The 120,594-nt window shown below is 37.5% G+C and overlaps 6 protein-coding genes and 3 long non-coding RNA genes across 11 annotated transcripts; 5 read left to right on the plus strand and 4 right to left on the minus strand.

Moving 5' to 3' along the window:
* Positions 1 to 18,488: 18,488 nt before the first annotated feature.
* Positions 18,489 to 43,429, minus strand: LOC110793948 (DNA-directed RNA polymerase I subunit 1). Its single transcript, XM_021998884.2, has 23 exons — positions 43,271 to 43,429; positions 43,054 to 43,186; positions 42,713 to 42,783; positions 42,352 to 42,521; positions 40,053 to 40,212; positions 39,659 to 39,931; positions 36,448 to 36,660; positions 36,114 to 36,293; positions 34,559 to 34,721; positions 32,158 to 32,348; positions 30,241 to 30,501; positions 28,857 to 28,945; positions 28,619 to 28,766; positions 28,304 to 28,522; positions 27,737 to 28,189; positions 27,504 to 27,645; positions 24,661 to 24,863; positions 23,874 to 24,076; positions 23,022 to 23,220; positions 22,639 to 22,925; positions 21,628 to 21,768; positions 19,587 to 20,328; positions 18,489 to 19,196 (listed from the first exon to the last, which is right to left on the minus strand). The coding sequence occupies exons 3-23, from the start codon at positions 42,728 to 42,730 to the stop codon at positions 18,618 to 18,620; spliced, it is 5,034 nt and encodes a 1,677-aa protein (XP_021854576.1). The 5' UTR covers positions 42,731 to 42,783; positions 43,054 to 43,186; positions 43,271 to 43,429; the 3' UTR covers positions 18,489 to 18,617.
* Positions 43,430 to 47,099: 3,670 nt separating this feature from the next.
* LOC130465562 (uncharacterized) lies at positions 47,100 to 62,845 on the plus strand. The gene is made up of 14 exons (XM_056834370.1): positions 47,100 to 47,694; positions 49,403 to 49,486; positions 52,335 to 52,380; positions 52,465 to 52,558; positions 57,216 to 57,354; positions 57,939 to 58,013; positions 58,886 to 58,965; positions 59,779 to 59,893; positions 60,442 to 60,590; positions 61,819 to 62,095; positions 62,180 to 62,282; positions 62,361 to 62,488; positions 62,569 to 62,647; positions 62,728 to 62,845. The coding sequence occupies exons 9-14, from the start codon at positions 60,444 to 60,446 to the stop codon at positions 62,843 to 62,845; spliced, it is 852 nt and encodes a 283-aa protein (XP_056690348.1). The 5' UTR covers positions 47,100 to 47,694; positions 49,403 to 49,486; positions 52,335 to 52,380; positions 52,465 to 52,558; positions 57,216 to 57,354; positions 57,939 to 58,013; positions 58,886 to 58,965; positions 59,779 to 59,893; positions 60,442 to 60,443.
* On the plus strand, positions 50,756 to 58,215 carry LOC130465561 (uncharacterized). The gene is made up of 12 exons (XM_056834369.1): positions 50,756 to 51,646; positions 51,843 to 51,921; positions 52,019 to 52,077; positions 52,176 to 52,210; positions 52,310 to 52,380; positions 52,465 to 52,558; positions 52,634 to 52,704; positions 52,790 to 53,671; positions 53,781 to 57,089; positions 57,157 to 57,324; positions 57,939 to 58,013; positions 58,106 to 58,215. Exons 1-12 carry the CDS (start codon positions 50,756 to 50,758, stop codon positions 58,213 to 58,215), a joined length of 5,844 nt encoding a protein of 1,947 aa, XP_056690347.1.
* A 222-nt stretch (positions 62,846 to 63,067) lies between the features above and the next one.
* Positions 63,068 to 63,918, minus strand: LOC130466073 (uncharacterized). The gene is made up of 2 exons (XR_008926094.1): positions 63,797 to 63,918; positions 63,068 to 63,714 (listed from the first exon to the last, which is right to left on the minus strand). It is a non-coding gene; the product is annotated as an uncharacterized lncRNA (long non-coding RNA).
* A 2,947-nt stretch (positions 63,919 to 66,865) lies between these two features.
* On the plus strand, positions 66,866 to 73,440 carry LOC110793947 (DNA polymerase zeta processivity subunit). Of its 2 annotated transcripts, none has more exons than XM_021998881.2 (7): positions 66,866 to 67,104; positions 67,929 to 68,101; positions 68,210 to 68,290; positions 68,656 to 68,768; positions 68,965 to 69,154; positions 69,357 to 69,580; positions 72,999 to 73,440. In XM_021998881.2, the coding sequence occupies exons 2-6, from the start codon at positions 68,080 to 68,082 to the stop codon at positions 69,536 to 69,538; spliced, it is 588 nt and encodes a 195-aa protein (XP_021854573.2). In that variant the 5' UTR covers positions 66,866 to 67,104; positions 67,929 to 68,079; the 3' UTR covers positions 69,539 to 69,580; positions 72,999 to 73,440. The 2 variants fall into 2 exon arrangements, with proteins under 2 accessions (XP_021854573.2, XP_021854574.2); XM_021998882.2 differs by having other exon boundaries at positions 66,867 to 67,104; positions 73,051 to 73,440.
* A 738-nt stretch (positions 73,441 to 74,178) lies between these two features.
* LOC110793946 (elongation factor 2) lies at positions 74,179 to 78,836 on the minus strand. The gene is made up of 4 exons (XM_021998879.2): positions 78,594 to 78,836; positions 77,581 to 77,640; positions 77,397 to 77,484; positions 74,179 to 76,870 (listed from the first exon to the last, which is right to left on the minus strand). Exons 2-4 carry the CDS (start codon positions 77,581 to 77,583, stop codon positions 74,430 to 74,432), a joined length of 2,532 nt encoding a protein of 843 aa, XP_021854571.1. The 5' UTR covers positions 77,584 to 77,640; positions 78,594 to 78,836; the 3' UTR covers positions 74,179 to 74,429.
* A 1,028-nt stretch (positions 78,837 to 79,864) lies between these two features.
* On the plus strand, positions 79,865 to 81,962 carry LOC110779994 (protein ECERIFERUM 26-like). Its single transcript, XM_021984433.2, has 2 exons — positions 79,865 to 80,312; positions 80,691 to 81,962. Exons 1-2 carry the CDS (start codon positions 79,893 to 79,895, stop codon positions 81,621 to 81,623), a joined length of 1,353 nt encoding a protein of 450 aa, XP_021840125.2. The 5' UTR covers positions 79,865 to 79,892; the 3' UTR covers positions 81,624 to 81,962.
* A 5,373-nt stretch (positions 81,963 to 87,335) lies between these two features.
* LOC110793944 (uncharacterized) lies at positions 87,336 to 90,367 on the plus strand. The gene is made up of 5 exons (XR_008928424.1): positions 87,336 to 87,671; positions 88,886 to 88,954; positions 89,123 to 89,240; positions 89,985 to 90,144; positions 90,251 to 90,367. It is a non-coding gene; the product is annotated as an uncharacterized lncRNA (long non-coding RNA).
* Positions 90,368 to 91,485: 1,118 nt separating this feature from the next.
* Positions 91,486 to 108,489, minus strand: LOC130468065 (uncharacterized). Of its 2 annotated transcripts, none has more exons than XR_008928426.1 (5): positions 108,384 to 108,489; positions 105,571 to 105,712; positions 93,228 to 93,442; positions 92,989 to 93,146; positions 91,486 to 91,662 (listed from the first exon to the last, which is right to left on the minus strand). It is a non-coding gene; the product is annotated as an uncharacterized lncRNA (long non-coding RNA). The 2 variants fall into 2 exon arrangements; XR_008928427.1 differs by lacking the exon at positions 108,384 to 108,489 and adding an exon at positions 107,740 to 107,959.
* Between the last annotated feature and the right edge of the window lie 12,105 nt (positions 108,490 to 120,594).

Consider the following 120,594-nt stretch of genomic DNA (forward strand, 5'->3'; position numbering starts at 1 on the left):
AATTAATTCAACCTTTCCTTTAATACTGATCAACCCCTCTATATGGGTATAAAGTTTCAACTTACTAAACAAGGTCCTCGGCCCTTATAAAGTAGTGAAAAGCTAAAAGGGAACAATAAACAATCGATCTGAATCAATATATATAATAATCTAATGTTCACAACCAACATGTTCGTATCAATCATCCATACTAACATGTTACGATTCTCATAATGCAATATAAGTTCAATATGTCCGTCCAACAGTATTAAACATGCAATTTCAACCTAACCAAGTTCGTCAATAATATCAACATAACTAAGTTCAACAACAATCTCAACACAACCAAGTTCACCAACAAGTTCAACATGGTTTCAACAATTAGCACACATTCCAAGCACACAGGTATGTACGTACCTTGTGTAAACAAACTGATAGGCCACTTTAACGAATTCAAAAGTCACCCACAAAGAATTCTCCGCCTAAAATAATCAAGAAATGTACCCAAATCAATTCCTAATCATTTACAGCAACACTAACGTATTCTAAACACATCCTAAACATATTTAGAACATTCCCTAACATCGAAACTTAATTAATTAACTTCCTAGAATAGTGATTACTACACTAATGATCACCAATTATCATAAACTCCAATAAAGCATCCCTTTTTAAAATTCCAGCAATATAAAATAGTTTACAACTTCGCCAAACCATAATTAATATGCTTAAAATCATAAAAACAATAACCTTAATAACTCATAAACATCATACCCTGATTTTAAAACTATTAAAACCTTAAAAATTCATGCTTTAATAATTAAAAATCATTATTTCAATGCAATCGCATAATCTGAAAATTGAATTTATTATTTAAACATAATATATAATCTGAAAAAATTTAATCATAATAACTTATAATTTAAATTCAATAAACATGAATCAAATCACTAAACCAATTTAAACCCTAACTTATATATTAATCAACCAAAACTGAAAATAATTAATTTATAATATCAATACCAAATCTGAAAATTATAATTTAACTATAAAGATAAATAATTTAATTCAACAAACATAAACAAAAATAAATAAACTTAATTAAAACATTTAAATAACTTAGGGTTTAAGAAATAACCAAAAGTGAGGGAGAGAGAGAGAGAAAGCCGGCGGCAGGGCGGCGCGGCAGCGGGACCAGGCGGAGGGGCTGACGAAGGTGGTGTTGTGCGGTGGCGAGGAGACTCGCGGAGGCTGGGCACCGAGAGTGGAGCAAGGAAGAGAATAGCAGCGTTGTTGCGCGTGGAGGAGGGGGAGGAAGTGCGCGAACGGGAAGGAAGAACAGGAGGAGTGCTGGTGGAAGCTTGCGGCGCGACGGTGGCCGGCGTTGCTGGCTTGGTAGTCGCGGCTGGGCCGCGGCGGCTGCACAAGAAAACAGAAACTTGAGGAGGGGAGAAAACGAAAGGGAGGAAGGAGAAACAAGGAAGGAGAGCAAGGAGGAGTTACCGTGCTCACGGCGGCGAGAGGTGGTCGGCGGCGAGAGGTGCCGGTTGACGGCTGGAGCAAACGAACGTGAAGGGGGGTTTCACGTGAGTGCAAGGGGAGAGGATGAGGGTTTTTGATTTTTACGTGAATTTGTTTGGGTGAGGGTTTGAGTGTTGGGTCTTGTTTATTTCCAAGTGAATTAGAGGTGGAGAGGGAGTATGGGTTTCTTGTTTGGGCTTGCAACAATGGGCTAGAGATAGGATTTGGTTTTTTTATAATTCGAATCCAAAACTGAATAGGGTCGTTTTCTAAATTCAATCAATTCTCGTAATTCAAATTCTTTCGAACTTAAATTCTAAAATTATTTTTGATTGCACAAATCGTTAAAATATTTAGAATATATTTAAATAAAATTAAATATACATTAAATATATAAATATAATAAAGTTCAAAAATCGTTAAATATTCAGAACGTACTTAAAATAAAATAAATATACGTTAAATATATATTTATTGCTAAAATTCATAAATTCTATTTAAATATAAATAATATACGTTAAAATATATTAATAAAATTTATAAATTTACGGGGGATTACAGTTTCAGCGCCCAGGGCTGGGCGCTGGAGTTTTCGGCGCCTGGTCCTGGGCGTTGAAACTGCGACCCAGGGACCGTTTTTTTTCATTCTTTTGATTCGATTGTACCTGTTTTCGCAGATTTGGCTTGCGGAACGGCTTAGACTTTTGGAAGCTCCTGCCGATCCTAAACATTATCGCCCTATAGCTTTGGGTAACCGAAAATACTTGCACCAAGGCCAGGACGAGGCCGAATGGACCTCCTTTTTTACTTATGGCATTTGTTCTATTAAGTGGGTGGTACCATGGTGGGGTTTGACTACTATGACAGGGGGTTCTAATGTATCGGTTTATGTTTCTTTGTTGGGGCTATCTATTCCCATTTATATTTTCCCTTACCGAGTCATGCGTCAATATGGTTTAAGGTAGACTATCCCCTTTTCTGATACGGTACCACCTAAGGTAGCGGCCTTTTCACAAACACGGGTCCTAGCGTGGGCTAAGTATTATGATGGTCTCCCGCGTTGGGCCGTAGCTACAAATGGCTTTGTGGGTCTTTCTGAAAACTACAAGTTGTGGATGAGCTCCGATGATAAAGATGTGAGGAACGAGGCTCGAAATGGGGAGCCGGCTGAGATTTTGATACCTCGTATTTGTGTTAAGTATGAGAGTCCTGATTCTGCCAGACCTCGTACCTATAGTATTAAGACTGTGAAAGCTCGTCCTGATCGAAAGCGAAAGGAAGTTCCTCCCCGTTCCAGTTTTAGGCCTAAAAAGATGCCTAACATGAAGGGGCCTGCTGTTGTTAAAAGAAAAGCAAGCTCTCGCGGAGATCGTCGCCGGAACAATGTATGGGTTAGGAAGGCTCAGCCGCCTGTAGAAACAGTGGCTAGTCTAGTTGATGATAATGATCCTTCTCCCACCATTGTCTGTGCCCTTGAGGCTGAGCGGGCTATAACTGATAATGTTTCTGAAGCCTTGGCATCTTTGAAAGTTAGTGTCCAGGAGCCGGTTCTTATGGAGATTGACATTGAGGCAGCGCAGAAGACTGTGGGGGTGGATCCTGCGAACATTGCCCTCTACAAGACTTTATTTGATGATCCGGAAGAACTAGAGTAGTGTAGTTCTTGCTAGGGTGTAGGTGCCCTCTATTTATTTCAGTTGTGTTTGTTTTTATTCCTAGCACTTTGTTTTCCTTCTTATTATTTCTCAATAAAGGCGTATTTTTTATTTTTCATTTTCTTTTATTTTTATTTCTCCTCTTTTTTATGTATTTTATATGTCTAACACTTTTTGCACAAAGAATATTTGTTTTTTTTTTTGGACCGAATCCTTGGTAAGGATTGCCTACGTATCTTGTCAGAATTAGGTCGCGCGTAGTTCTAGCTTTAGAATAAGTTCTAGTATGCCGGATTTCGGTAGATATGCCCTGAGGTGGAAACATATTACTTAATCCGTCAAATGAGTGAAGTATTATCATTATTTTCATCTGCCGCTTTTTTTTTTCATAGGTCGCGTAAAATTCGACTAATTTGTATAGCTATATTCTTGGTAAACCTATTTGGATACGTACTGTACCCCCCAAGTGTTCGTTATTTTTCCGTTGTGTGCGGATAAAATGACGAGCACTTTCGAAAAGAAAATTTTTGGCAGGCAGAGAGTTTCAACGCCCATAATGGGGCGTCAGAAATTTCGGCGCCCAGCCCTGGGCGCTGAAAATGACTTGGGCAGTCAATTTTTGACGCATTGCTTCACATGTTCTTGCGTTTATTTCCTTTTTTGTGCCTTGATATTTTGCTCGTATTTAAAGCCAATTTTGAGGCTATTTTGGAGGCTTTTTCGACTGTTAGCGTGAAATGCGTTTTTGTCTGGATTAATTTTTTCTATTCGTGACTCGAAACAGTTTTGAAAATGGGGTTAGGGTGCGGAAGTTATGAAGATCTTTGTGTAGGCTTTTGAGGTGGGTTGAAGTGCGTGTTGTTAGTGAAGGGTATGATGGAATCTATGTTTTATGAATCTGTTTTTTTTTTGGTAACATTTGCATTGTTTTGGATTTTGATTTCCTTTGATTCTGGGTTGCATGGATTGACTCTTATGATGACACTGGTTTGGCTTTTTAGGTTTTGGGGATATGAATGGGATAGTGTGGTTTATTTTGTGGGTTTTGGGAATTGGTTCCCATGGCACAATTTCAAAACCGAGTGGGCTTTGTTTGTTGGGCCTGGAGTGGGCTGCCTCTTTATTTTTTGTATTTTGCAAGTACATTTGGTGTTTATTTAGTGTTAGAATAAAAATTTTAGGAGAAATATTACGCCTTTATTGATTCGGAAAGTAAGGAAAACACACTGAAATAAAACTGACCCATATTCTAAGGGGCCTTAGGACCATCTAAAGTCTCTATTATTTTTTTCTATCAATCTAAAGAACTACTAGGCGCTTTTTACTAATGGTGCTCTATATGGCTCAAGCCTGGGGTTTAGTCTCATAAAACTTTGGTCCTTCACCGGTACTCATCTTGAATTCTATTCCCTTTGCATTGACCCACTGATATGTCTTCACTCATCCGTTCTCGACCTCTTCTAGTGTTGATGCAGGAGAGATTAACCGGGTTGGATCGAAACCTTCATCTTGTAAAGCTAGGGTAGTCATCACAGTCTCGTTCTCCATAGGTCTCGATTTGTTAAACAATGTCCATAGAGCCTGGTTGTCCAATATTTCAGCTGTTTTAGTCTTGGTGAGGTGGGGTGCCTCATCCAAGGTGTGGCAGTCATGGAAAATTTCAAATCCGGGTTTTAGCAAGCCATTCTGAACGAAGGGTTCAGGGAAATCACAGCATGGGTGTCCTTCTCCTTCCTGAACGAACATCCCGTTAAGGGTCCTTTGATATGGGGGAAGGAGGGTGGTTTGTTTGGCTTTGTTAAGGCGTAGCCTAGACAGGCGGTCAGCAATATCTTCCTCCGTTGGTTCATAGCCTAAGCCAAAGGGAGTAGATTTGTCGGGAAAAGGATGGAATGTGTATTCCTTCTTCCTTATGCCCAATGGGGTTCCTGGGAAATAACCTTGAGCTAACAACATTCTAGGGATGACTCGGGATGCATGCGGGTCTAGGAATGCTGGATCATAATCTTCGCTGAACTGGATTGTTTCTTCCATTTGAAACCCGTAAAGGTCATCTGCAGTTTCGGCCGTTCCAACCATAGTGCAACTGACGTCGAGAGGAGGGGCGCGGATTTCTAGTATTACCCCATTATGGTTAAGTTTGACCATTTGGTGCAAGGTAGAAGCCACACCTCCTAAGTCATGGAGCCAAGATCGCCCCAAGAGGAGGTTGAAAGTGGGCTTGATGTCGATTATTTGAAACTCCGTGGTGCGTGCCACAGGCCCGGTTTGTATGGTAAGGTTGATTTTTCCCAATACAGGCCTTCGGGAGTTATCATAAGCTCGTACCCCTTGCGTGGAGGTTTGGAAGTCATCATTTCCTAGCCCCAAGCAATGGGCGGTTCACAATGGGCAGACATTAACTGCCGAACCATTATCTACGAGCGCTAGGGGGATGTTTTGTCCTTTGCATCCAACCACTAGGTAAAGGGATTTATTGTGAGCACCCCCCTCTCGTGACATGGCTAACTAATTAGTCAGGTGTGATATCTATAGGTACTGAGATGAGATCGAGTGAGCGAATAAGTTTTTCGCGATGTTCCTTTGAAGTACACATGAGATCCCAGATGGTAATCTCGGCCTTGGTTCTTTTTAGTTGTTTCAGGAGAGGATTTTCAATGACTTCTGCGATGGTGGCGTGCCGTCCATTCTCAGGAGTTTTCCTAACCGGGATGTCGTCCATAGGAGGTGGGTGAATATCCGGTTGGTATATTCTTCCGGGTCGGGTGAGGTTGTCGACCTCGGGCTCCTAAGGGGTGGTGTCAATGAGAGCATACCCGAGCCAAGTTTCAGTGAAGAGGTCCTGGCCCGATACATTAGATAGGTAAATATCTTCAGCATCATCATTCCACACACCGCACACTTCTCTCTCGATTCGATCCATAGGGACCACAACGAGTGGTGCACCTTGAGGTGTAATATACACCGTGGGGTCGAAGTTCTCCGGTTGGTCGAGAGAGATGTGACAAGAGCCGAGTGGGCTCTTGTTGTTGTTGGGTTTGCCAACGTTAGGGAGAGGTATCACTTCATCCTCTATCATGTCCTGGATCATATGTTTTAGATTCCAGCAGTGTCATGCCCATTTCCTTGATGGAATTTGCAGTAAGTACGTTCGACCCAATATTTTCTTTTGACAGGAGGGTCACGGGTGGGGCCTATAGGTCTCAACTTTCCTTGATTGGTTAGTCTTTCAAAGGCTTGTACCAAAGTCGACCCGAGTGGGGCAAAATTTCGGTCTCGGACCCATCTTCCAGGGCTTCTTCGGGCGGGAGTCTCTTCTACAGCATGGACTTCTTGGGCTTGGGATGTGTTACCCCGATTATAGGTGTTGTTTTTATATGTGGGTTTTCTTTGTATGGTTTTGGCGAGGTCGTCCTCGATCTTTATTCCTACATCATAAACTCTTTTGAAAGTGTCAAGTCCCAGGTACCTAAGGTGTAGTCTGTAAGCCGGGTCCAGGTTGTCAATGAATTTTTTGACCAATTCTGTTTCGGGAGGCCTATTGATTAGCTGGGCCGCCTGGTCCCTCCATCTAGCAAAGTAGGTCGTGAAACCCTCATTTTTCTTTTGGAAGAGAACTTCCAGCTCGCGCATGGTGACTTGGAAATCCATGTTCGACGAGTATTGCTTGATGAAGACATTGACAAAGTCTTCCCAAGGGGGGAAGAGCTTAGGGTCCTGGTGATAGTACCATTTGAGCGGCACAGGTTCCAAGGACAAAGGAAAGGCAGGTAAGTACATGGACTTATCCACGCCTTTCAAGTTCATGGCATTCACAAAGCTCAGTAGATGATCACGGGGGTTGTCCGTGGCCTTGAACTTTGGTAAGTCAGATGAACTGAACTTTTTCGGTAGTTTGCCAGGAAAAGGTTCAGGATCGAGGGAGAAGTATTTGCTCCCCATGGTTTGCTGTAGGACCATTTTTTCAATCCTCTTCTCGTTATCGAGGTCATTTTTGGCTTGCGCAGCCGCTAAAGCTTCATTTTCAATTGGCCCATAAGTTGGGTCATTTGGACCATCTGGTCTCGCAAATCTTCGATGGACATGTTTGAAGGTGCGAATCGAGGTTGGGGAAGCGGAGATCCTTGAAATGAGGGACGACGGACGGAGCTTGGAGTCACTAAACCTGATGTTGGTGATGTATCTTCAAGACGCACTAACCGTTGATTCCCTGATCGGCACCAAGTGGCAGGACCAGTCCTAGGCATAAGATAAGCTAAAGTTTAGGTTCCCAAAGTTTCAAGCATCACTTAGTCTAGACTTCGACTCTCTAAATTGGTTTTTCACTCTTTCTTTTGTCGGTACACGTTTTGGTTTTTTTTTTTTTTGGTCATTCTTTGGATTTTCGAAACACTTGCCCGTGTGACATTCATAATTATTAGCATGTTCGGTTTTGGTGCCGAGCATTGTCGTCGTAGGAGGCCTAACAACGACACAAAGAGTTATTAATTTTTTTCACGAGTCGCTTTTGAAATCGAGTGCTTTTCTTACGCCCTCGTAGCAATTCTTTTTATGAACATTTTTTTGCCCTACGTATTTTCCTTTCGCGCGGGCACCGAGGCTGCTGCGCCTGACCAGAAGGCCAAGCAGCAACTTCAGCGCCCAGCGAGGGGCGTGAGAAATTCTGGCGCCCAGCCAGGGGCGTTGAAAATGCGTCCCTGGCTGGTTCTCGTTTTATGTCTTCTGTTTATGCGACTTCGATTTGCGTGCTTGCCTAATAACGTCCTTTACGCGTAGCAGCGTTTGTGGGATTCGTTACAGGGCATCCCGAGCGTCGCTTATTTTTTGTGGCGATCATTCGGGTTTGCGGAACACGTGTTTCGGTATAACTCTTTGGCAAATTAGTCTATGAATGTTTGGGCAATTTTTAAGGTCGTTGGGTTTCTAGGATAATTTGTCACACACAATCACTTATTTCGCTGCACATAACTACATTACAAACATGGATTCGAAAATTAAATATGCCACGTAGTTTATGATAGGCTTCTATGGGTAGTTTATTTGCGCCTGGCTTGGTACCGCTTCTATCGTAGATCCAACACATGCCCTGGTCGAGGTAGTGTCTTCAACAGACGAATTTCGCCCAAGAGGCCAACCCGCAAGTGCAAGCCAAGGGGGCATGCAGGCGAGAGGGACCTAATGAGCGAGCGATTGGGTTCGGGATAGGTGTACTACCTGCACAAGTACCGAGTGGGCAACATGCGCGGCGTATGCACCCCCCTATTGGCGGAAAAAGGTATCCTTAGTCCCAACTCCCGAGGGAGCCGAGATTCGTTATGCGGTTCTGCCCGTTCACATTAATATGCTGATTTTCAGGTCGTCCCAACTTGATGGGGAAATAAACGCGGGGTAGGATCGTTTCACCCTTCGGCTATTTTGATTACCTACAAGCACGAGTATTTCCTTCACTATCCCCAGTGGAGTCGCCACTGTGAGGGGGTCGAAAAAGCACGAGGCTAATGCGTAACCTCGTCCCTCGTGGGTGTGACGATTCTTTTTATTCAATCAAGTGTAATTGGATTTCTTGTGAGTTTACACCCAATTGACTAGTAATATAGGAGTCGCCATTCGGCTTTTAACGACAATGAGAAAAAATGACAAAACCCGGTTATCGTGACATAAAGGAGTGCAATTATGTTTGACCACGACGGCCATAGGTTCCCTTGTGATCCCTGGTGTGGGGATCTCTCAACATACACCCGCAAGGTAGAGATTGAGGGTTCGGGGGACTGTAACTACCGAGAGGAGTACTTCGCTCGTCGATAACTCCAGAGGCAGGGTATCCTTACTAGCTCAGCATAAATAATTGAAGGGACATGCATTAACTATTAAACTAATCTGAGTTGATTTTAGCAATATGCAACATATAATACTAGATCGATCGTGATTATCTGATTTAAATAGTATTAAGGGACCTAGCATGATAATCCAATTTCCCAAAAATATTATATTTGTTAGGCGTGATAGAACAATCAGATTTAGTTAGTTTAACAGTTCATAAAAAGGGTGAGGAAAGCAATTAAATCATCGAGAAGGGACACATTACGACGCACCCTTGAGAGGTGCGTCACGGTTCTCAGAAAACTAACCACTTTGACTTTGCTATTTCTCCTTTTTATTTAACGAATCTCAATTTTGGGACAGGATACGTTCTGTTCGATTTATGGACCGATTGCGACAGAACGCGTGAACAATTTCGCAGCGTGAGGCTTAGGCTAAGGGTTGGAATCAATACTCATAATATAATTGTGTGTTGTGTGTCCTTTTCACGTCAAATTTGGGGCTGTTTTTGTAGGGAAGAGTTCGTGGAAAGATAGAATTGCAGAGTTCTAATCCACAAAGAATTAGGAAAAAACACGTACCCAGGTATTTTCAGCGCCCAGGCCTGGGCGCCGAAGATTTCGGCGCCCAGAGCCAGGCGTTGAAAATAGGGTCCGGGCTGTTTTCTTAGTCAGATTCGGATTCCTGAAATCCGTAGAGTTTGAGACTTAATCGAGTCTTTTAGTGCGTATTAACCTTGCGACGGAATGCGTCTGGGCCCGTTACGAACTCTAGGCTCGTTAGGATTTTAATTAATACGTAACTCTTATTTCCGAATCATATTAGGAATAGGATTCTCGCAGTTTTCTATCTCATTTAGGATTTATGTCGGAATGTAACACCTAATTCTGACAGGTTTCTATCTTTTATGACTTGCCACTTTTAGAAGCTACCCTTTACGGCAGTTACTATTTTTAGCAGGTTTCTATAAATAGCAGGTTTCGGGTGAAATGAAAAGGGGAATTGAGATTCGTTTATTTTATAGGAGATGCGTTGTCAAGTGGAGATTTATGCTTTCATCATCGAACCTTTCCCTTTCGGGAATGGGGACAAAAGTACGTGTCTACAGTGTGTCTAGAGATTTCATGTTGTTTGAAGAGAAATTTGTCTTTTTAGGCTCGTTTCGTGATATTACGGGCCACTACGCGATCCCGAGTAGGTTCGGGACGGTCATTGTCAACTCTTAGGAGCCCAGGATGTTCATGTTTGAGCCCCAACAGTTAGACTCGGTGTTATTAGTGAATAATGAGGCGTCGAGCCGGTCGCCCTACGACCGGTGGGCGAAGAGAGACCAACCGGGCGAGCAAAAGGAGAATTATCCCCTTCAGCACGCGCCCGATGGGGCGCCCGTCTCCCAGTGCCCATCGGCCGCCTACTCTGCATCAGCTATGGAAGGATTTCAATCCGCCTGACCGGGCGGGTTACGAGCTGTTCGCCCGATCGTTGCCCGATCGGGTGACGACAAGCTGGACCCGCGTTTTACTTAATTTAATTCCTTTTTTTTTTTGGGCAAGACTATAAATATGAAGCTCTTAGTTCATTGTTAGTCCATCTTATTATCTAATTTTCAACACCTAGTTTATTCTCTCAAACTTGTTCAAACACATTTTATTATTTGGAAAATTTGGTAATATTAATCCAACCTTTTGCCGATTTTCTTTTATTAAGCCCACCTACGACATATTTTTTAATAATCCCACCTTTACCGCCCAACGTCTTTTATTGGGCCCAACACGTCATAAACCTATTGTCGGCGGTAATATATCCCTACGTGGAAGTACTCTCTCTAGATGTATTCAGTCATCATCATCAATTCATCACCATCTCGATGATTTTTTCACCAGTTATCGGTCACTTAAGCCCAATAAAAGTCGTTGGGTAGTAAAGGTGGGATTATTAAAAAATATGTCGTAGGTGGGATTAATAAAAGAAAACCAGCCAAAGGTTGGATTAATATTACCAAATTTTCCTTATTATTTCAATTAAAGTTTGAAGCTTTCGTTTAGCTCGTCGTTAACATTTCCGGTATTGATTCATTCCTTGTCTTATTATTCTAGAGTAATTATGTTTTCATCATTATTAATTGTTTTATTTAATTTTAGCATATATGACTAGTTTTAATCTGAGGTTTTGGGAATCCATGAACTAATATGAAGGGATGAACTATTATTGTTAATTGTTGGTATTGTTGGTTGATTTCCTATTGATTGATTCCATTTACTATGCGATTAGATTTGCGCAGGTTTCATTGTATTAGTTTAGCAATATCAAGTTAAGATTCGAGAGATGCAATTTGATGTTTATGCTTGTTTCAATAAGTAGAATTGAGGTTAATACATAGCGAGAGCCTGTTAATTCTAAGTCTATGATTAGTATCGATTCGGGAGAGCAGGCTAATCTTATTAATCATTTTATTGATTATTAGTGATTGTTTATCATCCCAGATTATTATTCATTGGTGAACCTATGCCCTAGGCCTTTTATTATTGAATTTCTCATTGTATAATTATTTTCGTAGTTTAATTACCCAAACTCAACCATTTTCCTGTTTCAAATAGTCAAGATCTTGTTTTTAATAGTAGAAAGAACGCCAGTTTCCCTGTGGATACGATTCCTACTTCCCTTACTATATTTTAGTTGGTGAACGTTAGATTTATCTTTGATAGAAGTACGATTTAGCCTGTCAATATGTTCATTATTGAGCTATAAGATAAATATGTAAAAGAAATGATAATTACAAATATGGTAAGCTAATTAAATTTATATTTAGGAAAATTGTCAGAAAGGACCTTTTATATTCCAAAAATTGTGACAAATGACCTTTTTTAAATAAAAAGGTGTGAGAAAGAGCCCAATTCAAGTTTTTTTTGTTGTAAATAGGGACCAAAGGCCATTTTCCTGATGTCAACACCAATTTTCCGACATTGACTAGCACGTGAACTCAGAAACATTAAAAAAAATTGTTTCTCTCTCCTCTTTACCCTATCTTCTTAGCCATTTTTCCTTAAATTCGTTCCTCTATAGTTAAAAAAAATCACTCAATCTCCTTTGATTTTCGTGGTATTTCATACAAGGTAACAACGAAAACCCCAATTTTTTGGGTCCAATTTCTCCCATTTGTTAACTCTTGAAATTAGGGTTCATAACGTAGAATTCACAAATTGAAGAAATTGGACCTAAACATTTGGTTGGGAACTTTTGATTTTGCTGAAGAAGCTGGTAGGGCTTATAAGATGAAAGAAGCGGACTTTGAGGACAGATTTAAGGATAATGAGGTTCCTCGAGGAAAATATTCAGGGGGGGGGGGGAGAATGTTTGTTATGTTGTTAGAGAGTTGGGGGATGGAGGGTGGGAGGCTCGAGTTTGGCACCCAAAAACGAAGAGTTATGTTATGCTGGGTAGTTATGATAGTCGTGAGCTTGCTGAAATTGCTGTGAAGAAGAAGAAGAAGGGTGAGTTTCATAAGAGCTTATGGAACCCTTGAAGAAGCGGTGAATGATGTTCAAAGGAAAATGGTCGAATGTGGGGTTTTGAATTGATCTCCAACTTTAGTTTTTGTGGGTGTCGAGGATGATGAGAGCAGTGGAATTGAGAGTGTTATGTCGTTGAATGAAGGGGTTAACATTCCAGTGAAATTTGAACCTAGGGTGATTCATGGCTCGCCTACTTCAGTTTTTGTTGAAGAAAGCAAAGAAAGTGAAATTAGGTCTGAGCCTTCTTTTAATGAGGATGAACGATTTTCTTTTTTTTATTATTTACAGAGAACGAATTGAAGAAAAAATGGAGAAAGAAGACAGAGTAGATAGGAGAGAGAAAACGGTTTTTTAAAATGTTTCTGAGTAAGGGTGGGGGGGGGGGATCCTTGGAGGGAAAACCTGAAAAAAAATCGTTAAAATGTGTCACGTGCCGTGCACATGGAGGTCAACACCGGAAAATTGGGTTTGACAGCCGGAAAATGGGTCTTGGTCCCTATTCACAACAAAAAACATGATTTGGGTCCTATCTTACAACTTTTTAAAAAAAAAGTATTTTGTCACAATTTTTGGACTATAATAGGTCATTTTTAACAAAATTTTCTTATATTTAATTAGAGTTCTTGAGATAATAAACTCCGATATGATGGTAGATCACGTTGTGTATAAACTCACGAGGTGTATTGTGGAATTCCACCCACCAACAAAACGTTTTAAGTTTTTTTTACATGGTTTGTTCTGAATAATTTGTTTTTTGTTGAATTAGTTTGTCTATAGTAAGTGTTATCAGTGTGTTGTTCATTTGTTCGGGCTTAATAAAACATGTTCTACAGAATTATCAGTGTTTTGTTCATTTGTTCGGGCTTAATAAAACATTTCGAAATCAACATTTGTGGGAATCGTCAAGTCATTGTCAGCAGAGCTAAGTAAACATGGGATTCGAATTAGCTGCAGATCGCTCTTCGCAATATCTACTCCTTTTGTTATTGAAGAGTTGAGGGAACAACATTGTGGAATCAAAGACGACGTGATAGTAAATTACGAAGAAAATGATTTTGTGAACATTGTTTTGTATTTTAAGATGAAGCTAAGTATGTTGATGGAGACTGCACTTCTATTAAAAACTTGTGTATTCCTACTCCGGATCAACTGCCAAAGGTTTAATAACAAAAGATGAATGCAGGGAACTCAATATTTCACACTAGAGCTGGCAAAAATTGACCCAACCCACCAACCCAACCCGAACCCAACCCAATAATAAAGGGTTGGGTCAAGATTTTCAACCCGTTTAATTAAATGGGTCAACCCAACCCAACCCGTTTAATTAAATGGGTTGGGTCAGGTTGAAATTTTCAACCCGAAAACAACCCGTCTAACCCGTTTAAGTGCAAGCAAGTATGTAATATATATATGTATAATGTGATTTGAAAGATTTTATTTCTCATTTTCCCTTCAACATTGAATAATTATTTGACGTTTTGATTCATGTCAAATACATATTGAAAAATTACTTTTTGCAATGAGATATGCCATAACAAAATCACCTCGCAATTCTATAGTCAAATCAATTTACAATTAAAAGTGGGAAAAAAAAATTAAACGGGTCAACTTCAGGTCAACCCGTTTATAGTTGGGTTGGGTTGGGTTGAAAATCTCAACCCGTTTAATTAAACAGGTCGGGTTGGGTTGGGAAAATCTCAAACCGTTTATAAATGGGTCGACCTGATTTCGACCCAACCCAACCCATTGCCAGCTCTATTTCACACACACTATTGAAAACATCTTTGAAATTCTAATAAGGTCATCGTTTGAAATCAAGTTATTCGCCCCATTCCTTTTGGAAAACTAAGTGCATGTTAAGGTTTTTATCAAAATACACCCGAGTTATTGGTGTAAAAAACATCTATTTAGTCCTTGCACTTGCATATTTAGAAAACGAAATTTACGAATTGAACAACTACCTTTACTTTATTCAATTTTGCGAACAACTACCTTATAATTTACTTTTTGTATACAACTGAACGGATTAACCCGTGCATTGCACAAGCTTAAATCTAGTATTTATTACAGAGTATATACACGAGTAAAAGTTAACGTTATCCCTTTTTTAGTGATAATTTTTTTCATTTTAATAAAAACTATTCCTTCAAAAGTTTCATTAATGTATAAATTTAATCATTTAAAATGTTTTTATCCATTAAATTTTTTCATGATTGTAAACCATAAAAATTCAAACATGGAAAATAAATTTAAAGAGGCAAAAAAATATGGAATACATAATTTTATTGATGTTTTTGGGATTACAATTCTCGTAACTCTCTTGATTCTTCTCTTCTAGGCCGGGTTTGTATACTGGAGTCTGGTCGACTTATTCCAGTACTGCATATCTACAATTTGATAGTAGGGAGGTGATGGGGTCTTTGTGACTTATTCTATCTGAGCCTGACGAAACCCTAATATTAGAACTTCATTATATAGGAAAGTTGAGAGTCCTACTAGGTTAAAATTCCCTAAATCTTTGAAATATTATCTTTTTATTGAGATATAATTGACACAACAAATTTATAAAATTTCGGTGTCTACAGATGCCCCCTCGAGATCTGTTGTGGAGACTTGATGTCGGATGCAATGTGATCTCGAAACTTTGATGTAGAATTTGAAAACAAATTTGACTTGCCTCCATTGATTCTAAGAACTTTTAACCTTGAAAAGAGGAGATGAATAGCGAAAATTGTCCCATCGAGCGTGCCAAAATTTGTTTACACAAATTTTCTAGTCTAGGTAAATAAGATAGAAAATAATGTAACAAAGTATTTTTATTGATATTTGAATGTTTGAGTACAATCTCTGTATTTGATAGTTTACAAGAAATAAACCAAATCCTCTGATTCTGTTCCGCAACTGACGATGACACATGTGTGATACGGGACACCTGTATTTGAGTGTAGGGTGACAGTCGACTGATGGCGTCGACTTGAGTTTGAGTGTAGGGTGACGTTTGTTGACGTCAACCTGAATTTGAAGGTTTTGTTTGAGTGCACTCGAATGAGAGCTTATAAAGCTTTAGTATCGTTCAAACGCGTTTGAGTGTATCTGAACAATCGGCACAAATTTGATGTGCTTGTTGACTACTTTTCAGAGAGAATTCCGAGAGAATTATATGAGCTCCTGAGAATAATGAATTTCTGATCCCCGCTACTGAATTAGAAGAGTAGTATTTATAGGAGATAGAGACTCCTTTACTGGACTTGATAGGTTTGGGCTCGGGCCCATTTTGTGACTTGAGAGTCTTTAACCTGGTCCACTTGATTTGTTTGTTTTGGACTAATAACATGGACTAGCCCAAATGTTTATGACTCAAATTGTATTTGATTGATTTGGGTATTTAGTTTAGGTGGGCTTAAATAATTAAAAATGGATTATAATATGATTTTGGTCCAAATTAATTAATTTAATTTAATAGTAATACACAGTGTCTACAATGACATAAAAATTATTCAACATATCGTTACAAAAAAATGGATAAACGTTATCCTGGTTTATTGTACACCTTGTGCTTGTAAGATCTTATACATAACCAATCGAATAAATTAAAAATTTTGCTGCAAAACTATGATCATTCAATTGACTGTAGACGTAGAACTGACATCTGCTGCGACACCATACAAATCTTCATCGACAAATTAATTTCTCCTGCAAAAATAAATAATAGTCTTCCCTCGTACACCAAAATCCAAGACCCTCTAACCTAAGAAAAATTCTCCAGGAAAAGAAAAATTCTATCCTTCGAGGAAGAAAAGCTCCTCGCACAAGGTAGAAGCATTATTATAACCAAAGAAACAAACAAATTAAAAAGATAGGGCTTTCTACCGATACATATTGATTGAAGCACCTTCGAAATTCGCTAATGGAGACTAGAGGTTGAGAGAGAGATAGATGAATGAGGAGTTTGACTCGGGATTGCAATTTAAATTGTGAGATTAATTTTTACTTTTGTAATTCAGAAAACGAAAAGAACGAGGTTATAACGTGTAAAGTAGGAAGTTTTAGAGTTGTATTTTAGCAAATTTTCTTTAATATTGAGAAACAACTTTCCTTGAAGAGTTCTCAAAGCACAAAAGCTTATACATGTAATTACAACGGTTTAACTTTTACGCTATTCACATGCTATGTTCGGCAAAATTAGCAGTATCGGGCAACGATTGAGTAGCAGCTAGTGAGTAGCGGTGAATAGTAGCAGGTAACGGTTATCTGTTAAAATAGCGGCTAACTAATATATGTTTTCGGTAAAAGTAGCGGTTGATATTTTAAAATAAAATAAAAGGAATAATATTGTTTAAAACTTCACCATAAATTTGTCAAAAGTTACCCGCTACCTTAAAAGCTATTAATTTTAACGTTTGACAAAAGCTACCCAAACGCTACCTCTACCGCTAACCGCTACCTTCCCTAACACTTACAAATTTTACAAGTAGCTTCTTCATTAAGTCAAAACGCTACCAGTTACCTCAAACGCTACCGCAGAACACGCCCATAAACTACTCTATGACAATATTTAGTTATATGTAACACAATATATAGTCATGCTAAATGTTAATAGATTCATAGCAATGTATATTTTCAGAACATTAACTATAATTTTACTTATCAATAATTGAATAGAAAAAAATAATGATTAAAGTCTTGAACCAACAAACATGAAAAAAGGAAAATTTGTAAAAATGGACCTTATATAAGTTAGACTTTGTAAGAAAGGAACTTTTATACACAAAGTGGATTAACATTTTTGTTGTTGACTGAGACCTTTGGTCGGAAAATGACATTGACCACATTTTTCCGGGGTTGACTTCATCACGTTTCCGGCACGTGAACTAAAAAACAGATTTTTTTTATTTTTTTTCTCCCTTTTCATCTCCAATTCCCACATACCCCTTTTATTTATTTATTAAGAAAAAAGAAAGAAAAAACTCTTCCACTCTCGATCTTAGTTTTAATAAGATTATGCAGTTGATGAAGAAGATCTTTCTTCAGCCGAAACATCCTTCAACAATAGCAGATTTGTTGAGACTCTATTATTCAACTTTAGACCAAACCCATTGCTCAAATATTGCAATTGAACCAGATTTTACAACGAAAACTCGGGCTTTGAAGAAGATGAAGAAGAGTGTTGAAGGAAGATATGCCATGGGAGGATTGATGAAATTGTCGCATTTTTCTGGGTTTCTTTATTTTTGTCGTTGATTGTTTTATGCCGATGCTAATTAAAAACTTTCCAAAGCACATATTGGATTAATTTGAAGGAGATTGATTTCCCAAATATTGAAGATTTTGGCACTAACACAAATTTTTGAATGGAGTTTTGGGAAATTGCAAGAAATAAAAAGGGGTTTTTGCTCTTATTTTTGTGTGTTATCCCTTTATTCATATGTCACATGAAGCAAATTCACACAAATTAGAAGAATGGGGAAAAAATTGAGAGAACTATTCATCATATCTGATGCGAACCGATACAAATTACAATGGATAGCAGCAAATTAAATTGTTAAAGGTTGTTTATGGCAGCCATTGAAGGTTTGGAGAAGAACAAAGAACTCGAGTCAAGAGAGAGATATTGGAGGGTTTTATTTTTTGGGGTTAATAATAGGGGGTTCAGAATTGGAGGGGAAGATGAGAAAAGAATTTAAAATTAAAAAGTTTCTATTTTTTTGGTCACGTGTCGGTCACGTGACAGAGTCAACGCCGGAAAAATGTGGTCAATGTCCATTTTCCGACCAAAGGTCTCAGTCAACAACAAAAAAGTTCATTAAGGTCCCAAATTTGCCATTTTGCTTACAAAAGGTCATTTCTCACAAAATCGGGCTTATAAAAGGTTTTTTCTAACAAATTTAAATTACTACACCTAAGAATGAAAAGAGGAAGCATTTGTGATGAGCCTTAGATTTTATGACCCAAGACATAGGTTCCTTTCTAATAATTAACCAAAAAGGCAAAAACACAGAAATTAGATACGTAACCTACAAATACTTGAATATAATTGAACCAAAAAGACATTCATGAATATCGCACACTCAATTACATCCAAAGAGCGGATTCAAATTGCGACTGCCTATTCCATAATTTACTAACTAGATTACACGTCAAAATCATGCATCAAATCGAAACAACCAGTACCAACTTTAGCAGGCAAGCCAAGACAAATCCTAGCAGAAGGAGTCTCTAAGTTGTCAACTTCTCCATGAGCTGCTGCATATGTAAGGAACTTAGAAGCAGTTTCATAAGACATCTTGCTAAACGGAGAAATCGACTCAATTATGCCACCACTTCTGCTCAACGCCCTATATGACCCCGTATGTGTCATGTAATCAGCTATCAAGGTTAAGTGTCGCATGTCTACTGTAACTCCGTAATGCCCAAAAACTGTGAAGATCTCTGTTATAATGGTAGCTCTAGCAGCTTCAACCCCATAAGTACTAAGCATTGCATAAACGTCATTTGAACTAATGAGCTTTACATCAAGCTCATCTTGCATATTCCAAAACGCAGCAAAATCTACACCAGCAGTTTGGAGAGCAGCACGAGATTCTTTACCTTTTCTAAGCATCGGGATCCCTCCCTTTCCGGAATCATCCAAATGAAGCTCCACCACTTTACATTGCTCAATTTTGCCGGCAGTCTTTACATAAACTTTCTTAGCTGTCTTCTCAGCAATCTGTATCATTACATCAACCCATAAGTAAAGTGAAATATGTTATAGAAGAAAGTAAACTCTAAAATGTGTATTCTCGTAGGGATGGGAAAATAGTAAAGTTGGTTATGTTAGTTTTATTGTTGAACTGAAGACATAGACTGCAAAATGCAAGCTAATAATTAGCCTTTAAATCGACAGTAATCCCCTTTAAATTGACTTTGACCCAATATTAAACTAATCTTCATCAGATACAATCAATGAAGTTTATCTCCAATGCAGAATCATTAAGGTACTAATTTAAAGAGCAGCTATGTTTAAAAGAAGTGGTCATGTAAACACAACCATAAATAACTTACTAGGACTAGATAATGAAAATCTACGGAAATAAACATTTTTGTAATACCAGCATACCTGTGCCATCAAGATGTGCGATTCACCAGATAACTTGAAATGAACTTCAAAATATAGTTCATCACAATTAACATAAATTGCTTTATCGTCATCTGATGTTTTTCTTTGTCTAGTTTCTGGTTTCTCCTTTTGTTCTTGTGAATCAGGGCCAGACGGTTGCTCCAGACTTTCTTTTCCATCTTCATCTTCATCCTCATCTTCGTCCTTATCCTCACCCAGTTCTACCTCATTCTCACGTTCAGATACGTGATTCCCTTCCTCAACCTCATCTTCAGAGTCGCCCTCATAATCAACCTCATCTGTAGTTTGCTCTTTCCTTTTACGAGTCTTCGAAGATTGATCTCCCCCTTCTTCATCGTCCTCGTCATCATCATCACCACCATCATCATCTCCTTCTGTCTGTGACTTGCTCCCAAAGCCAGCTTCATCCATTTCATCAGAATCTTTTGGCTGGGAGTCAGATTTGATACCACATATTCTAGAAAGCAAAAGCAAATGACTTTTCAGTGCTGCTTCCATTTCTCTCATATAATCGTGTATCAAGGTATTGTGACAGTCTTCCAATGTTATATCAGTGTGAGGAGGATAAAGTTCAGGATCGTAGAGCTTTATTTTAAGCTTGTAAATACTGCAGATTTCATGCTTCTTAATGGCAAACGGCACAACACTAACTTCCATTTTTTCTATTAAATCGGCAATTTTAATCCTCTTCAACTTTGCAGCAAGCTGCTCTGCATCATCCCTGGAAATGTCAAACATGTCAATCAGCAGAACTTCTGGAAATAAAGAATGTAGTAAACCAAAATTACAACATTATAGGCAATAAGTAGACCAAGCTTAAATCCACACTCCAAACAACAAACCGTGAAATCCACTAGTTGCTAACCCGCCAAACATAGAAAAATCCCATCACCCACCCAACCTCCTTGAAAATAGATAGAGTGAAAGAGATATAGAACGACCAACGAAAACCATGTCAAAGCAAGAGACAGAGAGAACGAACCGCGCTAACACCATGTTCTTACCCCACCAAACATAGAAAAAATCCCATCAACCAACCAATCTCCTTGAAAAGATAGATAGAGAGAGAGAGATACAGAACAACCAACGGACACTATGCAAAAGCAGGAGACTGTGAAAGAACGATTCGCGCTAACACCATGTTCGTACGGAATAATCTTACTACCCCGCCAAACATAGAAAACTTCCCATCACCCAACCAATCTCCTTGAAAATAGATAGAGAGAGAGATATAGAACGACCAACAAATACTATGTAAAAGCAGGAGACTGAGAGAGAAAGAATCGCGCTAACAGCACTTCCGAGCATAACGGAGGAGAAAAATTCAATTCTGGTGGACGATTTTGATCGCTATGGTTTTAAAACTGAAACCTCCAACCAATTTGAAACCACCATTGGTCCGAATCCAACTCATTTTCTTCTAAAAGTGACAAGCAACAAGGAGACACTTCTGGATGTTGGGTGACAGTGGTGGAGATGCTCAGCGTTAATGGTGGTAAGGGTGTGATGAGACATTCAACTTTAGGTTCACAGACGCAAGTGGAAAATTAGTAAGAACGGCGGATTGTTTTGAGTAGGAATCTGGAAAATGGCTGAGTGTTGTTTCTCTCTTTTATTAGGGGAACCAGACGCACCTTATGCTTAATTACAGTAACCAAAACTCAGTTTTTTTAATCGTAAATCCTCAAGACACTTTCCATTAATTACTCCCAAAAAAATTGGCTACCAAATGTGAAGTGCAAAAATATAGGGCTAAAACTGAGAACTTCCCTACATTTATATAAAAGAATCCTACTCCATCTAACAATTAAATTGCAACGGGCTAAAAAGTTCTTAAATCACTCCAATTAATATATATGTTAGTTCTTCAACTTCCCACCTCCCTCCTTTTTCCGGCTTTGCTCTGGTTGGGAACTGTAATTTTACACATCCATGCCGCGTACAATCTTGTCTCTAAGTTTCCACAAGTGCATAATAGTGAACTGTAATCAAAGTAAAAGAAAAGGAAAATTGAACTTACTTTGCCTTGCACTTTAGCAAAGGGCAGGTCATAGTTGGAGTCTTAATGGCTTTTGATGCAGTCATTAATATTTCCTGCAAACGTGGAATTCCCAGCGTCACATTCATTTCTCCCCGACCAGCGTGATGGAATGTATTCAATCTGCAATATATAATCACACGTCCAAAAGGTGCATTAGAAGGCTCCTAAACAAAGAAGAAGGTGTTACGCATAATTAAGCAATAACATGTTTGGATTATAAAATATGCTTTGCCCATAATTAGCTTTCAAGTTTAATATCTGGAGCCTAGAGCAGGCCTAGATAAAAGGCTCAAATGATACAAATGTGGAAATCCAACCTTACAAAAGCTTACATAGATCAAAGACCTAAGGCAAGTCGTTTTTCAGATAAAAATCTTTTGGCTGTCATCTTATGACGAACTAAGCAGTAATCAAAGAACATGCATATTTCCATTCAGAATTCTTGTGGTTCAATAACAGTATAATCCAACTAAATTTTGAGTTTTATAGTCATGGTCGGCATTGATAATGTTTCCAAATATCGATATTACCTAGACTAGAAATTTCAGCTCCATATCACTAATCTAAGAAGTTTTGAGGGTAGATTTATTTAAGAAAGTCTAGTCTCTCATCAAACTGTTCTGAAAGATAATAGGAATTTTCTTGGAACAGGCTTCCTTCCTCTTCAGAGGTTGAATTGCAAGTCCATTGGGGCATCAACATTCCTTTATATAAATAAATACAATTTCATCTTACCTACTGTTGCGTTAAGTGCATGTTGGGAATACAAACTGCTTGTCAAGGGCTAACTAGAGTACTACCGATTATTCATTTTATATACTTCGTATTAGCTTATCTTTTATCTTGTGAATTTGAACATCTGCTTCATCAACTAACTTGAACATAAATGCAACACAACTTTTAAGCCACACATTAACTGTTTCTTTTTTGCTGCACTGCAACCAAAATTTCCAAACATGCACCCAATATGTGGAAGAAAAAAGAACTCACGTCATTTGTGTAGATGGTTCCCCAACTGATTGAGCTGCAATAATACCAACAGGCTCCCCAGGCTGGGCAAGACTCTTGTAATATTTGTTCTTAACCAATTTCGAAAAATTCAAATGACCTTTTGGTTGTGTACGTTGAAAATCCGTTGCAAGTGCATGATTATAAAAGAATTCCTTAGCTTCCTTGGCAAGTTGATTTGGAACTTCATTATCTTCTTCAACATACGTGGATAAACATGCATCATTGGTATGACTTAGAGGACTTTTGCTCACTATCAGTGATTGATTCTGGAAGAGAAATTAAACATCAAATTAGCAATCAGTGTAACGTAGATTTTTAAAGGTAAGCTTTCATTATATTGTAGGACAAGATCGCAGTCTAACCAATGCTAATGCTTCAAATTCTTGCATATAATTCTTCTGATGAACATCAACCCCATCTTCTCCATAGCGAAACTGGACAATTGAACCATCTGCATCACGAACTGTGTAGTCATATTGAACAGTGAGGCACTCCAGATTTTTTATCAAGCACCTTTGTAGGTATCCACTACGAGATGTTTTGACAGCTGTATCAACTAACCTGTGAACAGAGGAAGCACATTTTTTTATCAATAAAAGAGTCACATTCTGCTATAAAAAAAAAGTTCAAACTATGTCATCAATGTCTCCTATAATACACCCATCCAGACCCCTCAGTTACATATACAAGAAAATGTGCTAACCTGTCCATTCTAAGATGAAGGTCAGAAAACAAATACAGTGGAATTATCTAAACGGAAAAAGGGTTCCTAGCAGGTTATAGGAGCTGAATGTGTTACTTCCAACTCAAAGAAATCAAACTCAGTAAATTATATGATCTAGTACGAGGAAAGAGAGGACGATTATCCTGCTAATGCTCTGTTTTTCCAGAGAATATCAGTCAAGATCTCATCATTCCTGCAAGGAAAGATTCAAGTCTGAAGGTTAAGGAAAATGATAAAGAATGGATTAAGAGCTTCAAAGCCTTTAAAAAAAAATTACTAAACAAAAGTGCAACTTTTCCTTGGCTAACTTATGTCCTGGCTGATATTCTCCGGAAAAAACAGAGCAAATTAAGATATTTGAAAGAATCGTATAAAAGTTACAATGGAGTTCCACATGAGAGATATTTTTTGGGAGGGGAAAAGGAATGGGGAGAGGGTTATTTCCTAATTAGAGTGAAATTCTGAGAAATAAGGAGAGAACCAAGATTACCCTTCACGACCAGCCATGCAATGGAAATAAAATTCTTGGGGACGAAGGCCAGTGAGATAACGATCACTGATAAATCCTCCAGCTCGAGCTGAACAGTCCCAAGGGACAAAGCATGGTAATGTCTTTCCAGAGACCATTCGAGGTACACGCTTCCCTTCCAACTCTTGTTGACCCAGCAAGAGAGAAATTTGTTGGAAGTTGAACTGCCAAAAGTAAGGGACAAAGAATATAAGTCAGGAAAAATATGACATAGAGACCAACTGTAGCAAATGAAAACCAGCAGTCTTTGAGAATCTACGAGTACTCACAGAATAAGAAGCATTTAAGAGGTATATGAAGAGAATAAACAATGCATCATCCTATTAAAATGTTCCGGGCCTAATACACAGCGTCACCATTATCTTTCTTCTAATAAAAAATAATGAAACTATATATAGCTACTAGTCTACCACAATACCCCAAACATAGACACCCAGATAGCAATGCAATTATGTATTTTCCAGATTCTAATGCAATTATGTATTTCATGTAACAATTATTGTGCTAGTTCTTTAGCAATCAATGTGTAAGATCAGTCAAAATTTAAAAACAATCTATAACTCTCTAAGCATAGGCTTCACATACGTGATGCCTGTGCCTTTGGCTTGCAAACCATACCCTGTCCTCTAGGGATGCTTTGTGCCTTGAAAGTGCAACAAGTTTTTACAACTCATATTTATTTGACAAAGAAGAATGTCTAAGCAAAAGAACCTTAAACTGAAGCTTATCAAGAAAGTCAGCAACTTACTGTGCCACCTTTAGCTCCGGAAAGTGTCATGAGAGATAGGCAGTTCTTCCGAAAAGGCTTGATTAGACCTTCGGGGAACAGCTTAGTCACCTTTGAGCTAAGTGTATTAAGCTTGCTTCTCATCATCCCATCAAGAAGTGCAATTCCAGATTCTCCATTACGCCGAATTGCTTTCTCGATTTCTATTTGCATTCCCAAAAAGTCTGGAAGGACATAATGGGAAGACATAGAATGAAATAACTAGAAACGAGATCGAAAAAGTAGGTGTAACAAGACGAATTGACAGAAAATTTGCTAGTAGATAGTCAACACTACGGAATCAAGACATACTGAATAACAATAATCCATGTCTAGCTTTCCATATACAAAAGGGACGTTTTGAAGACATGGAAAAGAGATAGGGCATACATTTACATACTAAACTAGGATAACCAGCCAATAAGATCAAGAACACAAATCCTCATTACCATAGTAAAGTTCATTACTTGGATACTACATAAGTGATGCCAAGGGAGATGAATGATACATAATAAGACATTAATATCTAAGAAATCTACATAAGGGCAGTCTGCACCAGACAGAAATGCATCAAATAAAAAATGATGATAACCTTTCATGTGAGTATTTGCTCAGTAACTTGTCCACACATACCCAACTTGATGCATTTTAACGAGATACGAGGCAGAGGAACAAATCCATAGAGATATTGAAACTAAAAAGGCTGAGGCTTTTTAAACACTTGGTTTATGTTAATTCATCTGACTATCTGACAAACCCATAAACCCAGCAGCAAACAGCATAAAATAACATATTTGAGAATTCCAGATTACTATCACAAATATGGAAGTCTCAAAAGCCATCCTTTATGATATTCACCGGTGATAAAAAATAAATTGTAAGTGGCTGTAAACATAACATATTGTAATGCGATAACAAACATCAGATTGACCTACTTCGTATATGATTTGACAACGAAATCAGATTTGTCATGCTTGCCTTGGATCAACGATATGCCTTATGCATAGTTTTCCAATTAGTGGAGGAAAGTTGTGGAAAAACAGTCACGGCAATAAAAGTTGAATTGAATATTTCAAAATATTGTATCTTTGAATATAATGCTCGAACTCTGGTATGGATCCAAACGTCAACAGGGTAAATTCGAAAACCAAGGGCTAGGTGCTTGGGGACATCATTCATAAAAATAAAACATTATAGAAGTTCTTGGTAGGAATTTTAGTGAACCACTGAACTTTTATTTGTCGGCTTTTGTGAAAAACTACCTTTAAAGATTTTTCAATTTTTTATTTTATGTGAAAAACAGAACTTCCATATTTTTTACTAGTATCTTTGCTCTTCCATCCATTTTCTTCTCGGAGATTAACTAATCTGCCCCTCAATTACTTGTTGACCAATTACTCATTTACTCCCTGTCCAACTTAATACCCTTATGTGGAGAATCCAACATTTCAATTCAAAATTATCTCAAAAAGTTTGGACAAACCTAAACCCAACCCGTAACCAATCCCAACAAATATTGGGATACTTACCGGTTGTTGGTTTAGTTAAACACAATTTCAAGCCAAACTTTATCCAATTTGCTGCTTGGATTCTTAATTTTCAAGAATTTTGAGAAATATCCATGCAAAGAAGCTAGTTAAATTAATGGGAAGATGTGGGCCCCACAAATGGAATGCTATGAAGGATTCCTTAATTGGTAGTGGTAAATTGGTAATAAATAAACCTGAACATGAGTTGTTTAAAATATGGTAGATTTTCACAAAAGTTGACAAGTACCACATACATCCATAAATGTTGTAAACAATTAATATTTACTAAAGAATTAAGGAAAAAAGAGAAAGAATGAAAAGGTGGAGGCAACAAGTGGAAAAAAAAACCATGAAATTAAGCCAACTAATGAATGGTGACTCAAGCTGGGTTTGTGGGGTCAGGGGAGGACAAAACAGTAAAGTTGAACAAAGAAGAAGTGCAAAGGAAAAAAGGAACGGCCTTACGGGAAAAGTGTAAAGAACCATAATGAACAGAGGTACTTGGTATGCATAGGGAATTAAAACTTTAGCAGTTACTAACTTGTGCTCCCTCCATCCCAATTTAGAGTGCCTCATTTCCTTTTACATTTGTCCCAATTTAGTTTGCCCCTTTTATTTTTGGCAAGGACCCAATAATATTTTATTACTTCTCTCTTCAACTACTGAAACCTAAGGTCCCACACCTTCTCTCTCATTGAATTAATCCCACTATCTTTCATTCTACCTACTCTTTCAATAAAATAATATTTGATAACCACACTCCAAAACTTTACCAAAAACAAAGTGCCATGATAAGGGGCACTATAAATTGGGACAGAGGGAGTATTCCATAGGATGAAGCTAAATTTCTTTTTCAACAAAAAAATGCACATTGAAATAATGGGCACAATAAGTTCAAAAAAAGTTACAATGCATCCTATACTACACCCCACCCCTACTCTCTTAATAATCGTGCCAAACCCGTACTTATCCCTCCCCACCATGCTATAACCACTGACTTCCCATCAATTGTTTGGGATGTTTGGAAAAACTCGTCACATTACTCACATTTCCTTGTATAAATCATATTATGATTGGATCACCTAACATAGTCCTACTCAACTCGAGTGATTGCAAGAATATACCTATCATAAAGGAATTTTGTCGAAATCATGTTAAATCCTAAATAGTTTGAAGTTAGGGCATAGTGATAATCATGGTTAATTTGAATGGAGATAGTATAAACCAATACATAAGCTACAAACACTCGTCAAGTTTATCAGGACTAGAATTTTTCAATAAAGAACCATCACATACCTAAATGTTTTTTCTCATGACCAATGAATTGTTGGTGAACTTCTTCACCACAATTAAGGCAAACATCAAGCAAGCTTCTTCGCTTGATGTCATAAGGTTGTTCCATGAGAAGATCTTGGACTCCACAAGTAAAACCATGCATCTACAGCAAAAGAAAGATATGAGAATTGAAATATAAACAAATCATTCTGCATAAGTGAGCCATTGGACCACTAAGAAGGCTGAACACCGACCTGTAGAAAAGCAGTCAACACACGACTCAAAACAGAAAGTAGGTTTCCTGCAGCATTAGCACCATACATCTCTTGCACAGTATGAACTAAACCATACTTGCCAAACTGCTCCTTGTCAATAATTCCTTGAACCAGCTCATTCTTGTAAACAAATACAATATCTTCATCAATGCTGTGACTGGAGTTCCCCTTCATCCTCTTTTCCATCCCACTTTCAATCTTTTCTTCAGAATCTTTTCGAATGCTTTTTGCCGAATCTCCAACAACCTCCTTCTTAGAGGTCCGACTTTTCTTCTTCTTCTTTTGAGAAACCTCGTCAGCTGTACTAAGAATTTCAACATTCTTGCTCTTTGATTCATCCTTCCCAAAATATTCTCGAGCAATTTTAGCACGTTTTTTAGCAGTAAATGGTAAAGAATCTCTCGTTATGTGATTCAAGATGGCAGTTATAACCTACACAGGAGAAATTAGACTGTCAAGATTTATTCAGAAGATCAGAGCTCTAAACGAAGAAATACAAATGACTGGTATAGTACAACAAAAAAACATAGTAAGGGTGAATCAGACCTGCTTCCCTGTCCAAAGCCTTTTAGGTCTAACTATAGCTGGTGGATAAGCCTGGATGACATATTCTGCATCCACTACAGATATTTTCTTGCCAGAATTGGCATTGAACGAGGATGCCCCGTACGAACCAACACCAGACATATAAAGAAGTTCATTAAATTCTTCCAAGGTAAGAAAAGTATCCCTCTTGGTGAGAAGTACAGCACCTACAATGTGATCCTATTCACAAATTCGGACATATGAGAATCATAAAATATTTAAGACTGATTTAGGTAAAGAACGCTGAATTATATTGACCATCATTTATATTAGAACCTGAATTAAGGCTCGTTTAGGATCACCACGAGTAGGAACTATATACTGGTTATTAGCATTGACAATGTTGTAACCTTCAGCCCGAGATATCTCATCTTGTGGAAAGTGAACATTTATCTCATCACCGTCAAAATCAGCATTGAAGGAGCTGGATGAAAACAGTGGTGACAAGAATGAGCATCAAGAGCCTTGCAGAATTACATTACAACAATGAGATATTGCAGAGATAAAAACATACTCGCAGTTGGCATAATGAAAACGAATAGTCTTCTCTCCAGGCAAGACCCGAACCTTAAGTGCAATTATACTTGGTTTATGGAGTGTCGGCTGAAAAACACAAAAGGTATCAGAGGGACAGAAAACCACAAAGACAGTAGTAAACACATCCATATCTTCTTTTTTCCAGAGAGACGGGACAAAGGGGGGGGGGGGGGGGGGAGGTCAACTGATAAATTCAAAACCAAATATACAGTCTTGCACGTCTATCCGGTGTTTCTTTCTTGCTTTCTTTTATAAAAAATACCTACATAATTATATTAGTAATATAGAAAAGCAAAAACAGAACTACAAGTATTTCAAGACAAAAGAGGCAATTCATACAAAACTTATGGTGCAGATACAAATTTGTCATTAGAACAAATGATTAGAAAGTCTGGCCGTGAAATGCATTACTCCATGGTGATAGCAGTTCGGTCAATATTTGACCTCCAATGAGTTCAGACCATTAACTTCAGTTCCATGTTATCAAGTTTCCCAATGGATAAAACAAACATATACTTCAAACGTAATCTAAAGTCTATTGCATGTCATTACCAAGGCCAAGTCTCCTCCCTTCATAATTTCTCTACATTCTTTTCCAGAAGCTTTTAGGCTTGGGGGAAGGACCTAGTGCACACCTAGAAATTCATCAGATGATGAGGCACTCCATGCCACACCAGAACAGTCAGCTCCCCCTTTTAGTTCTCCTTTATCATGTTTGATTCAAGATAAGCTCATTTGATTAAATTAGAAGAAATTATTTTATCCGTAAACTGTCTTTAATCATCTGAGATGCGCACCTTAAATTCATGCATCTCAAGAAGTGAAAACCATGTCACATTATAACTAAGGATGGGAAGTCTGTGACAGTCTAACTGCAGTGGGTGAGACATGTCCACCAGCAACCGTATGGCAAGCTCGCTTCGCACTAGCTTTCCAGCTTGGGCGCACCCCTAGTCCATCCTTTGAACTAGCTTTGCTGTTGGGCTGTCACACAGACTTGCATCACGGATTCAAGGTAGAAACAAAGCAGAAGAGAGGAAGGGTAAGAGATTAAGAGCAACACCATTATATGTATGAAAAAAACATAGCTTCTCATTGACACAAATGACTTACAACCTTTATTTTTCCTAGCTAATTCCAGGAATTCAGAGAGGGAGAGAGGGAGAAACCAACCAAAAGTAATATCCAATGCAAATAGTAAAAATCAAGTTGACTCACAATTATTGTTTACAAGTGGTAAGAACTAGGGAGGAACTACAGGCATTTGACCACAGACAAACACACATAAAAACCCACGAGCTAACATGTATGTTAACATAGACACAAGTTCCATTATTCAGTGAAGTGTTTTTTCCCTATACCTGGCGATTCACGAGAACTATGTCCCCATTGCGTATGTGACGGAGTACAACTTTTCCTTCACAATCATTACTGAAAATCTTCCCATGTTGGGTTGTGACTCCTCTTGAAGAAGGTAATTTTCTTGCGAAAGAAAAACGAGACTTCCTGATAAGTGGTAGTTTTGAAGTTATCTTATCAACATAGTGTGTGGCCCCAGGGTGAATCTCAGGCCCATTAACAATAGCTTGTCGTAAGCTTGTCACATTCCATGGAGTCACTCTCTGCACAAGCAACATAAAACAAACCACAACCTTATTGTTCAATATAAGCATTTGAAACGATCATCAGAAAGTTAGCAAAAACCACGGGGAGGGGGGGGGGGTTGTTTTCAGGTCGCAAAATTGTTTCTACGTGTCATCATCAATGCCTCTATAGACCAGTTTCAATACATTATTCCTGTAACCGGGTTTTCAGTATGAAAGACAAATTAAGAAAATAATAGTGTGCTAATAAAATAAACTACTAGCATAAACACAGCAACGATTCAAGTACATGCAGCTGGTTAGAGGCTAGTACGGGGCTGTACAGCCATTGGAATTGTATCATGAACATAAACATACAAGTTGTACGAAACACTCTTTCTACAGAGGTCTTTATCAGGTGCACCAAATCATGTGATATCAGGACGAGGGGATTTCACTTTTGCAATAGCAATTAGAAAAACAAAAAACAAAAAATTTAACGAAAAAAAAACCTTGTTAGGTTCGCTAATAAAGGAAACCTTTTTTCCGAAATGAGCTGAGGAAATATTACAGGATAGCTGGACAGTATGATGCTCACCATTAAAGGATACCATCTCCAACACAGCAGTAAAGACAAAACGAGAATAAACCTACAATTTAAGATATCTAAATGACACTATACTGTATGCAATGTCAGCGTCTAAGTACATCCAAATAAACCTAGCATCCGTTTCGAATTTTCTGGTGGAATTGGCCAAACTGGTCCTGGTGTCATAGGAGGTACGCTAAAGTTGCGTAGTATTTTCCAACAAAATAAAAGAGGATTTGGATAGAAAAGATAAGAAATGGATTTTATCACGAGGAGAGATGTGAAGGCATCTGCTCATCTTTCTTGCGGAGTTACGGCTCGTTACAGAATAGGGAAAGGTAAGCATAATTAAGGTTTGAACAAGTCTTTGATACGAGTAATCTTGATGCTAACAATGCTAAATAATTTCATTGATTTTGATGGATTTACATTATTATAATTAGTTTTATTTTTTACAAATTAGTGGCTAGCAGAAATTACAAGAACAGAGGACAAGTTGTCCTCGTAAAAGCCAAAAAACAGATTACAGATTAGCCCAATTGTATCAGTACAATCTGACTGTAGACCTTATGAAACAAAATTATGAACTTTTTTTTAACCACTTTGGAAACATGATTTATTAAAGGCTAACCAGTTTGATCTAGGGTGTCAAATGGAACACTGGCCCATCTTGGATAACCTAAATTACACCCCGTCTCATTAATTGAAAGAGCTTGGTTAGAGAGACTGTTTGAAAAGGAGGAAATTTAGACTGCAATGTGCACTCTCTAGCATGGGCATTAAAAAGCCACCAAACCAGTTGATTTTGATGCAGTTTTCTTTTTTCTATTATTGGGGTAAAAGATCAGTGTGGTCCTTGTGGATAGTCTTACATGTATTGTGGGATTGTTTGTTAGGATATGAACGGAGGGAGTATATACATAAAAAAAATATAAATAAAAATGAATAAATAAATAAATAAAAGAGCATGATAAGCTGGTGAATACATGTTGCTAGCCCATAGGTAAAAATCAATAAGCCAATTATAAGTTTGAATAAAGAAAAGACCAACATATTCACGATGTCAAGGCAACATGACACAGCTTGATGAAAAGATCAACTCTCACCTCCGGATAGGTCAACTTCAATGCAAAAACAGGAGGAATGCCAATCTCATTGACAGCTAAATAAGGATCGGGTGATATTACAGAACGACAAGCAAAATTAACCCGTTTCCCCATCATCTTCTGTCGGAACATCCCCTCTTTTTTTTCCAGTAATTGACATATTCCAGAAGCTATATCCTTTTGTCCTGGACCTGTAACAAAGATCAAAGTGGGAATTTATCAGCCCCACCGGAATAACCTGGTTGAGATGGAAACTTGTTGCTAGTTATTCCATAAACATGAAAAGGCACATTCACACATGCTCAGCTTCAGCCAGTTATATCCAACAATCTACGACAAATTGTTTGTTTCTAAGAAAGCTGAAACCGAAAATCCTCTTGAAGAACTACTGAAAAAAGTTCGTGCGACAACCAAGCTACGCATCACTAAAATTCAAGGACAGCACCACAAACCCCTCATAGTATTACATCAAAGAGAAACAAGAGACTACTCTGCCACAATGACCCAAGACCGGAGGGAGGGCTGCGAAGATTTACTAGCAAAGTATATCGGGTGACATTTTCGTAAATAAATTGTCAAAATATACACTCTGGATATTAAATACTTTGTATACAGTTTCTTTTAAATTCCGTAATAAACATTATTTGCTTTTATTTATATTTATTTTGAAGTAGCAAATATATTTTAGATTGAATATTATTTTCAACATATTTACGAAAATGCCACCCGATATGCATATTTCGTTGATCTTGAAGATTATTTAGGAATTTCTGCGACCAGAGAACCCAATCCGATACTACCATTCTTTTCTAAACACATGTATAGTCAAGAATGCAGATATCAACTGAAACTTCCTCCCATATTCTTGCCAAAGCTAGCAATGATCTCATGTTACCATCATAATCTCAAATGAACTTTCTGAAAGAGAAATAAGCCAGTTCAATAAAAATGATAAAATTGTTCCTAGTATCATCACGCAAAAGAAATTTTGAAGAAGTGTAATACTACTCCCTCTAGTTCATATCTCCCAACCCCTTCTTGAAGGTAGTGGCACATTGTCTTCAGCGTTATTTCCCCACCATTAAAATTCTTCCTCCGACTCTAGTTCTCCACCATTTCTGTCATCTAAAAAGTTCACTATTATTAAAATAAAATATCCACCGTCACGGTGACATCATATATGGTAAAGAAAAAGTATAACCACACTCTCCATTATTCACCACCAGTATCATTGGTATCTTCCTCACTCAAAACTCCCACATGGAAGCTCTAGATCTAGAGCTTCAATTGTTGAATCTGGCCATCTAAAAATCATTGATTTATCTCACTGTCAATAGCAAAGAACTGGCGGGTTTGAAGTTTTGTGGGATATTTTTCTTGGTTCGGTTTTCATGGTGTTACTGGTGGCTAATTAAGGGGTAGGGTGTGAAGGAGAGTAGTTTTTTTGATGGTGTGGTGCCTTGGTGAAGGTTGTTTCGGGTTGCTGGTGAATTGTTATGGGAGGTGGGGTAGGGTTAAGACGGTGAGTACTGGTGGGATTGGGCGTCTGGTGGCGACGGTCGCAGTGGAAGGGGTGGTGTTGGGTACTTGGGTTGGATGTGAAAACTGCGGGGAGGGGGGGAGTGGAGAATGGTGTTACGCCAGAGTTGGGGAGATCGAAACAGAATTGTGGGGTAAGGGAATGATAAAATATTGTCAATAAAAAAGTAACAAAGGGGCATCGAAGGTTCAAATTACCTTCCTCTTTCCTAATTCTCCCAACTCACAGTCTCTTAATGTTAAAAGATTCACGGTAAATTAATAGTGTATTTTAAGTGCAAAATATATTATATAAGTAATTAAAGATTTTTCACAAATAAATGCACCTCCAATGCGTAATGTACACCTATGCCAAGCGCAATAATACTCATGCGTCTAAAAACTAAGTTTATAAACTAGAGCTTAGGTGAGGATGGCTGAATAAAACTAGAAAAGGTTGTTAACTTCAGTCTAATGATGGTTTGCACCTGCAAAAAACTAGCTGAAACCAAAAAGAATAAACTCATCTACTTCTCATAATAGGTCATTAGACTCATAAGTTGTAACAAACAAATGCAGAGAAAGATAGTCCAATGGTCCTGTCCATTAGCTAAAAGATCAATTTGGAACATATGGAACTCCCTATACAGGTGATATTAGAATACTTTTCACCTCTTATAACAGTTATTAAGACTATCAAGGTATAACATTACCTAATATATGACATATTCTCAGTGGGACAACAATTATTACCAAAAGATCATGGACTCGGATTTCTATGATAAGGCCCTAAGGTAATGCATAAGGTATGTCACATGTTTCAACATGGTCATGAATCAAAAATCACGCACAAGAAGTTGATTTAACAAAGATGCTGACTCACCTGCAGCATTCTTGCTATTGAACAGAAAATTTACGGATTGTTGAAGATTCATCCATCTACTAAGAATAAAGTTATGCTCAGCGTGCTGTTCATAAGCATTCGCCAAGGATATATTAGAGTCCAAAATCTTGCTCAATAGAACAGTTTCAGAATGCTCCATCACCTAAAAGAAGAACAATCATAAGTTTAAAAATGTGTGTACATAACAACCAAGGTGAAAGCATTACAACGATGCACCCAGCAACAGTAATGAAACCATGACCAACAAACCAGTCAATAAGATTCTGTAGAACTAGATTCTGCAATATACTACTTGAACTGTGCTCAAAATAGTGATCAACAACATCTAACTCGTTAGTTTTTTATGTAAATGTTAGAAAATTAGGGATCAACAACATCTAACTCCCATTATTAAATAAAAACCCTGGTAGATGTTGATGGATTTTACGATCTTAAAAGTAAATACTTCCTTCGTTCCATATTAGTTACAATAGTTTGACTTTGACTGTCACCAATGTTACACTTTGACAGAGTTTGACCATTAATATCTACAATCACACATCTGTAGCAAAAAAATATGGAGAGTTAACATTTTGAAAATACACATTGAGACGAATCTAAAAAGATCTCACGAGAATTATATATTAGTGATTATATATTTTTATATAGACAAACTTTACTAACATTTACATAAAAAAAACTAATGCGTAACAATTAATATGAAATAAGAACGTCTTTAAGAAGACCCCAATTTCTACAAGGATCATGGGGGGAAGATTTTTACTTGCAACCAAAAAAGGCTCGACGTAGAAAGAACCAAACTAGCCATAATCAGAATTGCTTGGGTTTTGAAAGATGGACTTCTAATGGTAAATTCACATTATGAGGGCCTGCAACGATTATGGAGCCAACTTGATACACCTATAACAATTTCAACCACCAACAGGACTTTGTTGTGCTACTACAAATGAATAACCTTTAAGGAAATGATTAAAATAAACAATTTTCCAGATACTCTTTCCCTTCACAACTAAGTTCATAACTTGCATCTGATACAAGTATCTCACAAGATCCTCATCCAACCACAAATCCTTGCTCTCCAAGCTCAAATCATACTAAGATCCTTAATACTCACCCAAGCCAATCATTTCTATATCAGTTCCCATGGTTTTCTATTACCTTACTAGCAATCTTTACATGGAAGAAATACAGCACACAAGAAGCCAAATACAGCATCCGTTATTACACCATAGAGTTACTCTATGATGCTTGAGTATACTTTTCACTTCATACAAAACAAACATGCACACAAGTAAAAACAAATTTTAAAGGCATGATCTGACCATTTATGCATTCTCTTTGGTTAAAAAAAATAAGCACCAAGATATGTAAATAGCCAGCTAAAAAGACTGGAAAAAAGACAATAAGCTCATGAATCATGAAAAATAAGCAGCAGAATCTCTCCGGGTGAGATGATCATGATAAACATTGCAGCAATATGTGCTGAGGTTAGTTGAGGTATGCAAGAGAAAGAGAAAATAAAGCTGAAACTTACTAATTCACCTCCCTTAGATGGTGGACGGAACTTCGTTGGAGAAACAAGAAGAGTTTTTAAGAAGAACATCATAAAAGCTGCTTTCTTCTGTGATGGAAAACCTTGATGTTGCTGAATATCACAAATGAACGAGCAAAATTGAGCCTCATTTTCCCAAAGACGCTCTACTATCCCTCTGACCTGCGATTATCGAGTTTGTTACATTATATCCATCTGGGTATACATGAAATAGCTCTTTGTCTTTTCCTATTGCAACAAAAGTATACATAATCTGGAAAATATTTGCAACACAATGTGACCGATCCTCATGATGAATGACCAAAAGAGAACATACTTCTGTTGGCAAGAGAGATCGTGGTTTTTTCCACTTCGAAAACTCTAACTGCAAATCATCCTTTTTCTTCCTTTGCCTATTTGATGCTTTTTGTCCAGCATCGTCATCTTCTACCTCGGAGATAGACGTATCATCATCTCCTTCAGCAAAAGGTCCATCCAACTTGTGCCCTCTGATAATATTTTGTTTTATGTTGTTATCATTCAAGCCACCCTAAAAAAAGTGAACTCATATAAATATAAATCAAAGTGATCAAATTACAAGCTTTTATGAAAAGATAGGGCTATAAAAAAGGTAGATGCATCCATAATTAAGCGGCAAGAACATCTTTTCCTCGTTAAGAGTGTCAGCAAATATTTTGTCTGTAAACATTTCCCTGATTTCTAGTAGCAACAATTCAGATTTTTATTCCGCTGTTTACCACTAAATCTCAACAAGGGTACCAAATGACAAAAAATATTTTGGTAAAGATGGCAAAAGAAATATATAACTAACAGTTCCATTTTCAAAGGTTGAACCAGTTCTAAATCGCAGGGGGGGGGGGGGGGGGGGGGTGAAATGCACGAATCTCCTTTAACGTTTTCTTAGCCACAAGTACGACTATTTTACATAATATGAAAATACTATGCCACAGGACGTGAAGCACCCTGTTTAATCTAACACACAGCAAAAAAAAAAGTGGTTTACAATTAGTTACTTCGCAATCTCTGTATATAAACAGTTTGCATAAATCATCAAAACCTACCAATCCACCATAATCTATTAGGTTATATAATGAAGAAACAGAACTTGCACGTGTTTTAATCACGTTTATCACCTCCCAGGTGTCAAAATATGCTAAGGGGGCATTTGGTTGGGGGTTTTAAGGAAAGGGAATGAGAATCATTCCCTTTGTTGTTGTTTGTTTGATGTTTTTTATCATTCCCTTTACCCTATTTTCTTTTTCACTTACCCCCAAAAGGCTCTAGATTGATACCCTACCCCCAAGGGTTTTCCATTCCCTTTCACCTGAACAACCTTGACTACCGTTGACCAACCATTTAACACCCTCAACAAGCCTGACCACCATCAACTCACCCACTGTGGATCACCACACCGCAGCAACACCACCCAACCACCGCATCTGACCGACCACCAACAACCGCCGACCACCCACCATCGACTCACCCAACCATCGCCGCGTACCACCATCGACCCACCACCGCATCTAACCCACCACCAAACCCCCGCCAACCCACCAGAAAAACCACCCAACCATCGCCGCTTACCACCATTGACTCACCACCGCATCTAACCCACCACCAAACACCCGCCAACGCACCAGAAAAACCCACCGCATCTAACCCACTACACCACCGCAAAAACCGCAGCCCCACCGTGAAAATCGCACCCCCACCGCATCACCCACACCAACCCATAATCATAAAATTTTGAAATAATTCAAGACTAAAAGTTAAAATTACCTTTTCTTATCTATAATCTTAGCTTTAAATGGTCAAATTCAACCATGAAAACTCTAGATCTGAAGTTTTCATGGTTGAATTAGACCAATTAAACATCAAATTTGGCCATGGAGATGGTGAGAAAACAAGGGACGGAAGAAAGAGAAGGTTCGACGACGGTAGGAACTGAGAGGGAAGGGACGACGACGACGAGAAGGGACGGCGACGAGAAGGGGTGGCCGAAGAGGTTTGCCGGAGGAAACGGGTAGTGAGGTGGTGATCGACCAAAGAGTGAGGGTGACTATGGTGGAGCAATGGTGAGAGAATGAAGAAATGTGGAAGATTGATGAAATGTTACCCAAACAACAACCTACATCAAAGGGTTTTGCTTTCCATTCCCCTTCTTTCCCTTTCTTGATTTCATTCCCTTTACCCCGTGCGAACCAAACGGCCCCTAGGAATAGTATTCAAATGTTTTCGAATGGTAATTTTTTGATAATAAAATTTGCTATAGCTGAATTCAGTTTCCTTGAAAGAAATACAAACTCAAAGATACTACATTGGGATACATGCGAAGACATTGTTTACTATGTAAAACAGGCAAGTGTTTTCAAGAAAAATTTCCAAGAAAAAACCAGAACTAGGACTCTGCTCATTCTTCCTGTTGGCAAAATAGATACAGCAATTCCATAAAACTGGGACACGAACACTATCCAATATTTGGACACGGGAACAAGGACATGACATTTAAAACTAATGCAGCCACAACATAATCAAAGCCGTACTCCCAAGAGGATGAGCAACCAAGAATCAATCTACTATTCCATTCGCTTCTATTCGTTGTCTACATGCTCTTGTAAAAGGTAAACCCACTTTCTTCATGTCATTTTAACATTTTTGATAAATGCAGAAAGTATAAAATAAAATAGTTTTAGAATATTTTCATTAAATTGATTTTTGAAAGTACTTAGTAGTTAGCATTAGAGACTAGAGACTGGAGTAATCTATTGCAGCTTGGAACAACAGGGGGAAAAAAACAGATGAGAGCAGTTGACAGATATCCCCAACATCTAGAGAAGGATGTACTCCCTCCGTCCCGGAATACTCGACCCGGTTTGACCGGCACAGAGTTTAAGGGATTTGAATTGACTTATTTAATTTAATAGGTAGTAGTTGATAGTGGGGTATTATTTTAATGTAGTTAGTGGGAGGTGGGTTAAGAGGTGGGGTTGGGGGAGAGTAGGGGTTGAATTTTTAATTATTTTTTGTATGGAGTTGGGGGTAGGTGGGTTAATAGGGGTGGAGTGAGAAATAATATAATATTGTTAGAATATTTCCATTTTTAGAAACAGGTCAAGTATTAAGGGACGGCCCGATAAGGAAAACAGGTCAAGTATTCCGGGACGGAGGGAGTAATATAGAAGAGATATTTTTAATGTACAGGATCAAGAACCAGTACGCGTCATTTTTCACATACATTGTTTTTCTATTGGAGCAAACAGAGACGAATAACCTCGTAGACTACTAAAAGAGCATATCTCCATTCCACAAACCACCTCCCTAGTACAAGAAACCTATTTAACTGGACTGTGATATAAACGCCACGAGTTAGTTCCCGTTAAAGAATATGGATTATTCAACAACTCAAAATATAAAACAGCCATATTAGCATTTTCAGACACCAAATTCTTCGATAAACAAAAACTAGTAACACAACCAAGAGCGATAAATAATCACAACTTGTAACTTCTTATTAGCCGAGGACATACCATGTGAAACCAACCAAAGGTAGGTTTAGTGATGGGAGGATTCTTCGCCTTACAATTATTACATTTGGGAGGCCTTCTCTTCAAGAAACTTTTCAAGACCGAAAGTGCTTCAGTAAGTTGAAAAGAGGTCCAGCCACGCTGATGGTTGGAACCCTCAGAAAGCTCATCCAAGGGAGGGCTGTTATCAATGTCATCAGGACGCTCACCTAACTCTCTGGCCCCAACAATATCACCCTTCATTATGAGGTTCAATTTACCGATGCACATCTCAACCTACATTTGGAAACATAAAATTATACCAGGACACACAATACTAGCAATGAAAAAATATTGAACATAAGGAAACGAAAGCAGGTTGATTTGTCAAGGCGAGATTTGCAGTTAAAGAAAATACCTCCTCTTGAGGTGCCTTAAAATGGTAGCAAGCCAAACAGGTATTCTGTAGAACTCGGTAGAGCATATCGAACAATAAAGGGTGATAAATGAGTGACACGAGATCGATATGACCAAAATGCCCAGGGCAATAAAAAGTTCGATGACCACACGTTTTGCAACTGCACAGAAATGCAATTCTTAATATGATAATTAACTGAACAAATGCTTATTAACAGAAAAATGAACGAAATAGGATCAGCCTAAACATGTCAGCATCCCTTTCCCAAAAAAAGCAGAGTTTTAAAAAAAAGAACTAATACAAGGGTTTTATAAAAAAAAAGTAAGTCCAAGTGAAGGAAGGAAACCGACAGAAAAAATATCATCTAAGAAAAAAAACAGCATGATATGTCATAATTGTAAGACTACAAATTTTGGAATGGCACAAAACCTAATTGTTGAGTAAGATAAATCCATCTCTAACTCAAAGCATGGAAAACAAAAACTAGTAGCATTCCCGTTCCCGAAACGGCCCGAAATAGAGGCGGCCAAAGACGACTCGGACAACGTAGAGATATCTCCGAGACATAGAGAATATTTTTCGGACTAGGGATTGAGTCATGGCAGCAGCGCATAAAAGAAATTGCTGGAATGAATCCGATATGGCAATATGGCATTGCCGGAGGCTTTCTCTCTCCTTTGCTTCATCTTTACTTGCTTGTTCTTTATTAGCAGCGCATAAAAGAAATTGCTGGAATGAATCCGATATGGAAATATGGCATTGCCGGAGGCTTTCTCTCTCCTTCGCTTCATCTTTACTTGCTTGTTCTTTAGTGTCTAACAAAGTGATTTTTTAACTTCAATTTTTCGTATTTATTGACGTAAGGAGCACACACTATATCAAGTTTTTTAAAACTGACTGAAGTTTGCCTATGTTGCGCCTCATATACGCCTTAGGTGCGCCTCGCCTAGAACAAAAGAAGTGCTTCCCCAATCGCCTCAGAGGCGTTCTTTTTTTATACACTGTTTTACATACTCCATAAGAAATTGTTAAAGAATCTAAAGAGAGCCCTAAATATTTAAGTTTAAAAAATAGAACATTTATGCGACTGAAGGCGTAGCTTTAGTTAGTTTCATTGCACAGTTACTGCCTCTTTTATTTGACATATATTCAGCAGACATTTACGAGCTTATCATGGTATCGTTAACAAGAGTATCAAAAAGAGGCATGTTTAAGTACTTTCACCAAGAAATTGTACTTCACTAAATTTCAAAGAAAATTGGGGAATGATAATAAAGGAAGTTATGTAAAGGGAAAAAAAGTTGAACAAGAGAAGGGAAAACACAACTTCCAAATAGCATAAATTATAATACTGCTAAAAACATTAAGAAATAGCTTAATTCGCTTAAGTACCTTTGAAACTGGAAAAGAAACTCCTTACCAATATTCAGAAGAAGTATTTGGAAAAAGTGCTTTCAAGAAAAAGAAAAGAGTTCAATAAAACTCTTACCAAAATAAAAATTTATAAATCCAGGTCAAACATGATCTATGGCAACTTACAGTTTCTTTATTCCATGATGCATATTCAACCAACCCTCTCCATATAAACCACATTACCACAATATTCATGAATCGCAGTCCTTGACTGCTTTGCAGCAAAAGATACTTGAACGGAAACAATCATTGTAGGATGAAGGGAAAAGTACACTATGTATTATATAAAAAAATTAAAATTAGGATAGGTTGCCAACTCCTCAAGCTTCTAAGAAATCCCTTCTCGTGTGATTTTGACTTCTTCACAACCAAAGCACAAACACATAAATGAAAAGCAACCTAGATTGAATCTCATCGTCTCTACATCATTAAAGCAAACCTGAGGAGCTCTTGTCTCCGTCACATATTGTACACTTAACATGTTCACAAAAGATTAAACCCGAAGAATGTTCTAGCATAACCCACCAGTCATTTTGTAAATTCCCCTAATCTTAATCCTTGCTACTCCATGGTTTCTCATTCCATTCAGAAGTCTATAGTGCACAAAATGAACTGAAGCAGAAAATGGTTCATTTTTGCTCAATTAGATAGCCGCAAGAGTATGAGACGAGCTGCAAATTATGATACGGTAACACCTTCGGCGTAGTACTCCCACATAACATTACCAATTAAAGCATGTATGAACACTCCTTGGATTAATTTCATAATCTGAATTTGAAACTCACCAACATACATAATACTAAAAGATTTTAATAAAATAAATAACCTATACTTGATAAATTGAAGAATAACATATTATGTTAAAAAAAATATAAAGGGGACATACAGACTGTGATCATCCGATGGACCCAAAGCAGGATCACTCAGGCCACCCGGCTCAGGCCGCCCAACCATATTCAATATATTCCGGTTTGTTATCTTCACAACACTGAGCTTCTGTATTTCTTCATCTGTCATTACACCGAAATGCACCGCCACCACTGTCTCTGTCGCCACCTACATAAAGCAAAAATTTTAAAAAGAAAAAACCCACAATTCAGCTTAATTAGCATAGCAGATATATTAGTTGCCGATTGTTTCAAAAGCAATTAAATTTTGGGCAAATTCAGGGAATAAAAATCGGAACAAATTTTGGTTTTTAAAGTTAAAATAAAAGTATTGTGTTGAAGGTGGTTTAAATGGAATACCTCAGTGATTTGATCCATCTTCGGAACTTTGCACAGGCGCGTCCCTGAGGCAGGCAGCAGGGGCGTCCGTCCTGAGAGATAGAACGGTGATTGTCAAAAAAAAAAAATTGAATCATATTAACAAGGATTATACAAATTTCAAGTAGAATTTCTCATGAAAAACACCAAAATAAACCCAAAAGAACACATTTCGTATTTAACAATTTGAAACCATCATATCAGAAAAATTGAAACATCACAACACCAAAACAAAGATAACAAAAAAACCCAACAAAAGATGTTCAACAATTCAGAAAATTACATCTTTGAAACAATAAAATTACAAATAAATCATGGCTTACCGGTGCAATATGCAGAAGAAGAAGCTCACGCTTGTTTGGTCCTAGGGTTCGGTGTTGTTTTTGCCTTGTGGCAGCTTTGTTTCGCTTGTTTGTAGGGTGTTACCCTACTCTGAGCTTCTGGGCTTTGTACAAACTGTTCCACTTTGATGTTTAAATACAGCTTCTAATTTACCCCCAAAAAAATACAAAAAAAAAAAAATCGATTGTAGATACTTACCGGAATAGCAGCAACAGGAGAGGTGGCTGGCAAAGGCGGCGCCGGCTATAGATACAAGTACAAGACGCTGCTTTTATTTGTTCGGGTTTTAAGAGGGTTTTAGGAGGAGGAAGGCTATGGAGCACAGGTTTAACCGGAGTTTGAGGAGAGAGAAAATTATTATGACATTGACACTTTTATTTCCCACAAGTAAAAAAATACAGTAAAAGAAAACCTAAAATGCAGGACAACTAATGAAAACAATTTTTATAAAAATGGCTAAAATTATAATATAAAAAAAAAACTCTCGTTTAATGTTGGTCTAAAAATACCCTTTTCTAAACTACTCTACTACAGATAGGGGTGCAAATGAGTCGATACGTTTGTGAATTACTTGTGAACAAGCTCGATCAAAGCTCATTTAATAAATTAATAATAAAACTTGAACAAAAAAATTAAACTCGTTAAGTAAGCGAGTCAAACTCGAACAACTTCATTTCGACTCGTTATTGTTAGTGAACAACTCGTTTAAGTTCTTTTGTTAGCGTGGATTATGTTCAAGTATAACTCGTTTAATCTCGAAAAATACACAAGTACTCCTTATGAGTTATGACGTTTTATAATTTTAATTTATTTCTAGATCTTATAAATCAAATCAAAATTTCCGTAATGTATAAAAATGTGGCCATAAGCCTTTTACTGTATCCTATAAGATTTGAAAAAAATAATAAAATTAAATGGATGCATATAAAATTTTGTTTAAAAGGTAATTTATGGTTCGTTTATTTCATCAGTCTCGATTTAAGTTCGTCCAAACTCGATATGCAAACATTGTTCGTAAACAAAGCCCAAACAAACCGAATTCCCGAACAAGAATTTTCCAAAGCTTGTTAAAGCTCGAATTAATTGAAACACTAGTAATCTTTTTCAAGCTTATCCCGAACAAACTAAAATGCGGCTCAACTCGACTCGTTTGCAGCCCTAACGACGGAGTATATATTTCATTTCCCCTCCGCTTCCCATTTTCCATATTTCCCTCTCCTGTTGCAACTAGACCTAGCAAACCTGACCAGAAGTCGGACCGACCCGTTTAACCCGATTTGTAACCCCAAAAAGACGACTCAAAATTAACCCCAAAATCAAATAGATCTGACCCGCAACTGGAACAGACCCGAACGTGATTTGATCTAAAATGACCCGATACCTAAACGACCCGAACCGATCTTCTCCCGAAATTGAATTAACCCCAAAAGAAAATAACTATAAAAATTAAATCAACCCCATATGATCTAAACCAAATACCCGAAACCAATCCGAAGCGAAGAGCAACTCGAATTTACTAATAAATTAAATACAAGTTCTTTTTGCTTTTCAAATTTATGGTAGTTGGACCGTGTGGATCCCCCAAGGTATACAAATTTATTTTGCATAAATGTTATGTAAAAGACTGACATTTATAAGTTTTCGTTAAATGCTAGAAAAACAATGATAAAGTTCGATTTGCGTGTAGTTAATAATATGAAATCATACATACGTTTACAATATTTGTGTCTTTGATTTGTAGCATTCAATAAGCAACACAATAGGAGAGACAAGAAGAGGACAGAGGAAAGCTAAGCTAGAAAGAGTGACGGGAAAAATTCGGTGAAATGGGTTACTGGGTTCCTAGCAAAAGGAAGAAAGAAAAGAAAGACAAAAGGGAAAAAAAGGAGACACATATTAGCAAGATGATTGAGGAATAATTGTCCCCACACTATTGATAAAAATAAGCAAAAAAAATAAAGGCACGAAATGAGGGCAGAATAGTAAGTGCATTATTGAGTGAATAATAATAGAAGTTCAGCGCTGCTTTATAAGTGTTAGGAGTATTATTTAACTTACTATAGTTGTTATTATTTTCATTTTATTTATTTATTCCCTTTTGTGTTGTAGGAAAAAAGTTTAGATAATGTTAGGATACGTGTATATACAATAAAGCGAACTTAGTGAAATCAAATACACAACTATACATTTTCATTTATAACGACATATTGTCCTTAAAGTAATCCAAGCGTTTGGTCTCTATACTAGTTACGTACTTTACTAAATCATGATAATTTATTGTTAATCACTAAAACACATTACTGGGTATTATATTTTTCCATGTCACATAAATTATCAGAATTAAGATTATAACCGCCTAATTTTACACTTGTAAAAATGTGAAAATATAACAATTAAATTATTGCTTACTATAACTCCTATACCACAATAAACCATTGAACTTTGAACGTTGTAAAAAAATATCATTATAATAATATTAATAACCACCAAAATCTAAAGAGAAATAACCTAATCAAAATTCCGATCCAACCCGTAAAACTAGATCTAACCCGAAAACCCTGATCCGATATTTACCCTTTCCGACATCTATTAGAAATCCTGACCCAAACCAAATCCGACCCAATTATCAAAATATTGAAGTAACTCGAAACCTTAATGGACCCAACGAGATTTTCCGAGTTAATCTCCAAGATTAACACATTAGTAAATCATGCAAATGATAAATCCAAGGAAGAATTTCACTTCTTCCAAGGAAATTCACTTTAAAAAATGTGAATTTCCTTGGAAGAAGTAAAATTTTCCTTGGATTTATCACTTCCCGTAAATCAAGTGACATTGAGACAAATAAAAGCAACAACATCTTCCTCCTCCTCCTCCTCTTCGCTACCTCTGTCATCTCTCACCATCTTCCTCCTCCTCGCGCTACTCATCCATGGAGTACTCCTTGATTTTGCTGGCGATGGTGGTTGTGCTCGTCGTCGCGAGATTTCCCTTTCCTAGATCGACGATGCTCATCGTCGTCTTCCTCATCGTCATATAGCAGCGGCGACGCTTATATCCTTGGTGGTGTTTGTCGTATTCCTCATCGCCCATCGAATTTCGATTTCTTTTCTCCTTGTCCTTTCCATCTCCTGGGTTTCATGCGATAGATCTGGGATTTCCATCCCTCTCCCATATTTTTTTTACATAAATATATAGTCAAATAACGTATACAACTATAATCTTAAAAGTATATATACAGTCATCCAATTGTTCAACTATTATTTTCTACTCCATTCGTTCCTTTTTTATCTTCCTATTGTGGAATCAGGGTGGAAATTAAAAACACTAGAATCTTGTAATGACGAGGTGTAAGAATGTGGAATCAGGGTGGAAATTAAAAAAACTAGAATCTTATAATGACGAGGTGTAAGAGAAAGTAATAAAGAAAATAAAGGAGAGAGAATATATTTTTATTAAAGTAATAAAAAATAATAAAAGTGGGGTGGGTGGATGAATGGGGAAAGGTAAATGAATTAAACAAGGGATGGTGGAAAAATTTGTGGTAGAATATGTAAAGATTCTTAGGTATTTTTGATAATTAGAAAGATAAAGAAGAATATTTGGGTAAAATATCATGTCCATAAAAAAGAAACAGAAATAAAAACGCTATTTATAGAAATAGGAAAATATAAAAAAGTAACAAAGTGGGGTGGGTGGATGAATGGGGAAAGGTAAATGAATTAAACAAGGGATGGTGGAAAAATTTGTGGTAGAATATGTAAAGATTCTTAGGTATTTTTGATAATTAGAAAGATAAAGAAGAATATTTGGGTAAAATATCATGTCCATAAAAAAGAAACAGAAATAAAAACGCTATTTATAGAAATAGGAAAATATAAAAAAGTAACGGAGGGAGTACTACGTATTTCACTATTGAGTAACTAGTCTTATATGCACGCGATGCGTGCGAGATTATATAAAAAACTAAAAGTTGTGTTATTACAACTATTCATGCTAAATAATATATATACTTCATATCCCAAACCTTTAAAATGTGTGGGATGGAAACACTATGCTTATGCATAGTGTTATGAGTCTTATATCCTTGATTTTCACTATTCATAAGGAATTTTCCCTACATCCCTTCCCTTTGTTTGCTCTATGCTATTTGCTAAGCCACCCAAGGTTCAAACCTTGATTCAAGCATTTTCCCAAATTCCTTTTCCTTTCTTTATTTTTCCTTCTTTATTTCCTGCTTTCTTAATTTACTGGCGGTTCTCTTTTCTTTCTGTTTCTTCCTTCCATTTTTCTCTCCTCTGTTTCCCCTTTTGCCTCACCTTCTCCGCCTGTGTCTCCTTCTTCGCTTTGCTCCCTTTGATCCAGCTTGTTGCTTCTTCGCAGTTCGTCTTATCTTGTGCGGCGGCGCTATTCTTCTACGACGATCGGAACTCTTCCAGCCTGTGGGAAGCATTGAATTCATTACCTGACGCAATTGAATTGGTTAGTTAGGCAAACCTTCATTCCTAGATGATCATTCGATTGGTAAATAGTTCATTGCTTCCCACATGCTTGAAATCTTTCCGCCTTTGGTTACTGGTTAGGATGGTGGTTTGATTAACAACTTGATAGGTTGTTAACAGGTATGTTCTATATTTATCATCTACTAATTTTGAGTTTTTTTTGCGATTTAGGGTTTTTTCGATTAAATCTTGAATCTGGAAATTGTTGATTCAGAGTAATTTTGGGGGTTTTCTTTTGCAATTTACCTCTTTTTCGATTGCATCTGTAAATTGTTGATTCTGGTGCATTAATCATCTTCAGCCTTATGTTATTTTTTGTTGCTTCCATTAATTCTCTTGATTACATGTTCATTCGTAGGTTGGAGTGTTAACTGTGGTGTTTTCTCCCCTTAACTGTGGTGCATTAATCCTTTTTCTCTTGATTTTGGGTTCTGGAATTAATCCTCTTCATTACATGTTAATTCATACTCTACAGTATTACTTATGGTGTTTTAGCTTCACACTTAGATTTCTAAGACAACCCTGTTTTTTGGGTTCAACTTGTGCACATCCCTCTTTTTCCTGGGATAGTACAACCTTCCCCTTACTCTTGGGTTCGGCTTGTGCACATCCCTCTTTTCCTGGGATAGTACAACCTTCCTTGTACTCAAAATCACACCATGCTGCCTTTTTTTATTATCCCTTTTTTTGTGGCTGTGTGTGTTAGAGGGCTTTATCAGTTGTCCTATTTCCAATTTCTAGAACTGCTGGTTTCCAAAAGTAGACACCTATATATAAAGGGAGGGGGGTTCTCTTTCCTTTTTAGGGTTTTGCTTCACCGGTTGTTTTACTTTGTTTGGAAAGGTAGTGCAATCAACTTTGCTCCCTTTTACCAGTTGTTTTCCTTTGTTTGGAAAGGTGGTGCAATCAGCTTTGCTCCCTTTTATTACTCATACTAATAACAAGGTTAAGATTAGCTATGTGTTCATGTTAACTCACATAATTAGAGTGGTTGTAATGTTGCTTCTTGATGCTCGTTTGTTGTCAATCTAATGTAATCTGCCTATTTAAAATCCCAAGCCATATGATCTACCAGAAATTTTGTCTACCCTTGACGGAAATCCTCCTACGATCTATGGACATGTATCGGTGAATACTGAATGTGCACTCCTTGGTCCTTTGCTGGTGTTTTTAAAAAAGAACATCCGTTTTTTTCCCATTTGTTTAGTGTTATTTTGTATACTCTGTGCACATACTTGTAAATTTATTGTCCGTTCTTCTGGGGTGCCATTCTTTCAGTTAACACAAGTTTCTATATAATACAAGATGAGGATCATTATGCACTAAGGTAGTTATGTAGTCATATCCCTAAGCTGTGATGAAATATTGAGATGTTTATGCATTGAGATCCCTAATTCAGTTTGCCGTCTTTATTGGTAACGTCCCTGAATTTCGAGGTTCAATGCTGTAACAAGTTGCCTTGTTGCTTGGTCTTTGTGTTGGCTAGGTCGTCGTGTTGCCTTTTACTGCACTTTTTCCCTGTCACTTGTGTGTGTGTGTGCGCACATACACAATATAGAACTATTTTGTCTATGCATAACTTCCCTTTGATGCTAATTTTTATCCGTGTAGTTTGGAGCGAACACGTGCCTCTGTTTCCAATTTTTGTAATTAGGCATGTTTTATCCAGTTGTTGTTTGGCATATATTTGCTAGAGTAGTTAGCTAGCTAATTTACGTAAACTGATGTGTAACTGCCGTTTGTTACTGTCTAAGTTTTGCATTTTGGATCCGTGTTTTTATCTGGGGACAACTAATTTAGTCATTTGTTCTTGTCTGTTGTTGCATAGGCAGGACAGGTGTTGCAAGCATCATTGCTCGGTTTGGTTCCGAGTGTTTCCGGCTATCCTTGCTTTGCCTCTTGAGTGCGTTAGGTTAGTGCCCGAACTATTCTGCCTGCTGTTCATTGTGCCGGTTATTATAGTTTTTCCGTCCTGGCCTGCAATACAGGCAGCGTTGGTTTGAATAGATTGTGTTCTTGTTGCTTAGTTGTATGCATATACATGTTTTGCCATTGCCTGCTGGTTTATTAACTCTCTTGGGGGTTACCAAAGCATTCATTTCCGTCCGAGATTCCTCTTTTTCCCTGTAATATTTGGGTCACAACATTAGAGGTAGTCAACCCTTCAACCGCCCTCTAGCCTTATCCTTTTATGCTTATAGTGTAAGCCCTAGGTGTGCATCCATGTGTGTGGTGATGTTTTGTCCATTGACCTGATTATATATTTGTCTTTGGCTTGTTGTGATAGCATACTGAAATGGGACAATTGGGTGGAAGTTAACATAGCATTGCAATTTTCAGCAGTCACGCACTAATTACTACGGGGTGATTCGGGGTATCAATCTGTTGCTATTGGTATGTTTAGTCGTAATATAGATGGAGTATCGTGTATTGTGTGTTTGTTGGTAGTGTTTAAGGTTTACACACTGAAGAGAGTTCAACTGTCCCTGGATATACAGTGCCACTAAAATCCCAAACATATAGGATAGCTCAATATCAATCGAATCCTAATACTATAAGTAAGTATGGCTGACGGAGTCACTGTCTCCATGTAGTCTGCCTGACTGAATAGCTACCTATAGTGTGCTTACTTGAATCAGACTGTGACCTATAGTGTGGTTGGCTACAAGAGTTAACGAGAACCTAAGTCTTTTGGAACCGACTCACCTTTTTCAATTGGTCCTAACTGACAACACGTACACACAGCTAATAGTGGTGAGCCCAGCAAGGTTTCCCCCCTTTATGTTTATCATACACTTACATCCCAATATTTTAAAAAATCCAGTGTTAGGTCTAGGTTTATGCTAGGGTGGTTAGCCAACATTTGAGTGTTTTAGTTTTTGTTGCTGCCTGTAGAGCAGTTGTACAGTGGGCTAACAAGCTAATTGCCTTGTTCATTTTGCATGGTCATCTGCAATCCTGATTTTAAGTCCAACAGCGAGTTCTTGTACTTCTTGCTTTGCTCGGTGTGCCTAACCATATACGTGCCCAGTCTCAGACTGTTTGCTTGCTTATGTGCCTAAAATCCCCTTAATTTAGCCTTTTCCCATCACAGGTTATGGCAGTGCCGCCCGCACAAATCCGTATTCCTTTTCAGCCTCTTTTGAGGCAGGTTGTAGAGTGCTTGCACTTTCCAAAGCCAATGTACGATATGTTAGATATAGATAAAAATAATGTTTGCGTGGCGGTGAGGCCGGGAACGAGTGCAATTGCTTATGTGTACATTGGCGGAGAAGCTCCTACACTGGAGGAGTCTTGCGAGAGAGCTGCTGAGAAGGCTGTCCGTAGCCTTATAAAAAAATATGATGTTGTTGTTGAGGATTTTACTTCTGCTAGCAATAAGGCCCTTGAAAGATGTGCGAGGTTGTATCGTCTCAAGAGAGTTGAGTTAGAGGGTATTGAAAGCGGACATCCACAGGTCCTGCCTCCAGAACATCATTGTATGGACATTCGAGTTTCTGTGAAACACGTGCGTCTGGATTATATAGGAGTATTGCGCACCGTGGTTGCCCAGACTCAAGTCTTGCTTGCTCCTATTGAGCATCTCCAGTTTGGGCCTCACACTTGGGTTTGTTGGTTGACATTCACAAGTCCGCACAAGAGTAATGCTATGGAGTCTGTTGTTGGGGATTATACAGAGACTCTTGAGGATGCTAAGCAAAGTGTAGCAAAGAAGGCCATCTATTGCTTGATGCGCCTCTATGCTTTTGAACTTGTAGACGCGAACTATGGGTCTGGGAAATACGCTGCTGTTGTGTATTCTCTTGAACAAGAAAGTTGCTCGACTGTGAGGGAGCGCATGTCCGGGGTTAAAGAAACTATTCAGCCTAGCGCCCTTGTGATTGAGCAAGACTGCTTGACTCCCCGTGGTTGTCCATTTCAGATACCCTCTATGATTACTGCTCCTCTCCCCCCCAAAAAGCGCATGTCCAGACCCTCTTTTGTCAGGCCATCTGTTCCTGGTTCTACTTCTGCAACCCCGGTCTTCTTTGTTCCACCTGAACTTGACACTGTGTTCAAACGCCGGAAGACTGTTTAACCTACCGAAATAGTTCAACCTTTGGGGTGTGAGCACACCGTGCTCTGTTTCGTGAAACTGCCTCCTCTTTTGATGGGACAAGCCTAGATGTATTCCTAGAATTTAGGTGGCTTGTATATGTAATATTAGGGGTGATGGTTCTCTTTTGGTTCCCTCTTGCTGTATCGCCATACAGTTTCTCTTTTGTTAGCTGTCAAGCTTGTTAGGTAGTTCAAGTTGTAATGGTGCTATGTTTAGAAATTCTGGTTCGTCGTATATGGCGATCATATGTATGCTTTTAATAGCAGTCAACTTTGTATTGAATCCTTATGTTTAAATGAAATTCAGTTTGTTTTGGAGCACTCTTCTTTGTATCCTGCTTTACAGTGCTTTTCCCTTTCCTTGATGTATCGTGTCTCACTTCCCTGATGCTGCCTCCTGCTCATGTTTCTTGTTGTTAATTGCATTCTAAATTTACCTAGGGTTGTTTGATATGTAAATGTAAGTTGGTGGACACACCAGACTAACATGTATGTCTATTCAGGTCTGTAGGTTGTGTTCACAGTTATTGAATGTTGGGTTTTGGTTGAGGAGAGGCTCTCACTTGTGTTGTTCGTTTTGTACACAGCGTGTTCTTTGTGCCTTTGTTTGTCGACTTAGCTTATTTTGTGTTTGCAGATTAAACAGCCGATGGTTTGTGCAGGGAACTGAACATTTGGAAATAGGTAGCGTGCCAACTTATGTGATGAGTAAGTTCCTCCGCCTTTTCATGCGTGTGGTTTTTTTTATTAAGTGTCTTACACATAGCCTGCTATGAATTCTGTTAAACATAGATCAATTCTTGAGTAGTTCGTATGTAAGCCGTCCAAGATGCAGCAAGCGCATGAGGAGTGTGCAGGCCATGGCTGAGCCTACAGGTTCATGCAGGTAATGGTATATAACAAAGCCATGTTCCATAGTTACTTTGCATGTTTATAAACAGGCTTATTCGTTGTTTTACAGTGAGTTGCCTGAGGTTAGAACACAACCACCCAAGAAACCGAGGGCAAAGAATACTAGGCCAAAACCACCAAGTACTTTTAAACATGTCCTTAAATCATCTTAATTATTAACACCTGGTTAAATATCCATCGCTAATATGTATACCCTGTGAACCAGAGGTGCCTGCTGCAGTGATTGGACAGCCATTACCGGCTGCACCTCTTGCACTATCTCCACCTGAATATTGCCCAAAATGTTCTGCAAAGAAGTTCCAATTTGAGTCGCTGCACTTTTGTTGCGGCAATGGAGAAATTAAACTAGCTTCCAATGCATACCCAGATGAGCTTGTAAAGCTATTTGATTCCCGAGACAGTGATGCTGTGCATTTCAGAACATATGCACGGCTTTACAATAATCTATTTGCTTTTAGCTCCCTTGGGGGGGACTTAAGTTCGAAGACCGAAAAAGGCATATATGTATTTAAGCTACATGGGCAAATATATCACTATCTCCCTAATTTGCTTCCCACTAATGACAACCCTAAATATTTGCAACTATACTTTTATGATGGCCAACACGAGGCTGAAAATCGGGTAGGCTGTTTCCCAGAATTAAAGCCAGAAATTATCGCTATCCTAATGAATGTCATGCAAAGAAACCCATATGCTAGATTTTTTAGATCCTTACAAGAAATGGAGGTCCATGAAGATACCCAGATTTTACTTAACAAAAACACTGTGCTAAATCAGAATGTCTATAACGCTCCTACATCCGATGAAGTTGCAGTCATTTGGTCTGAAAGCACATCTTCCAGTACAAGTAGAAGTCCACATATATTGGTTTCCGGAAAATCAAACAGTTCCCATAGAATAATGCATTATTATGGTTGTTATGATGCACTTCAGTATCCGCTCTTATTCCCATTTGGAGATTGTGGATGGCATCAAGGGCTTAAAAAGATGTCAACGGGTGGGCAACAACAGCTTGCCACTCATCAGGATCCTGTCTTATCGTGTGCTGTCCACACTGTTGAAGACTTCTTGGCTCAAGAAGATAACCGTATGCCTTACTAATTTCATTTACTCTGTTCTACCCATGGCTACATTCTTTTTTTAGCATATCTCTTTTGCATCTGTAATAACATATGGCCTATTGTTTTGCTTACCAGTTGCTCATCAAGGTCGGGAAGGATCAGCTAAGCATATCTCTTGCAGAGAGTATTATGCTTATAAGCTTCAGATACGCCCTTGTAACATGCTGCTAAGGGCAGGGAGGTGCTTCCAACAGTACATTGTTGACATGTACGTGAAGATTGAAAACACTCGCTTGGACTTTTTCCGAAAGAACCAGCAAACTATCAGGGCAGATTTGTACCAAGGTATACTCGACACTGTCGAGAGCGGTGAAAACAGTGCAGCTAATGTGGGGCATCGAGTTGTGTTACCACCAAGTTTTCTGGGGGGGCCTAGGGATATGAAAAAGAGGTATTTGAATGCGATGTCCTTAGTTAAGAAGTATGGGAAGCCTGATTTGTTCCTTACAATGACGTGCAATCCTAATTGGCCAGAGATTAAACAAGAGTTGGCTGTCGGAGAGGAGGCACAAAACCGGCCAGATTTAGTTTCAAGGATTTTCCGTGCTAAACTGATAGCGCTAAAACACCATATCATGAAAAAAAAAATATTTGGTGAAGTTGCTGCTATGATATATGTTGTTGAGTTCCAGAAACGGGGGTTGCCGCACGCTCATTTCCTTGTTATCCTTAAACCCAATTCTAAGATTAGAAGCCCTGCTGACTTTGATAAGTTTGTTTCTGCTGAGATCCCTCCTCTTGCCAACCCTCACTTGAGGAAGATTGTTCTTCAACACATGATGCATGGCCCATGTGGACAACTGAACCCTGATTGTGCGTGCATGAAACGGAAAGGTAATGAGGGGCACTGCAAGTATGGATATCCGAAAAAATTTGCTGCCGAGACAACTAACAGCAGCGATGGATACCCACTTTATAAAAGGATAGATACTGGAGAAAGTGTTTGTATTCGCAGGGTTAATATGGATAACAGGTCAGTTATTCCGTATAACCCGTACCTATCATCACTTTTTGATTGCCACTTAAACGTTGAGGTTTGTTCGACCATAATGGCAGTCAAATACCTGTACAAATATGTGTACAAGGGCCATGACAGGATCTCATTCAACGTGCAGGATGGTAGCACTGCTATTGTTGATGAGATACAACAGTACCAGGTTGGGAGGTGGGTTTCCCCGTGTGAGGCAGCATGGAGAATTTTCGGGTTCGATCTGTTTGAGATGTTTCCATCGGTGTTGCCTCTGCAAATACATCTGCCTAACTTGCAGACAATCCAGGTAATGCCTCATGAGAATTTAGACGAGATCATTTTAAATGATAAAAGATCTCGAACTCAACTTACAGAATTCTTTAGGATGAATGCTGCCACACCTGATGGAACGGGCTATACATATGCAGAATTTCCAGAGCATTATAAGTGGGAGGGTAAAGAATGGAAAAAAAGAAGCAACAAGACCGTTGTTGTTGGCAGGCTCACTTTTGTAGCACCTGCTGAAGGGGAACGTTACTTCCTCAGATTATTACTGATGCATGTGGATAGCCCGCGATCCTTTGATCATCTCCGAACTGTTGATGGATATAAGTGTGCCACTTTTCAGGAGACAGCTCTGCGGCTGAAATTGCTAGAGGAAGACAACGCTGTCGACTTGTGCTTAGCTGAAGCGTGTGAAGTGCAAATGCCGACTGCATTCCGACAGCTCTTTTCAACAGTGCTGATCTTCTGCCAGCCAAGTGACCCCAATGCCCTTTGGTTAAAATACTACGACGCTCTCTCTGAAGATTATAGGCACCAGTATCCGAGTTCTGATAGCAGGTCAAGGGAGCTCACTGTTAGATCTGTTGAGCAATCTCTTGAAGCAATGGGGAAATCATTTAGAGACTTTGGCCTACAACATTTAAATGATTTTCAAGATGAAGAGTTCAGGCGAACAAAAGACATTATCGATGCACTTGATGCACCGATACCTCGGGACTGTATTGATGCCCGTAACACATTAAACCAAGCACAGCAGGAGGCATTTGACAGCATTATTGACCACGTTCTTAAAGGGAAACCTGGTGCATTCTTCATAGACGGGCCCGGAGGAACAGGTAAAACCTTCCTATACAATGCTCTCTATGCAGAGGTTCGTTTGATGAACAAGATTGTCCTACCAACTGCGACATCTGGAATTGCAGCATCAAATATACCTTCTGGGAGGACTGCTCACTCTCGGTTTAAAATACCGATAGATTCTGATGCTTCCCTTGCTTGCGATGTTCCTAAACAGGGCAGTCTTGCATGTTTACTAAAAGAGACATCGTTGATTATTTGGGACGAAGCTTCAATGGCAAGGAAAGAAAATGTTGAGTCATTAGACATGCTTCTACGAGACTTGTGTGATGAGAATACCCTTTTTGGTGGCAAGCTTGTGGTTTTTGGTGGCGACTTCCGTCAGGTCCTGCCCGTCCTACCCCGCAAAACACAGCGAGAAGCTGTTGCTGCTAGCTTAGTGAGTTCTGTTCTTTGGCCTCGGTTCATTAGGTTCAATCTCACTGAAAATGTTCGGGCAAGAGAAGATCCCTACTTTTCTGCGTTTTTGCTTTCTCTTGGAAATGGTGAGCTGCAAACCGGCGAGAATGACCTTGTGCAATTGCCAATGCAGATAGTACACCCATCTGAGGTCGCTTCTGATCCTATTGCCGAACTTACTGCAATTGCATTTCCCGAGGTAGATGTTTGCAGGTCCACCCCAGGCAATTTCACAACAACGACTATACTGACCCCCCTGAATGAAGATGTTGATGATATCAATGCTACCCTGATAGACAAATTCCCTGGAGAATCTGTTATGTACAGGAGTTTTGATACAGTTCTTGATGATAATAGCGCGATCTATCCTCCTGAATTTATACACACCCTCTGCCCAGGTGGAATGAGCCCATACAAGCTCGTCTTGAAGAAAAATTGTCCAGTTCTTCTGCTTCGCAATATCCTGCCTTCGTCTGGCCTGTGCAATGGGACACGTATGATATGCAAGAATTTCTACCCGAATCTGATTGAATGCATGATCACGACTGGGCAGCACAGCGGAAGCCATGTTTTTATACCCCGAATTAGGCTTCGGTCGTCTGCATCTTCCAATTATCCTTTCCAATTTCAGAGGAAACAATTCCCTATAAAACTAAGCTTTGCAATGACGATAAACAAGTCACAAGGGCAAACACTGAGCCAAGTCTCCATCTATCTTCCCCAGCCGTGTTTCTCCCATGGTCAGCTTTATGTGGCATTGTCTCGTGCTAGAAAAGCATGTAACGTCAAAGTTGTTTCAAAACAATCTCCGGGACACCAACCTGAGCACCATGTTAGAAATGTCATCTCTTATGATGTGCTCAGATTAGCCGGTATCATATGATATACAGGTAATCTATCACAAACCTTTTTATCTGCTTCCTGATTGTGCATTTACAGCTTGCTTTGTTATTATTCTTGTACGGCTTACTGTAACCAAACATGTTCATGCCATGCAGTTGTTGCTCCTTTTTGTGCCTTTTGGTTTGTGCTGCAAATATGCCCGTGAAAAACAGCCCACCTGTGTAGAAAATCATGCAAGCACATGCATTCTAATGTCATCTGCAGGTTCCTGTTGCAGAGGAAATGATAAATAAGGTATATACCCTCTTCAGTTCTGTATGCCCTTACTTTGCTGCCTTTGATTCTGATTTATTTTAATTGAATACATCTTTGGTGAACATTCGTTGTTTTAGTGCGACTAAGTAATCTAGCATCACCCCTTATTTTCACCAGTCAATAAGGCTAGCTTATGTATAGAGACAGAAAACTTTTAGCTACAAGAAATTGAACAAGTTTGGCATAGGATCTTTCAAAAGTATTCACCCCGCATTTCAATGTTGCTATCGTCAAGTATATATATACATGCTCTTATTTGTTCTTCCATTCAACTACTAGCAGTTAATACACACTGTTTTGCTGTGCGCATCATATATAGGAGTTGAAATTATAATTCTCGGTTTCCTTCTGATTCCTAATAGACTTAACTGTTTGGTTTATTTAATTCAAATTTTGACTAGCTCTTCTCTCAAAAACTAGCAAAAACTCATAGACACATTGGAAACCTGGTGTGTCCCTTTATTCCGGATTTTGTACCTATGATCCAATGGTGTCATGCCAAATAATGTGCCAGGTAGATGTCCATCCTCTAATACTAAGCTTTAAGCTTTGTTTTGATGCAGATCAAGAAATTTTTGGTGTTCATATATGCCAAGTGAGGGCTCTGATAGCTCATACAACCTCATATTATTCTTTCTGTAAGTTCATTACACCCATCTGCTTAAATATCAACTTGCACATTGGAAGTAGCTAACTGATAAACACGTTTGCATATGTGCTATTTTGGTAGTATTTTGTGAGTCCCTTTGTGTTCTACTCTCATTATTAAAGCACCTAAGCTCAAGCGATTGGGTGACACTAAAACCAGTGTTATTAGGTCGTTTAAATGCAAGTCCTTAAACTTTAACATGGAGTTATTATAATAGCCAAAGAGATTCTATATTTTTCTGTGTTGCTCCCTCTTCGTTAATCCTTCTCCTTTTTGGTTTTCCAAAATAGAAATGCATATCCTGACAGAGTACTTTCAATTAGTATCTTCCTGCTATGCTTAACTGAATTATAGCATGTACACCCACCATAACTTCGTGATTGTTTGTGTTGATAACCTCCTTTTTTTGTGCACAGACCCCGGGTTCCAGTAACTGTTGTCAAAGGTTCTTTCTGTAGGATATTAGTATTTATAACCAGCCCGCTTAGATTTATGTGGGCTCTTTTGCTTGCCTGTTTGGTCATTGTAGTTCAGATTCAGAACAACCAAATTGCACACGTTTGCTGATTAAACCGGTATTATGAAATACATTCATATTGTAGCTTACTTAACACATCCATTGTAGGTGAGACATATTAATCACCACTTCCAGGTGAAAGAAAATAAAGTGCACACTTGTCTAATTCAAGCAGTACAGTGCATTACAGAGAATCAAAAAACTACAACGAAATAATACGGACTGTCATTGGATTCTTGTTTCAAAGTAATATGAACTACATGTGAACATAAAAAAACCTCATCTTTCTTTATTTTGAGAGTGAACCAAATGTAAACTGAAAGTTAGACTGTCGTTGCTTGCAGGTATGAGCGAGGTTCATGACGTATCCCCTCATTTTGCCCACAGTTCCAATGGTGTATGCATAATTTAGTGCGATCAAGTTGTAAGAATAGACTGCTGAATTTGGTTTTGAGATTTGTGTTCTAAACTGTTATAATGTCGTGAACATGCATTTGTTTCTGTATAGTAAGCATACTATTAAATGTAGCCGTTCTCTTGGTCAATCTTCAAAAGGTTAACCACCAATTTTAGCAAGTTTCCTAATCGAGCCGGTTTTGTATCACCACTTTTACCCACTTCCCTACTCGAGTATTCCTAATTAAGGCGTTTTTTCCCCTGTCAACTTAGCTTGAGAATATCACTTTAGACGCTTGCAACTTATCTATTACTAACTTCTTTTGAAATATACACTCGGAAACTGGTTATACGAATGTAACCATCATGGTTCTACAGATGTTGCTCACCGTAATATAGGATGTTCCGTAACCCTTTAAATAAAAAATCTCGCAGAAATCTATGAAGCACTAAACTTTCATCATGATATTAATACTTCACACTAATTTTTCCAGCCTAACCTTATATAATGTTATTAATACTTCAGCCTCTTCCAAAGGTGTTTGTTTTTTTCTCAGGAAATAAAAAACCAGCAGACCACAGTACATGGTCATACCCATTAGAGAGGTATGTATCCTTTTATATTGTAGTCCTTAAAATCAGCTGTACGTGGTAAAGATTTCCCTCTTAAAGTTTAAGGCAACACGTTTTTACATAGCAAAGTATGGTTTAAATAGTGTTAGGACATGGTAATACAAGACTTCACCTGCTACAAGGACAATAAAACACTATTCTGAATAGTTGATTTGCTGTTTTGCCCATGCCTCTTTGCTTACTGCTGTGCCTTTCTTTTGAACCACAGGTTTTCCTTCCCTCTATATATGAAGATGTAGCACCCTCTATTCAGTCCCAATCTTTTACAACCTAAGCAGAATTTTACAGCTTCCTCTCCACAATCAGAATCTGCAGTTTGTCAGGTATGACCAAATCAAATGGAATTTATTGCTTTGATGTATAAGATCATAAATGTTTGCATTATTGTTTTTCAAATGCCTGCCAATTGAATATAGATTTGTTTTACTAGGTTTGTATTCTCTGCATAACTGATAATTCAAAGTTATACAGTTACAAAAAAAGATGATGTTGTTATGTTAGCTAAAACAGAATTCATGATTATTTTGCTTTGATGTATAAGATCATAAATGTTTGCATTATTGTTTTTCAAATGCCTGCCAATTGAATATAGATTTGTTTTACTAGGTTTGTATTCTCTGCATAACTGATAATTCAAAGTTATACAGTTACAAAAAAAGATGATGTTGTTATGTTAGCTAAAACAGAATTCATGATTATTTCTGTGGGATTAATCATATTTCTTTTCTTTGTATTCTCTGCATAATTGATAATTCAAAGTTACACAGTTACAAAATAAGATGATGTTGTTATGTTAGCTAAAATAGAATTCATGATTATTTCTGTGGGATTAATCATATTTCTTTTTCTTACCATGTGTACAAACTCTAAGAAATGAAGCCTGAACGCGTGTATCTGGATCAGCTAACCGAAAAAAGCAAGGGCTACAAGGTTAAGGTCAAGGTCGTAGAGAAAGGACCGGAAAGGAACTCTCCTTCAAAGGGAATCCTATTCCAAGGACTTGTGATGGAAGATGACAAGGTATAATTGTTTCATTTCGTTTCCCTTTTTTTCATGCTTGCTTACATGTTCTCTGCCAAGTTTATTTCCATCTGTTTTGTCCCCATGCCTTTACTAAGCTGCTGACTTTTAGTTGCCTACTGAGTGTTTTATCTTTTAGAGTTAGTTCTAAGATGCTGCTTATTTCTCAAGCAGCAGTTGGTGTTGATTTTTCCTCTGAATCTGTCAACACATAGTAATTTTTTAAAAAGGAAATTCCTAATATCTCCTTTACACACTCAGTACTAGAATGCTAATAATCTGTCAACACATAATATATTGGGAAAAAGGAAATCCCTGCTAATCTGTCAACCTGGAAATGTTGAACACATAGTAGTATAACAAATATGAGTATCACAGACACTTCAGATCTGAAAAAGAGTTTACATTATGAATATCGTCCAGGAGTTTTTTTTCCTGTAAACAATAATGATTTCCCGAATAGGTATATGGGGTTCCATGTTACTTTGTAATCATACATGTTTTATGTCGAATTGTATGCATGCAACTGCTATGTTTACATTTTTTTCCCCTGGTGTACTCTCATTTCCTTCCCTGTTTGTGGTCTATGCATATGGTTTCCTATTCACGCTGCCATTCTGTTAACTTATTTAGTATTGATAGATACGTTAGATACGTTAACATAGTAGCATCGTCCAGTGATTAGAATTTTTCATTCCGTAATACCGTCCAGTGATTAGAATTTTTCCCATTATAAATACCGTCCAGTGATTAGAATTTTTCCCATTATAAATACCGTCCAGTGATTAGAGTTCCCATTATAAATACCGTCCAGTGATTAGAATTTTTCATTCCGTAATCAATGATTAGAATATCTACCTATTCTATTTACCTCGTTCCATAATAAACGATTAGAATTTCTGGAACTCCTTTCACTTAGTTGTCCATTCAGAAGAATAACTCGTAAAGTTGTACCTCCTCGCTCTTTAAAAAACATATGAACTCCTTACACTTAGTTGAAAAACATAAACATCCTACCTTCTTACTCTTCAAAAAACATAAGAACTGCTGGCCAGCGTACGTCATCTATCAAATTATTGGATTTCCTGGATACGACTGCATATTTAGTCGCACGTGGTCACCACTGGAATTAGGTTTCTGGTAATAACTAATTCCAGAAATCGAATGCGTGACCACGTGCGACTTGATTTCCAAAAAGTCGCACGTTGTATGCTATTGCTTTATGCAGGGAAATCGAATGCGTGCTGCACTTTTTGGAAATCAAATTGATGTCTACAAGGAAGCTATTGAACACTTAGGGAGTTATGAGATAGCTAATGCTACGATTAAAGCCAGCGATGAATATTGGAAAGCCAAAGACGCGAAATACGGTCTGCTTGGATACCAGATGAGCTTTGGCTCACAGGCGGTAATCCAACGAATGAATGCTGAGTCAGGGCCAGTATTACCGGAATACCAATGCCTAGCCACCATCCCAAGAGTGTATGATCCAACTGACAGATTTGGTAAAGAACCTACCCTCTTCCCTACTATGTTGTGATACTATACACATGCGCCAATACTTATTTCTATGCTCCTTTTATTTGCAGATATTGTTGCTGTTGTTCTATACCTCGAAGAAGAAGCACGGAAAGTCACTGGATTTGAACAACGCGAATACTTAGTTCGTGAAATTGTGGTGACAGACCATAGGTACGACTCATACTCTATTTAAAAATCTAAACATCTTGCGCTTTAATCATCAGTGCCAAACCTTCGCCACTTTTGCAGCAATGAGCAGCCAATCACAATTACTGTTTGGAACGAGCTGACTGGAGAACATTGCAAACCGCTCTCCTCATGGGCAGAACAGTTCACTGTTTTTGGATTCACGGCTTTGAGAGGCAGCTTTCATAAAGGTTTTGATTACCTTAATCCTCCATTAGTGTCTGAATACACAGTTTCAATTATCTTACAAAAGACGCTGCGAAATGTACAGGATTTTCCCTTGGTTCCACCATGTCTACTAGAATCATTACTGATCCAAAAGGAGAAAGAGCAGACGCATTGAGGGAATGGTAAGACAGCACATGTCATTCCTTATCCTTTAAAAACACAACATAAAATACCTGGCAACTAACCTCGATATGTTTTGTAGGGTCAAAAATCGCACCGACTGGCTGAGTGACAGGCAAGCAAGGGTATTGGATGTCAGGAACCCTACGAAAGAGAAGGTGATCATCACACTGGACTCCCTAAAGCTAAAAAGGGTATAAACCTTTGCTTTTGTCCTATGTACCTTGATTATCGTCTACAATTATTAAAACTCCAGTCAATGACACAATAATCTCAGATGATTTCATATTCCCAACAACAAAAAACTAATATTTCTAGGCTGCCATATCAGTGTTGGACTATGTTTGCATTGCATAACTGCTAAGCTAAGCTAAGCTAAGTAAGGAAAAAATGTCAGCAAAAAGAAAAAAAAAAACGGATAATGGAAGGAACATCAAAGATATTACATAGCCTAAACTAAATTGCGTTGCATAGCTACTAAAAATAGATAGGGAATTTAAGGACTGCTACAACATCATCATTGTGTTTACATTGCATTGCATAACCTAAACTATATTGCATTGCATAACTGCTAAACTAAGTAACGACAAAATACCATCCAATCAACTACGCTAACTTTACATTCAGTGAGAACAGAATACACAGGTAGTTTTTGTCTGATTAGAGCTGTTATAATGTTGCTTCATAATAAAGCGATCATATGCGAAAAAGTGACGGCCTCAAGAAAGTGGCCCGGGGTAACTGAGCTTAAACCTGTTGGAAACCCACACTCATATGCGAAAAAGTGATACACAAATAATGTATGTCTTATTGTTCCGTTAATGTAGATGCACTTCAGAATATAAAGAAGTGTGCCTGACTTGTGAACCTGTCGGATTTTTTCCCTAGCCTTACAACACCTTGCAAGAGCAACGCCATTGGCTCAGGGTTACAATACCCAACCCTCAAATGAGCACGATCAATGCATACCTGCGGTGCTCTGCTTGTGGACGGCGTGGAGACATTCCAGCAGGGACATCCTACACTTGCACCAGATGTAAGGCAGATACCGTGTCTACTCCAAAGTAAGCTGCAAACTTTAGAATGCTTTGTTACAGACGAATACATGTAATGCTGTGTCACACTTTTGCAAATGATCATTGCAGGATTACCTACAATTTCGTGGCATCTGATGGGACTGGCACAATGGAATGCACCTCGTTCACTGAAGATTCTGAAAAGTTGTTCAGGATGACGGCTGCAGACACGTTCAGGATGAAGAACAGCGTAAGCCTATCTCCCTTAGACTAACAAGTCAACCATGGAAGAATGTTGCAAAACCCATTAGAATGTACACATATACAAATTTAGAAAGAAAAGAACGCAACGCTGCACATTGTTATAAAATTAGGCGACCACTGTAAAAAATCAACTTTAAATTTATCAGGTTAAAACTGCAAATTACATAAGAAATGAAAGACAAACAGAGACCACACAAAGGGCATTCGAACTTGTTATACACACTTCCCTGATGACATTTAAATTCTTACAGTGGACTATCAAAAACTTAGTAGGTAGATAACTTATTAAACAATCAGCCATATACTTGCATATGAAATTAGGAGCTTATTGCAGTTTGTGTTGCCTTTATTAATCCTTCGGTGTCAGTTGTTTCTTCTACCATACATAGGCTGGAAAACGTTTCCTAAGCTTAACAAACACCTGTGTTTCCAGAATGATGCAACGACCTTTGAACAGCTCCAGGAAATGCTCAAGTCCAACCACTTTCTGCTGGAAGTCGGTCCAACAATGGGCCTTTCAAAGAACGGCGTGCTTGAATGGTGCTTGAAATCGATTGATTTGGAATCTGGGGAGGCCCAAGCAGAAAATGTTGAGCATCACTTTGCTGATCAGCAGGCTGAACAGGGTCCGAGTGCCAGCCAGGTGCTTGCACAAGCAACGATTGCTAGGCAGCAGCTTGAACAACCAACGCTTCGTAGGAAGAACCCTGAGCAAGCAATGGTTACTGGGAAGCAGCCAGAGCAAGGAGCCATTCCTCAAAAGAAACTGAAGCAGGCCCAAGCAGAAAATGTTGAGCATCACTTTGCTGATCAGCAGGCTGAACAGGGTCCGAGTGCCAGCCAGGTGCTTGCACAAGCAACAATTGCTAGGCAGCAGCTTGAACAACCAACACTTCGTAGGAAGAACCCTGAGCAAGCAATGGTTACTGGGAAGCAGCCAGAGCAAGGAGCCATTCCTCAAAAGAAACTGAAGCAGGAATTCATAGCTGAGCTCCATGCTGCACAGGGGAGTATTGCAAGACAATCAGACGAAGAGGAGGATGACTCATCTGGTAAGTAATTCAAGTGCATCATTAGTTGTCCCTTTTGCTTAGGATGAAGAAGCCAGATCCTCTGGTATGTAATTCAAGTCAATCAGTCATCCACCCTTTTGCTTAGCTAAGATTAATGTCTTGTAAAATAATTAGTATTGTAGTTGATCTACCTTGGAAACTTGTAAGATATAGGTAGTCTCTACTTAGCCTGGAATCAACGAGTCCTACACTTCATGCCAACAGAAATAGCTTCTGTTGCGATCGTATAGAAGGTGGGAATGAAGCCTCACTATCTAGAACCCCTTACATATTTTGTAATATAAACATAAGAACTCTTGTTCTATTCTAACTCGGGCACTATGCCGAGTACCTTATATTCTAATTTGCACGAGTGCTTTGTATCTATATTCCATTATAACTCGGGCACTATGCCGAGTACCTTATGTTCTAATTTGCACGAGTACTTTGTATCTATCTTCCATAGACAAAATTATGATGGTCGCCAATTCGTACGGTTCCATAACTTCGTGATTGTTTGTGTCATCTTTTACCATTTGCAATTGTTTTGAGCTTAATGGTTAGCTCGGTGTTTGAAGCACGCTAATTAAATATACCAAACCGATTCTAATATTTTGGGGGACCGCGCGCGGTAGCGCGCGGTCCAACAACTAGTATATTTAAAAGCATCTAATAGTGAAACTATACTCATGCTCTTATATGACAGATAAATCTTAATCAAAGTACCAAAATAAAGAAATTAAACATATAACGTGTTTCCTTTTTTTTTGTTTTTTTAATTATTCCTGCATATTAACTTGTCTAACCACATTTCTGCCCAATCAATTTGCAACGATTATAAGAATATTTTGGATTAAAATCTTCGATTGTTGATGGAGGTAGCACCCACAAAAACTTTGTTTCCAAAGGTTGATAATGCATTTTCCATGCCCCGACTACGTCTATTAGACTGCATAAATGTAATTTTTTTAATTTTAAATACAACATGAGCTAATTATTATAACTTTTTTTTAATACGAACTATATCATTTCACCAAATTACCTATATAAGTATGTATAAACCTAAATTTTTTTTTAAAAAATATGACAATCTATCTATTACATTATACTAAAACAAACATCAGGAATGACACGTGTCACTTTCTGGTGCAAAATTTTCCCGCCAAAAAATGTTTCCTAAAAAATCTCTTCTTTACTTTATTTTGTTTTTCTATGTTTTTTATTAAAATAATTATATGCCACATAATAATTTGCTAAAAGTAACTTTTGGTAATATTTTAGTCAAACCGTTATACTAATAATCGAAAATATATTTACTTAATATTTTGATCAAATATATTAGTATATCGAATATTTTGGTCAAATCGGCTTATCAAACATTTAAAATATGTACTCCGTAATATTTAGTAGGACGAAAATTGTATTAGATGATTAAATGAAATATTAAAGATTTATTAATGATGCAATATTTTTAGGTAGAAAAATATTTCGGTCAAATAATTTAAGAATATCCGTGTATACACGGAACCTAATCTAGTACTCATATTACCCACACCCATTTTCACAATACTGGTTATAATTAGCTCGGTAACTCATCAGGAATTAATTCAAAGTACTCCGTATCAAAGACTTAATTGCCCACTAAAAAAAGTTAAAGCCCATTATATAATTGCCTTAATTATAACTCTTATCAAAACATCATCCACACTTTCTCGGATTACATAATGCGTTAATTGCCATAATGCGTTAAATGAATTTTATACATGTATGTAAAGGGTAGTTTAGTAATTTAAGGTGGACACCAAAAGCGTGATTACAAAAATAACCCTCCCTCTTAGCTTATATAATAGAGATCCTTTGCCTTTTGCGTACTTGTTTGTGTTGCTCGGAATTTCTCGGACCCGACCCATACCCGTAATCAATCCGGAGTATAAATGACCTGATCCAAATACCCACGATCTCAAACAGCCAGTTTGCCGGGTCTAGTTGCACCTTGCAACTGATTTCGTCACTATACGCTGATCTTTCGATTAATTGACTGGTGCGCCGGTGAAATTCATGTTCAATAATTGCAGTAACGGCGGCTTTACGGCTGGGACGCGTGATGACGACGAATAAAGTGAATAAGTAATGAAAATTTTAGAGTAATTATCTAATTCTTTTGTCGATAAATCTTGTTTCATTGTTGATAATACGAGTAGTTAATTTCTGTTTATTTTTTATAATTTTGGTTGTGAGAAAGTGAATTATTATCTGTCTTTGATTTGATTTGATTTGATGTTATGTTATTTATTGTTGCAATGAAAATTGATGTGAGATTGGTATGTCATAGGATAGGATAGGAAAATTGTCCACCATGAACAAGCTATAATTGAGGTATATCGGCTTTTGTTACTTAATTTTATCAATCAAAATTTGAAGTTGATTTGTTGTTGAGCATTGGGTGAATAGAAGATTGAGCTGAGAGAATTTATAAATTCTCTGGATTCGAAAGTGTGGCTTTAGTTTTAGGAGGAAATTCCTGTTTAGTGCCTTCCCTGCTGGTTTGTTGCCGGTTATAAATTGCAGTAATGGGAATAAATGTAAGTGTAATTTACTAATTTAGCAAGCAAAGTAACATTCTAGTATCCATGGTACAATCTCATCTCCAAACTTGTTTTTATTTTCTTTCATAAATGTCAATTACTGCCCAATAACAACTCCAAGTGGGCAAGTGATAATGGATGGATGGTAATGAAAATTTGTGAAGAAAAAAAACGATAATTGTGGGTGAACTAGCATTACCGTGGGTATGGGTTTCTGAAAAATTTATTCTCATTATATTTGTTACCACTTACCAAAGCGCGGTCCGGTTTTAGTAAATTGTATAGATATAGATGATATTGACTGCAAAAGTGGGTGAACTAGCATTACCGTGGGTATGGGTTTCTGACAAATTCCTGCTATTGCAGGGGGCAATCTGGACAAGGTTTTGGAGCTGCTATGTGAATTTGATATGTGATGCATACATTGCAAAAGACCTAATCTTTAGAATTGTTGAATAAGCTGTTTCCCTGTGCAATATACTCAATTTAAGAAAGAAAACTGAAAGGATTTTAAATAATGGATCGCGGGGATAATAAAGGTGTTTATTTCAAACCCCATATCCTCTCTATTTAGAGACTCCATTATTTTCTTGTTAAGTAATGAAGTTTCTTAAACTTATTAGTTTCTCAATCCTCTTAACTGGCAGGGCAGATAGCTCGTATCCTGGTAGATTTTCTGGAAGTGGCCATCACTTCCATTGTTTTCCACAAGGGTGTTTACCCTTCTGGTACGTTGATTAATTTTCTCTCTCGTATAAGTTTTTTTTCTATTACTTACCTGGTTACTGAAGAAACTACTGACAAATTAGATTATGATTTGTGTCAACAATTTAATCATGTTCTTCTGCTTATCTGAATAGGTTTGCAATCCGTATTATGTGTAATGATGGTTTGAATGATTTAATGGAGAAATTAATAGTTGACTCCAGTGATTGACGTTTAAAAATATAATTATATGTATATTCAATCATAATTATTGAATATGTAATAGCAAAATCTTGAATGGTTTCATATACCAATTAAAGAGATTGAATAGATGAATTTCGATTTGATGATTAATCTTTTCTTTTCGTGTTTTTGTTGACTGATTTAGGAGCATTTGAAAGGCGAAGGTACATGAATATGGTGGTTCATAAGGCAAAGCATCCTGAACTTGAAGAATACATACACTCTGCTGTCAATGGACTCTTTCCTTTCCTAGAAAAGGTTTTACATTCAGATTTTATGCATGTTGTTTTCCTAGGTATAGTTTTTGGATGAGTAGTAAAGGTTGGTCAAGATTTTTTTATGCATTGCGGAGTAGTTAGCTTTTCTGCTATCTTCTCTTCTTTTGGTTGACACTGAGAATGTAGCATCAGTATACTAAGCCTTTTTTTTTCTTTTTTTTTGCACTGCAAAGTAGGGATCTGTTGATAGAGTAGCAGTTATATTCTTTGATAACGAGGGAACTCCGTTGGAAAGATATAATTTCAAGCTTCAAGTTAACCAATCTTTTGGATCGAAAGTTGAAGAATCTGACCTTGGATTTTCTCTTAGATCATTTCTACTCAAGCTCTCTTTGTCAAAGGACCTTGCTAGGGTTCTGCCAAGGGGTATGATGGCCTTGTAATTTGACGGTTATCTAGTTGCATCAATTAATGCTTCATGTTGTGAAGTTTGGTTGTTTAAATCCGAGTTTCAGTGCTCTTTGATTTAACTTCAGAAATTCAAAACTTCGTTGCTGGTTACTTATTTTTATTTAATTATCTTTCTGAATAGGAATTTAGGTAGATCTCTAAGTATCTTTTGGTGCAGATTGCAGGTGGGAAGTAACTGCTTTTTTTCGTGCTGAAGCTCAGATTAGTACAAATAATGATGTGGAGCTATGGATCCCAACAGACACAAAGCAGTGGCAGAATACTCCACTTATAACTCCTTTAAAGTCTATGAGTTCTGAACCTCTAGGTTTACAGTTGTATATGGAGCATTCTACTTAACTTGAGCAAGAAGGTTGATCAGATAATCTAATTTTTATTTAGGTAATTGTTCATTTCTCTCTAACCCTCATTTCTATATATTTCCTGTCTGTGTGAATGAGCACATTGCTTTGAGGGTTATTTAAAAAAAAAAAAAAAAAGCTTCTTAAGAACCTGACTCAAGGGTTTGAGGTTATTGGTTCAAGTCACAACAAAGAGGGTGTATTTTTAATGCTTGCAACAATCTGTTAAACGTAACAGAAACATTGACTACAACATATTATACTACTGCAACTTGTGAAAATGAGGGGTAATCGGTAACCCTGGATTTTACTGGATTAAATTGATGCACTCTGGATGTAGCATAAAAAAATTTCCAAGAGCACTTAAAAAGATCCAGCAGAATTAAAAAGATAAAGTAAACCAGTAGAAGCTGAAATAAATCTGCATTAGATCCCACCATGTAAATAGACTTTTTTTTAGCCAAGAAAATCATGTCAGAGGTAGAACAAGCTGAGTCAGATTAAGTCCAACTCCAAAGATAGTTAATTAAGGAAGACCAAGGTTGCGACAACTCGACAAGGCACAACAGAATGCTGAACACTAGGGACCACCTGGGAAGAACTGAAGCGCTAAGCTAAGAATATGGGGATTTTGGAATTTTGAACCATGCTCATCTAGGTGTAGTCGTTGATCTAGCTCAATACTATTAAGTCAACCTGAAGTAGTTTAAAGTGAAAGAGGATATACATTAGTTTAAGAGGCAACAGGAAGATATAGTTAGGGTTCAGCAACTTGAGTAAAAACGCCTGAAAGTGGAAGGGTATGATGAGGAGATGGCAGAATGAAAAGAATATATGTTTCCTCCATCGGTATGGAAAACATCTATAAGGAGAGTTCAGAAGAAGCCATATTTCAACCTCAACCCATCATCTAGGGCCTGTAAAATCTAGGTGTTGTAGTAAAGCCACCTGGAACTCTAAGTTGAGGTCCAAGCAGAAAGGGAAGAAGCTGTTCAGCATAGAGGCCTATAGTAAAATGTTTGTCGGTCTTTTTTACCTCCATCCCGACACAAGGAAGCTTTGGCTGCAAATTTTGGATGATACTTGCTGAAAATTGAATTGTTACTACTCTAGCTAACAAGAGAAGCTTGGTAAGTCAAAGCTATCAGAAAACAGATCTAATGTATGGAGATTGGAGAGCCAGAGTTAACCCAACTTTTAAACCTACCTTGAAAATCTTAAAATTAAAGGGAAGGTTAAACCATACCCGTGATGAGATGAAGTGAGTTGGCAAATTTGAGAATCTGAGAATAGAAGTAGTAGGCTTAGAAGGGGATGCATAGAAGAAAAGTGACATTAGCAAGATTAAAGTATACTGATGGACAGGCATAAGCCTCTAGCCCTTGACAAAATTTTATAACAAAGAGAAGAGCTTGCACACCTTAGACGTTACACTATAAGAAACCATGAGTTCTGAGATGAAAGGAAAGAGGTCAAAATCGTCAATCTGAAGTAACCGGGAAGAAATCCGCAGAGTTTTTGGGACAAAAACACACTCATGACTTGAGGTAGTCTTTTCAACAGGAGGGAAATGATGCTCTGTAAATAGCATTAAAGAACTGCAAAGACGGCTTAGGTGAATGGTCTAGTTTGGATTCAGGAACTCAAGAAAAAAGCAAATAAATTTAAGGTTTTCTCATGTGAGAGCCCAGAAGGCGGCTAAAGTGGATAAAAATGATTTAAGTTTTTTTCATATGAAGCTTGCCATTGATGAAGTACACTCCTAGTCAAGGCTAAACCCCCACCATCATATCCTATTTCTTTCCCTGTTCCTCGGTAGAGGTCCTGATTTACTCCAGAAACCATGCCTACTCAAACTTTCTTGCCGCGAGTAATGAAACCTAAGCATGGTATAATAACCAATTTGAAGGGTGCTAATAGCCTAATAATGACACCTTTGACGGAGAAGGAAAGCATTTGAAATCCACTACGATATGTCTATGGTATCAAAGGAAGTTTCCTTTTAGCCTCTACTACGATATGTCTATGGTATCAAAGGAAGTTTCCTTTTAGCCCCTACTTTAGATTAAACCACAATCATAGCTACAATTTCTCCTACTTCACATACTTCCCTCTCAAGCATGTCTGATGCAACGGCTGCTACAAAATCGTCCTCAAACTTATTTTGTGCAGCAGCTTTCTCAACCGCTCATTCTCTGGCTTCATCAATTTGTGGACTAAAAGATCGGCTCTTTAGCGCTGTAAATGCTGATTCTAGCATCAGTTCACTAGCTTGTAATTCAATGTTTTGAATCCTACATCCATTTCTTAACCTTGGCAATCTTGTCTTTGAGTTTTGTAAGAGGCTTGCTGAAATTGCTCAGGTTTGAATTTATGGAACACTTTTGTTACTTTCTCATGTATTTCACCTTTAGCTCGAGGAGTGGCATGTTGGAAAGGAGTTTAAAAGTGAAAAGACTTCCAATCACCAATGTACTATGCACCAACAGAAAAAGAACGATAAATTGCCTTATAACCAATAGGAACCAAACACAATTTTGTAGACAATTAACCCCAGTGGTCTTCAAGGGACGAATTAAAAGATGGAAAGAGTATAATTCTTTCAATAGGAAGTAATCATAAGATACGATAACATGGTTTCTCGTAAGTTCTATTGAAAGTTCGATAGGAGTTGGTATTGGCAATGAATTCGGTGGTTTTTGGATGATCGCAGCAAGTAGATGTTTTGAAGGAGAAAGTACGTTATAGATTTTTGTACAGTGTTAAAACTTGTAATCGTTAATGAAGGTGATTAAAAGTTACAAAACACACTTAGAATTCTAAACTCAACTTGCAAATTCTTTCAAATAACAAAGCATATATTGGACTATTCATGGCTCCATATGACTTAAAGAAAAAGTTGTAATATCCAAGAATTCAGATACGGCGTACTGGTTTCCTGACATTTTGAGATTTATTAGAATTTCCCTAAAAATAAACTTTCTCTGATCTTTAGTCGTTGCATACTTCAACGCGAAGGAGAATCACGGGTTTTTAAGAGCTCATGTCATAAGGCGAGAGATAGAGAAAGATCTAAACAAGCATGTACAAACTGTTTCTTCCTTCTTCCTTGCCATTTGCATCACCATCCCTTTATTTTTCTTCTTTTGGTGGGGAGGGGGCATTGTTTGTCAACTACTTTTGGGTATCGCTCAGTGAAAAACCCAGTCTGACTTTTATTTTATTTTCCTTTCCTGCAACCCTGTGGCTGCGGAGGTAGATGTCCTATTCTTGTTTTACGAATTTTACCTTAATTTTTAGGATGTACGCTTTTGAATGTGCAACGGGATATTCTACCTAGTTGTTCTTCCTAAAGCATAGCAACTTCAAAGTTTTTACTGCAATTTCAATCCATTGCATTTTCTATGAAACATTTCTAATCTGGTTGTGCGTCCTTGCTCATATTCATATGCTGTCAGTTGTGTTGTCTTCACTAAATAGAGCAAAATGTTGATGATAAACCAACGACAGGGTTGCAAAAACCAGGTTTTACATCTTTGATCGATTCATCGGTATCTGAGCATTTCAGTTTCTGGGTGTAAATCTGTGCGCCATCAAAAAGAACGGAAGCCATTTCCACAGTGGATAGTTGCTGTATCATTGACCGAGTCATACACGACTAGTCTAGATGCTGTTACTAGTAACTACTTGTGCTGCTCTGAACCTGAACCTGAACCTGAACCTGACTATGAGAAATGGAAGGTTTCCCTGTTTGATTATGTAATTGGAGATTTAGAGCCTTTGAGCTATAATATATGTTTAGCCTATACACATTATTTGCACCAATTACGTTGATTTCATTGTTCCAGCAAGTCCAATTTATAACCGCAAAATCAATACATTTTTTTATGTTTTATTTAACTTATTAAAATCTCGAGATCTATGAAGTTTGTCGAGTCATTTCACTTACAAGTTAGCTCCGTTTCGATCAACATTTAATTTGGTCGTCTCCATAGTAAAAGTTTTAAACATGTACTCTATAACAATTAACAAGTAGTGTTAAATCGAAGTTGAAGCTTATTAGTTCAAATTTCATACTTATACCATATATAGTATTAAACCAAAATTGAAACCAATATAAAACAACTTTACTATTTTAGTTTTTTCATATTTATAACACTGGTAAACAAATTAAGTCTGAGGTTAATTTTATTTTGAACATATGTGTTAATCAATCGAATTAGGTAGAATGTAGATTAAATCGAATTTCAGGTTAGTATTTGGCTAGGTCATATAGACAAGTTGAGTTAACAATGGGTAAAGTAAAATAGGATTGTCAGGCACTAGAGGTTAGATTAATAGCCAATTGGATCATTTTTATAATCGATTTTGTTGATCGGATCATGGCCGGTTAGGTAAAATCGTTTCAGTTAATCAGGTTAAGTCAATTATCGAATAATATCAGATTAGGTACTACACAGATAGTTACAAATTGCACGAAACAGAACAAAACATGGCATAAAACTATAAAAACAGCTACCAGAAGATAACAAATCCTTAAAACGATTCTCACATGCAAGGCCAGCTGCTGTAATAACAGCAACGAGATAGACAAACAGCCACACGTGTAACAAACAAAACTATCCGCAGGCAAAGACATTTAACCAAATACAATATGATCTCAAATAAGCACAATCTCATTAACAATTCCAGGCAAAACGACTGCCGGGGCAGAGGTTCATTGAGTAGACCCAACTACAAACAAAATTGTAACTCCAAAAAAGGGAGGACACCCCAGACGCAAGAAAACATTGTACCAATGTAACCAACAACAAAAGCCATGAAAATTATAGAGAATATTTCACCAACAAAACTACCAAAATGATCATCATCTTCAAGAATTGAATTCCTCACAGCTTGTCTTCAAAATCGGAGAGTGGTGTGATTTGCTCCTTCAAACCCTTCCTCTTACGGATATTCTGAACCAAAGCAGCAGCTTGAGAAGTTGGGTCCAAAGGATCTTGCATCATCATTTCCCAATGATCAAACACACACTGTGGGAAGGCCTGTCCAGATGTTGCAGCTCTCAAGGTACTTGAAAACCCGAATGACTCAACAACAGGAAGGTATGCCTTGATGTTGTAAAGTGGTGTACCAGGTCTCTGCATTTCTTCAAACACATGTCCACGTTTCTGATTCAGAACACTGTAAATACCACCAAGTGCATTTTCAGGAGCTTGGATTTCAACTAGGTAGACTGGCTCCAGCAATCTGGGCTTAGCAGTCAACTGTGAAGCATATATGACTCTCCTAGCTGTTGGAATAACCTGTCCACCTCCTCTGTGGATTGCATCAGCATGAAGAACCACATCACAAACTTCAAAGCAAATACCTCTCATGTTCTCTTCAGCTAATGCTCCTTCTTTTGAAGCCCACTGGAAACCAGCTACAACTGAGTCCTTGATTTCATTCAAGTACTGAACTCCCTTACACATATCAACCACCATGTTGGGACCTGTGGTTTCTGGACCAAAACACCAGATCTTCTTTGCTAGATCCTTGTCCCACCCAAATTCTTCAGCCAAGATCTTGGAACGAATCTTAGGATCATCTCTTGGGCCAATTCTTCCATCGTCAATGGCCTCAGCAAGACCATCTTCCATTGGACGAGCTTCCATGTACAAACGGTTGTGCTTGTTTGGGGATTTGCTCATCACAACACGGCTTGACTTCTCAAGAACTGTCTCACGGAAGGACACAACAGGGTCTGACTTGGTAATTTCAGCCCCACCCATGAAGTCGTCCTGCAAATCCTTCAAACAGATTTCCAAATGAAGTTCACCAGCACCAGCAATAATGTGCTCTCCTGACTCTGTAATACTACACTGAACCATAGGATCGGATTTGGCCAAACGCTTAAGACCTTCAACAAGCTTGGGAAGATCAGATGCAACCTTACACTGCACAGCGACACGGACAACGGGTGACACAGAGAACTTCATTGCACGAATTGGATGGGCATCACTTTCCTTCTCGTTTGTAAGTGTGGCATTCTTTGTGATAAACTGATCCAAACCAACCATAGCAACAGTGTTACCACATGGAACATCCTCAACAGTCTCTTGCCTCTTTCCCATCCAAATGACAGTTCTCTGAACATTCTTCACATAAAGATCTTTCTTCTCCCCAGGAACGTAGTTAGGTCCCATGATCCTCACCTTCATACCAGTTGCAACCTTTCCAGCAAAGACACGACCGAAAGCAAAGAACCTACCCTTATCAGGTGCGGGAATCATTTTTGATACATAAAGCATCAAAGGTCCCTCAGGGTCACAGTTCCTGATGGCAGTGGCATAGACATCATCCATGGGTCCCTCGTACAAGTTCTCCACACGATATCTCTGAGCCGTCGCAGGCGACGGCAAGTGATAGATCATCATCTCAAGTAAAGCACTGCTAGCTGGCAGCCAGGTCTGCATGACACGCTTCATCAATGCCTTACCCATCAATTCTTTCTCCTCAGACTTCAACTGGACTCCAAGCTTTGCCAACATGGGCCAAAGTTTATCCTTCTGATCATTCATGCAAGTAGCAATGACCACTTTGATGGGCTCATAACAAAATTGAACAAAACCACGCTTACAAGTTGCAGTTCCGGTGTTCTTGGAGGTCCACTTCTTGGTGGCTGGGTCAAAAAAGTTCTCACCCCAGAGACGTTCCATCATCTTAGACTCATCAACTCCAAACTTGGAAGCATACATCTTAGCAAAGTTGGACAAAGTAAATGCCCACCCATGGAGACCAGCCGAGAAAGCCACTGTTCCTTTGTCAGGGTAGACTTGGCAATCTCCCAGAAGGGGGTCTTCATAGGTAGCCATAATGACATTTGCATTCTCAATAACCTTCTGGAATGTTGTGTAAGCCTCCTCTCCATTAACCTGAAGCTCAAGGAAACAACGGTCCATCTTGTTGACAGTAAGAACAGGCCTGATCCTCTCACCAAGAGCCTGGCGAAGGACGGTCTCGGTCTGGACACACACACCCTCGATACAGTCAACCACGACAAGAGCTCCGTCAGTGATACGGAGGGCAGCAGTAACCTCTGATGAGAAGTCAACGTGTCCAGGAGAATCGATCAGGTTGATAAGATAGTCATTGCCGGCACGCTCTCCCTTGAATGCGGCCAAAGCTTCATCTGTCATCTCATAGTACAGAGAAATTCCAGTGGACTTGATAGTGATACCACGTTCAGCTTCATCTGCACGGGTATCAGTCATACGGACATCACCGGCAGTCTCCTGGGCAATGATCCCAGCAGCAGCCACCAAAGAATCAGTCAGGGTAGATTTTCCTGTGAGATAAGAATACAGAAAGAGGTGTGAGAAAAGTCAGCAGAAATCAACTCGAGGGTCTATGAAGACCCCCTGACTACCTATGAAGACCCCCTTCTGGGAGAAATCAAATCCAAAGAGCATGAACAAAGACATCATACATACAGATATGACAACATACACAAAATCTTACAACATAACATCAGCAGAGGACTTATTGATTAATATAAGTAAGCTTGAAGAGAGAAATTTCAAAGCGGACATAAATGACAACATTACCGAACAGAACAGTTGATGAAGCCAGCATACGTATAAAGCAATAGAAGTAAAAATACACATCAGCAGAGAACTTCATCCAAAATTCTTAATTTCTTTTGCAGAATACAAGAAAAAATTTCATCCCAGTCAATATAGGAATGGCATTATATAATCCTGACTAATTAACAAAATACGGCCAGCACAAAAAAATAGCATATAAACATCATTCAACCAATAAAGTACTGAGCAGTAGAGAAATAACAAAATATATGAAAAGGGATGCAGTACCGTGATCCACGTGGGCAATAACAGACATATTACGAATGTTATGCTTGCAGTCCATAATCCTGCGGAGTTCATCAGCTGTGAACTTCACCTGCAAAATCCAAATATAAAGAATTGTTAAAACACTAACTCAAACATTCAATTTATGAAGTGCAACAGAAAATTTAGCTTAACTAAATATATATACCATTTTTGCTGCTCTTTAAAAGAAGCACTGGCTATTCACCGATAATCTCCTAAGCGAACCCTGCACAACAAATAATTGGGTAAATACACAGTTAAGATTGTGATTAAATCTCGAAGGAACAATACCATGTCAGTATCATCACATCATGTAACAAGTCCAAATGAAAGGCAGTACAGCAATAAAGCCTATAGCAACAAGTTCTACAAGATTTGTGACTGACTACGTTAAAAAATAAAGCAGAATGACAGTACAAACTAACAAGGCTTCATTATTTAAAGGAGCAGCAACGAAGCACTAAGGTCAGAAAACTACACTCATTCACTGGAAATATTGCATCCAAAGTTATGGATCTACAACATATTAACCATCAAATCCAGAATTCCATCAAAAATTGGACATCGTGTGATCATCAAAATATTTATCCAATCTCAACGTCGTCAAAAAAATGAAAAAAATACAACTCAAATCTGTCTGTAATAAAAATCGACAAAGTTAAAGTAAACCTATTGGAGCATCACTTAATCACTAGCTGAGTAAAACCATATAAATCATGGAACAAAATGAATCATTTCAAATCAAAATCCGTACCAAAAATCTCAAAAATCAACAATATGAACACAACAAATCCAGAAGCAAAACCTACTGTAGCATCCATTAAACACTGACTGAGCAAAAGCATACGAACCATGGAAAAAATAGAATCATTTCAGAACAATAGCCGTGCCAAAATCTCAAAGAAAATCAACGATATTAACACAAAAATCTAAAAGTAAACCTATAACAGCATCAATCAAACACTAACCAAGAAAATCAGACAAAACATGGACAGCAAGCTGTAAACAAAAGAGGATAGGAAAATGGAAAATCGAACAAATTTTAACTTGAAAAAATGAAGTAATTCAACACAAATCCGAAAAAATACAAGAGAACATCAAGTTCAGGAAGACAATCAATACAACATTTCAACAGCATCTGAGAAGAGAGGAAAGATAGGCGGAGGTTGCGATGATTACCTGAAGACGAAGAACACCGCCGAAGATGAGGCGGTTTTAGGGTTGGTTTTGGATCCAAATGAGTGGAGAAGAAGAAATGAGGGCAAAAAAGAAGTCGTCAAATTGTGTAGCAGCTGAGCTTATATTGCTGATGAAGGGGTAAAGTGAGGGAGAACAAAACCCTAGGAGGTACTATGAAAGGGTCCGAAATGCCCTCTCGGTCCTTTGAGATATTTCATATTTGTCCTTTCGCCAATCTTATTACGAGTACTCCGTATGGTTTACTTCCTCCGTATTCTAAAGAGAAGTACACTTATCTTAAAAGGAGGTATTTTAAAAAAATACTTCATTCGTATTTATTTAAGTGATATATTTGTCTTTTCCGGTCGTATGTATTTAAGAGATACACTTGTCATTTTTAGTAACTTATCAAACCCACTATCTAATTAACTAATCTATCTAATATATCTTATGTCCCACCACTATATTAAACAAATAATTTTAGAACTACACCTCACACGCACTCTTCTAAAATGACATGGTCCCCACTTGTTTTAGTTATTAAAATATCTATCCAACCCCACTTTTTTTATTACTTTATTTCATTCAATTCTTCTTCTTAATACTCGTATCCGGCCAAGTGTATCCCTTAAATAAATACGGAGGGAGTATATACTTTTCATTTTTTTATATGTTTTGGATATATATAAAGGGCAGTTTTTTGGAGAGCATTTGAGGCGTCACGTAGGAAAGTCCAGTCATATACCTACAAAAAAGGTATTGCTAAACTTTTAATAAGTATCGATCGAAAACGTTGATTTCGAGACAAAGATACAGAAAAATTGATATAAAAGTGGTTTTTAAAAGCCGAATACTTTTCCGAGCCGAGTGGGTTTTTAAACGAGTTAGGCTCGCACATGAATAAAACTCTTACAAGCAAACTTAAACGAGTTGTTTACGAATTAACGAGTCGAGTGTGAAGTTGTTTGAGCTTGATTCATTTACTCAACGAGTTTAAAACTCTTGTTCATTTGTTTTTTAAGTTATTATATGACTTTTGACTGAGCTTAATTGTTCACGAGTAATTCATGAATATATATATATATATATATATATTAATTAGTTACTTCGTAACATGTTGTTAAGCACTACACATAAAACAACAACCAACAAACCTCCTTAAACAGAATTGGAATTGTTTATATAATCATGCAAATGATATTTCCCTGTAAAAATGGAGTTATTTTCTTCAAAAACCTCCATAAATACTCCAAAAAAAACAACTAATTTACTCAACACACTAATAACTATTAACACAATATGGAAAAAGAGTTCACATTTTATCGCAAAAAAATATTACCAACCACAATACCAATACAACCTGGTAAAAAAATAGAGTTATCTAGCCTTGATCTTCTCATGGAAAATCATCATCTTAAAATGGTTTTTTACTATAAAACTCCAACGGTTTTACCGATTGGAACATTAACTACTAAACTTAGGATACTTTTTGCGGAAGTTATTTCGTATTTTCCAGTAATTACAGGAAGATTAATAAGAAACAATGATGGAAAATGGATGATTAAATGTAATGATGCAGGAATTAGAATTGTTGAAGCTATTGCTAAAGGGAGTGTCGAGACTTGGTTGCAAAATGTTGATGCTGAGAAAGAAAAGAAGCTTATTCATTGGGAAGATATGTATCATATCCCTTATTATTGGGCCACTTTTTATGTTATGGTAAGTCATTTAGTTTTAATGACTTGAGTTTTTCATACTCGTATTTAAACCACTTTTTAATTTCTAGTTTTTTAATTTTTAGGAAATTAAAAACAAAATATTGAAACCCAAAAGAGTAGTATTTACCAATTTTATCAACCTGGTCTGGGCTGATGGGCACAAGTAATTTACTCCCCTTCTAAATCACATGACTTTCAAATTATCAACCTTAAATGTTAGAAATGACAGTTATAATGAGTGGGCCTATTAAACAATATCCATTAACTATTTGATTGTAAATTATATTTTTAAGTTATATCAAAACGGAAAATATACAAAGTTTTAGAAGATTAAATTTTTCTATTATTACCATTGATTAACTTTTTTCCTCTAATTCAGGTGACAGAATTTGAAGAAGGTGGAATGGCAATAGGCTTGAGTTGCTCGCATCTTCTAACTGACCCATTTAGTGCAACCCTACTTATAAAGGCCTGGGCCGATCGAGTACTCTGGGGAAACATTTCTATTCCACCCTTCTTTCACCCTCTACCCAAAAGACCAGTGGGCTTTCAGAAAGCCCACCAACAACCCAATAACCATTTGATTAGTCATTACAAAAGCATACTAGAAAGCCCAATCACAAGCCCATCCACAACTCAAAAGTCTAAAACGGTCGCGTTTGAATTTTCCGACCACATGGTCAAAACTTGTATCAATCTAGCCCACTTGAATTGCCCAACTAATGGGACATATCCTTCGCCCTTCGCCCCTCTCGTTGGAATTCTTTGGGTTTGCATTAGTCGAGTTAAAGGAGAGACAAGAAACGGGCTTGTAGACATGTCCATGGGCTTAGATATGAGGAAGACTTTAGGATTGGACAAAGGGTATTTTGGTAATTGCATGATTTACACAAAAGTAAATGGAAATGGTATTGGAGTGGATAATCCACAATTAGCAACGAAATTAACAGGAGAAGCAATTGAAAAAGTAAACAAAGAGGGAATTATTGATTTAGTTGAATGGTTGGATAATTGCAATAATTTCCCACCCCCTTCTTCGTCTGACAAGGGTAATTTGGTATTTTTGAACCTGGAGAATGTGGACCCTTATTCGGCAGTGTTCATGGACGGGTACGAACCAAGCAGAATCAGTTACTACAACGAGTCATCTATAGCGGAGAAAGGGAAAATATTGGTGCTTCCATCTCATCCCAGTGAAGGGAAATTAAGTAGAATAGTAATGGTCACACTTCCAAATAATGAAGCAATTAAGTTATGTGAAGATAAACTTCTTGCTAGATTCTCTCCAACTATTATAATGGGAGCTACATAATCCACTAACTAAATTGGTAATATGATTATGTTGACAATATATGTAATAGCATAAACATGCAAACTAAAATGGTTGTTCGCGTGATTTCTAACATGGTGGCCTATGGACATCCCAAACCCGTCATCTCGCACGTCTAAATAAAGCGGTTGTTCTTCCTTTGTTTTCGGATTCGCTCACTACACTACAACAATATAATGGTGTTTGGATGAATTTTACTATTGAAGTAAGCTCAAAAAAGGTACGGTTGTGGTATTGTTGTAAACGTGTACGTTAAACATTTTGAAAACACAATTTCTTTAACTTATTTCGCTATATATTTATATGTCAATTAAAGTTTCACCTTTAAATTTTTAATAATCATCCTCCAAAATATCAAAAAAAAATTATGATCTATATCACTTTTCTTTTAATTTGCCACTCACTATATTATGAATATTGTAATACTTGATTGATTACTTAGTAAACATGGGGTTGTTTGCTTTGCACGTACTTCGTTGTGATCAGTAACTCCGCGCGCATAGTGATAAAAGACCACTTTGAAACAGAGGTCAAACACAAGTTACTTACTTTACATTTTTACAGACGAAAGTGACCCATATTTCAGTCATATGTCAACAATAACCTGACTTTAGTGGTCAAAAAATAAAAACTTAAAACAAAATAAAATAAAACAATAACATGTTTTTATACACAGAGCAAAATTGTGCAAGAAAATCAATATTTAAACGTAAAGCTTACGATTGTGTGAAAAATGTTATTTTCGCATATAATCCATTAGTCTCCATTTACTTGACACGTTTTGAATGAGAAGTAATTTTGCGAAAATTAATTGACAATTTATTTATTGTGTGATACAGAGTACTACGTACAAAGTAGTTGCCTTAATTGATAGTAGTAGAATATTGGACGCCTATTAATACTACTTCGTACGAATTAAAATATGAAATAAAGTTTTTCATAAACTCACAACTTAGAAATCCTAATTTTTATAAACTTTGTGGAGAACCATTCTAACTCCTATGAATATGTAGCGGGAGCACTAGACCTACTCCATCTGACACAAGTTACGTTGGTCAAGTGTACTTTATATTACCTTCGGTGTTTAAAGTTCTTACACTTGCACGATAATGTATTATTTAACCAATAATAATATACAATTTTATATGTGAAAAAATTATTAAAAGTTGATATTCTGAAAAACATACCACTGAAATACATACCAAAACCAAGCTAACAAAATCTTAGTAATCATGTGCAATAATAATATACCAAAATATTAGTATATTTTAGATGTTATTACCGACCTAAGTTTGGCCTAGTGAGAAGGACATCACCTTCTAATTAAAAGGTAAGGGGTTCAATGTTTACTATGTCACTTTGAAGGAGAGGATCATAGACACCCCCACCCAACCACCCACATTGTGTAACTCGGTAACTAATACTGGCCAGGTTGATTTAGAAAGTTCCAACAATGCAATACGTTACAATTCAGTTTATCTCCCTTAAAAAAATTTAAACTTTAAGTTATCTTAACATATAACTAAGGTATAACATTTTTTTTGGTGTTAGCACATGGTTCACTCTTAGGGTTAATCCAGATTCGGGGCGAGTTCTGGGTGGATAGGTTCCAGTCCCCTGCCAATTATTGTTGTTGGGGATCGAACACGGGGTCCTCCCTACCAAGTTCAGGCCCAATCACCACTGAACCAACAGACAATTGGTAACTAAGGTATAACATAACTCTATCAATTTGGATACTTGCGTGCTATACTCTTCAATAATTCATAAAAAAAAATTATAGGAAAACAAAGATTGAAGAGAATTTTATTAATAACAAGGAAACTTATACAACATACATTTAGACTTTGGAAAATGTTCAAATAATTCATAAATATCAAATATGGTGCAAATTGTGAATATCAAATTGAAGGAAAGGGTTGACAGTATTAATATATGATTCGTTATAGGGACAAATAGAAATATCATGGTCATGACAAGACAATTAACAAGAACAATAATACGGAGGAGGGTTGTGAATTTGAGGAATAGGCACTACTACATAATTGGCCTTATGTAACACCATATGGTAACAGTTTACAAGTTACAAAATTATAAAATGATTAAGTAACACTTTTGTAACACTTTATAAATATGTAACACTTTTATGTAACATTTTGATCAAATGTTACACTATCTTGTAACACTTTATGATAGATAACACTTATACGTAACACTTTAATTTTAAGGAACACTGTTATGTAACACTTTGATATCTTTAAAAAAATTAGAAAATAAAATTATTTCACGTGGATAAAGGAATAGAGGGAGGGTTATTTTGGAAACCTTCTTCTACTCTTCTTGTTCAGACCCCTAACGCCTAAACCAAACCCTGGAATTCACCCACCTAGGAAAAGAGAAATTTTGCAGAGTAGGTTCAACAAGAATTGTCATCTCCCACTCATATGTATCTCTAGCTAATTGCTTAATCAAATTCCAACACTCTTCTAGAGTCTTCTCCACAAATATATAACTACTCATGGAATCCAACACCAATCTTGTATCTTCATTCAATTCCTCATAAATCACCATACATAGTTCCCATTGTTCAAATATATGATTTGGACCAGGAAAATCTCCGAGCCTATAATAATATCTCAAAAACACTTCATTCTCAAATTGAGGAAAACAAATAGAATCCATTTTATATTAAAAAAAAATATTATACACAAACCAAAAAACTATATACAATGTAGCCTAACCAAAAATAGAAGCTAAAAAGAAAAATAAAATTGTCTCCCCGGCAACGGCGCCAAAATTTGATAGGTTGTCGACGTACACCCGTCAAAAGTAAAATCCTAGAGAATCCTCCTAACAATGTAGCTAAGTAAGCAGGGTCGAATCTACAGAGAGATGGCTATTTAAATCTAGCTTTCAAAGTACGGAGAAACTAACAATGTCACGAAATTTAGGATTGAAGGTTTAAACTAAAATAAATAGGAAAACAAATTAGAAGATCTAGGGAAATGGTTCACCATGTTTATAGTTCAAAATCAATCAAAACATCATCAACAATTCAAGTATTCAAAGTATCTAGAGCACGAGTTAATCCTACGGTCGGGTCTTAACACTCTCAATTCAACATCTGTAGTACGATCGCTAACATAATCAGAATTGCTAGTTGTAGGTAAGCCTCTAAAAGTCGATCATTCGATTCTAAACCCTATTAGCATGATTTGATCAAACAATTGATCAGATTTCAGAGATTAACAATATAAACCTAATCAACTAGAAATATTAATGAATAATAAAACCATCAACAATAATAAGATTCATAATATAAACATGGATTCCCAAACTCTAGATAGAAAACTACTCAATCATGAAATAATTTATGAAACTTAAGTCTAAGAATGAAAACATAATTAAAAGAAATTAATAAAATAAAGAGAGAAACTAATAATACCTCAAAGAGTTACATTAATGGAGTATGGAAAAAAACTAGAGTTCATCTTAACCCTTTTAAAAGCAAGAGAAGTCCTCAATTTTCCTTCAGAATAGTTAAATTACTACCTTGCCCCTAAATCCTTAATTGAAAAAAATTCATTTTCTCTTAAGAATAGTAAAATTACGGCCAAACCCTTTCATGTCTGACTAATGTTGAGTACTCCGTATTCATCAGTCTCCCCCAACTCGTTTCTTTCTCTCTCCTCACTTAGGTTTCCCATGACTTCCTTCCTTCCCCTCTCCTCCTACTCGCTACTTTCTCCTTCTTGCAGCTCTGCTTTCACCGTATGTCATGATCTCCTCTTCCTCCATGGCTTCTGCGCTTTTCCCCTTTCCTCACACACTCTCTTTCTCTCTTATCTTCCTGAGAAACTTTGAATTCACTGCAGCTGGGGAATACCTTGACCAGCAACACAGTGGTGACGAAAACCAAGCAACGATGAGATAACGAAGTACTCATCTTAATTGTGTGTTGAAGGTGAGCCGATCCATTTATTTCTAGGGTTTTAGGGTTTCTTATTCGTCATCGTACCGCAACAAAAAGGATGTGTGATTTTCTAATTATTACTCTGTATTATAGTTTTACCACAATTTTTATCGTTTTATTTCTGAATTTCATCATTTTTTTGGATTGGTGGGAATGTTATTGTTTAGGGTGATTTTTAATTTGTACTTCTTTGATTGACGTGAATTTAGGCTATCCTCATTTAAATCACATTTTCTGCTTAATTGCGAACTAAAGTTGAGATAATTTGGTGTCTTTTTGAATTGTCAGGAGAGAAGAATTAGCGAAGGTGATAGCTCCAAAGAAGTGGAACGTTGGCGCAAGCAAGACCAATGAAAAAAGGCTAATTTCTAAGAAAATTAGGTTAATTTTCTTTTCATAATTCTAAGTTATTCTTGAATTGATTCTTGTTTTTTTAAATAATGTTGTAGGTTCATGAATCAATGTCAGTAGTTGTGAATGTTGATTGTATTTAATTTAATGAGTTAAATTAAGTTCAAAGTAAAATGAAAAGGTGAGAACTAACAACTATTTACTAGATGAGCTCCAGAAGTTAACTACTGAATGTGGGAAAACTACATATAATGTAATGAGTTAAAACTATAATCAAAGCAGAATCAGAATCTCGGACCTGCCACATAATATAATTAGTTGAAACTATTTAGTATATCTGTTGTATTTTACAAAATGTGTACAATTCCCTATGAGTTCTACACTTACTCCAGATGATTGCATTCTCTTATATGGCCTTTTGTAAGTGAAAGTGGGCATGTGATTATGTTAATATTACATATTTGGTGCATAATGAAGTCTAAGAGAGTATCTAGGAATATTGGATGTTGATATAGGTGTGTTAGTTTTGTGCATTATATATAATAGTTATTTAACGCACCATCAAATCTCATTTTGTTAATTATTGTTCAGGGATATGGGCTATGATTGGGGTTTTTTGTCCTAGAATCTTGATCAAGATGGGCTACTGATGGTGACCTATGATGCTTCTTCGTGAGAAATGGTAAACGGTTCTGTGTCTATTTCATGTTTCTCACCTTGGTCATTTAGTAGAACCATACGACTCAATTATGGTCGTTATTTCTTATCATTTCAGTAAAGCATGGTTTATTCTTAGTTTAATATTGCATGTGCTGATGAGTACCATACTTGTATTGGCATGTATTCCCTTTTAAAGCTTGTCTGATGAGGTAAAATGTGCTCGTTTGATACATAAGTCTATTTGCAAGCCAAAGCTTTAAACCCTTGTCTAGGTATAGGGTGAAGGCTGATGGCTCATAGTGGTTTTCCAGCTAACCCTGAAATATGACGTGTCTTTTAAAGTGTCAGTACATAGTGGAAATTTTCCATCTGTCAAAAATGTTCAATGTGTCTGTAAAGTATGAAGATAGAGCAAGGTTTCTTGAACTTTGCGAATCAGGGAAGAAAAAGAAAAACTAAAACAATTCTTAATAACAAACCTTATCTCCTTTCACATTACTATGACTTTTGTATAAATATCAACATAAAACATACACTTTGTTTTCTTTGCCAAGATCTATCAGTTGTGGCTCAAGGATTAATTTATCCATGACCTATTTCCTTATTCAAGGATGTGTTATCACTAGAGGAAAAATAATTATAAGTGGCTCATCAAAGGTTGCCCTTATATTACAAGTGCCACCTTTGATGGTTAAAAAAAAAAATCAAAACAAAAAACTCTTCCCTCCATTTTGGAAAAGCGCATCCTAAACAAAACATTTCACACTAAGCTGCTCACTCCTCCGTTTCATACCCACCGGCTCCCTCCTTACTTCATCACTGAATTTCACTCACTCATCTCCCTCTTGTCTCCCTCACTTCACTCGATCTCCTCTCCTCTCTTCTCTTCAGCGCCGCCGCGCTGTGACCACTGCTCCCACACCGCCCTGTCGTTGCTTTCTTCTTCTCTTTCCTCTTTATTGTTGGTTGTGTTGTTCTTCTCCGCTACGTCGCCGCCGTTGTCGGTGGCCTCTGGTTCCAACTGTTGATGCTTCATCATCTATCCGGTAAATTACTCAAAATTCCTCTCTTAATTGATTTAATTGATTTCAATTTTGGGATTTTGTTTCCCCAAATTATAAAACCCTAATTTTTAATTTTCTGATATAGGTATGAGTATGACATACTGCAACTAAAGATATTCTTGTTGCTGTTTATTTGTTTGTTTGGTTGTATCTGTGATCCTGCTGGTAATTCAAAGTTCAAATTGGTGCTTACATTCTGTACTTATTCATCACATTTTAGAGGTTTCGGCTGTTGAGTGCTTAAAACTTTTGTTCATTTCATCAGTTGATTTTGTGTGTGATTATATGATGAATATGTCACTGGTATCATGTTTTAGTTCATTACATTTTTCCATGGTTAATTAATGCCTATCAACTCCCACTACAAGAATTTGTATCTTTAACGACAATCTAATTACGACGGGTCAAAAATCTCGTCACAAAAGTCTTTTGTGACGAGGCCAACAACAAACAAAGACGGGAACAACCGTTGTAAATGTCTTTTACGACGGGGTAACGACGGGATTTTCCATTAACGACGACCCCCTTTTATGATGGGTTCGCGACAGAAAATCCCGTCATTAATCAACGATTATTGGCCTTTAACGACGAACTTTCCCGTCGTTAATAATACAATTTTTTGTAGTGTCCCCAATATTTCGAACCATTTCTATACTCTGATATGTACTGGGACATGGAAATGCCAACGCCTGTAGGCTGTAGCTATTTTGGGTTTCTGTCAATACTACATGGTGGACAACTAGAACACATTGTTTATCATACTGTTTGAGATTGCTTCTATTGTGTCTACCTCGAAAACTAATTCCTTAGCTTATTGAGCTGAGCATTGTTTTAACTTTCTTTGCAGTTCAGTTTGGTTTTCATCCAATCTTGATTTTCTGTATTTAAACCATCCAAGTTTGCAGGGCCGTATTTAAACCATCCAAGTCCGCAGGCTAGCTTACAAAAATATGACAAATCGCCTGAGCATTCGCTAAGTTTTAGGCTATATTTCTTTTTCTGTTGAATATGTTAGTAGGAATTAAGTTTGGTAACTATTGGGCAATTGGTCAAGTTAGTGCGAATGCTCATCGACACAGTCATAACTTACATGTTATGTTTTCTAATCTTTTGACTTGATTCAATTTTCCCTTGTCAAGTTGTCACTCCAATATAACAGGTTAATTGCAATCGTTAAGGATTTTTTTTGCTAGCAGGTAAGCCTTAGAGACCCCATGCGCAGTGGTGCAGATGACAGTGAGCTCATGGAAATAATTGGAAGAGCGGTATGTTTTAATGCCTAACATACTCTGTCTCTGGATGTGTGTGTCTCATTCAGTCATACTTCTCGTTAGAAGTTAGGTGACTAAAGCAATTTGCATCCTCTTTGGTTAAAATTTCTTCTTGGATAAGTTATGTATTTATTAGGATTTACCTGTTATGCCATGATGTAGGTGAAAAGGAAGAAAGCTGCTCATGCAGGAATGTTTGACCTAGCAAATACTGCAAATAGACCGATGATACGCATTGATGGCTAAGGCTCGGTGGTGTATCTTCTTTTAGAACCTTCAGGTAGCTTGTGAAGACTTTGTTTTATATTTCATGATATCCCTCGGTAGTTTTCATTTAGTGATAGAACAAGAAATTTCTGAGATCAAACTTTTAATAAATGATATAGATATCATTATTTATCATATTTCTCGTCACAGTTCTCAATTAGTGTGATTAATAATATCAGTAACTATAACGTTTAGTATTCAAAATGGAATGAGTAGATGCTACATCCGGGATTTGTTCTTGGCAATCTAATTAACTATCTATGCCTATAAGATAAAATAAAAGTTAATGCATACATGAATTTATCACAAAGTGAAATGAATAGATGCAAAATCTGGGATTTGTTCTTGGAATGAAAAGATGCTAAATCTACAATTAACCTATTTTTTTGTACTCTACGTTTGGCTTTGGAAGCTTGTGCTTGCTTTATTCCCTTACAGGATATCTTTTTTGTGTAAGTTCAGTCATCCCAGGCTTAATGCATTTTACATCAATCAGAGTGTCATAATGCTTCTTGAATATAAATAGTCTGCAGTAAATGCTCAAGTTTATTCTTCTCCCGACTGCCAATAATAACTCCCTTTTCTCAAGTGTATGGGTTTTATGATGAATGCCAGAGGAAGTATGGAAATGCCAATGCATGGAGATATTGCACGGATGTTTTTGATTATCTGACTCTCTCAGCAATTATAAATGGAACTGTATGTTATTTTAACATCTTACTCTTGTTACAATAGTAGCTGATACATATTTCTCCAGGAGGTCAGTGGTTCAAGTTGTAGAAAGATATCTCTCAAACGTGTGTGGAGACTGTACATTTGACTCCATTCATTATCCTTCTTTTGATTGGAGCAAATGCACTGGTTTTCCTTTATACATGTTTCTCTGTATTGGAATCGTTATGGCCAATGGGTTAGAGGTAAATTTTGATCTTGGAAGTCGACAGTGCTATCATCTGACACCTTTGTGTACCTGTGTTCCTTGTTCACCTTCTCTTGGCTAATCATCCCTGTTTGATCCTGCAGGTGCTATGTGTTCATGGTGGTCTTTCTCCTGATATTCGGACAATTGATCAGGTTCTTGTCTGATGTACTTACTTTCATTGTAACTTGTGATATATGCTGGTGTTGTGGGCATTTTTTCTAACACGGCGTCTTTTCGATAAGACTGAAAAGCTATTTGTGGTTATTGGCTTTGTTTGTGAAGCTTATAAGTTGCCCTTGTTTCAAAAAAGAGCAACTTATGTGAAGCTTATAAGTTGCCCTTGTATGCAACAAGGGCAACTTATAAGTTTCACATAAGTTGCCCTTGTTGCAAACAAGGTAAGGGCAACTTTTGATAATTTCACAAAAGTGACCCCCCCCATATGTTGCACTTACAATTGGAAACTTATAAGCCTATTTTAAGGGCAACTTATGATGTTTTTTCCTCTAGTGTATACGAATTCATCCTTTGTGAGTACGTATAACGTCATTTCGACTTCCTCACTTTTCCACCTCTCTGTTTCCAAAAGGGAACCAGACCACGAAGGATAATCTTTGGGAATGGTCTTGCACTTTGTTTCCTTCTCCCTCCCTTCTCTCTCCCACTTATATGTAGCTGAGCATTTATGTCATGGAATAAGGTATTTGGGTTATGTCAGAATAGTTCTCGATTGAATTTCCTTTTTCCTCCAAAACCTCCCTCTCACTCCCCCTTTGTTCCTTTATGACACATATTATGTTGTACGTAGAGTCATTTCTTGTTTTCACTAGTAGAAAAAATCACATTTGCAGCGCGGGTAAAACGGGCTTTTGGCACGCGGGCTGCAATTGTGATGGCTGCAAATACCGTAAAATTTTTTGCAGCAATCATAGACGATGCAAATAATAGGTTAATTGCAGCGCAGGTAGACCTGTATAAGTTGCAAATAGTGTATTAGTTGCAGCGTGGATCGACCCCTATAAGCTGCAAATAAAAAGTAGTTGCAGCGCCTTGTTGAGAAATACGCGTTGCAATTAGTTGTCATTTTGCAGCTTAGTGCTAGCACACGCGCTGCAATTAATTTTTTTTTTTTTAAATAAATAAATATAATAGCTCCGATAAGATGCATATTTATCCCTGGACAATCCTATTATTTTGACAAAAAATTATAATAAAACATTATAAATAGTTTAATAGGTTGCAAAAAATTTGCCATAATTTCCCTTGTAATTTACGAAACCCGGACAAAACGGGAATTTACAAAGACCTGTGTATAAGACATAACATACATATATGTTCCAACAACCATATATATTCTCCAAGTAGCATCCAACGTCATATCCAACACATAAGAAAAACATAAAACATAACATTACTAGACAACAAACGCATTCTCCTATCCGTTGCCCACCTTGCTCTATATAGCAGGAGAACACCTCTCTTTGAATGAGTGTCATCCTCCTCGTACCGAGCCCTGCAAAGAAATTAAACAAATAAATCAAGATGAGAGGTCGGGGGATTAGTACTTCCCGAATAATGAATTTAAAAAATGAACATATGAAAATTTACTTCCCCGACAAATAAACCAACATTGAACAACTTTAAAAAACGAATGTATGTTTTGCATTACCCCATTAAACACAATAAGTAAATATCGTATTTTATGACTTTATTCTTTGTTACTGGTTGTATTTCTATGTCGTTTGCATTACTACTTCAAAAGTTAAATTATTATGTCCGTCAACTACTTTGTCTATGTGAACTAAAACACAGTCATGACAAAGAATATAATTTTCCAAAGAAGATCCAAGTCCAAAACGATTTGCCATTCGAAACTTGGGCTTTGGTTCTCATAAAGAAACTCAACAATCAACATAATTTCAGACTCTCGTAAGAGACAGGTGGCAAGTCAGATAGTGAAAATTTTCCAAGGTGGACGGACACACAAGTCTTTTCCAGGCTGTTTATATATTCTGAACCATTATCTATCCCCCTCCCCCAAATAAACAAACAAATAAATAAATAAGATATCAGGTCGACATTGATTACTAAGCATGTAGCAGTATGTTGCAATTATAGACAATAAGCTCCAGATCATCAATATACATAAGTCTAAATAATCTAGCTACACTATAATCTCAAAGCAACGGTTGATGGAGATAATTTTTGTTATTAGCTACATATAATTTAGAGGGACAACTACTACTATATAAGGAAGCACTACTACAAAAATGGTTTAAGAAACCATATATGTCACTTAATTGGTAACTTAGATAAAGAAACCATACAACTAAGAAATATAGTTTCTTAGAAAATCAATTTAAAATCAGGCGACAAAGAAATTTGGTCTCTCAGATATTCATTTATTCAAATAAAAACAAAGACACCATATTTTTAGCAAAACGGTATATTATGAATTCCGGAAAAAATAAAATGTTAAAATGAATATCATTATTTCACCCACTCCCCCCACTCCCTCCACTACCTATATCTAAGTATCTAACCGCCGCTTACCTTTTTAATGGAGTATCTCATTACGCTTACTTTTTAATGGAGTATCTCATTTACTCCATACAACTTAATGACACCTTTTATATCTATGCAAAATAGCCGTAATTCTACTACCTTACACTACCGCAATTATATCGACAACCCCACCAAGCCACCATTGCCCGGCAGCAATCACCATCAGACCAAACCTAATCATCCCGCCACCCTCTTCTTTGCACCTTGAGGTCAGTTAGAAGTATAAAACTAATCATGGATTGGAAACAAAGCAAAGACAAACAATATAAGTTACCACTCAAATAACTATGGCCGAGGATTGCTGAAGAACTCTGAGCAATTGCATGTCCACACAGAACAGCCACAGTTCTCACAGTATCGGGTGGCATCGCAGGAGAAACAAATTTGATTGGCTCTAAGAAATGCACCAGATAACACAAGAAGCAATACAACCTGCATATCTAACAATGTCAGTTTCTGAATGTGCCAGAGCACTAACATTGTATGCATTGAGCTGTGAATATGAGCACTAACCTGCATTGTTGACATCAGAGGTCCAGCGTCATCAGCTGCAACATACTGCCCAACAAGTTTACCCCTGAACAATCGAATCCTTCACAGCATTTAGCAAGTTCTGGTACTGTATTTGGTGATATTTTGGTTCCCTACACTTAACTGTCATCTCCACACTGAATTCCTGCTGCTGGTTATACAACGGCTCGCAGAACTGATTACCTGAACGGCTGCACCTGAATTGTAATCCCCCGTAATTTTATTATATTTTATTTATATATTTTAACGTATATTTAATATATTTAAATGTAATTTACGAATTTTAGAAATGAATATGTAATTAAAATATAATTATGTTATTACATTTTGAATATTTTAAATGATTTATGAAATCAAAATTGAATTTTGAATTTTACGTTAAAACGAATTCAGATTTTGAAATCACGTTCTATTGAAATTAGAAAGCAAATCCTAACCATTTCGGATTCAGCAACCTAAATTCTACTCCTAGCCCAATTGGGCAAAGCCCAAACCAACAAAACCCCAAAACCATACTCCCTTCTCTTTTCTCATTCACGTAAAACAAACCAAACCCTCCTCTCTCCCCTCCATACTCACGTGAAACCAAAGAAAAAGAAAAAAAAAAAAGAGGAAACTCCTTCCTCCAATCTCACGCTCACTCCTCAGCCGCCCTCTCTCCCTCCACGCCGTCGCCGAGCCGCCGCCGCACTCCTCAGCCGCCGCCGGTACGGTAACACTCTCCTCTTCATCCTTCTTTTTCGTCTTCCCTCTTTCCTTTCTTCCTCTGTTTTCGGTCCTTCCCTCCCCCTCGATTTTTCTTTCGTGCTTCCCTTAATACCTTGCGTGTTCATAGCCCCGCTCACGCAGCAGCCACCGCACGCACGCCACCGTGCCCAGCCCCTCGTCGTGAGCCACCACCTACCAGCCGGCCGAACCTCTCTCCTCTTTGGTTCTCGGTTATTTCTTAAACCCTAAGTAACTAATTATTTTAATTAATTATAATTGTTAATTTAAATTATGTTCTTGATATTAAATTCATAATTTTTATGGTTTGAACATGATTTTCAGATGTTGGTTGAGTTTATAAACGAATTAATTTCAAGTTTTGGTTGATTGAATTATAAGTTAGGGCTTATTTATGATTTATTAATTTGAATTATGTTTCTTGAATTAAAGTGATGATTTTTGTAATTTAAATTATAAATTTCAGATTATGCAAATTATATAATAAAGTTATTAATTTTCAGATTATCAAATTACTTTGAAATATGAATTTTGATTGTTTAAAGTATGAAATTCAAGGTTTTTAAGTTTTGATATTGGGGAAAGTTCTAAAGTATATAATAAATGTTTAAGTTATTAATTTTGATTGTTTAAAGTATATAATAAATGTTTAAGTTTTGATATTGGGGAAAGTTCTAAATATGTTTAGGATGAATTTAGAATGCTTTATTATGGTTGCCAATGATTAGAAATTGATTGGGATTACTTGTTGGATTGTTTAGGCGGAGAATTCTCTTTAGGCGACTTTTGAAAGTGTTAAAGTGGCCTATCAGTTTGTTTACACAAGGTACGTACATACTTGCGTGCTTGGAATGTGTGCTAATTGTTGAAACCATGTTGAATTTGTTGTTGAACTTGGTTATGTTGATATTATTGTTGAACTTGGTGATGTTGATATTATGGACGAACTTGGTTATATGGAATGTGCATGTTTAATACTGTTGGACAAACCTATTGAACATATTTTGCACTAAGAGAACTGTAACATGTTAGTATGGATGATTGATACAAACATGTTGGTTGGGAACACTAGATTATTCTATAAGATTGGTTTGGATCGATTGGTTGTTGTTCCCTTTTTAGCCTTTCACTACTTTATGAGGGCCGAGGACCTTGTTTAGTAAGTTGAAACTTTATACCCATATACAGGGTTGATCATGGTTAAAGGAAAGGTTGGGTAAATTGGAATGAGTCTTGATTGATGCCTTTATGATCACGTACTTAATTCCAAGATAAAAACAGTTGTGAACGAATGTGGATTATATGCCTTATGTGACTGTTGAGTCATAACAGAGTCTCAATTTGTAAATCATGTAAAGTGAAACTGAGTAGCAATAGCTTTAGACTGTACACGTCTAAAGTGACGGACAAACAGGAGTTGGGGTTCATGGTGGTAGCCCATGGCCTTTATCTCGGACCGGATTGATCACCGTGTCCTATTTTTATTCAAATGTTCCTCGATATCGCAGGTCTCTGAGGTTACGGAGTCGCGCCCGTACCTCGTCTTCCTTAGTGAAGGCTGTCGGACGGTCAACTCGGTCCATTGTCTATTTCAACTAAAATAATATTATTGTTGTAGGTCTAGCCTAGCCTAGTCAAGTATGGTCGTCAAATTATCATGTTATGTCTGCCCTTGTTTATGTTCATTAGTATCATGTTAGGGTTGTTCGTTAATAGTATCATGTTAGGATTATTATTGTTTTAGTATGTAGTACTCAGCCTTGCTGATTTCGTGCTTTGTTTGTGTGTGTTGATCATGGCTATGCCTTATTGATCCTGTGATGACCCAACTTTGGTGAGCAGTCTCTAAGGATCAATAAGCGTTTCCCATCTACAGGTTTGAAGATGATGCATCATTGGGATCGGGATTAGAGAGCTTGTAGTTATATTTGCTTTATTAAGTGATTCAGTTTGTTAACTTAAAATTGAAACTGTCGTACTATTCGTATTTCCTTATTTCAATTAATTGGTTTTGGACCTAATATGTAATAAGATTATTTATGAACCTAAATGTTAGTTTTATGTTTTCCGCTGCAAAATTCTGAATAAGCCGTTACGTTTTCACACGGGCGATAATACTTTGATAATTCCCTACAGTTATGTTTAAAAAGGGTTATTTTAGAAAATGGGAATTGTCGGGGTGTTACAAAGTGGTATTTTTGAGCTAAAGGTTTTACTGACATTTCGTGTCTACCTTTTAAAATTTAGGCGCCTAACTAACTAATTAGTTACGTAAAAAGAATTTCATCGAATTAAACTACAACTAGTGAATAAATTGAAAGTTATTAGTTAGAAATGTTTGAATTTATTTTAAAATTAACTCTTGAATTACATGCTTTGAAATACGTTCTTGTTTGTGTGACTTCATGTATTTCGTTTTTTTTAATTTTAAATTAATATTTTCGTAATTATATATATATATATATAAAAAAAAAAATTTACTGTTGCTGCTACAGTACCGAATATATATATATATATATATATATATATATATATATATATATATATATATATATATATATATATATATATATATATATATATATATATATATATATAGTACTTATTTATTAATTATTTGTCGTTTAAATAATTATTCGTTCAAACAAATTAATTCTTATAAATCATTCTCGTTTTATTCTTTTATGCTTCAATGTTTGATATACTATGTTTATTTTGAGAGATGGGTAGCATAGGAAAGGGCATATAGAATAGGAACATTGTGTCTGCATTATGTCAACATGATTGTACTTTTGTGCCTGTTAACTGTCATGTCTTTCCTATGCTTTGCCATTAATACATATTCTTACTTGTTGTGTATTGTGGGATCATACGGCAAGCGAGAGTACTAATTACTAACATAGAAACTATGTTTAATTGTTATAGATCATTAATCATGTCTGGCATACAAGGAAATAGAATAGGGAGCAATTCTAACCCTATTGTTCTGAGCGATGATGAAAATGAAATGGATTACGAGTCTGACATTAACAGTTACACCAGCCATGAACTTGTTCTGCGTCAAGTTTTAAGAGTAGGAGAACCTGATAGTGATGATGAAGCCCTTCGTGAATTTGATCGTGCTAGAGGGCAAACTAGGGTCGATATTTATCAAGCTGTTTTGAGACTTGAAAGCGATTCGGAGCCTGAGTTTGAGCATGAATTTGGGTATGAGTTCGAACATGCATTTGAGTTTGAGTTCGAGCATGAATTGGAGGTTGAGCCTGAGTTTGAGTCTGAGCCTGAACATGAACCTGAACCTGAGCCTGAGCCAGAGGAAACTAATCATCAACTTCAAGGTCTACGAAGATCCTCTAGGCCAAGAAAGGAAGCTTATTATTTTGATATGGATGATGATGATGAACTTAAATATGAGTTATTCACCCTAGAAGGTTATAGCGAATCAAAGGACAAGTCTGATGATGTTTCCCTTTAGCTTTGCTTGCATATTTAGTTGTGTGTGAGAAAAATGTTGGACAATTCGCCCAACCACAGTTATGTTTATATCGTAGAACCTTTTACTTTATTTTGAGAACAGGTGTGTTAATATTTAGGATGGTTATTGACATTCTTCTGAGGAATAAAAGTTAGATTATTGACTATCTAAAGGATCAAAGTTTATTACGGGCACGCAAGGGGAATGTTTTCTTCTTTATTCTACCTTATTATTCGTGATGATTGAAGTTATTTCTTGCCTCTCAGTTGAATGTTTTGCATGAGTGTTCATTTCGTGTGCATTTTGAATGTTGATGTGATATTGCATTGCTAGAGGATAATATAAGTAAAGTTTTGAACCTGAATTAGAGTATATTAATTTCAGGTCGCGCTCTAGGATGGCCAATAATAGTGACCTAGCTGCTGCTATTCGCCTCTTGGCGGAAAAACTAACCCAGGAAAGAACTGAACGTCCCGATTCTGCAGGGGACATGTTTGAAAGGCTTGCGAAAGTTAAGCCACCATACTTTAAGGGGCAGGCAGACCCCACCTTCCTTGAAAACTGGATCAGGGAATTTGAGAAACTATTTGGGGCGGTAAACTGTCCTGAGCATATGAAAGTAGGCCAAGTTGTCCTCTACCTGAAAGATGAGGCCGACCTTTGGTGGAGGGAAAATGGGACTAGACTAAGTGCTGCTGAGGGATTCAATTGGGATTCTTTTATTGTTGCTTTGAGGGGGAAGTTTTATCCTCCTTTTATGAGGAAGCAGAAAGCCCAGGAGTTTATCAACCTTAGGATGGGGAATATGACCATTGCTGAATACTACAGTAAGTTTATAGCTTTATCGAGGTTTGCACCTGAGGTGGTAGCTACTAAGGAACTAAAGGCTCAGAGGTTTGAGCAGGGGTTGACCGATGAGATCCAACTGGGATTAGGCGGGGAAACCTTTACGTCCTTAGACATTGTGTATGGGAGAGCTGCTCATATTTATGGCCTACAGACCAGGAGAGACAAAAAGAATATTGCTGTTGGGGATAAAAGGAAAGAGTTTAATGCTGGGGGAAGTCAGGGGAACTTCAAAAGGAATAGAAATGGGAATGGTAATGGTAACGGTAATGGTAAGGGTAATTTCCAGGGAAGAAACAACCAGGGGAATAACTATAACAACAGAAACCAAACTGACAGAGTGTACCACTGCAGGAGGTGCAAAAACAACCACCCTGGGAAGGATTGTAAAGGGGAATTGGTAATTTGCAACTATTGTTTTAAGAAGGGACATATAGAGTTTGAGTGCTTCACAAAGCAGAAGAAAGAGCTGAATGGTAGTGGGAGTAGTAACCAAGGGAAACCAGGGTTTAACCATTCGGGGAACCAAGGTTCGAAGCCTGCGGGGGCACCAAATAACCAGGGAAACCAAAACAAACCTGCCAATGGGAACAACAGTAACAACAAGGCTCCTGGAAAGCTGTTCGTAATGAGTAGAAATGAAGCTGAACGTTCTGCAGATGTAGTTTCGGGTACTTTCTCTATCAACTCCTTACCTGTTAAAACATTGTTTGATTCAGGGGCAACATATTCTTTTATTTCGACCTCTATTGTTAAAAATTTGAAGTTAGTAGATTTTGAGGCAATTGATTTACCTATTAGTATGCCTAATGGTGCAACAATAAGGTGTACGAAATTATTTAAGAACTTGCCTTTGAAGATAAAAGATTGCACTTTTCCATCTAATTTGATAGAATTTAGTTTGGGGGACCTAGATGTGATTCTAGGGATGGATTGGCTAAGCTTATACAAGGCCAGGATAGATTGCGAGATTCAGAAAGTAAGCCTAAAGAACCCTACTGGGAAACCAATATCATATAGACGTTTTGGGAAGACTAGGAACTTTAGGGTGATCTCCGCATTGCAAGTGAGGAAATTGATTAATAAAGGGTGCGAACTATTTTTCTGTAGTGTCCAAGATGTGAGTAAGGAAGCTGGGGTAAAGATAGAGGATATCCCAATCGTAAGAGAATTCGTAGATGTATTTCCGGATGAGATCCCGGGTATGCCACCGGCTAGAGCCCTTGAGTTTACCATAGAGTTAAATCCCGGAACCGCACCTATATCCAAAGAACCTTATAGGATGGCACCCCCAGAAATGAGTGAGTTAAAGACACAATTGCAGGACTTGTTCGACAAGGGGTACATTAGGCCTAGTGCATCACCGTGGGGAGCTCTAGTATTGTTTGTCAAAAAGAAAGATGGGAGTATGCGGCTATGTATTGATTATAGGGAGTTGAACAACGTAACAATCAAAAACAAATATCCTTTGCCTATGATAGATGACCTGTTTGACCAATTGAATGGGGCAAGTGTATTCTCAAAGATTGATTTGCGTTCGGGATATCACCAATTAAGGGTAGCTGAGAAAGACATTCCTAAGACTGCATTTAGGACTCGTTATGGCCATTATGAGTTTACAGTAATGCCTTTTGGGTTAACAAATGCACCCGCCATATTTATGGATTTAATGAATAGGATTTTCCATGAATTCCTAGATAAGTTTGTGGTGGTATTCATTGATGATATTCTGATCTATTCGAGGAATGAAAAGGAACATGATGAGCATTTGAGGGTTATCTTGGAGACGCTTAGGAAGAACCAGTTGTATGCAAAGTTCTCTAAGTGTGAGTTTCGTCTGGAAAAGGTAGCATTTTTGGGGCATCATGTGTCAAAGGAAGGAGTCTCTGTGGATCCTGCCAAGATTCAAGCTGTGAGTGAGTGGCCTACTCCGAAGAATGTGTCTGATATTCGGAGTTTCTTAGGTCTAGCTGGGTATTATAGGAGATTTATGAGAGATTTCTCAAAAATAGCAAGACCCATGACCAACTTGATGAAGAAAGAATCAAAGTTTGAGTGGAGCGAAAAATGCGAGGAAGCCTTCCAAATTCTCAAAGAGCGTTTAACCTCAGCACCTGTTTTGACCTTACCTGATGGGAATGAAGGGTTTGAGGTATATAGTGATGCGTCGAAGAATGGGTTGGGGTGTGTGTTACAGCAAAATGGGAAGGTGATTGCGTATGCGTCGCGTCAATTAAAACCATATGAGGCTAATTACCCTACCCACGATCTAGAGCTAGCTGCGATTGTTTTCGCTTTGAAAATTTGGAGACATTACCTCTATGGGGCAACATGTAAGATCTTCACAGACCACAAAAGCCTAAAATACATTTTCACCCAGAAAGATCTCAACATGAGACAAAGAAGATGGTTAGAGTTGATCAAGGACTATGATTTGAACATTCAGTACCATGAGGGGAAAGCAAATGTAGTTGCTGATGCATTGAGTAGGAAATCTAGCCATAGTATGAATGTCTTGGTAGTACCTGAAGAGTTGTGTCGAGACATGCAGAAACTTAGCCTGGAAATAGTAAATCCTGGGGAAACCAAAGCAAAACTGAGCGCATTGTCATTGGGGTTGTCTATATTCGAGGAGATTAGAGAGAGTCAAGCTGGGGATGAGTGCTTAGAGAAAATCAAAGAAAAGATGGGTCAAGGGAAAGAAGTAGATTTCAAGATTCATGAAGATGGTAGTTTGAGGTTCAAAGGGAGATGGTGTGTACCACAGAAGTGTGAAGATCTCAAGAGACGCCTTATGGATGAGGGGCATAATACTCCATATTCTGTGCACCCTGGGGGTGACAAGTTGTACAAAGACTTGAAACAAATCTATTGGTGGCCTAATATGAAACGGGAAGTTGCCGAGTTTGTGTCTAGATGCCTAACCTGTCAGAAAGTCAAAATAGACCACAAAAGACCCATGGGGAAAGTTCAACCTTTAGAAGTGCCTGGATGGAAGTGGGATTCCATTTCTATGGATTTTGTTACTGCCTTGCCTAGATCAAAGAACGGAAATGATACCATTTAGGTAATTGTGGACCGTCTCACAAAATCAGCCGTGTTTATTCCGATTAAAGAGACATGGAAAAAGAAACAGCTTGCAAAGACTTACATTAAGCATGTAGTGAGGTTGCATGGGGTCCCAACCGATATTATCTCAGACCGTGATTCAAGATTCCTCTCGAAATTTTGGCAAAAGGTCCAGTTGAACCTTGGGACAACTTTGAAAATGAGCACTGCTTTCCACCCTGCAACCGATGGTCAGACTGAGAGAACTAACCAGACTATGGAAGATATGTTGAGGGCTTGTGCGATTGACTTTAAGGGTAGTTGGGAAGACCATCTAGACTTGATCGAATTTTCATACAATAATAGTTACCATGCAAGCATTAAGATGGCACCTTTTGAGGCACTATATGGGAGAAAGTATAGAAGTCCCACCTGCTGGAATGATTTCAGTGAAAATATAGTCTTGGGAACGGAATTCATTGAGGAGACCGTCAGGAATGTAAAAATGATTCAGGCTAGAATTCAAGCTGCCCAGGATAGGAAAAAGAGTTATGCTGATTTGAAAAGAAGAGATGATGAACTTGCAGTAGGTGATAAAGTATTCTTGAAAGTATCACCAACCAAGGGTGTGATGAGATTCGGGAAAAAGGGGAAGCTAAGTGCCAAGTATGTAGGCCCATATAAGATTCTGCAACGAATAGGGAAAGTAGCATACAAGTTAGCCTTGCCAATGGAGTTCGAAAAGATGCACGACGTGTTTCACATTTCCCAACTAAAGCGCTACATCCCAGATGAGCGTCATATCTTAGAGCCTGAGAGAATCCAGATTGATAGTAGCCTCACATACGAAGAAAGGCCTGTGAAAATCCTTGATAGGAAAGTGCGTAGTACACGCAATAAGGACGTCAGCATAGTGAAAGTACTTTGGTCGAACCACGAGTACGAAGAGGCAACGTGGGAAGCCGAAGCTGAAATGAAGATCAAGTATCCAGAGTTATTTTCTGAGGTGAGTTACGAGGGCGTAACTCGTTTTCTTTAAGAGGGGTAGAATGCGATAGAAATTCACGCTTTTTACCTATTTTTATGGTGTTTTTATGCATTTTATGCTTATTTTTAGCAACCTTTACATGATGATGCAAGTAAATAGATTCTCTGCATAAGAAAATGTGTTCTTGAGTATTACAAGTAACGCTTAGTTGGCAAAAGAGTGCACAAGAGTGGCACAAAGTACTTCTACAATAAGAATAAGTGAAAAGTTTGGAAAGATATGTGAATTTCCGTGTCAAGTTTCGGGACGAAACTTCTTTTAAGAGGGGTAGATTGTAATCCCCCGTAATTTTATTATATTTTATTTATATATTTTAACGTATATTTAATATTTTAAATGTAATTTACGAATTTTAGAAATGAATATGTAATTAAAATATAATTATGTTATTACATTTTGAATATTTTAAATGATTTATGAAATCAAAATTGGTTTTTGAATTTTACGTTAAAACGAATTCGGATTTTGAAATCACGTTCTATTGAAATTAGAAAGCAAATCCTAACCATTTCGGATTCAGCAACCTAAATTCTACTCCTAACCCAATTGGGCAAAGCCCAAACCAACAAAACCCCAAAACCATACTCCCTTCTCTTTTCTCATTCACGTAAAACAAACCAAACCCTCCTCTCTCCCCTCCATACTCACGTGAAACCAAAGAAAAAAAAAGAAAAAAAAGAAGAGGAAACTCCTTCCTCCAATCTCACGCTCACTCCTCAGCCGCCCTCTCTCCCTCCACGCCGTCTCCGAGCCGCCGCCGCACTCCTCAGCCACCGCCGGTACGGTAACACTCTCCTCTTCATCCTTCTTTTTCGTCTTCCCTCTTTCCTTTCTTCCTCTGTTTTCGGTCCTTCCCTCCCCCTCGATTTTTCTTTCGTGCTTCCCTTAATACCTTGCGTGTTCACAGCCCCGCTCGCGCAGCAGCCACCGCACGCACGCCACCGTGCCCAGCCCCTCGTCGTGAGCCACCACCTACCAGCCGGCCGAACCTCTCTCCTCTTTGGTTCTTGGTTATTTCTTAAACCCCAAGTAACTAATTATTTTAATTAATTATAATTGTTAATTTAAATTATGTTCTTGATATTAAATTCATAATTTTTATGGTTTGAACATGATTTTCAGATGTTGGTTGAGTTTATAAACGAATTAATTTCAAGTTTTGGTTGATTGAATTATAAGTTAGGGCTTATTTATGATTTATTAATTTGAATTATGTTTCTTGAATTAAAGTGATGATTTTTGTAATTTAAATTATAAATTTCAGATTATGCAAATTATATAATAAAGTTATTAATTTTCAGATTATCAAATTACTTTGAAATATGAATTTTGATTGTTTAAAGTATGAAATTCAAGGTTTTTATGATTTTAATCATGATAGGTTGAGTATGAATTATTGAATTGGTTGTTTTGAGATACTAGGAACGTAGATTGACCTTGGTGAAGCTTTTAAATGAATTTATATTGCTGAAAATTTAAAGTACGATGTTTGCAAAAAGTTTTCAACGAATTTCAATCACTAGTTCAATAATTATGATGCTAGGAAATCAAATGTTTAAGTTTTGATATTGGGGAAAGTTCTAAATATGTTTAGGATGCATTTAGAATGCTTTATTATGGTTGCCAATGATTAGAAATTGATTGGGATTACTTGTTGGATTGTTTAGGCGGAGAATTCTCTTTAGGCGACTTTTGAAAGTGTTAAAGTGGCCTATCAGTTTGTTCACACAAGGTACGTACATACTTGCGTGCTTGGAATGTGTGCTAATTGTTGAAACCATGTTGAATTTGTTGTTGAACTTGGTTATGTTGATATTATTGTTGAACTTGGTGATGTTGATATTATGGACGAACTTGGTTATATGGAATGTGCATGTTTAATACTGTTGGACAAACTTATTGAACTTATTTTGCACTAAGAGAACTGTAACATGTTAGTATGGATGATTGATACAAACATGTTGGTTGGGAACACTAGATTATTCTATAAGATTGGTTTGGATCGATTGGTTGTTGTTCTCTTTTTAGCTTTTCACTACTTTATGAGGGCCGAGGACCTTGTTTAGTAAGTTGAAACTTTATACCCATATACAGGGTTGATCATGGTTAAAGGAAAGGTTGGGTAAATTGGAATGAGTCTTGATTGATGCCTTTATGATCACGTACTTAATTCCAAGATAAAAACAGTTGTGAACGAATGTGGATTATATGCCTTATGTGACTGTTGAGTCATAACAGAGTCTCAATTTGTAAATCATGTAAAGTGAAACTGAGTAGCAATAGCTTTAGACTGTGCACGTCTAAAGTGACGGACAAACAGGAGTTGGGGTTCATGGTGGTAGCCCATGGCCTTTATCTCGGACCGGATTGATCACCGTGTCCTATTTTTATTCAAATGTTCCTCGATATCGCAGGTCTCTGAGGTTACGGAGTCGCGCCCGTACCTCGTCTTCCTTAGTGAAGGCTGTCGGACGGTCAACTCGGTCCATTGTCTATTTCAACTAAAATAATATTATTGTTGTAGGTCTAGCCTAGCCTAGTCAAGTATGGTCGTCAAATTATCATGTTATGTCTGCCCTTGTTTATGTTCATTAGTATCATGTTAGGGTTGTTCGTTAATAGTATCATGTTAGGATTATTATTGTTTTAGTATGTAGTACTCAGCCTTGCTGATTTCGTGCTTTGTTTGTGTGTGTTGATCATGGCTATGCCTTATTGATCCTGTGATGACCCAACTTTGGTGAGCAGTCTCTAAGGATCAATAAGCGTTGCCCATCTACAGGTTTGAAGATGATGCATCATTGGGATCGGGATTAGAGAGCTTGTAGTTATATTTGCTTTATTAAGTGATTCGGTTTGTTAACTTAAAATTGAAACTGTCGTACTATTCGTATTTCCTTATTTCAATTAATTGGTTTTGGACCTAATATGTAATAAGATTATTTATGAACCTAAAAGTTAGTTTTATGTTTTCCGCTGCAAAATTCTGAATAAGCCATTACGTTTTTACACGGGCGATAATACTTTGATAATTCCCTACAGTTATGTTTAAAAAGGGTTATTTTAGAAAATGGGAATTGTCGGGGTGTTACATGAATTATGTTCAAATAGGTCCAGGTACTCATCAACCTCTCCTCCTCCAGTTAAAAACCCATTTGTATTTAGGTTGTTGTTGTTCTTACCTGGGTTAAGTAGCAACCATGAAGCAGCTTCATTCTCACCCGCTTCCTGATCAGTGGTCTGATCATCTCCCTCAGGCAGGTCCAGGAATCCGTCTGAGGGGCCATAATTATAAACACAACCCACGGGCATGATTAGGACCCGCTGGTGGCGGCGGACCAAAAACAAACATTGAGAACGAAGCGATAATCAGATATGGGTGGCACGGGATTCAATTACACAAAAATCAAACAAATGAAATCGAGTAAATTCCAAAAACTCAATATGTTTTGCAATTTTCTATGGGGTGGTCCTAATTTGTGTCTAATATAAGAAACTGTATATCTGAACTCAAAATATTCACATTCAAGACTAGTGTAGCTGACAACATTCCATGAACTAAGTTTTTGAAAAATTCACAATCTATCTTGATTACCTACGGGACTTGAGATTTTTCTGTCTGACAACCTAATTGTCTTCACACCCAAGTTATCTATCCCTTTTTTTTCCCTTTTCTATTGAGGTTATTAGAATTAGAAGTTTAATACAAGTACTAATTATACGAATCAAAGTTTAAATTTTTAATCCTGTTTTTTTTTGCATCACATAAGCTGGATCTTGTCTCCCATCCCATGTGATTTATGTGAAAAACAGAACTTCTAGCTTTAGTCTATCTGATGCATGAAATATCTCATATTGAAGTTAAGTGTCTTTTTAATAACTTTTTTTTGGATAATCTTTTTAAGTAAACCTTAACCTATATACTTTGCGTGATTGTTTATACTTTTATTTTTAAAACAAAATGATTATGCTTTCACTTTTCGTATTTAAACATTTGAATTATAGAACAGACTTACAGTAACCAAAAGAAGCAAATTATAAGCACTACTTTTTAGAACTCATTTATCAGATAGTGCTAAAAGAGCTACATATCATCTCCAGAGGAAAGGTCAACTGTCTTCTACAGTGACTAATTGTTAAAGTCTTCTCTTCCTCCTACATTTTGGACAGTTTGCACTAATGGATGTGGAAATGGGAACAACTCCATTGGACAGTTTGCATTAATGGATGTGGAAATGGGAATGTCAGACCTAATGGATTTGATACATTTTACCAGACCAACGGACATCCAAATAAACCTAGGAAAAAGATGAAAGCTGATTCAAGTACCAATGGTTCAGTTGGCTGTAATCAATCTGTCGGCACATCAAAGGTTACGAGGTCGTATAAGAAAAGAAAGGTTGAGAGTGGAGGTAATTTGTCTGTAAATGGTAGTGAGTTTGGTGGTAAGGTTGTTACCGAAGCAATGCCCAAGGGAAACAGATGCACTGTACCCAGTTTTCTACCCCTAACAAATCCTCTGCTAGGCGACCTGTTCCTCCACTGATTGATATCAGAAGCTTGTTGATACAGAAGGCTAGAACAGAAATCCAGAAGAAACTGGCAGAGATAAAATCATCATCATCATCATCATCTGCTGAGAATGGCAAAAAGCTTCATAGAGAACCTAGCAAACCCGGAGAATCACGCAGAAGAGAAAATCTGGGTATCTCCCATTTGGATCCCAAGAAACTTGTCCACAGGAAAGAAATGTAATCATGATTCATGAATACTAGTTGATTTTCCATTAAATAAACACCTAAAATATGGGTCGGGGAGAATAAGGAACTAACACAGATTAAGGAGATGGGAAAAAAGTCGAGCTTAAAATATGGGTTGGGTATAATAGATTCAACCGCCTATTGGCATTACTAATGACCTCAGAAAAACAAACATCGAACAAACATCCAGGGATTAACTTCGACAAGGTGGCCAAAGTGAAATTTATAGGCTATTTTTCATATATGTTGAAACAAACAAATTAAAGGCTATTGTATTATGTATTGAGCAAAAGGGAATAGAAGTGAAAGTCGTGAAACAAATTATATCACAAGCCCTTCAACTCTATAGAAGAATGACCTGCTGCCAAAAATTTCTACATGAACCTAAAATACTCAAAATCTCAAATCCATACAGCTATGGAAAGCCATGCAAATCAAAGAGAATTATGAACATTCCCTCAACCAGCAAAGTTTGCACCTAATGATATAATAATGGAAAAACATGTGGATCTTGACAGGCACTCTTGTCCGACTAAGAAAAATCAATCATCCAACTATTCCAATACCCTTGCAAGGAGTTTAAGATCTCACATTTAACACTGCTCAAGCCCATATACTTGCTAATGGCTGCCATATTTTCCCGGCTAGCTACTGCTCAATTGACAAAATGAAGAAAAAGACAACTTCAGACACATAAAACTAAGTTCAATCTCGTGAACATATTACAGAACTCCAAATTAAATTAAAGGAGAATCCATGTTAAGAACTTTAACATGAGCCAAAGAAAGAATCCAACAGATCATAATTTCTGAAAACAGAAATCTTTCATGGCAAATTTCTACTCATGTACTTCACCTCTGGCTCTGCCATTCTGGCTTGTAATTTATCTGTGTTTATTTGACACACAATTACCACCTACTAATGAATAAAGAATACCACAACATCCAGCATTCAAATATAGGAAAATCAAACAAATAAACATACTGTGAATTCCAAATAACCTGAACCAATTTGACTCCAAATCAACAAATTTGACAGAAACATTAAAAAAACTAACCCTTAAATTACCAAATCCAATCTCTCAATTAACAGAACCCCACAAATTTACATCAAATTAACAACTAAAATGAATAACAATAAATCCCCAAAAATTAAGAAACCAAATCAACCAAACATCATAAATCATTTAAAATCGAAGAAAACAAAGAGTTTAAGAAGTTATATTGAAACCCTACCACAATTGACGAAGTGAAGGTAGAACTTCAAGCGCAGTACAAGGTCGACGTCCTCTCTCTCATCCGCCATCTCTTTATCTCTCTGTAAATTGGGGTTGAAAATTCAACAAAAAATCAAAAGAGATGAACCCATTACATATTTCAAAATGATCGACAAACTTATCCAAAAAATGAGAAAGAAAACCAAAAACATTAGTGAGATTTGGGTATAGAAATATTAACCTATTGTAGGAGGGCCGGGGAGGCTTGCGCTACATCAACAGTCGATCCACTCGTCTAGATTGTAATGAGAGCTGGAAGGAACCATATCGAAGCTCTTTCATAAACCCATTGAACGAATTGGCCATTGAACGAATTGGATGAAACAGAGAGATAATGAATTCTAGGGTTTGAAATGGACGGAGAGTTCTAGGGAGAGAGGAGACTTCACAATGTTTTTAGATCTGGAAAAAGGTTCACGCAGCGCGGAGATCCGTAGGAAGCTGCAATTAAGCAACCCTTTCTTAGCGTGCACTCCCATGGTTCGCTGCGAGTAGGTTTTTCAATTTTTTTCCCCAAAAATTGCAGCGTTCACGGCCCAAAATCGGTGCAATTAAGTCATTAAATTCTTGACCCGCGTTGACCGATGACTTCTCGTAGCATTCACACAATGTGTGAGTTGCAAATGAAGTTTTCTCTATTAGTGTTTTCTTTCTCTTTGGAGTCTTTTTAAGAAACACTACTACATCCCTATATCAAATCTAGATGGACTATATCTGCAACAATTATCGCTATGATTGCTTGTCATCCTGGTGTTTGTCGAGTTTGTGGCGGAGGATAAACTGTGAATGCCATTTATTACATGTGTTATATGTTACTGGACACCACATCTAGGTCCTGTTATGCTTACTTAGTCCAGCCAAAAAGTAAAGTTAAATCTGAGTGATAATTATGATAATTCTGTTAAAATCATCCACCAATGCGTTGTAGTATAAAGCCTTACCTATTTGGATGCTTCTCATCTATTTTAGGCATGTTTCTTACTTCTGCAAATCTTATGGAAATACTGTTTAAATTGCTTTTTTCCCCCATTGAATCAATACTCTGTAATATGGAGTACAATTTTGTCAATTACACTCTTTCAACCATGCTATGATTTATATTTTGTCATCTTCCTTTTATATTTACAAGCTAAAGACTAATGGATAGGTGGTGATCCATACAATGAAAGAACTAATTCTACCATGAAATATTGGCAGATCAGTAAGTTCGTATATATTTACATTTACAGGTGAAGGAAATAATGCCCTTGGTCCAAGTATGCATTCAATGATAAGTCTAATAAATGCGGTTCAGTATTAATTAACAAGTTAATAATTCAGTGAGATCAAGTGAGCTAAATGCCTAGCTAGAGGCCGCTTCAGTTCAAGTGGAATTAATGATATTAATCCACAGCTTGCTCTTGACTGAACCCGTAGGGTCACACAAATAGTACGTAAACGGATCAAGTATTTAATGGCATTAAATACCCTATCTATGGATATTCGGAATCGACGGATCTTGGTTTCAGTGGGAGCTGAGATCGTCACAAGCAAGTGAATACTCCGGAAACGATGAAATTGCCGGAAACGGAAATATGGATCGCATCGGAAATATAAATATTATCCAAGTCGTAGATGTTGCCGGAAACGGAAACATGGTACGTATCGGAAAATATTATCGGAAATGGAAATATTGCCGGAATCGGAAATATTGCCGGAAACGGAAATATTGTCAGAATCGGAAATATTATCGGAATCGGAAAATAATTCCGGAAACGGAATTATTAAATATTTGTTTGAAACGGAAATTAATTCCGGAATCGGAAATATTAAATATTGTTCGTATCGAAAATGAATTCCGGAACCGGGAATTTAATCGGAAGCGTATAGTACGAATTAGCATCGGACGAGGCCTGCTGGACGAAGGCCCAGCACGAAGCCGGGCCATCGCCCAACAAGCAAGATGCACGCCAACACGCACAACCCATGGCAGCGCCAGGCCCACCGCAAGGCAGGCCCAGCGCGCCAAGGCGTGGCTGCGTAGCGTGGGCCAAGCGCACGCACGCGTGGGCGCCCTCGTGGCTCCGTGCGTGTGTGTGTTTGTGTCCATGCACAATTCCTAAATCTATTAGGATTTGGTGTATGATTAAATTCCTATTCCTAAAAGGATTAATTAATTAATTAGAGTCCTTGTAGGATTCTAAGTTTAATTAAATCGTATCCTACTAGGATTCCAATTCCCTTTCCAAACCTCTATAAATAAGGGCTTAGGGTCATAATTTATGGACATGGGATTGAAGTATTCTAAGGGTAAGTTTTGAAAGAAAAATAAGCCAAACACTTGCAAACAATTAACCGAATTTCCCAGTAACCTTAAGGGCGATTCTAGTTGGTCTAACTTGAGGCGGATCCGGACGTACTGTGGACTATCTACGGAGGGACGACATTTGGAGTCCTAAAGGCTTATTCTTGTTCGGTTCGGGCGCAGCAAGGGAGCTCGTCGCCCATGCGGTACGAATGCAGCGAGCAAGGCTATGGTGCACGAGCACAAGGCAGCAGCCTTGCCTTGTGTCGTGTGCTATGTGCGATGGGCGAGTGGGCAAGGGCGAGAGATGGGCAGCGACAGTCGCGTGTGGGCAGCAGGCGAGCTGCGCCACGACGCAACTGCTTCGCGCAACGTGCAAAGCCTCGCGCGCAGCGAGCGCAAGCTCGAGTGCAACGAGCGCTACGCCCAGCGACGAACGCTCGCGCGCAGCGAACGCTCGCGCGCAGCGAGCGCTTGCTCGCAAGCTACGAGCACTGCCTCGAGCAGCGAGCGCAAGCTCGCGTGCGTCGAGGGCAGGCGCGCGCAGCAAGCCAGAGGCCAAGCGTGCCTCGAGGCGCCTTGCGATGGTGTGCAGCGATGGATGCGACGCAGCACATAGGCTGCGCGCACATGGCCAGCGATGGCTGCGTGCGTGTGGCCTATGGCTGTGCGTTGCGTGGTGATGTTGCGTACCTTGTGTTACGATTAGATCGTTTTAAAATTTTAATTTGAAATTTTCAGTTTATGTAATTTTAATTAATTTTAAAATTAATAATTTAAATTGTTTTCTTGGATTTTAATTTTGAATATTATAATTATAATAAATTTCATTTATTCTAATTATTTTACTAAAATTAAAATCATAAATTAATTTAAATACGACTGAAAATAAATTAAATATGTGGATTCAATTATAAATTTATATGAGCTTTAAATTTTAATTAAATTTGTATGTTTCCGGTTAGACTAGAAATACATTTTTATGTTTAAAATTAGTAAAGCATATGAATTTATTGGTTTAAGTGGGAGCCCTTTTAGTCATAAACTCTTGATTAGGTCTACAAATCCTTAAGGTTAAAACAACTTGATTAGAATTAATAAGGACTGAATAATTTGTAGATTATTGGTGCCCTTGATTAATTGCTGCAAATGTTTATGTGATGCATACAATGTGTTTTGAACTAACCAATTACGTGGGCCATTCATGATAATGAATGGGTGAATGGTATATATTGTATATGTACTGTTTTGCAGGTTATGAAGTGACTAGTATGGCCCAAATAGGATAGAAAATATGGTCTGCGCACCATTAATTTGAATGTAATTGGTCTAAAGCACCAAATTTGTTTTTCAATTCAAATATGGTCTGCGTACCATCAAATAGTTGTAATTAGTTTTAATTATAGCTTATCCTATTTGAAGAAAATGGCGTCTCCCACGGAGATTTTCAAGACGAACTTTGAAGTTGAAGCTTCAAGATGAAGTCGGGCCATACTAGATCACATTTATCTTATGCATGCTTTAAGTTATTTATTGCTTTAAATATGTCTTAATTATGCATGAGATTGTGGCTTGATTATGTTGCATGATTAAGGATTTTAGTTCACTTAAAATCTAACCAACATAGTAAGAGCCTTAAGTTCCAAACTTAAAAATTGAGTTAAAAGGTGCCATGCCAAAATAACACTTACTAGGATATCCTTTACATCGATCTTAGTAATAGTTTTTCGCCATAGCGAGGTGTTACTTGTCGATACTAAAGGGGTAAGGTACACAAATAATTGTGAGTACATGTTAGTTTTGGTGAAACTCAACGATATAAGTAAAGAGTCCTTTTATGTCGTGGCAAAATCGATAGATTTACCTAATAAGTTCTTAGACGTACCTATCAACCAAGAATAGTTTCTAGACTATTAGCAAAAGACTTTTGCTTACCTAAAAGATTTTAGAATTGAGTCTAAATACATAATGTGCTTAATTCTTCAATGAATTTTAGGATCTTGGAATCATTTTATTCACACCTTCCGGAACACATAATTTGAATAAAATGCTTAATAAACATTGAATTATGCATGTATGCTAGAATTTAAGTTTATTAAGAGAAACTGTGAATGGTTATTTATTTGTTTATTCTTTTTAATTGTAGTTTTAATTATGGCAAACAACAATTCATTCAACATTCGGTCAATTCTCCAAAAGGAGAAGTTAAACGGGAAAAACTTCCTTGACTGGCAAAGGAACTTGCAAATAGTTCTTATGCAGGAAGAAAGGGAGTATGTCCTAGAAGAGGCGATGCCCGAAGCCGCAGGCGACGGGGTCACTCAGGCAGCCCTCAATCGTTGGATTGATGCCAACAAGGATGTGAAATGTCTAATGCTCGCCACAATGAGTGCAGATCTGCAGAAAACGTCCATCAACTCAGATGCTTTCACGATCATCAGTGAGTTAAAGAACATGTTCCAAGATCTGGCTCGAGTCGAAAGATTCGAGACTCATAGGCAAATTCTTGAGACCAAGCTTAAGAAAGGCGAGCCCGTAAGTCCACATGTTCTCAAAATGATTGGACTCATTGAGAATATGAGTCGGTTGGATCAACAATTTTCTCAGGAAATGGCTATAGACACCATCCTCCATTCTCTTCATAGCGGGTATGATCAGTTCAAACTGAACTACAGTATGAATAGTCTGGACAAAACGCTCACTGAGCTTCACGGTATGCTGAAGACCGCTGAAAAGACGCTCAAAAGTGATAAGCAAGATGTGCTTATGGTGCGTGGGGGCAAGTTCAAGAAATCTGGAAAGAAGAGGAATGCTAAGAAAGGTGGCAACAAGGCCAGCCCAACTAAGCAAACTGGCGCCAAGTCTGAAAAGAGGAAGGTCAGTCAACCCACTTCTGAATCCGAATGCTTCTACTGCAAGAAGAAGCATTGGAAGAGAGATTGCTTGAAGCTAAAGGAAGATCAGAAGAACGGAATAGTCGTTCCATCTTCAGGTATTTTTCGTTATAGACTGTATACTTGCTAATTCAACTTCTTGGGTATTAGACACAGGTTGTGGCTCACACTTATGTTCCAATTCACAGGGACTAAGAAGAAGTAGAAAGTTAAGCAAGGGTAAAGTCGACCTACGAGTGGGAAATGGAGCACGGATTGCTGCATTAGCTGTAGGAACTTATTATTTGTCGTTGCCCTCTGGGCTAGTTTTGGAACTGGAAGAGTGTTTCCATGTTCCAAGTCTTACTAAAAACATCATTTCAGTTTCTTTCTTAGATGCTAAGGGATTTTCCTTTTTAATAAAAGACAATAGTTGTTCGTTTTATTTTAAAGAGATGTTTTATGGATCTGCTAGATTAGTCAATGGACTTTATTTATTAGATCACGACAAACAAGTTTATAACATAAATACCAAAAAGGCTAAAAAGGATGATTCAGATCTCACCTATCTGTGGCATTGTCGATTAGGCCATATTAACTTGAAACGCATGGAAAGACTTCAAAAGGAAGGAATTCTAGAACCATTTGACTTAGAAGATTATGGTAAGTGCGAATCATGTTTACTTGGCAAAATGACAAAGCAACCTTTCTCTAAAGTTGGAGAAAGAGCAACTGAACTATTGGGTTTAATCCATACAGATGTATGTGGACCAATGAGTACAAATGCTAGAGGTGGTTTCAGCTACTTTATCACTTTCACTAATGACTTCAGTAGATATGGTTATGTCTACCTAATGAAGCATAAGTCTGAATCCTTGACAAATTCAAGGAATTTCAGAGTGAAGTAGAGAATCAATTAGGCAAGAAGATTAAGGCACTGCGGTCTGATAGAGGCGGTGAATATCTTAGCTATGACCATCTGAAAGAATGTGGAATTCTATCAGAATTGACTCCTCCTGGAACACCACAATGGAACGGTGTGTCGGAACGGAGGAACATAACCTTGCTAGACATGGTTAGGTCAATGATGGGTCAGGCCGAACTTCCATTAGAATTTTGGGGACATGCACTAAATACAGCTGCACTCACTATAAATAGAGCTCCGTCTAAAGCTGTCGAAAAGGCTCCATATGAGTTATGGTTTGGAAAGCCTCCAAAAGTGTCTTTTCTTAAGATTTGGGGATGTGAAGTATACGTCAAACGATTAATTTCAGACAAACTTCATCCGAAATCTGACAAATGTATCCTTGTGGGCTATCCAAAGGAAACAAAGGGGTATTACTTCTACAATACATCTGAGAACAAGGTGTTTGTTGCTCGAGATGGTGTCTTTTTGGAGAAGAATCACATTTCCAAAATGACAAGTGGGAGAAAAGTAGACCTCGAAGAAATTCGAGTCGAACAACAAACTCTAAAGAATGCTCAAGATGACATTCAGGATGAAACTCAGAGATCTTTAGAAGCATCTGGTGAGAATCATGGTCAACCTAGAGATGTAACCCCGCGTAGATCGCAGAGATATAGATCTCAACCGGAAAGGTACTTAGGTATTTTGACGAACGAGAGATATGATGTTCTATTACTTGAAAGTGATGAACCTGCGACTTACAAACAAGCTATGACGAGCCCTAGCTCCAAGCAATGGCAAGAAGCCATGCAATCTGAATTAGACTCCATGTCAGAAAACCAAGTATGGGATTTGGTCGATTTGCCAGATGGCTACCAAGCCATTGGAAGCAAATGGGTTTTCAAACTGAAAAAAGACAAGGATGGGAAACTTGAAGTTTTCAAAGCTAGATTGGTTGCAAAAGGTTACAGGCAAGTCCACGGTGTGGATTACGATGAAACCTTTTCACCAGTTGCAATGCTAAAGTCTATTCGGATAATGTTAGCAATCGCTGCATATTACGATTACGAAATATGGCAGATGGATGTCAAAACCGCTTTCTTAAACGGCGTTTTAACAGAAACTGTGTTTATGACACAGCCTGAAGGTTTTGAGGATCCAAAGAATGCTAAAAAGGTATGCAAGCTAAAGAAATCAATCTACGGATTGAACCAGGCATCCAGGAGCTGGAATATACGTTTTGATGAAGCAGTCAGTGAATTTGGTTTCATCAAGAACGCAGACGAATCTTGTGTATACAAGAAGGTCAGTAGGAGCAAAAATTGCTTTCCTAGTATTATATGTCGATGACATATTACTTATCGGAAATGACATTCCTATGTTGAACTCTGTTAAGATTTGGCTTGGGAAATGTTTTTCGATGAAGGATCTAGGAGAAGCACAGTACATATTAGGCATCAAGATTTACAGAGATAGATCTAAAAAGATGATTGGACTTAGTCAAAGCACTTATATCAATAAGGTGCTTGAAAGGTTCAAGATGGCAGACTCCAAGCGAGGCTACCTACCCATATCTCATGGAATGACTCTAAGCAAGACTCAGTGCCCAAAAACACTTGATGAGCGTAGACGAATGAATGGGATTCCATATGCATCATTGATTGGTTCAATAATATATGCTATGATATGTACATGCCCGGATGTTGCGTACGCACTCAGTGCTACGAGCAGATACCAGTCAGACCAAGGAGAGGCACATTGGATTGCTGCCAAGAATATTCTGAAGTACCTGAAAAGGCACAAAGATGACTTCCTGGTCTATGGTGGAGATGATGAATTAATTGTTAAAGGCTATACGGACGCAAGTTTCCAAACCGACAAAGATGATTTCAGATCACAGTCTGGGTTTGTCTTCTGCCTCAACGGAGGTGCAGTAAGCTGGAAAAGTGCTAAGCAAAGCACCATTGCGGATTCTACAACTGAAGCGGAGTACATTGCTGCACATGAAGTAGCAAAGGAAGCTATATGGATAAGGAAGTTCATAGGCGAACTTGGTGTAGTCCCCTCCATTAAAGGACCAATAGCCCTGTATTGTGATAATAACGGAGCTATTGCACAGGCAAAGGAGCCTAGACACCACCAAAGAGTCAAGCATGTACTTCGTAGATTTCACCTTCTACGAGAGTTCGTTGAAAGAAAAGAAGTCGAGATAAGCAAGATAGGAACTGATGACAACATATCAGATCTATTGACTAAACCTCTGCCGCAGGCGAAGCACAACTCGCACACTGCAGCTATGGGAATCAAGCATATTGGAGAATGGCTTTGATGTCCTTATTTAATGTTTTAAAAGTTTTAGAGTTTAATTCTTTGTAAAACATTATTGGTTAATCATTCACAATAAATGAATAGAATTCATTTTTCCATTTAATTTGTGGTTTATTAAATGATGAGTCCCTTCAATTTGACGATATATTCAAGATAGACTGTCAGGACCAGTCCTGTGACTAAGAAATGTCTATCAAGTGAACTTGAATGTCAAAGGTTGAGAATGGTCCCTGGTCGGAGTTTTCTATAAAGTTGGACGCATAGAAAACATTAGACGACTAGAATGCAAGATGACTAGTAGTTCTGTTTCTTGAACTATGTGGACATGGCAATGTCATAATCATTTGCATAGATACTTACTTTGAGAAGACTAGTATCGGACAGACCTATGAAACTTTACTGTAAGAGATGAAAATCTGTCATAAGTAAATTTCATTAAAATTATTAGACACTAAATCCTCAATACCTGAGTGATTTGAGATTACTTGTTTGAGAACTAGTTACTTTGACGTTGACCAACCGTCGCACCGTAAAAGGAGGCTATAAAGGCAACGCTCAGGTAATCACCTATCAAACGAAGTCTAATCTCAAGATCGCAAGATTGGGATTGTCCTCCCATAAATCGGGATGAGATGCTTAAAAGTTGTACAAGGCCACTCGGAGAGCTAGAAACTGTGAAATGCATGGCCGTGCTCGGATGAATCATAGGCTATGATTATCTGTTTATTTGATCAGTTGAACTCTGAAACCGAGAAACACCTCTGGACATAATACACTACTACAAATCCCGTCCTTTGGGGACACTTTTTAGACCATTTAACGACGGCAAAAAGCGTCGAGAATTTAGCCCTCGACGCTTTGCAGAAGCGACGAGAAAATTGAAGTCGAGAATTTTCTCGACGCCTTTTTTCGACGAGATTCTCGACGCTTTTTGCGGACCATATTTCAGTTTTGGCGTCGAGGCCCTCGACGCTTTTAAGCGTCCAGACTTTTTATATTGCTGTCGACAACATAGTTTTCCCGCTATGCCCACCTTTTAACTAGTTAATGTTCTCGACGCTTTAAAGCGTCGAAAAGTTTGGATTATCTACTCTTGCTAGCGTCTATAATTTTGCTGTTGGCGTGAGTTTTAATCTAAATAAGCTTTATACACGACTCCAAAAAGCGTCCACATTTGTTTGTATAAGCTTTTTTTTTCCACGTATTCGTGTATCGCATACATGCTCTTTTTATTCCACGTACATGTTCCTGTATCGCATATATATAAGATATATACATATATAATAAAACATTATTCATCCCTATTATAAATTTAAAAATTAATAACTGCAACACAAGCTAGATCAATGAAACCTGATCAAATTTTCATTAACTTACAAAATTTTAAGTAGTTAAATTTCATAGTACTTACACGTATGTTACTAACCAGAATCCATACATACATGCATCTATATCACTAACCGAAATCCTAACCAAACAGTCCTAAACAACATCATAAATCAAACCCAAGAAATTAAAACTAAAACCTAGAAAAACTAACTAGCTAGGATGTACTATATATACTAAATATATATATAGATGATCGATGGTAGTAGCTCATATGAAGCTCAACTGTCTTGGCCTTCATGCTGCTTTTGCACCTTATCACGTTGGACAACCTTCAAAGAAAAATACAATTCAAATGCAATAAGTACATAATAAGTCGGAAACCAAAACCACGAAGGAAATTAAATACAACATGAGGAGAATTCCATATAAATTGTTTAATCACGCAAATTGTTCACCTATCTTTGGACTTTAGCACTAGGGAGTCGAATAACAACATTTGTTTCATCATATGCTAAGCTGAAGATAAAGTTATCTGGGGAAACATCGAAACAGGAAAGTTTGGTAGGAAGTCATCATGAGGTTTAGATGCAAGGTCTTAGAGATCTCCAGGAAGCATTTGAAAGTTTAGTATGATGATCTGCAGGGCACCAAGCAAGGGTCGTTTCCAACTTTCCACTACTGCTAGCAGATTTAGGACAGCAGCTATTCATCAAATGAAATGTACTAGGAAGCAGATTCTAGTGCATAAGTACTAGAGAAAGAGAGAAAGTCATTGTGTGCTTTGTATTGCATAGGGAAGGCATATAAGTTCTGTAAGGCATATAAGTTGGATTATTTTTTAGGACTCTTTTGATCTAAATAAGTTGGATTTGGTGTATCTCTTTTGTTTTATCTTGAGAATGGTAACAAACTAATAGTAGATGATTCCTCAACTGTGCAAGGAATATTATTTAAGACACTGGAAGCTAAAATGCATGTGCTGATAGACAACACGATAAATCTGGAAGTTTACAGTCAAATCTGGAGAAGGAACGTGGAACAACAATTCTTCTTTGCAGTAGAATCATACCCTAACCGCAATTCACACTAAGAAACACTACTGATCCTAACCGCAAAGAACACTAAGAAACACTACTGATCCTATTTGAAGTAACCAAACAATTCAGCACCTAACCGCAAAGAACACTAAGAAACACTACTGATCCTATTTTTCAGTTCATTGGAGAATTTTACATCTACTTTATATTTTCAAAATGTGATTGTAACAAGCATATATGTTACACCATTCATAGGAAATACAACAAGAAGTCGAACAAGAGAACACTGAAATTAGAGAAGCGTCAAATGAAAAAACAGTTCAATGAGAAGAAATTAGAATAGTTACCCTTTTGTGTGCCATTCCCAAGACTTGTTGTGCACAATCAAGAGCTTGTGTTGAAGCACTTCCTGTACGAACTTGGCCTACAAGTTGAGAAAATTGTCCAATAAGAGTTGTAAGAGCTTGTGTTGCTTTGATGTTTTCTATAACTAGATAACTTGTGGCCTATGTTATTAGGACTTTGATAAATTCACTTGGCAGGCTTTCCCATGTGTTCTTACTACTTTCAAGTATTATACGGAAATATAAATATTATTATTCTCTAGGGGCATAAATAAGTAAACAGAGAATCAAATAGCAGATTGGGAAACTGGTACTGATGTGTATGCACTAGCTAAATACAATTAAAAAGTGCCAAGCAATTTAAAGTAAAAATTGGAGAAGAAAAACAAAGAAACAAGAACTAGATTATGAGTCTATTAAGGGGAGTTGGATGAATAACAAGATGAAAGCTGAGAGTTTGACAATAATTGATTTTACAAGAAATATTTGATAGAAATAGCTGTTGAACTTGTTGAAATTGTATACAGACATTTTTATTTTGATTGATATCGAACACACTGTAGCTAGTTCTGACTGAACTAAATTGGAAGTAGAAACATCTCAACTATCTTTTCATTTCAGCATATTGTCGACTATTCTAGAATTGTAAACTGGCCGAAAAGTTCTAAGGGTTATCATTTAAGCAAGAAGTAGTATGCTAATGATCTTTTTGGATAATATGTTAAATAGATAATGAGAGTGTGGTAATGGTACTCTAATTGTCATATTCTTGACTGCTAGTAATTAAGTTTGCAAATTTTTGGTGCTTATGTATGTCTTTCAATATTTCTGCCACTCAGTTGATCATTGACTGCCTAATTTGGTCAGAAATGACACCATAGGTTCAAAAATAGGACCAACTAATCATAATTCTGCTGGCTAGCCGTGTCAGATTAAGAATACTAGGAGCAGTAGTAAGTGAACTTACCGATGGTAATGAAAACAACTGAACAAACTGAACTAATGAAAACAACTGAACGAAACTGAACTAATGAAAACAACTGAACGAACTGCATTTAGGGGGAATGT

This window comes from Spinacia oleracea, chromosome 1 (genome assembly GCF_020520425.1).
Source record: "Spinacia oleracea cultivar Varoflay chromosome 1, BTI_SOV_V1, whole genome shotgun sequence".
NCBI lineage: Eukaryota > Viridiplantae > Streptophyta > Magnoliopsida > Caryophyllales > Amaranthaceae > Spinacia > Spinacia oleracea.

What these genes read in the sequence shown, in the direction of transcription:
- LOC130465561 (XM_056834369.1), top strand. Translation starts at nt 50,756, where the DNA reads ATGTACGATATGTTAGATATAGATAAAAATAATGTTTGCGTGGCGGTG. An exon ending in TGTTCAAACGCCGGAAGACT is followed by an intron (nt 51,647 to 51,842) that starts GTTTAACCTACC and finishes CTCTTTTGTTAG; the next exon opens with CTGTCAAGCTTGTTAGGTAG. An exon ending in CGTGCCAACTTATGTGATGA is followed by an intron (nt 52,381 to 52,464) that starts GTAAGTTCCTCC and finishes TGTTAAACATAG; the next exon opens with ATCAATTCTTGAGTAGTTCG.
- LOC110793948 (XM_021998884.2), bottom strand. An exon ending in TTTCATTATGCCAACTGCGA is followed by an intron (nt 28,767 to 28,856) that starts GTATGTTTTTAT and finishes GTTTTCATCCAG; the next exon opens with CTCCTTCAATGCTGATTTTG. An exon ending in CGCACATCTTGATGGCACAG is followed by an intron (nt 19,197 to 19,586) that starts GTATGCTGGTAT and finishes GTAATGATACAG; the next exon opens with ATTGCTGAGAAGACAGCTAA.
- LOC130465562 (XM_056834370.1), top strand. Translation starts at nt 60,444, where the DNA reads ATGAAGCCTGAACGCGTGTATCTGGATCAGCTAACCGAAAAAAGCAAG. An exon ending in TGATCCAACTGACAGATTTG is followed by an intron (nt 62,096 to 62,179) that starts GTAAAGAACCTA and finishes TTTTATTTGCAG; the next exon opens with ATATTGTTGCTGTTGTTCTA. An exon ending in GAGAGGCAGCTTTCATAAAG is followed by an intron (nt 62,489 to 62,568) that starts GTTTTGATTACC and finishes CGAAATGTACAG; the next exon opens with GATTTTCCCTTGGTTCCACC.
- LOC110779994 (XM_021984433.2), top strand. Translation starts at nt 79,893, where the DNA reads ATGGAAAAAGAGTTCACATTTTATCGCAAAAAAATATTACCAACCACA. An exon ending in GGGCCACTTTTTATGTTATG is followed by an intron (nt 80,313 to 80,690) that starts GTAAGTCATTTA and finishes CCTCTAATTCAG; the next exon opens with GTGACAGAATTTGAAGAAGG.
- LOC110793947 (XM_021998881.2), top strand. Translation starts at nt 68,080, where the DNA reads ATGGATCGCGGGGATAATAAAG. An exon ending in TCTTTCCTTTCCTAGAAAAG is followed by an intron (nt 68,769 to 68,964) that starts GTTTTACATTCA and finishes ACTGCAAAGTAG; the next exon opens with GGATCTGTTGATAGAGTAGC. An exon ending in TGCTAGGGTTCTGCCAAGGG is followed by an intron (nt 69,155 to 69,356) that starts GTATGATGGCCT and finishes CTTTTGGTGCAG; the next exon opens with ATTGCAGGTGGGAAGTAACT.
- LOC110793946 (XM_021998879.2), bottom strand. An exon ending in TATTGCCCACGTGGATCACG is followed by an intron (nt 76,871 to 77,396) that starts GTACTGCATCCC and finishes CTTATCTCACAG; the next exon opens with GAAAATCTACCCTGACTGAT.